This window comes from Taurulus bubalis, assembly GCF_910589615.1.
Source record: "Taurulus bubalis genome assembly, chromosome: 14".
Lineage (NCBI taxonomy): Eukaryota > Metazoa > Chordata > Actinopteri > Perciformes > Cottidae > Taurulus > Taurulus bubalis.
The window spans coordinates 21,072,746-21,195,538 of NC_136602.1; the positions used below are offsets into that span (position 1 = coordinate 21,072,746).

The 122,793-nt window shown below is 40.9% G+C and overlaps 1 protein-coding gene across 1 annotated transcript; it reads left to right on the forward strand.

Moving 5' to 3' along the window:
- Nucleotides 1-42,565: 42,565 nt before the first annotated feature.
- Nucleotides 42,566-100,758, forward strand: cfap46 (cilia and flagella associated protein 46; the record flags this gene model as incomplete). Its single annotated transcript, XM_079229809.1, has 59 exons — nucleotides 42,566-42,614; nucleotides 42,704-42,825; nucleotides 44,878-45,009; nucleotides 45,336-45,400; nucleotides 46,275-46,443; nucleotides 46,918-47,037; nucleotides 47,218-47,312; nucleotides 48,311-48,457; nucleotides 48,647-48,746; nucleotides 48,883-48,981; nucleotides 49,436-49,626; nucleotides 50,163-50,388; nucleotides 50,714-50,831; nucleotides 52,692-52,821; nucleotides 53,356-53,480; nucleotides 53,653-53,771; nucleotides 55,196-55,308; nucleotides 56,517-56,729; nucleotides 58,217-58,418; nucleotides 60,927-61,076; nucleotides 63,423-63,533; nucleotides 64,344-64,525; nucleotides 64,894-65,025; nucleotides 65,156-65,294; nucleotides 66,618-66,690; nucleotides 67,013-67,151; nucleotides 67,257-67,440; nucleotides 67,683-67,836; nucleotides 68,491-68,714; nucleotides 68,814-68,936; nucleotides 69,268-69,429; nucleotides 69,849-69,997; nucleotides 70,442-70,540; nucleotides 70,634-70,694; nucleotides 71,009-71,158; nucleotides 71,644-71,844; nucleotides 71,948-72,054; nucleotides 72,234-72,416; nucleotides 73,455-73,593; nucleotides 75,372-75,569; nucleotides 77,918-78,106; nucleotides 78,960-79,076; nucleotides 80,591-80,773; nucleotides 81,037-81,210; nucleotides 82,468-82,565; nucleotides 82,888-82,961; nucleotides 83,594-83,772; nucleotides 84,015-84,121; nucleotides 87,184-87,254; nucleotides 87,561-87,719; nucleotides 93,937-94,016; nucleotides 94,405-94,465; nucleotides 94,585-94,617; nucleotides 95,081-95,183; nucleotides 95,310-95,422; nucleotides 98,612-98,693; nucleotides 100,090-100,226; nucleotides 100,359-100,418; nucleotides 100,646-100,758. 59 exons carry the CDS (start codon nucleotides 42,566-42,568, stop codon nucleotides 100,756-100,758), a joined length of 7,728 nt encoding a protein of 2,575 aa, XP_079085935.1.
- Between the last annotated feature and the right edge of the window lie 22,035 nt (nucleotides 100,759-122,793).

Consider the following 122,793-nt stretch of genomic DNA (forward strand, 5'->3'; position numbering starts at 1 on the left):
GAGCGTTTTGGCTGCCACTGAATTGCGCTGAGTGTCTCCATCTCGTCTAACCGGTTAACGTTCGACCACAGAGCCAGTAGAGCTCGCTAGTGATATTAGCAAGGCCATACATAATGCAACATTCCTACAACCACAATCTATTTAACAAAAGCATTTTCAATCAGTTGCAAAGGTGACCTTGCCCTCCTCTATTTGTGCGCTGTATTTCGATGCAAAGCCTCAGAATTCAATCATCCACAGTGTATTTCCCGAGCAGAAGAACGTGGGCTATGCAGAGCTGGTTCCATGTCGTCAACCATGGGATCTGCTGCCCTTGACTCGCGAAGGTGAGGATCTATATGCCAACAATTTGTGTACCACAGAAGCGTCATTATTTCAAAAATGTATCTTGACCCTGTACCGTAATTTGCCATGATTCAGAACCATGGACAGCAAACATTTGTCTTTGTGAGCAGCAGGGACTACAGCAGTTCTGAACCCAGTGTTAGCCATGTTAGCTAGCTCCTGTTGCCTTGTGCCTGCACAAAGAAAGACTTTCTGTCTTTTTGCTCGTCACAGTGTTTTTAATCTTTTGATTCAAAATGTGGCATAAATTACTCTGAACAGGTAAATGTTGGCTGCTACTGTAAACACCGTCTCTTTGCTTTGATGTTGAATAAAACACGTAGCTCATAACCCACCTAGCTACTTAGCTGGCTAATTAAGTAGCATGTCACCATGTGTGCCATCATGAATCAATCCTTTGAAAAGGGCATACATTGAGAATGAAAATTCACATTATTAAATACTAAACGAACTCCATAATCATTCTGGGATGAATTTGAGTAATACATATTTAATAACAAAAAGTTGAGTCATATATTTGACACACTGTATTATTGTGATGATGTATACTGTTGAACACTTTCGGCCTCCATACAGCTGTAGATATATACAGGTGTGCGTTGAGAATCAGATTGGCTTTCCCAAGTATCGCCCCGAGGAGAGTCAGAAGGTTATAAGAAGTGTGCTTGTTTGTTTGGGGGTGGCTGTAGCTCACGGGGAGAGCGATTGTTCTGAAACCTCAAGGTAGCCGGTTCGTCCCTGGTCTCCCCATAGTTTGCTTGTCAAAGTATCCTTGAGCCAGACACAGTTGCTTCCTGGGCGCCTCAAGGCAGCACACTGCTCCTTAATTACAAAGGATTGGTTAAATGCAGAGACTAATTTTCCCAAGAAATTTAATAAAGGATCATTTCTTCTTAAAGAGCCAGTGTTTTGGATCTAAGCGGTGAGGTTAAAGACGTGACAAAAAAATGTAAAATACATAAGATGCAAATGAGCGAGTTTGGTTTGTCCACTCTGGGCTACTGTAGAAACATTGGGGGGGCGCCTCCCTGAAGGAGACCCACCGTATAAAGATAAAAGACTTGTTCTATGGTAACGAAAACACAACGATTCTTTTTTTTTTCAGGTGATTATACACTAAAGAAAACAAACTTAATATCATATTACATTCCTCCCCTTAACATTTCCAGAACAAACTTTAGTTAATGTGTCGTCTCTTTCGGTCTGGATGTCTCCTATCTATGTTGGAAGGGTAGGCCAGGGGTTTGGTGTTTCATATTTTTTTTATAGCTGAAGGCTATTTGGAGGTATACATACAGGTGCGGCTATTTCTTTATACTAGTACATTTTAGAAGTTATTTATTTTCTTATTAAAGTGGAAAAAACATATGAATGCTATACAGTTTACTATTGCCAAGAAGCAGGGCAGAACTTTCTCTCATGGATTCAGAAAATTCTAAACCTGCCCCATGTCATATAAAGGATAATCACTAGAAAAGATGTCCAATGATCACCGTAGTGCTGTTGTAATATTGATTATCTTTAATGGGGAAAGACCACAAGTTCCCTCATCAAGCTCTTAGTCACACCAGATAGATTTATTGGTTGGAACCAACTGCTTGGCTTGTACTGTGGAAAGCAGACAAATAAAAATTGAAGCACTCGTCAATATGAAAGCTCCACTTAGATTTGTATATATTTAATGAGAGGTGAAGCATCTGGATACAGATTGGCAGAATGAAAACAAATTTAGACATCGCTAACGTACATTTTTTCCCAGACGCTTGAGCAATCAAGCTTTTTCATCCTCATCTTTGTCTTCTTGAAAAGTTGCAAACCTCCTGATATCAAAGCGCTGTTATGTCTAGCTTCACAGGAACTCCCCGTGCACCCTCATTAGACAGATGCCGCCGCCAAAGGGGACCGAGGTGTCTGGGGTAAACTGTTAGTGGCGTTCCCCACGTTTCCTTTCACAGGAACAGCTGTCAGAGGAAGCTAGGTTGCCTTGTCATTCCACCTGAGGTTTCCGTCCTTTCATTTGATATAAATTGTGCTTGTGTTGAGCGTTCCCCGACACTGGAACAACCAGCCATGCATGTTGCAATGGTGTGTAATTAGCTGAGGAGGTAATTACAGGGCGAAAATAAATGATTACTTTCTGGCTTAATAAAGTCGCATGTCATTTATTCTGCATAGCTAGGAGTGATGTTTGGTCATTACAAGTACATGCTTCCTTATTTTGCTTTTAAAGATGATACATTTTAACAGCGGCATAAGAAGGTGATGTTTTTTTCTGTAAAAGAAGACACTAGCACAACCAAATGTAACTGTTGGTGGAGCAGGTACAAGCATAATTGGTTCCCACAACTTTTACCCGTTTTTTCTTCCCTTTCGTATGACATCCCTCTTCTCTTTAAATATTTTCCCCATTTGATTCATCGCTCATTCAACAGCGCTCATATCTTTATCTTCCTCTACCTTTGTTTTCCTCGCATGGTTTTCCCGGGAAAAGCTTGGTGTTGCAGAAAGAGAATCCAGGCATATTCAGACTGGCAAGCGTCAAATATGAAGATGCACTGCTAATAGACACGTCTACATGGAGGGAAAGAAATCTCTTTTATCTTCGTCAAAAGTGACATCTTTGTTTAAATCTGATTTCCTGTCAAAATAGCCTTGAGGTTGCATCACCTGTCAGTTTGTCAGCCTATTAATTTGATTGACTGGATTTTTATCTTCCAGCCAAAATTGCCACAAATACAAAATCCATCAATGACGTACTGTAGTTTGACAAACCAAAGAATTCTTAACCTTTGCAGAGATTGAGACAAGCAAAACGCTGTGAAAAGATGAGTACGGACATTACATTTGCAATGGAATCGTCCTGAAGTTGTTGTACTACAATGTGTTCCATGAGGCATCCATGCTCACTGGAGACCCTCTCACTTTGACATCTTCAGTCTGTTTTTCTCTGCTCCAAACATATCCTAGAAATATTCACTTCGCTGCTCAGTTACAAATGACCTGGAGCAGGCACTAAACAACTTCACCAGTACTCAAAAGGAGTTTAGGAGTTGTTGTTTTCCTGCTTAAACCAGCAACACCTGTGCTTTCTTGATAGCGGTGCGCACGTGCCAAAAACCAACCTGAATAATGTACATTATGCAGAGATCTCTTTTAGAAATAGTTCAAACTTGTATTTGTTTTTCACTCTCTAGCTAAGAGTTAGAAGAGAATATCAGTGCCACTTTCATGTCTTTCTGTTAAGTACGGAACTAGAGCCCGGCAGTGATTAGCATAGCTTAGCATAAAGACTGGAGGCATGCTCTAAGATACTGTAATTAGTTTTCGTCAGAAAACAGGACAACTTCTTCGGAATATTGTTCACTCTCTAAGAATCCTTTTTGTCCAGAGCATGCAGAAATAAGTAAAGGCCTGAAAACCCATTGAACACAGACCTAGTTAGCAACTAGCTGGCGAACACATCGGAGGATGTATTAGCTAAACAGGTGAAGATTTCCCCAAGCAGTCGAAGGAGACCCAAAGCCAGGTGGCTAGAAAAAAAATGTATGAGAATCTTGCTCTGGATGTGTGTGTAAAAAGTGAATTGTCCACCTTGTGTTCACTGCCACCAAGCAAAAAAACAAACCTATTTTATTTAATTTGACTTTCAAACAAATGTTTAAAAATGATGTTATTGATAAATACTTTTTATTTTTTGCTGCAGTAATTGACCAACCGGGATTGGACATGCAACAAAGCTGTGAATACTTGCAGGCTTCATGCACAGGCAGGAAAGTGTTATTAATCTTCCTCTCAGCAAGAAACCAAAAGGATAGGGAGCAATCCTTTTGAAATCCAAATTCACATACTAAACTACAAATCCTGTGCAGGTTTATTTGAAGAACAGCACATTGGCAGTGTTTGCTCCAGCCAGATGGAGGCAAGGATGGTGAGGTGTGTAGAGAGATCCTCTTGAAAGGAAAACTTAATTTGTAGGGTTGCATTCTGTCAAGGCTCCCTTAAGAAAATATGCCTCCCAGCGTTTGCTTAGACAATACGATGAAAACCATTAGATATACAAAGAAAAATAATTATACACAGCTATTATCTTGTAGATCTGACATAGTGCACATTTCATAAGCTGCTGAAAAATTGCAGTAGGAGTGATTTTTTCACCCCCACATATTCACATACACATTAACATTATTTTCAGTTTAGTAGAACAATATTAGTGCACTCCCAATGTGCTTGTTTTGTTTCACAAATACACCAATTAAACCCTAAAATGCTGAGGCGAATGTACAATTTACTGTTGGTCCATGCAGAGTATGTTTTTGTTTCCATGGTAACATCCTGAATATACTGCGTGTTGATGTCTGCGGGGATATCGATGAATAACATAGGAAGAGGCTTTAAAACAACTTATCTCTATTTTGACCTGAAAGGACTAATGAGGATTTATGTATTTTTTTTAAATACTAAGTGTAATATCTTCAATACTCCAAGTTTGATGAAACAGACAGGAGAACCAGCACGGGATAACAGCAATGTTATAAATCCCACTTTAAAAATAAATAAATACAAACCATCCCTTAAAGCAGACTGAAGCTTGTATTTAAACGGTCGAAACAACATCAGCAAAGAACAAATCACTCTGCAGGATGAGCTGGTGTCAGTTCCACAGCACAGTTTAATTTTGTCGTTTCAAGCTTTGTTTTGTTTGGGTAGCATTTGCATTTGTGTGACAGAGTGGAACTGTATGGTACCTCTTTGTAAGTTTCTTTACTTCCTCCCAGACTGTCTATTCTCCATTCTTCTTTGTGCCTCTCACAAACTTTCCCTCCCTCTGATTATCGGACGACAAAAAGAAAGTTTGAAAAGTAGACCAAAAAAAACCATATTGTAAGACCACCTACCTCCACCTACCTCCATACATTATTTAGAGAAGTTGCAATTGCATCATATACTCCAGGCTGTTCAACTGAAGGCAAAGTGCCTGCCAGAAACAACTAAAATGTTTAAACCCCAGCCACCTCAAACTGTATCTGTAAAGATTTCAAACCCCAGAAAAATAAATATTTCAACTCACACAACAAAGGAATGAGGCACGGCCTGTTCAGGGCATGAGTGTAAATAGCTCTATTCTTAGTGACTGGAAGTTACAGCTGAATTGAATCCACAGGTTCAAAGAGCTTCTGCGAATATTTGTATTTTTCCTTCACTGCTAGTTGGCAGAGAAAAGTTTGGTGTGTTAATAACCTCCTGGGAGAGCAAGAACTTTCTGTTTGGTATCTGACACATAGTTTGCTGCTGGTGCTTCAGTTTTCTGAGGTTGCAGACGCTGAAAAATACAGTATGGGTACCAGGAAAGATGCTTCAACCAGCAGTCAGCTCATACACACACTGGTAACGTATCACACACTGGATCACGGAAAGGGTCCAATAAGGTCAGAAAAACAAGAAGCTACTACAGCAGATAACCAAAGTGTGTGTGTGTGTGTTGCTGTGTGTGTCCTCGCAAAATGCAATATGATGCAATCTAATACAACAAATTCACAAGCTAACAACCTCAAAAATATATTAAAGCAACACCAGTCTCAACGAAAAGAAGCATGGAGTGAGATGGATTGCATTGTACTTGGGTGTGAAAAAGGTGTTTTCTTTTTGTCCAACAACTGCATGTATTATTCAACTCAATGCTATCCAGAAGCCTGCCTGCAGGTATTGCACCTGGACTGAATACTCAAGCGTTTCCACTCTCCTCACCTTTGGACAAGAATTTAGATTTGCCTCATGCATTAGGAGTTGACCGTGTCTTGCACTGTCCGTTACAATTTTTGTCGTCCTTGTTCCCCGTGTGACAGAATGAATACTGGACAGTGTTGTTGCTTTGCTTGAGGTGATTTGGGGACAATACAAACTCGTTGTTGGACATAAATTGCACTTTGCTGTTCACATCTTTCTTCCAAAATCCTTAATGAGTTTCCAGATGCGTTCTTAATGAGTTTGTGGTCACCAGAGGATGAATGCCACTGATGTTGGAGATGCTCTGACTTTTCTTCCAGCGCCCACTACGAGGTTGATGGTTGCTATTTTGTGTGAAGTGTCTCTGCATGGTCTGTTGGAAAAACACTGGCATTTGGCTCAGACATCCAGGGCTATTATAGTCAAAATGTCATAGCGGCATTCCCATCCGCCTCAGCTGTACTTTGTGTTTAGTGCGATTTGGCTAATGTTAGCATGCTAACACGCTTAACTAAGATGGCGGACATGGTAAATATTGCTCCTGCCGAACATTTTGGAATGTCATGTATCAGCATGTTAGCGTATATATATTTTTTTAATAAATGGGTTCAAAAACCCATGAAGACCTTTAATGTTTAATGTTCTTTCTGTTTGAAAATAGTAGTTAGACATTACATTCTCATCTCACTGTCCACATATTAGGCTCTCAACCGCATCACATGGCCTTCATCGGGGAATGGAATTTGCTCATACCTTCATTTGTACTTTATCACATTTTGTATGTTTTTTTACTGATTACAATAGTGTAATGTAATGGGATAGAAATATATACTGCATAATATAACATATGCATTTCATTTCTGACAATAAACACTTTTACTTTCACACAATTACGGTGTATTTTACAAAACAATGTATTTCACAAAAGTATTTAAAAGGGTTGATGAACATTCATTTACACTTATATTTGCTTATAGCTTCATAGTGTATGACAAACCATGTATTAATCTTTTAGCAGCTGCCTAAAGTATGGCTATGTCAAATTTGAGAGAAGAATTAACATATTTCCCGCCCCCAAAAAATATTTAATTTATATAAGTCAATTATCATGAATGCGTGTCTGTCTGCATTACTGCTGTGATGGACAGGGTGTCTCCTTGCCTTCAGCTGAAAGTATGCATTAATACAAGTTTTTATAAATAAATGAAATATACAAAAATGCTTGGACTGGCCGTGAGACGCATATCCCGAATAAGAAAACAATCCAATCAAGAAAATACATACATTCCAAGATGTCATGTGAACTGAGGAAATTAAAGAATGCAATACTATTGCCACGAAAGTGATTAAAGAATCTGTTCATAATGCATGTGTAGTTTGCCTTTGACTGACAGATGATTGATGATGATGGATGACGGTTGCAGCTACACTCAAATTATTTACACGCCTTTTCACAGTCTGCTTTGCCTACATTAGGGGACTGCCTGCTCCACATTTTTTATGGGCTGTAATTAGGACACCGTTTTGCATGAAGAGGCACCATGAGGGAGAATCCATCATACTGTCTCTGTCAGCATGCTGTCAACACAAACGGATAATGAGAAAAACACATATACATATATATACATATATATGTATATATATGTATATGTGTATATACATATATACAAATATATATGTGTATATACAGTATATATCTACACATTACAAACACATACACATATACACACACACACATATACACACACACATACATATGTAAATATATATATGCGGCTACTTTGTTCCACGAAAGCATTTCAAACTTGCTGTATATACTGTCACATTTATGAGTCATATACTGTATGTACAATCACAGATGTGAATAATGCCTCACTGAGGTTTGACTAACGCACTTATGATAAAAAGCTGATAACCTTGTGACTCACAGCATGAATTACTTGAGGAAAGCTAAGAGTACCTACTGTGTTTTTCCACAAATGTATTTGAAGTTGCTTTTCAAAGTGACTAAGAATGTTCAAAGTTACCCAAAATAGTCTGTGAAAAGATATAAATATGCTCAGCAAATGCGAACAATTATAGTCTCATGATGGCGCCTCTTGGCCAATGCATTGTGGTCTTGTATAAGTGTGTCTTTCCGAGTATCTGTGGACACTCAAAGCCAGGTGGTGATGGTTCCAATGTGGGGACCCATTTCCAGAGAGGCGTTGTCTTTATGTCTGTGAAGTATGATTGATTACCCTTATGTTTATGGAATGAGAGTCTTTGTTGAGGGTGTTTACAGCATGTGGCTTCTGATATTATTACAGAGCAGGAAGAACAAGCATACTATAAAAGGATGTACATTCTTGTATCAATAAATAATGAACACCAGCAACTAATTATAAAGAAATTACTCGGATTAATCCCCACTGAAATTAATAGACCGTGGTTACTTTCAAACTAAAGAAGTACACTATGGGTTTATATGTAGAGACTGCAGTTGTACACATTGACCTTCTCAGGTAAAAATTCAATATTTACTTTACTATATATATATATATATATATATGTACACATATGTACTTTACTTTAAAAGGGCATGAATAAATAAATCGTTTTTATCTCACAACCTACTCAATGAATACCCCACCTTCCCCATTCTTCAAAAGCGCCAATTAAAAAGATGATGAATTTAACTCTGTGGTGACGTTACCGTGTAACTTGATGATAATTAATTAAGGCTAAGTTTATGTGTTTAATCATGAGATTTGCTGGAACTCAAACACAATTACCATCAAAGTTGCAGCGGGAGAAAAGAAAAGATAGGAAGAAAGCATTGTACCATCAGATAAACCATTTTTAAAACTCTTAAGAAATTCATAAGAATTCAACTTTGTAGCATGTTCCCTTTAAAAGTACCCTTAGGGCTGAGGAGGAGACAACACAACATGAATACTTAACTTTGTGACACAAGCTTGATCTTGCATTTCTAAATGTCCGAAATGAGCCAGACATTGTCTTTGCTGCAATTTTTTTCTCTCTCGATAATACGCTAGAGAGGGATGAAGAATGTGATCCTGATTAAATGACTGCAAACTCTGAATAATGTATTGTCTGACATCTCCTAGGCCTCATGATAATGCAGTGTCCCTGACTGGTTTATTTGTAGAGCTTGATTATGTAAACATGCTATTAAAAGTGCTTTGCAGGGAGGTTACACAAATGTTTATTTTAAGATGCTCAAATGCACCATGATTATACAGTTTTGGCGACTACTTCACATATCTGCTGCCTCCTAACCTTTCACTTTATATCTATTGGACAATGAAGTCTACATTTATCCATTCACAGTATTATGTCACATCTTTGGGTACCTGAAGTGTTTCTGTTATCAGTAGAAGGAACACTAACATGATCGCAGTGACAGCGCTAATGATTAGCAAGTGTACCATCTTCACTGTCTTTCTTTAACATGTCAGCATGCTAACATTTGTAAAATAAAAAATTGCAAAACAGACATGAATTCACTGTAAAGGTATTCAGCACCAAACCAAAGCATGGGAACGTTTTTAATTTGGATGTAATGATGACGCTAGATAAAAAGTCTGAAAATCACCAAATAAATGACAGTTTATTCTTCCGATACACTCCGAACCCAAAAGGCCAATCGCATGATGGGGCTAGAAGAAAAGTCACAGTTTATCCTGTGTTGTTCATGAATGCCTTGACAATGGCAACCCATCCAGCGGCCAAAGCGATGGACCAACCACCATTGCCATCCCAAGAACCACATTGTCAGCATGGCTAAAAATATATGCATGTTTGAGAAGAGGCAGAGGCAGTCATATTGTGTGTTTTTTTATGATTGTGTTGTATATGGAGCAAGATTCTTAAATACTAAACATTCCCTTTCAACTTGTCTTAATGTTGAAACAAATGCATTCTCCCTATGGAGTTTGTTAGCTTGATGCAGGACATAATAATAGTAGAAGGGCACTCAGAGAGCACCCCAGAGAAGTCCAAATGCCTTATCTCGCAAAAAGTAAAAAATAATTCACCCATGAAATCTATATTTTCCTGCCGACAAACAGACAAACAAACCAAATGGAAAACCTGACCTCTTTGGCGGAGATAATTAGAAGGTAAAAACTTTCCAGCTTGAGATGCTATGGGAGAAGAAGGTCACAGAACATTTGACACATAATCCCAGCAACAGTGTATATAAAATGAAAGATCTGATACAGCTTTCTAACCGCATTTCCCTACATGGCCTTCTGAGATAAAGATACATTATATATTCCATACACATTGCTTTAGAGACTGTCCTAATGATCCAAAGCGCATGCAATAGAAGATCTGTACATTCTTTGGAGGAGGGGGATGAAGCAGTATATGGCCTTACACTGACCTGCACTATGTTATGTACTTTGAACACATAAATGACACCCTGTCATCCACACATAACATCTTTATCTGGGAAAGCAGGGCAAACTAGCAACTAGGCCAACTAGGTAACGAAACAGCTTACTCTAGCTGTATTGTAGTTTTAATGTGACAAATGCAGTATTTCAGGCATAAAAAGACATACTGTATATTGTTGTCTTTTAATTGCTCATCACTGCATGCCCTCGGTGTTACAATGAAGAGGATATGAACATGATATAGGATGGACAAACTGATCATGAGGTCATTAGAACATTGCTGTGACGATTTGTCATGCCTCACAATACTTTTTGCATTCCCGACAACGTGGTCAAATGTGCTGCTGCTGTGACTTTAGCTGTGATTACTGGCCGTTCCTTTTGCTGTAATTATAGCTACGGGGGCTCGGTGGTTAAGATTAAAAAGGCTGTAACACATATGCTTTTTTTATTTTTTATACTTGATATTTTATTTAGGCATTTTTACAGTTTAACAAACAAACAACCTTCAAAAGTAAGAAGGAATATAAGGAATTAACCATGCATCTGGCCAAAGAAAACAAATATAAAAAAATTAAGCAGGTAAATAAGTAAAAATAAGAAAACAAAGCAATCAAACAGCCATGCAACACTTCAAAAGCATCGTCAGTCAATCGTGTCAAACATAAATTCAATCCAACATACAGATATATTACACAAATTGATATTCAAAATGTTATATTCACAGGGTTTCATTAACTTAGTTTTAAACTTATTTGTATGGGTTGCATCATGATGAAACATAGTCTTTTTAAGAGATACTGAGCTTCTCGAGAAAACAAAATCCAGTAACCCGTGAGGTTAGGGATGGCGAGTCATCTGCCCATTTACTTCTTTTGACATATATTTGGTCCATTTTGTCCATCTGGCTATGTATGTGTCTTTTCTCAGTCTCAGAAGGAAGGTCATTCTTTCCATCTCGTGGATTTCTTTGATTATTTCAGTCCAGTTTTCTATTGAGGGTGGGTCGGGATGCATATGTTTTTAATAGGTGTAAATAACAAGCAGAAGTTGTCAAGCCAAAAGTACCATGGGACCTGGGCGGTGACTTTTACAAGGCCCTCCCCTAAATGAAACAGCACAATCTACAGCTTTAGCTTTAGCCATTGCTATTGAGTTGGAGGTACATAGCCATGAAAACAGCTTAAGCAAAAAATCTTTGCCATGGGTGGAGACATAGAGTTGTAGCTAAAACCACAGTTAACCAAGTAAAGCCATTAATAGCTCAGATGATATAAAGAATTTAGCCACAACTACAGCTGTAGCTATAGCATAGCCATATTTATTGCATATCATAGCCATAGAAACAAGCACAGCCATACGTGTGGCCCTAGCTCCAATAGGCCTTGGGCCGAGGTGGCATATCTGCTGTAGTTTTTGAAAATAATGATGCCCAATGAGGGAGGACTCCGACTTCTAAACCCCAGAGCCCCCCAAAATGGGGGCCAAGAGCGTTCTGTACCTCTTGTTCCCTGTGTTCAAGTAGTCGTATGAACCCCAAATGAGTTATAATACTGATGATTATTTTTCAGACTGATGCTGATGCTGTTTGTTGCAACTCGAAATTCTTTCACATTTTTCTCAAATTCGCAGGCAAACTCTGCCGCCAACTATTTCAGTTGAACCAATAGCAGGCTGCTGACCCTGAGCGGTGTTTAACACCTGATGAGCCCCAGCACCCCCTGAATTCTTCATCAGGAGCTCTTCCTCACTCTCCAAGTCCTCGTACTCCCATGAATCGATACCAGAGCCACTGACATGACATAGCAAAAAAAACGTATAAGGCCATTGTACATGTTTATAACACGATTCAAACATAAATATTAACAAAAATATATATATGACTCGAGAGGACTCGAAAGTGACTCGAGAGAGCTCTCCAAGTTATGGAAATATCAATTTTCATGTCCCTAGCTTCTGGAAAGCTTACGACCTACAGAATCCACCAAATCCCTTGTGAGACAAAGCCTCAGCAAGATATCAACCACATTTCAGCCAAAAAACTGAAATATGACTTACTTATGGATGAAAAGATATTCCACACTGCCTTGCTTGGTATGTATTGGTGCATCTGCTTGTGGAACCAGAGGCTTCCAAGGTCCAGGAAGAAAGTTAGGGTATTTTGGCTCTCAGCGGCCCTAAACCAACGGTTCAAAAAAATGTGCACTAAATGAATTACTAAAATTATTTAACTTAACTTAATCAAAGTCAAACTTTGCAGACATAGTGTTAACACGTAGTGCTATTTTATAGTAGAAAAAAAAGGGATTCTTTTTTTCTTTTTTCTTTCCTGTGTTCTATCATCAGCCAATAAACCACTAACACATATACTGCTATATGAACCTCTTAACTAGTCTCACAAGTGTATATTATTATAGTTCTGTATTTTATACCTTTTGAAATTATTCAAATAGCGCTTGTGGTTGAGGAGATATTCTGTATTTAGTATGGGTATGCAAAACCATTTGGAATTGCTTTGAAAAATGGCTGGGGCTTAACTGGATGTTAAACCAACCCTGAGCGAGGAAAAAAGCCTGCCACAGCTGTGCTGACAGCTACTATCAGACACTGGCCTTCTTACAGAAATACAGATCAGGGGGAATATACAATGTATTGGAAGTCAATACAAAAACAAAAAGCAAAAAAGGACTCTGTAGAACTCAAAAAGGCCAGCAGTACATCACCAGATGTATGTGTTCTGTTAGTGGAATCTGTGGGGTGTCAGTGTTTCTATGAGCAAGTGAAATTAATAATAAATGGTTTATGTTCTGCACCTATCTCGAGTTGTCAAAATCAATTATATCCTCAAAGCTAGAACTTAAAAATAGTAGAGTAGAGTAGAGTAAAAAAGGGTTCATTTTATAAAGTTTATAAGGACTTGAAACTGGAGTTAAACATTACATTTCATTTAGCTGACGCTTTTATCCAAAGCGACTTACATTTTTGCTCTATACACCGTAGACACAGCAACGAAACATATGGCTTATCGCTTCAATGCAATGGGCTCAAGTCTGCCTAAGCTTGCACCCAGTGTAAAATGTATTGCCTTGCTTTGCTCATCTATCATGCATGCGCCATCTGTCTGGGGATTCATTCAATTTTTTCTTCTTCTCTCGTCTCATATGTATTGTCTCTCTCTTTCACCGTCTGTCTCCTTCACATTGGGATGCTGTCTTCAGGATTCTGCCAGTGATCAGGTGACGGGGGGGTACACCATTTCAGATTAGCAAGTCTGCCATATTATCCAATAAATGTGTGGGAGACTACAAAGCCCTGTCAAGTGCCGGGGGGCTCACTGTATAATCTCTCAGTACAAAGTGTGCCGCAGGACACAGCAGCTGTTTTTTTTGCAATGTCACACAAAAAAAGTGAGAATAAGGGAGAATTCTTAAATCCCATGTTCGGCCCAATCAGGTTCGGCCAGTAGCGGGCCGTCCATTTTCTACCTCGGTCTTCTGTGCCGTTTTACTACAGCTGACCAACCTAATAACCTCATTATGTCCAGTCCAGCTACAGGTTATTATTTGTTTTGTGGGAACACCTAATATTCACATGACGCTGCAACATTTGATAAGTGAGAGTGCAGATACATAAATACGCACATGACAGGGTGCTGCGTGATTAACGGACAATGTCTGTAGTCCACATCAACGAAATTAACACAATGACAAGAACAAATTCACAAGAACAGTCACATTTATTTATAATAAAACGTGACCAAACAATCCAACAAAACTGCAGCACTAAAACACTGCATACTCAAGAGCACGAGCCATTCAAATATCATTCATATCGGAATGAACGATATTAACTAAAACATAACCACAGACAAATTAACACAATGACGCGGTTGTACAGTTTATCGATGCACTTCAGTTCCAGTAACAGGTCCTTCTCGATTGCCATGGTGATGACACTTGAGTCTCCCAGTTACGTTTCTGGAATACCTTTTGATGCGTTTTAGGGCTGAAAATATCCGTTTGACAGTGGCAGTCGATATTGGGATCGTCACCACCAAACATGCCAGTCCGTAAAGTTGACGAATGCTTTTCACCAGATGCTTCTGCTGAAGGAAAGCCAGTAGATCAGCAGGGCTTTTTCCTTCAAAGCCAGCCATGGCATACATTAGAGTCAGTTCTGTTTTAAGCCGTGTCAGATCATCAAACAGAGGTCTGTGACTCTGTGTTAGGTTAGAGAAGGCCGAATCCGGGAATTTCTTCTGATATGCCTGAAACAGCTGGGGGTCGAGGAGGGAGAGAAACATTCATTTCTTGTGGTCTTTGAACCAATTTCGTATCTGGGCAAGAATGTTGGCCAAGATATCACTGTGGAGTTTCTGGTACCATGCACAAATGTTTCCCTCCACTTGGCCTCTCCGTGCTCTTGGGGCACCTGCTTCACGCACAGTGGACTCAAAAATGTGACCAATCACAGCGCATGTTAATGCTGACGTACTTGCAGGCTACCTTGGTAGCTCTAGCACATCAAAGAATACGGCCAGCATGTCAAACTAAAAATCTGATTGGTTGAACAATATGACAATCAACGATCACGTCCCCATGTACTTTAATCTGCAAAGTCTACTTAGAGGGTCTCTGACACAGAGACATAGAGGTGAAATCTGATTGAAAAAAGGCTCTCCTTAAAATCAGCTGCACTGGAAGCAGCGCTGCAGGCTGGAAACAGAGCAACAGAGGAAGACATGAGCTGTGCAATGAGATAATAAGCTAATAGAGAAAAAATTGTATAGTACATGTAGTGTATTTGTGAAAAGAAAATAAAGATAAAATAGCTATAACTTTGTGATTCTGTTTAGGCCAGCAGAGAAGGCTTAGCTTGCCCTGACGGCCCACCACTGGGTTCGGCTGCTGTGGTTTTAATATACATTTGCAGTCGTGACCACGGTGATTACAAAGGATGAGTCATTGAAGAAAAAACGGTTTATCATCAGTAGACGACAAAATGTGAGTGAAATGTCTCTCAGGCTCATTGGTTATTAGACAAATCCTTCCTGTGGGAGGGAAGAAGAGATCTAGTTTAGAGTACTGCAGCGTTGCATAATTTTGTGTGTGTCGTTGTTCCAACCAGACATGTCAGCCAATTACTGACGCTAATGTACTAGCGTAAACCAAAGACAGTAAGCTATTTCCTCAAAACATTCTTCAAATGCAACCCGTCCACTTTGCTAGGATGTTCATCTCCGGAGAGGTTTCTGCAATTCTGGTGGTTCAACACCATTGAACAGATCCTCCCTTCAAAACACAGCCTAATCAAAGCTAAAGAGGGAGCGGGAGAACATCTAGAAAGTTCAGGATGAAGAGGAGCTAGTTTCCACTGCTCCAAAACACCATGAATTGACTCTTCAAAGCTCAGTGGGTGACCTACTTTAGTGCAGCCAATTATATTATGTCTCCCTCTTGCATCTTTTTTTTTTTTAAGTGGGTCAAGAAACACGAGAAATCGGAAAAAAACAAATTGTGTGTGTTTGTATACAGAAGGTATGCTATCTGTTCTTCTTTTCTGACTCACAATTAATGAATGTCTTGGGTTGTCAGGATCAATTAAACATGAATTACTTGGACAAACCGAAAGCTGTAGACATCAATGGAAAGATGTTTAAGACGAACACGTACCGTGAACTAAGATAAAAGAAGAATTTGGCTCATACAGTACAGTACTCTACTAAACAAAACTTGCCTTTGCCAGGCTTTAGTCTGAAAATACTCTAAGCATCATGAACATGTTAAACTAAAGACTATGACTATTACCTCTGGGTTCATGAACGTCCATGATAGCAGAAAAACCTGCTACTAAACACGATTAATGGGGTCAAGGCATGTCCAGCATGAGTCCCGTACAGATTTGGCTCTGTTTTGATAAAGTCCTCGTCACAAAAGTACAATATCTATTTGACATATATTACATAATAGCATTGTGGCTGTTATACCTGCGAGCTAACCGTGTACATGGGCAAATAGAGATGGAACCATTACAGCCCCTGCACTTAGAGCATTGCAGTAATACTATAGTAGGAACTATACATGCAGTATACCAGTGACCGGCCGGCAGGGCCTGCTTAGCCTTCTCTACTGGTCTAAACAGAATCACAAAGTTATAGCTATTTTATAATGTAATTGTTTTTCACAAATACACTACATGTATTATAATATTTTTTCCCTATTAGCTTATTTTCTCATTGCACAGCTCCTGTCGTGTATGTTCCTCCTGCCTGTCTGTCTGCTTCTGGCCAGCCCCCTGGTGGTGCGCCGCAGTGCGAACAGCTGACTGCAGGCCCAGTTAGAAAATCCACGGCCCGCCACTGCAGTATACATATATTTTTTGGTAAGCAACCAAATTCAAAATGCTAATTTTTCATTGTGAAGGCCTCATATCATTGTAAAATTACAGGCAAGCGCCGGTAGGACGTGTTACTGGATGAAATTGTAAATGTTAACTGTGCAGAGGGAAATGAAGTGTACATTTGCAAACTGTCATTTAGACCAAGAACACCTTCAACTGATGCTTGTAGATTGTGAAAAAGACGAGAAAAACAAAGGTGTACGCGTAGTCATTTTAGATCTGTTGATATGCCAAGGCATTGTCATGAGGCATAATGTTCACTGTTTATTGACCTGCATTAATTGTTACAGAGTATATTTTCTCCGTTACTCAAATGTTAAAGCAGTAATATTTTTTTTTGCAACTTTTTAATAGTTTGGGACAGTAAAGTTAATATGGAAAAATTACTAAACCGTTGCACCAATTTTGAATGTTATTAGCCGATCGAGGGGGGGGGGGCGGCCATTTCTTTTTATTGATTGGCAGGGGATTCGGGGGAGACGTGCTTGATTCCTCCATGGTGAGGGCAGCGCGACCAGATCATGTTTGCGCGCTGCGGCACATTAAATAGCCTCGAGTTTTTTTTCAGCGGGAGAAATATGATGTGTGGCGGGAGGGCGTGACTTCAGACCGAAATGCGTGACACTTGAGAGCCCTGCATCTATTTGCTAACAGTCTGATGTTTGGTGCTGGACGGGTAGCTTTCAGCTAGCTTTTCAGTAGCTTTCTCGCGGCTAATGGAAACGAGGTTGACGAGAGGGGTGACAGTGAGCCATAACAGTGAGGCTGTGGGCTGTAAAACCAAAACAACTAGCTGAAAGACACTAAAATGCTGGAACTACTAAGGAACTAAGGAATTTGTGATTATTCTCTTCTGGTCTACACAAAGTAATTCAAACAATTGTAAATATCAACATGATGACTAGTGCAACTGTATTAGCTTTTTACAGCTTTATCTGTAGCTAATACACATTTTCATACAAATGTCACACAACATGCCAAAGGGAAAGTTATGTACATAATTGCACGTCATTTGCATACATATATTTTTTTACAGTATATTAGCACAAGCAGGTATCAAAAAGATTATAAAAAATGTTTTGCCATCACACAACTTTGTTCATGGAGCGCACACACTGGTAATGCAGATTGTTAATCAGCAGCAGTAATCATTAATAACCCTGACCGAATATCTCACTTAGTATTATGGATCTCACTTAGTATCACTTTTTCAAAAATGCAGGTAAAAAAATGCAGGTAAAACCTGCACTTTTAGAAAACCCTAGCATTATCGTACAAATATAATTAGACAGGGGCTCTAGAGCGGCAGTTGTTGTTTACAAATGCTACTACAATGGCATAAATGTCTCTCTTTTTCTAGCACAAGCACAACAGAATACTGACAATTCGCTTCTCTTGCTGTCTTTCTCAAAGTCTTCACAAAAAAAAGAAGAAAAAAAAGAAGAAGAAAACACACACAAGTCCACTAAAAAGAAAACGAGACGTGGCGGCTAAACAGGAACGATCTTTTAAGACTACATTGCTGTCCAAACCCCAACAAGACACAAGACAAACAGAGGTCTGAGTGGAATTTCAAATGTGGAGGTGAGGCATGAAGCGGGGGATGAAGCTGCTTAACAACGCGTATGAGTTTATATTTCCGTAAAAAAAGAAGACAGCTTACACCTCCACCATAACAAAGCATCTGTCTGCTAAACAAGGCATGAAGTCCCTGTTCCAGCTGATATTTTATCCTCAGCTCTATTATCTATTCTCTCTGACTGGATTTCCTACTTTATTTTTCGCTCTTCTGAGAGTCCGATGGGTTGGAGGAAATGGGTTTAGCGGCTGGTACCAGTACATTTTGGGATAAAGCGGCTGAAAGCTCAAACAGACACTCCAGTAAAACTGACCATTTTCATACCGAACACCTCTTCAAAAATACTATTTGCCGTTTGAATTTCGAGCCTCTGAGACAGATTTTAGAAGATAAAGCACTGACATTTAGACTCATGACAATAATAATGGACACCAAATATGCTTTAGATACAAATCTGGGTTTGCAGTGTACAATGTGGCATTATCAAATCAACATGTAATGAAACACATTAATCATAGCCACCATATTTACAATAGAAATATGTGTGTGTGTGTGTGTGTGTGTGTGTGTGTGTGTGTGTGTGTGTGTGTGTGTGTGTGTGTGTGTGTGTGTGTGTGTGTGCGTGTGTGTGTGTGTTTGGTGTGGCAGGCAGCCGAGGCCATTTGGTAAGCAAGGCCGTAGTCTTCGTCACCAGGAGGAATAGGCGGCGGAGCCCGAGGTGGGGAAAGAAGTGGAAGTAGGCAAAACGCCAGCGGACACTCAAGAATAATCACTGCCTCCCCGTCTCCCTCACACTGAGTTCTGTCAGCGCAAATACAGCCACCCACTCGCTCTCCGTCCGCGGCCCTGCAAACATGCAGCGCCAAATTGACACAGTTCAGCAAGTTTTGGGAAAACAAATGAAAAGCATATGCCTGGTAATCACAGTCATATTCAGACAATGGCTGAGTCCTCTGTACAGCCCACACAGGTCAAACAGTATGTGACAGCAAAGTAAACAACAGCTGCTCTAAAGAATGTTTAATGAGAATGACAGCCTGGGGAGAAACGCTGGCTTGGCTGTTGAGGCTTTCGTTATTAATGTGGATTTTTAGAATGTGCCAGCCAGTTTATAATGACTAGACTTGAAGTAAATGAAAATAAGCAACTATCAAAAAGTTATATCTCAAAAGTAGAATAGAAGAGCTTACTCTAAATGTATTAATTAGAACTAGAAATTGCAAAAGTGTGATGTACAAATTGGCTTCTTCGTGACTATGGGTGCAGTTTGATCAGATCTGGTCAATTTGCGGCGTCTCTGGTTACAGTATGGATGAGTTTGGGTGACTTAGTTAAAATAACAACTTGTCATTGTTTACACATTGTTTAAGGAACTGTAGCATTTAAGGAGATCTATGATATGAATAAGTATGTTTTCTTTAGTGCATAATCACCTGAAAATAAGAATATTTTTGTAACCTTAATATGAGCTGTTTATATCTACATACGTACGGATTGTGGACCATGTTTCTACATTAGTCCAGAACAGACAAACTGAAGCACAGGCTGGGAACATTCATGCTAGATTTGGCTAAATCCTACACACCAGACCTTTAAACAAACAATATAGCATTTTAAATAGTGAGCTTTAGAGGTGCCGATTGTTAGTTTTTGTCGAGAGATTTATATATATTTATATTTATATTATTATATATATTTATATATATATATTATATATATATATATATATATATTATTTTTTTTTTTTTTTTTTTTTTTTTTTTTGATGGCGCTTTTTAAAATGGAAAACAGCAACTTTACACCTTTGTGTATCACAAACAACATTACTACATAGAGCATGTTTGTGCTTCCCAGTCTGGTTGGTCTGTGATGCTTTAAAGCAGCGGTCGGGAACCTATGGCTCGCGAGCCATATATGGCTCTTCCGGTGACGGCATATGGCTCCCAGACAATTTTGAGTTGAAAAAAAAAAAATCAGTTTGGAACTGATTTTAAAATACTAGTTTTGAAGATAAATTTCACGGGTCACGGGCAGTGTTCCCTCTAAACTGTGCGCGTGCGCGGCCGCGCAATAGATTTTTTTTTCATGAGTTAAAAATCTTTTTTGCGCCAGTGTTTCTGAGATAGGAGTGAGCCATCTTCACAATAATAAGATCTTTGACGAGTCGAGTCTTCTTGGCCAATCAGCGTCCCGTTTCTCGACATGCGCTCTCTGTACCTCTGCTAGCGCTCTGCCTCCGTTAGCACCCCCCACCCCCGCTGTCCTCCTCCGGGCGCCAGGAGTGAAGCTCGCCCAGAGCGCCACATGAACTCGGGCCGGCGCTGTTTAGGCTCCTCTTGCCAGGTCCTGCTCCAGCAGCTATAGGCTACCATGGCGAAAAGAAAGGCAGAGCAGGCGCCCCAGAAAAAGGTCTGCCTAACGTTCAAACATGAGTAGCTAGATGAAATAGTCCAAACTGACACAGGTAGGATGAAACTTTCAGACATATTTAAATATGAAGAATATGAAGTTATTAAATTGTTTATATAGGCTACCTTTAGGAAAAATGACACCATGTCAATTTAACAGGCCTATAATTATTGTTAAGCACTGCATTAGCATTTCTCTTTAAATGTTGTACCTGCTGAGAAATGACTAAACACCTTTGATACTTTTATTTTTTATATATATCATTATCAGTCATAGCCAGTGAACCAGTCATAACCTCCCCTTATTGAAGTTCAACAAAGATCCTTTAAGTTCAACTAAACTGACTGGTAAAACACCATTATTAAAATTTTCCCAAAGTCCAGCCATTATAAAGGATATTGAATAAATATACATATTGATGCATTTGCTGTCATCTCAAAGCACCCACTTTTCAACCTCACCACGTATGAACCAGACTACAAGGACATCAGCAAAACAATGCAGCACCAGAAGTCGCATTAAAAGTAAGACATATTTAATTTATTGTTTGTTAAAAATACTATATGGCTCTCAATGAAATATATTTAGAAATATTTGGCCTTTATGGCTCTCCCAGTCAAAAAGGTTCCCGACCCCTGCTTTAAAGCAACGACATTACCTGAACAAGATTGTAAAGAACTTACCAGCGTCATGCCTACCTTGAAGTTGTATGCAATGCCACCTATGAGAGCGGTTTCAGTGAAAACAAAGACAGGGTTTGAAAGGCAATTTGATTTTGAGGGATTGCTTCTATCAATTTCCTCCCATGTGTGTGTTGGGTGATTGACAGAAAACACAGAGCAGAGAATTGTAGCACTGATATGAAAACACTCTGCTGAGGGATGTTGAAATGAGATTAAAAAAAGAAACTTTGCCGGAATCAAATTGAGAGTAGATGCTTACTGTTGAAGTCTTGCTCTGCTGAAGTTGTTACCAGACTGCAGGAGAATGAACGCCGGCCATGCAATGACAAAAATAAGTCCTGATATCTGATTGGGTTTATCTTGTCTGACTGGGTAAATATGATTCCATGTATAATATGCATCTATTTACAGAGTGGCATTGTGTGTGTTTTTTGTGCGTGAGCGAGAACGTGCAAGAGAGAGAGAGAGAGAGAGAGAGAGAGAGAGAGAGAGAGAGAGAGAGAGAGAGAGAGAGAGAGAGAGAGAGTGTATGTGTGAGTAAATGTGGGTGTAACGGGCTTCAGCAGGAGATGCACTTATCATTTTGGGATGCGTATGGTAGGAGGGCTGAAGGGTGGGTGGAGGGACTGGAGAGGATGAGAGCGAGAAATTGTAATTAGCTCAGGGTTGCATTGCAAATATGTTCTGCTGATATGTTTACAGAAGAAAAAAACTGGCTGGTGGAATACTTGGTGCTGTTTTTGCAGCATTCACGAGTGTTTTTGTCGAGGCTTAGACATTTTCCATCACCAACACACATTTATATGCAGAAATGTCAAGTTTTGAGCAATTGGGATTTGAAGCATTTTCCCCTCGCAGGATAGATACCAAAGAAGGCCGTGATGTTCTTGCTCTTTGTCCTCTGTAGCTAACTTAACTTTGGCTGAGAGCTGATGCACCACTTGTGTCTTGAGGGTTGTGTCACACATCACGTCCCACTTTATCAAGCATGACTCAAAGAAGTCAAGCATAAAAACACCTTTGCCAGTGTGTTATGGCAGCTACCATGAAAATAGATGCTGGGGGGAAGGGCAGTCTGGATGGTTCATATCACATATAGGACATCATTTCTTTCTACAAAATTGAAAGAATATATAAATAAATATGTATTCATACGACAACGTTGCTCTTGTTTGAGCTGAAATCAATGCTCGTAGCCAGCATGTAACTCAATTAACCCTTCTTTTAAGCCCCGCCCTCCACTGCTACACTGTCAAGCTGTCAACGCTGCCATGGAGCCCACACTGTCAGTAACAGCACTCCCTACTACAATATGCATTTGAAGGATATATCAGGATGTCAAACTAATTCAGCAATGAAAACACGGAAAGATAAAGATAGAAGCTAAAGCCTACAGATCACAGTGTAAAAGTGAACCACCACATCATCGCTCGAGACAGAAGAAAATAAAATGAAGGATCAACCTCTGCTGTATTGTGTGATTGAATGAATACAACCCACCATTGACTAATTGGCTTTGCACCCATCTGTGTGACGAGTTGTGAGTTAGGTGTCACCACAATTGGTCATTGAGCATGCAGCCATAACTGGCACCAAAAATATTATGCAGTTTGCTGCAGCAGAATGCAGGGCTCTCAAGTGTCACGCATTGAGCGTGACTGTCACGCATTTCGGTCTTAAGTCACGCCCTCCCGCCACAGATCGTATTTCTCACGCTGAAAAAAAACTCTAGGCTATTTAATGTACCGCAGCGCACAAACATGACCTGGTCGCGCTGCCCTCACCATGGAGGAATCAAGCACGTCTCCCCCGAATCCCCTGGAGTTCTGCCGTGAGGTGCCACTCATCAGCCAATCAAAAAAAAGACATGGGCTACACGAATAGCCAATCAGTAAAACGTATCTGTTGTATCTGGTTGAAATGTAATCCAGCAACCAATGAAAATAAAGCTAATAATAATATGGGGGGGAGGGGGGCTGGTCTGTGGGCATACGGCATGGGCGGAGGTGCGGGGGGTGGGAGGAGAGGAGGAGGAGGAGGAGGATATGTCACTCTTACCTGTCTTAAAAACTTGAGAGCCCTGAGAATGCAAGATTATCTGTGGACAGACACAGAGGTGCACACACATTCATTCAGAGATGCCCAAACAGATGAAACACACGCACACAATCGCATAATCCTCCTGGCGGAAATAAAAAAAGTTAAAGCAGCATGTGCGTTCAAGTATACATTCAGTGGCTAGCTTAACATAGAAGTGCTAACGTAAATGATGTGTTGATGCTAGTTCTCTGCTAACGTTAGCTCCACAGGATTTTACGTAGAAACGCAACATTTTAGAAACATATATCTTCTCCCAACCTTTCCAGGTAACGAGTATCACTATTACACAACGTTTAACCATGACCAGTATGATGGAAGATTTTCCTGTCGATTAAAAATACATTGCACACATATAATAGATATTCTGCGATTCGATTTTATGTATTGGTTGATTTAGATTAAATAAACATCACGCTTCTGCACAATCTTCCACAATAAAAACACCATGTGTCAGTGTACCACCAAAAACAAAATAGCAATCCAAGGATATAGCTGTGAGAGCCCAGGACACACTGTTTGATGGATGCAGTACAAGGACATATTAATAACAAAAATCAGTAACAAAGACCACTGAAACTGTGTTTTGTTTTTGTACAAAAACATTCCCTCCTCAGTGCTTGAAACAGGGAACATCTGCGATGGCACTCAGCACAACAAAAAACAGAAGTACACAATGTACGGTAAGTTTAATAGGCTATAGCCAGCAGTGTTTTCAGTTTGATGTCTTTGCATCTGCTGTAAGCAGCAGAGAGGCTGTCTGTTCACAGGAGGTGTTTTCAACATCCTTCCACAACATAATACGCCTCAAGCTGAGATCTGAGCCCCCAGGATCTGTGGGCTTTGGGCGCAATAAGTGTCACACTAAGTAAATATATATTTATATTTCAATATTCTGGTTATTCTTTACTCCAGCCAACATTCAGCATGAATCTGCCTTACTGTACCTCTCATTTATTTTATACTGCTGTCAAGCGTGCATGCTCTGACTGAAGCCTGAAAAGAAACCCGCGTGATGCCCGGGTCATGACCAGACCTCTCTGGCAACATGACAGGACCATGACAGCTTGGCTAGAGTGACCCTGATTCAAGGAAACACTGAATGAAGTAGTAACGAAATTACAGCGTGACCTTCAGACATAAAATTGGCAAGGGTCACTAGATGAAGCAGGCAGTCAGCCCTTAGCCAGTGTGTTGTAAGAGGAGGAAGATGGAGGATGCATCCTCCATCCTAGTCTAGTTTTTTTACAGGGCTATGCATGGCTCAGTGCACCCGGCCCCTGCAGGCTCCTTAAAAGAGCCAGTTGAGTGACAGAGTTACGGAGGGTGTGGACATGAGACAGAGAGAGACAGTTAAGGACAGAGTAAGAGAGTGGGAGAGGAGAGAGGGCATGGGATAGCCTGCATACGGTTGAACTTGATGTCTTGGCTCACAGGGGATAGGTTTTTCGGGAGCATAACAGCCCATCTGTTCCCTTACATAAAGTGTTTCCCCTCAAGTGGGGTTGTGAATTGAGAGGGAAATGCCCTGCGCCATTCAGTCTGGTGAGAGAGAAGACATGTGAACCGTAAAAAAGGCTGTGACCAACCTAAAGGGCATGTGATGACACAGAGGTATCCTGCCTCTCCTCTCCTCTTCCCCACCCCACCCACTCTGCTGCTCTCTTTTCTGATCCCTGCTGTCCTCCTTAGTACAGTAGTGATTGTAGTGATGTTACTGTAAATGCCATGGCTGCAAAGTACTCGAATATTTACTCAAAAAAAAGTAAAATGACTTGGATATAAATGTCCGTAGACACAAGTTAAAAGTAAGAAAGAGTAACACGTTTTCAAAACACTACAAAATAAAGTGTATTAGTGAGTGACACCAGTGGAACACCATCAGGTCATAGTTGGGAATCGCAAAATAATATATATAATCACCTTCCTCACTACAGCCTTACTAGATTGTACCAGAAAAGAGAACTAAACTTGTATTTACACAAACATGACAAATAATAAAAAAAGAAATTACTCAGGCTAAATACATTTGAATAACCTGCCTCTTGAACAGCAGAATTAAGTTTCTCCGACCGAGGCAGCCAACACGGGGATGTCAAATCAATATCAAGTCGACAGCTGCTGCAGCCCACAAACACACACATTAAAACAAATAGAGAGACTGCAGTTTGTACGCTCGCTGTTGGACACACACACACACACACACAAACAACTCTACTTTTTACTTTTTTTTTACTTAAATCATTAAAGTGGTCAATGTGAAGATTATCTTGCCGAACAAAACGTATCAATATTATGAATTTGAGTATATTTTTCTGATGTAATCCAATATGCAAAAATGCCACTGCGGGGCGCAGTGACAGCGGGCCCAGCAGGCCGACCCAGGCTTCTCTCTCATTTTCCAGCTCATTCGAGGCGTTCCCAGGCCAGCTGGGAGATATAATCCCTCCAGCGTGTCCTGGGTCTTCCTCGGGTCTCCTACCAGTTGGACGTGCCTGGAAAACCTCTAATGGAAGGCGTCCAGGAGACATAAGATGCCCGAACCACCTCAGCTGACCCCTTTCGACACGAAGGAGCAGCGCCTCGACTCCAAGCTCCCTCCTGATGGCCGAGCTCCTTACCCTATCTCTAAGGTTGAGCCCGGCCACCCTACGGAGGAAGCTCATATTGGCCGCTTGTATCCGAGACGTCGTTCTTTCGGTTACGACCCAGAGTTCGTGACCATAGGTGAGGGTTGGAACATAGACCGACCAGTAAATGGAGAGCTTTGCATTCCGGCTCAGCTCCCTCTTCACCAAGACGGCCGTGAAAACATAGTGTGTGAAAACAATTAAGCATAAATCTATACTAAGACTACCTATCTCTACACACAAGAACAACGCTTTTTTTATTTCCATGTCTTCATGCCTAGGACTTGCAGTTTTATTCTCAGTCTTTTAGCATTACATCGTTTAGGTAGCCATTCAGAAACAATTGAAAAGTAAATCATTTGGAGGGCTAAATCTGCCGCCGTCGTAATATGTGCGGTGTAAGAAGGGAAGTCAGAGCACTATGGCTGCGCTTAAAGACATTAAAGACATTAGTGTCTTGGTTACTTTGCTGCTGCGTCGCCATTATCCATCCACAACGAATTCCTACGGTTTCCATTGAGTTTGTATTTGCCTTTTTTTTTTCTTTTTCTTTTTTACTGATAATAAAGTGTACCGGTACTCTTCCTTTGAAGAATAAAATGGAACATAAACAAACAATGGGGGAGAGGCTGAAGTTTATTAGGACTGACTGCGACTCTCCTATGATTACATTGTGACTGAAACTCTGCTCTATTTAGAATGATCTGGCGAGGGCGAGGGCCAGTGGGATGCCTTATTTTGGCACATGTCCTGAGGCCAGAGCCAATCTTTTGGGCAATTATCCAAGGAGCAACTGGGAAAAGACAGAGTACCATGGCTGTATTAAGAAAACATAATGTGTCCAGAAAAAGAAATCCCCTCCAAAATGATTTTAAATATAATTTATACCTCATCAGAATCGGTTGTTCGTTGATTTTGTTCCTTGACACATCCGAGATTGTTCTTTTCTCAATCTGTGTCGCATTCAGAGCTTCTTCAAGCACATGTCACTTTTCTTATCATCAAAGAGAAAAAAGGCAGAAAGAGTGAGAAGGGAGGAGGGCGAGAGAGGGAGCCGCTCTCTCAGAAATTGCTTTCATAATGTGACCGCGATATGAACTACATACATAGCATGTCAACGGATCTCGAGCAAATATATATACATACGGTAAAATGTTCAGTGTGACACGGCTTAACTACCGGTTGCTTGCTGCCATGTGTGTTTCCACTGGGTTTGGAACGCAGTCTAATTTAAAGCACAGGACTAGAGGAGAAGGAGATAAATTGGGACAGTGTCAGAGGGAGGAGGGCGGTTCTGGCTGGTTACCATGGTACCTGAGCTCAGCGATGTTGCAGGAGCATTAAATATCACTGAGGGTCCTTTTGCTTTTCATCCAAATCCTCCAGACCTGGCTGGAGAAGCTGAAAAAACACACCACCTGAGAAGAAAGATACATTTCATACACACATTCACGGACCAATGTTATTTATGAAGGCGTGACGTCAGGCTCTCATCAGTCAAGTGTGGCATTTTGCGAATATCAAGTCCCTCCTGAAACATTCCGAAAATGGATCGTTTTCATCTCTTATTTTGAAAGAGATTTCATCACAGTTGTTAAAGTCAAGTCAGATATCCGTAGAATTTAGAAATTCACATGACACCGTGTATGAAACCAGATTTCTCTTTGTTGTCACTGCTTCATAAAACATTCCCAGCGGCCCGACATGAAAACATTTCCATGCAAGAAGGAGTCACGGGTCTCGGAAATACTAGCATAAATAATACGAATGAATACGTAAAGCTGACATGTGTTTATCCAGGCAATTTAAAGCACGGTGCAGTCAATCACACAAAAACCAACACCCGTGCCATTTTGCATCGCTCTTATTTTCACATTTATATCTCATATGTTTTACGGATATGGCGGTAAACTCGATGAGCCAGATGGAAATTATGGCGTGAGCTGACACAAAACATATTTGACGTATTATTCTGTCGGCAATGATTGTCTTTGTCTCTTTTTTTCTAACTATTGGGTTACAGCTAAAGCAAAGAATGTGTAAGCTACTGTTAGACCACAAAAAGCACAATAAAGCCATCAAACCAAAGATTTAGTGGGTGATCAATCTGCCGGCAAACATGTCACAAAGAAAAAACAATGCTGCTGGGAAACGTTTTGCAATCTAGTGTCAAACTACCGATGTACATACGAATAAACAGTATGTTATTGTCTATCGCTCAACAGGGGCCAAGTCTGAAAACCCCATCTTATCTCAATATGGGATAACATGTAGGAAACAAGTCCGATCTTATCTTAGGACAGCAATACAGAAATGTTTACAAAGTTAGGAATCCTAATTAAGGATGAATTTAAAAAAATACCTGCCAAAAATGACAGCACCACTGCTGGCAACAGCAATGAAAAATTGGAATAATACAAACACCAAAATGTGATATTTGAAAAGACTACTCAAACTGTATGATGCGCCCCAAAGTTTCCAGGACCATGTGTTATTGGGTATGTACATCGACTGCATTGACTGCCAAGGCACTTCATTTATGTTTATAAAGTAGGGTTTCCACTCCTCCATCAACATGATTAATGCCTCCAACTCCTCGTAGCTCAAATTCAACGTCTGGCTTTTCTTTTGTGTGTCCATCATAGCGATCTAGCTAGCTAGCAAGTGACAACCAGACATGGTGGAACAGCCACAAGTTTAGGAATTGCTCCTATTATGGGAAGAGAGGATTTTTCCTGTCTTTGAAAATGATCTGAAAATTAAAATAGGACAAGCAGTGAGGATATGTGTCTGTCATGCGACCCCAGGTGCTTTAAAGTTGTTATTATTATTAGTTGACCTTGTTGTGATGGACTGTCGGTTGTGGCTCATTCTTAATGGCTTAAAGCACCTTCTGTACTCTTATCAGCAACACCCTGTGTTTCATTTAGCTCTACATTCTAACATTAGAGCTAAGAAATAATATAACTAATCTTCTAGTTGTAGTGACCATTCAGTTTAGCAGTTGGGGGTCAAATCCTTGTAGCTCGTCACTCCCTTCCAATTTCAACCTTCTGAGCTCATCACATCCCACATCGCCAAACAGATTAAACGTGACACTAAACTTTCGCTTTATACATCATTCTCATTGTTTGTGTAGTATCCCTGGCAGTATGTTAGTTTTTATTTGTAGTTTACACTTTTAATGACATTTCTGTTTCAATTTGACAAACAAGATAACAAAAAAATAGTTCCTTCACCAGACCGTTGACCATCAGGAAAGCAATTGACTGTAAAGACGCACAGCGCTCAAGGAGCAGCACATATGGGGAGCAAATGCACGAGCTACAGAATATGTATGTCAATGAGCATGAATGACAATCCCCTCGGTGAAGTGGCTCAGGGTGCAGATACGTCTCTGAATAAGAGATGTGGTTTATGTTCAGGTCAATCTGTACTCAAGCACTGTCAGGCGGCAGAAGACGGGAGGTAAAAGTGCAAGCAGTGTGTGTCTTTAAGTGGTTTATTGATGCCTGTCAACGATATTGTGGCTAATCACAACCGACGACCTGCCCCTGCTGAGTGAATGGGCTAAAGACGGAGGTGTTGCAACCTCTTAACCAGTAGATCAATCAGCCCGGCTGATCCTTTTAGTAATCGAAATGGAAAGGACTTAAAGTCTGTGCCCATTCTACAGTGCAATAATTGTTACACATCAGAGAAGTAGTTGGAGGGGAAATGAAAGGCAGCTTTGCTACTCTTAGATTGTTACCATAAGTGGGGCAAATTTTGAAGTCAGAAGGGTTTATTTTATTTGCTACAGATACCACTAACTCCAACATCGTTGACCACATCTGCTTCACCATCCAAGTTTCCATTCAAATGCAGCACAAATGTACCAAGATTTCCAGAAAACCGCAAAAAGAAAATGCAAATTGATGCATGTTTTTATCCACTCTATTATTATGCATTATTCATAGTTGGGCACATCAAAACAAACTGTTGGTGTCAATTCTCAGCGCAGTCAAGTAAAGGACGTAAAATGTAGAAAATGTGATGGAAGTATGACATTAATGTTAGTTTCATGCATTCATCCTCATCACTCCATGCATATCAGATGTTTTCGTCTTTTCTGTGGAAGATGGAGAGATGCTCCGTGTACAACGTACATTATGCCCTGTGTCTGTTTCCATCCCATTGCATAGTATTTTGTTTTTATCAATACACCAACCCTTCCATTTGCCAAGTGTTCTTCTCCCTGCTTTGCCCCTGAGGTTGCTTCTGCAAAAATTGAAAGTGTGCATTAAAACAGGTTGATGGAAACGCACTCTCTGAGTGAGAATTTTCTGAATGGTTCTGAAAGGTAAAGCATACTTTATGGTTTGCACAGTAAATTGTCTCATCACTTTGAATAGCTAAGTCAAATCAATAATAGTATTCTCACATTAAAACCCTCAGCGGAGGACCCTTGCCCTTTTTTTCTTAATTGGATAGTAAACAACATTTTCCTGTCTGACTTTGCAGAGTTAGCCTAATAATACACACTGTAATGCCACTTTATTTCCCTTCTTATTTAATCTGACGTTGCCTTAAAGTTAGTTAGTTTTCTGTTGATCAAACCAATCAACAGCAATGGATGTACCGGACACCAGAGGCCAACAGCAGACCTGAATCACTGGAGAAAATAAATATTAGATCTTGAGTGATTTTTTTGTGTCTTCCTTTGAACATTCAGCTAGCTTCACTTCACTACTTTTCTTATAGTGACAGTGTTCTTATAATCAGCTTCTGAATATAAAAGTAAGCTACGTAAGTGATTTGTTATATTATGGATGGAGCTGTATTGTATAACTACATAGTTTATAGAATAATATGGATCCAAGAATTGACAGAAGGCCATTACAAATCTGTCTGCTACTTCAGCACCATGGACAGCGCTGTGGATTTATCGACACATAGCACAATTAGGTTCCTGACGTTTCGGGGCCAGTTTACAAAGGGCCATAGATTCTATCTTCACAAACCTCGGTCAGATAAAGAATTGATGAGTCAGGCAGGCTAGACGAGCAATCAAATAATCAACCGCTGTGCCCCTCTACTCTCTCTGCTGCTAGGGGTTAAGAGGGGTGGCAAGATAACATGGGGCAAGGCATTCTGGTGAGAGATGGCATCCCTCCTCAAATCGCCTACCACCGTATACTGTAAGCCAACTGAAGTTTTTCAAAGAGGAGGAGGTGGTAGAACCTTTGGTGGCACTTAATCATTGCATGAGAATTCATTAGAATCCCTCATTTTGGGCCATAAACAAATCAAATGTTATGACAACCCATCCAATAGTTCTGATGCAGATGTATCACTCTGGTCCATTGTGATATACCAACAGACTAAATTGCCGTCCCAAGAGTCCCGCCTCTGCTGTGGCTGAAATACATCTGGTGAATAAAACATCTCATTTATCTTTCATAGTACAACTGATTAATCATGTCTCAATGGATCATCAAGCTCAATCAGACGCTTTAGTCTGTTTTTAGTAGAAACCTACTAAAACATGCCTGTTTACACTGCCCTATGACCTGCTTTTTATCTGTTTTTATATATTTATTTTCATTATTTGTTTTATTGTGTTTTTTACTGCTCCATCTTTTAATGTGTATTTTACTATGCTCTCAACTGTTGAAATGTTTGGCACCTGTTATTGTCAATCTGGTTTTAACACATTTATTTATTTATTTTTCTGACTCCTGTCCAGCACTCTGTGACCTTTTGTCTGTGAAAAGTGCTAAATAAATAAACCTTACTTACTTACTTGAGCAATTGCAGCAAAGCCGAGAACTAAAACTGTCTAGTGATGATTGAGCCGCTTTGGGAAGACCATTCCAGATTATTTGTTTTGCATTCGAACAAGATAACACAATACTTTTGTGCAGCAAAATGTGAAGCACCATAGAGACCCGTAGGATGTAAAGCTGCAAGTACTTGCATGTCATATTTTACGATTGATTTACAGTTCCAGCAGAGCACAAACATAGTGTATGCATTCAGCCGGCATACATTAAATCTACCTCCAAAAACAAACAAGAGCATACATGTATATATGCAGCAAAGCAGCTCGATCGGGATCATTTGTCATCTGTTCAACTTCATGTTATTGGCTCATTTTTTGGAGTGTAACCACATCAGCAGATACATGCTGTGAAGGATTGGGCACTTTGTCAGTTATTGCTAAGTATGCATCCAGGGCGCCATCAAATCCAATCCCCATGCTGATGATGTTTTAACAAATCAGTGACATCTCTTTAATCTCCGATGAGAGCGCGAGCAGTGAGTCAATACCCCTCATTAGCCATTTGAGCACATGCTTGCGTAGATAAGAAACTGTGCGTCAGGCGGTCCAGCTCTGACAGGCCAGATTACTTTCAAATGTCAAATTGTTTCAGCTCGCAGATTGGGAAACCATGTCATCCTGAAAGTGTGTTTGCCTATTGTGCATAAATTAGGACACTTGAGGAGCACAGGAGACATACATACTAATCCAGAGGGAATGCAACATTAACCCACTCAGCCTTACAATAAATCAGACTACAAAGACCCTGAAGGGAGAAAATGTCCAAGCAAAGAACCTGTAAATGATGTATTGCTCACGATGGCGCATTTCTTAGGGTGGTATTGTTTGCCAAAACTGCGATGAGGTGTCACAAATGAATGTAGAAGGCTCCAAATTAAGGGTTACATCACTAATTACACCTCTTTTATATATAAAATATCATTCTGAAAGGGAACTGAATAAATATAACACTGAAGTATTAATAAAAAGAAGCAGACATCACGACACCAATAGTTTGACACTTTCTTATTTGGCCTGTCAGTCGATTAATCGGCTGAACGCATTTGAAATGGGCACTTGGGAAGGATTCAGTCATTTAGCCTGAGGCTCTTTCTCCAATCAATGACTGTTGCTACTGTATATCTCGTGAGCTTTCTTTGTAAATGCACAGTGAATTTTAGATGCATTGATTTAACCCACTGACACCTGTGTCTATTAAAAACTTCGGAACTGCTTGAGTCTTTAATGAGTGGTGGTTCTGCTGATTAGTTGCTCACCGGTGCAGTTCCCACTCCCTGTGCATGTCTGTGAGTATGGAGGCTTGTGTGTGTTTTTTAGCCACGCCTGCTTTAGGAATGTCCTTCAGCCCACCACTTTTGTCCAGATCAAAATATCCCAAAAATATTCAAAAATTTGGTGAAATTCGATGCAGATGTTTATGGTCGCCAGAGAATGAGGCCTTTTGAACCTCTAACTTTTCCTATTGCGCCTCCGTGAAGTTTACACGTGTGGTTTTTTTGACCAAATACCTGCTAAAACTAAAGCTACTTTGTGTATTCTGTAGTATGGACAAAATGTTGCCATCTATAAAACAGATCAGACTACACGACTTTCATGATGTAGGAGGGCAAAAAACTAAAAATAAATGCAGTCTTATACAACTCCAACACCAACTATGGACTTAATTATTATAAAGGCTGTCGGATCGAATGTCAACTAAAATATTATTATTTTATTAGGGGACACAACACCAACATTTGTACTGCAGCACAGACAGGCAAGTCAAAAGTTGAAGATTTGTGTTAAACTCTGCAGCGCCATCATGTTTAAATCTATATTTCATATCTGCTGTTTCAGTCCAACAACCCTTTTACAAGATAAAGAGTAAAGACACATGAACAAATCACACCTGATAGTAATAACACAACCACGCCTTATTAATGTACTCCATAAAAAATGCATATGTAGATAGTTCCTGAACCTGAGACTTTTGACACGCCATCACCTACGCATACAAAACGGACTAAAGAGTGTCATAGTTCGAAGCCTTTGAAGCGCTGACCATTTGACATTGGTGTGAGAATGTTTTGCTCCAAGCTCTCGATCTTAGTTAAATTCCTTAGGTATTTCCTGTCCCGTGGCGTGTGGTAGAGCAACGACACTGAGACTCACTGGCAAAATAATTTTATTCAGACGAGTGTAAACCTTGGCACTATTTTTAATGAGCTTTTTAAGACCCCCATCTTGCTAATACAATATTGATAACATTTCATTAAATTCACAAATTTGAAAAACTTTTTTATTCTCTCATACCAGTTGTTTGATAACTTCAATGAAAGACTGTTTCTAAGCGTTTCTCTCTATTGCAGTAGACTCACACAAAAAACCTCTTTTCAATAAGAAATGAAAGATACAAGCTGTCTGGCTTCAAGTCCAAAAGCAAGACATGGGGTACTTCTTCATATATTTACATATAAGTACAAAGGAACTTGTGTGTATGTAGCGAAACAAAGAGATCGTATAATTTGAGCAAATGGATTCTGCCATTCCTGTGTATGTGGGCTTCACATGTGCAAAACGCTCAATTATTGATAACCATTTGAGAGTCGATCAATAATTGATCTCATCCTGCTGATTTAACATCTTAAGGATATGCTGGTGTTGCGAGGGTTTTCAGAGATGTTGAAAGTTATCCCGTCAGGAGGCCGGGTAATGCAAAAGACTTTCTTCCACACAATTCCTTTGATTCATTATGAATGAGAGGTGAACTGTGCATGTGTGTAGCTTGACGCAAACAAATATCTTTATATATCCAGTTTTACATGCATGTGACAGTGAACAGTTTCATTATAACTGCTAAATAGATCAACAGCTATGTGACAAATCTGTTCTCTTCCCATTGATCTGAAGGCGTTTGCTCATGGATTATCACTTGAGGACGTTTCAATCTTTACGTTCTCAATTTGCAAGAGGCTGCGAACCAAAACGTGCCGCTTTTCGGCAAGATAGTATTTATGATGATGTGTAAACAGGAGCTGAGTTGAGCTAAAAAAAATCAGCTGTTTAGCCTCGACAGAAGCTTAACATGTATTCATTGGGCTTCAACTCACTCTATCGTTTGTTAAATTGAATTCTGAAAGAGTCCAGGCTTGTTATTCATGTAATCCGAGAAAGTCTTCCTTTGTGGATGTGAGCCGTTCCTGAGGCAGCTCCAGCTCCAGTGAATTAAAGTCAGATATTGTGGACAAAGTGAAAATTATGTGGTTGTTTTTCCTGGTACATGATCTGTTTCATACCGTAACCATGTTGAGGTTTTGCCATGACAATACATGTTGAAGCCTCGGCTCATGGATTCTATATTTCCATCTCTATTCATATTGATAGATATTGATAGAATTGTGTGAGATTACAGCAATTTATTGCATTGTTTAAATCCCATTTCATAGGATTATGCGGCAGTAAAGATTTGTGTGGGCAGGTGTATTGTTGTAATATACTGGATCACAGCCTGAACAAACACATTTAGCATTTTAAGAGCCTATTCATCTTCATATAGCACCATCTTTGTCGGCCAGATTTGCCTGGCTACGGGCTTTGTGAAGCCAGCCACGCCCTCCTCTCCTGAATTGATTATGTCACCAACATGAAATAACTTGTCCTCTACCTTAATCCTAAAAAAATAGATTGTGCATGTTATGTCTTAATCTGTTTAAATGGGCATAGAGAAGAGGTGGCAGGAGAAAATGACCATGGTTGTATCTGGAGTTATAGGTATTATGCACTGACCAAATACTTTTTAGAGGGTCAGAGTTCAGCGCACAGTAAATCTCCTGTTTATCAGCAGAAGGCGCTACTTTGACCGTTGTGAAATGTTAAACAACAATTAAAAGAACCAACTCAAACCATTAAGTAGGTCAAGTGACAGAGGAAAATTCTCTTCCAGTAAATAATTATATATTTCACATTAAAAGCAATCCCAAAGGCTGAATATTCTCTGTGTGTCTATTTAGACGGGTCCCACGATGAATTTGCTTGAGGGCCACCGAGAAGCGATCTATGTTGCTTTGAAATTCTGGCAGGTAATACATGTTTCTGTCAATTAAACCTTGAACTCGGAACCCCAAGTCCATTACAGGGAGGTCCACTGCCTTACTACTTTCTCCCACTGTCAAATCAGTAACAGTATTTAGTTTGACGAAGTAAATACTATTTGCACACTGAGTGGCCTGATCTCTAATGATGCACTTTGATGTTAAGAAGGTTGGGACCAGGAGCATAAAGAGGTGCTTTGTGTGAGTCAGAGAGATTTTGATTTTTAGAAAACCTTTATTTTACTTAAAACATGAACGTAAAGAACATTGTAGTTATGACACTTAAAACATCAACAAACAAACAAAACAAATAACGCCACACAAAAAGAAAGAATACACAACAGTCGCTCCTCACATTGAATTAAAAGGAGCGTTCAACACTAGTTCTTCTCCAGCTACACAACATAGTATCTTATTGTAACACCATTTTTCAATAAATTCTTGTCTGTTGTTCATACTGTTAAAAAACTTAAACTCGACCCATATTCGAGCCTTAACTCTTGAGATAAAAATAGGAAGAGCTTCCTGCCCTGCTCTGTCCTCTACTCTGTTTTTCCTGCTCGTATAAACAGACAGTTTTGCCTCTCCAACCAGGTGGTTCAACAGCTTCCACTTGGAGGCGTTCACTTTTTTATAGCCGACTCCTAAAATGAAGGTGGTCCTGGACCAGACCTCCCCAAACCCTCTAAAAGCCTCTCGCAGTGCGTTAAACAGATTAGAGCCTCTTGCAATAATAAAAACAGTGGAACACGGTCTCTACCTCCTCACAGAAAGGGCAATTTTTACCAACGGTAGGATTGATTACAGAAACAAACCCGTTCACAGCAATAGCCCCGTGTAGGATCCTCCACTGTAAATCCCCAGTTCTCTTCTTTATGGGAGGTTTGTACAGCACTCTCCAAGATGGTTTCACACCAATGCCCAGGCTCAGCGTTTCCCTCTACACTGTGTCGGCTCTCTGGTCCAGTTTGTTCCTATTGAGCACTTTCACACATTTTGCGTAGATTGTTCTCCCTTCTACCATGTGGAGGTCCAAAAAGTTGCGATCTGCTTCCCTGAATAGTGGCCCTGAGACCCCATCAAGCTTTGGCAAACATCCAAGATCCGGAAATGGATCTGTAGAATTTGGCGCCTCCTCTCCTCTCCCGTACTCCTGCAGCATCTTAACCTCGTCCTCCGTCAGTCTCCCCGCCCATCTACTCAGGATTCTCGTGCTCTGCCGTTTGGACTTCAGCCCGAGCAGTGTAGCCACTGCAGATGCGTCTGCCAGTGCAGGCCCGGCTACGTCCAGCAGTCGCCTCAGGGTGGTGGTTCCAGAGGAGCACAGCATGCTGGTCAGACCCGGTGTTGTGCCGTCCTGGATGTTCAACCTGGCTCCATACAGCAGCGGTTCCTCAAGCAGCCAGTGCAGGAAGCACGTGGGTCCTGGTCTTTTCCACATGAAAAAAGCTCCATGCCTTAAAAAGTGACTGGTAAAAGGAAGATAATCCACTAACCTTAAAAAGGTTAAAATCCATAAAAAAAAAGTGCGGTGTCCAGTCCCAGCCCGGCTGCCACCCTTAAAATGCAGTCTGTCACCTCCCTCCATACCACATCCGTTGGCCCTGCGAGATACCTCTGTAAAAACTGGAACCTGAACGTGGTTATTCTACTGTCAATATGCACGAGCCCTTGTCCCCCCTCCTCCTTGGGTAGAAAGAGTACGCTCTGAGGAACCCAGTGCAGTTTATCCCAGAAAAAATCTGTGAGGATGGCCTGTAGTGTCTGTGTGAGGCCTTTCGGGGGGTGCATGCAGGCCAGCTTATGCCACAGAGCTGAGGCCACCAGATTGTTAATGATCAGAGTCCTGCCTCTATATGACATCTGTGGTTTTAGCCATTTCCACTTAGCCAGTCTTCCCTGCATCTTCTCCACAACTCCCTCCCAGTTCTTTTTCACAATACATTCATTCCCAACATACACACCAAGATATTTAAAACCATCTACTTTCCAGGTCAACCCCCCTGGTAGACTTGGCAGCCCCTTCTTCCAGTTCCCCACTGCCAGTGCTTCACTCTTTGACCAGTTAACCTTAGCGGCTGACAGGGTGCCGAAGTCCTTAACAATAGAGGTCAGTGTGTTGACTTCTTTCTGGTCTCTAACAAATATTACAACGTCATCAGCGTATGCTGATAAAATAAGCTTTTTGTTAGAACCCTTTAAGCCCTGCCCTTCAACCTCCGCTCTGATTCTACACAATGATTCTGATTCTACACAACAGGTTCAATAGCCAGCGCATATAGCATTCCTGAGAGAGAGCAGCCCTGTCTCACCCCTCTATGCACTCTTAAAGGGGGCGCTGAGGCCTCCATTAATTTTCAGCACACTCTTAATGTCCTGGTACAGCACCTTAATCATAGCTATGAGACCTGGACTGAGGCCAAAACTCTCTAAAGTCTTCCAGAGGTAAAGGTGCTCAACCCGGTCAAAAGCCTTTTCCTGGTCTAACGAAATGAGACCAGTTTTAATGCCCAAAGAACCAGAGATGTCCAAAAAAAAAATCACGAATTAAGGACACATTGTCCAGTATACTCCTATCCGGCATGCAGTATGTCTGGTCCTTGTGGACGACCTTGTCCATCACCTCCCTCAGCCGGTTGGCCAGTGCTTTAGACAGGATCTTGTAGTCCGAACAGAGAAGGGACACCGGACGCCAGTTCTTCATTTCCTGCAGGTCTCCTTTTTTCGGCAGCGACGTTACCACTGCCCTTCTGCAACTGAGTGGCAACATCGTGTCTTTAAAAGTCTCTGTAAAAACAATTAAAAGATCCCCCCCCATATCGCTCCAGAATTCTTTGTAGAGCTCTACCGGGATCCCGTCAATTCCTGGGGCCTCCCCCCCCCCTTCATTCCCTGCAGAGCCGCGCACAATTCATCCGCCCCAAGAGGACCCGCCAAGCCGGCGTTCACACCCTTCGGGTCCCTTGGTAGCTCTCCACAGAAACGCTGAAACAGTTCGTCATTTTCATTATACTCCTCAGAGTAGAGCTCAGAGTAAAAGCTTGCCGCTCTCTTCCGGATACCATTTGTGTCTCTGATTTCTTGTCCTGCCTCAGATCTTATAGCATGGATGACACTCCTCTGCCCATTCTTCTTCTCCAGCCCGAAGAAGAACTTTGATGGCGTGTCCATCAGCGCTGCATCCATGAAGCGGGACCTGACCAGCGCTCCCTGAGCCTTAGTGCCCAGCAGATCTGTAAGAGCAGACTTTTTAGACTTGAGATCTTCAATATGATCTTGATTTCCAGTGGATTCTGCCAAATTCTGCAACACCACGATTTCAGTCTCCAGATCTTTCATAGACCTAGTAGTGTCCCGTGTGAAATTGAGAGTGTACTGCTGACAGAGCTGCTTTATCTCTACCTTTCCACGATCCCACCACTGTTTCAACGAGCTAAAATCTTGCTTTGTTTCTCTAAAACTGTCCCAAAAATAAATAAAAACCTCCTTAAAATGTGCATCTTCTAAGAGAGACGTGTTAAAATGCCAGTATGCGCTTTTGGGCTTTACGTTGGGGATAAAAAGGTTGCACAGAACTAGAGCGTGATCAGTGAACCCAACAGGCATCCTGCTGCACTTTTTGAAAATGTTGAAATGGTGTTTAAAACAATAAAATCTATCCAGCCTAGCAAGGGAAATTAAATTCCCTCTGAAATGAGCCCATGTGTACTGCCTCTCATCTCCATTTCCCCTCCTCCAGACATCGACCACCTCGTGCTCCTCCACCAGCTGCCTCATTGCTCTCTGTGAAGGCCCATGAGGTTCCTGATGGTTCCTATCTATTGCCTCATCCTCTGTACAGTTAAAATCTCCTCCCAAAAATAAAAAAATCCTCCACATTCACTTGGCTTAAAACACCGCTTAAAACCTTCAAAAAAAAACACTCGCTCAGGCCCAGAGTCAGGAGCATATATGTTTACAAAGACAAAGTTAAAAAGCTCAAGTTTTGCCCTCACCACCAGCAGCCTGCCCTCCACCACCTGCTCCACTCCTAGAGTCTCTGGGGCAAACATTTTAGAGAACAGGATCCCCACCCCCCCACTAGTAGTGCTCTTGTGACTCAGCACCGCCTCACCCCTCCATTCTCTTTTCCACTCGGCCTCATTGGCTGGGTCACTATGTGTCTCCTGTAAAAACATCACATCTGCAGCTTTGATTTCCATGAGCTGGTAGAGTAGGGACCTCTTTACAGAGTCTCTGGCTCCATTTATATTCAATGTGCATATGTTTAAAAGGCTCATACTTAAATAAATGAAACCCAACAAACAAACTGTTATCTTTGCCTTGAAAAATACCTGAGGTCCTAATATTCATCATTATCCCCATCATTATTGTCACTTTCTTTGTTTATCTTTGCAACTATTTTCTGTATCCTGAAGACTTCCCTCTGCTTTTCTTGTTCAAATGTGTCTTTAAAACGTTGGCGAGCTTCTCCTCATCAGAGAAGTAGTCTCCTATCTCGACACCCCATTCACCTTTTGTTCTCCTTAAAAAGTCCTTTATTTTGCTCACACTGTATCCAGCTAGCTCACTGTCAGCAGCAGAGTACTCCTCCCTACTGGACTCAACCTCTGCTGCTCTTCGGCTTCCTTTTCCTGTACTCACTGGCATTTTTTTGGCCTGTGAGTTTCCCATACTCCTCGTCTTCCTCTTTGACCGAGCGGCCTTCATCGCCTCCTCATCCTCCTCCATGTCTACCTCACTGCACGTCAAACCGACTTCTTTCGCCACTTTTCCACTCTTACACTTCCTCCGTCCACTCCTTCCCCACCTGCCGGACTTCCTCCGTCCCCTCCTTTCCCACCTGCTGGACTTCCTCCGTCCCCTCCTTTCCTACCTGTTGTACTTCCTCCGTCCCCTCCTTTCCTACCTGTTGTACTTCCTCCGTCCCCTCCTTTCCCACCTGCTGGACTTCCTCCGTCCCCTCCTTTCCTACCTGTTGTACTTCCTCCGTCCCCTCCTTTCCTACCTGTTGTACTTCCTCCATCCCTTCTTCTTCCATTTCCTGCACCCCACCTGTCTCCTTGCTCCCCCCGTGCACCTCACCTGCCTCCTGTTGTTGCTGTTGGCTGTCCTGCTTGCCCCCTCTGTCCTCAGTGTCTTTCTGCCTTGAGTCTTCCTTGGCACTGTCCTTTTCAGCAGACTTATTTTTTTGAGGACATGCCTTGCTCTGGTATCCCTCTCTACCACAACTAAAACATTTCGTATCGTCAGACGTTGCAAAAAAAACATATTCAAACCCCTCCACCCTTAATTTGAACACAAGGTTCAGCTCTTCATTCCTGTTGAGGATCATGAAGAGCTGCCTCCTATGTGACACCACGTGTTTTAGGAGGGGAGACTTGCACCCTGAGGACAGCTTCTTTACCTGAGAGACGACTCTCCCATGCCTGGAGAGCTCTCCCGTGATCACCTCTCTCTAATGAATGGTGGGACGTTCGACACTACGACCCTCACTGCCGGTGTACTCAGAGGAAGGACGGGTACGTGTGTGTCAAACAACACGATCCCCTCCTCCACCACCGTATTTGCCTTGTGCACACTCTCGAGAAAAATTACCACAGCCTTGTTGACCCTCGCAGGGACTTCACGCTGCTGTGACCCACCAGTTTCCCCACTGCCATGCTGCAGTCTTCTACTGAGCACGGGAAGCACGGCGCGATCTTTACGCCGTTTTTGCAGCTGCTCCATGCGCGCTGAGCAGCACGCGCCGCTCGACTGCACACAAACACACACAAAGACTCGACACCCCGCTAAAATATACAAAACAACCTTGTGAACTCTACACACCACAACACACTCTCATACAAAAGATTGCTCAGTGAACAAAAAACGGAAAAAACGCTCGTATCGCTATCGAAGCACGCTCCGCGCTCTCAGCACTCCTTCCACGAGAGAGAGAGAGAGAGAGAGAGAGAGATGTACAACAAAAAGTATATTTCATTTGATTTTAGAGGCTACAGTAATGTGTTTGAACTCAAGTTGGTAGTCAATTAATAACCCTTATGGTCCCATTCCTTTTCCGTAGTTTCCTCCCGGTCTCGGTTGCCTAGTAACGCGTCCTAACTTAAACACGAATGGTGGCTCTATCCAGCGTTTCTGTCGACACCGGGTTAGTTGTTCATTAATGACATCAATAAGTGGCATGTTTACATTGACGGTGAAATGTTACGTGTTGCTTTTCTAATGTTCAAACGGGTTTGACCAACGTAAGTGTCACACACTACAGTTTAGCGCGAACGACAGCAGTCGTAATTAGTTTTACGACGCTGGCTAGGTTGGCTAACATTCTCTAACAAACACAGGAAACTTCTCGTTGTTGGTGTAAACATATGAGCTACCGATAGTTGACGTTCTTCCGACATGGACCTGGATATCCGTCATTATCTTACCAAGGCAAAGGAGCGAGAAGGTCTGTATTGTATCGACGTTCAGCTTCAACGAGTTATTAAAGTGTGCCCGTGTTGTGTTTAACGTCATGTAACGCTACTTAACGTTTAGACTCCGGAGCTCTGCGGTCAGCGTACGAGTTAATTGAAAGCGCGGCAGTGGCTCGAACCGGCGGACGAACTCCACGTATCGCCCCGGAGTTGTACGTGGTTTGCGCGGAGGCAGCTATACAGGTGAGGCCGGGGGGTGGGGAGGTATGTTCGTTAGACTGTGTCGCTGTCATCGTAGAGTCAAAGAAAGGAGTTGATACATCCACTTAACGTGAGGTCATGGGGTCGCAGCCCCTGGATAGAATATAAAAAAGAAGGCTGTGCTAAGTGTGTGTATTTTCTGAGTTCCTTGGCAACAATGTCCATCAGAAATGTAAGTTTTATATTATTTATTATTATTAGGATGAGATAGTCTCAGGGCTCATTTGGTCTGCTCTGTTAAAAACACTAGGCAGACGAATAAGCCTAGAAGATATCATTTTTGTAATTATTGATTTGAATCATCATGTGTAATCAAGTTTAGGATCTATCCATGCCAGAAGTGCTAATGTGATGCCAGTGACGCCTGAGCTTTATTTATTTTTGCCAAATTCCACTGAAGTAATTAAGCTTAACTAGGTTACACATCACACAATATAACATATATATTTTATATTCTGTCACCAGTATCATATAGAATCATGTTTAGGCCTATATTGCACATTGAAGACAGCCAATCCAGATGTTCACATAGGCCTGATGCTACCAAGCCATCTGATGCTGAAATCCTTGTGTTTGAAAGATGGCACGTGAGAGAACACATGCTCTGAGCGTGCCCGCAACCTCGCCCTCCAGTTGCTCCGAGGAGCGTTGCCGTGTTGTGAGGAGTTCAGAGACCGCCGAGATGTTCGCAAAAGACACGTTGCTACAAGCAGCCTCAGAGAATGACAGATGTATTATCATTTATATTGGTAAATGCCTGCTGCTGTGATGACGTGTCAGCGTCATCGTCTGTGGACGCACTGACATTTATTGGTGTATGGAGAGGATTTATTTGTTTTCAGTAAATAAAGCAGAAACTTGATCCTTTCATAATTCTTAGTTGATGAACACAAATGCTTTGTTGCTGACAGCATCTGAAGGTACTGATATAGAGAATCATTTGGATAAAAAAAAACTCTGCAGGAAACCCCCCTACCGCACCCCCTCACCGGAAGAGTCATATCACAAATTCCATTCTGTCACTGTTTTCGCACAGTAACTTTAGTTATCAAAATCTAACGATTATTCCAGGAGGACAGGATATTAATGAGTATTCACTAGTGTGGACTGAAGAGTCCCCGGGCAGGTGAAGCATATTTGAATAATGGAACACAGTGATATTCCATAATGTGATTTGTTCTCTCTTCTTTATATCGTTCAGCAAGTGTTCTCAGTGTTTGCCTTGAAGTCTCAGGCTTATTTGAATACTGAATTAGTCGCCATCCTCAGCAGGACTACATCCCAATAGTCCTCAGTTGTTGAACTATGAATATTCCTGTTGCATTAAGACATTTTTCTAACGTTTTCTACCATACTGATGTCACTGTTTTGTCATCTTCTAGCATGATACAAAATTAAATACCTAATGATAACACAAATAAAAGTTTACAGCATGCAATATTTCTGTTATGAATTATCTCCTCTGGCAGCGCTACAATTCCTTGAACGAAAACTAGCCCGTGGGAATTTGTTTAACAAGTAGCAGGAGACCGTGTATAACACAGTGCTGACGATGTCAAGAAAAAAAACCTGCAATTAGGATCATTTATTGTCACGCATAAAACAGATGTGCGTCAGCAACTGTGAACGGCTGCTGCTGGGACTTCATGTCACAGCCATACTTTGGATATTGTACCAATGCATAGTGCACTTTATACACTTTATACATATTTTTGTCCAATACTGTCTATATTTTGTGCCTTATTTTTATTTATTTTTTTGCCATAAGTTTATTGTAATTCTGTGTGTTAGGAGGACCCAGCAAAATAAGCTTTTCATTGTACAGAATAACTGCCTGTTATCTGTGCATATGACAATACAAATATCTTGAATCTTGAATCTCACATATACATCGAGCCATTTGTGAGTAGTTTGTATACTGCATCCAATTTAGAAAAATGCTGGTGACACAATGTGACAGCGGATGAGGTCTAAATATTGATGTGTTTTTTGGCCTTTGTGTGTGTGTTTTTTTTCTTTCCCCTGTGTTTTCAGCTGGGCTGTTTGGAGATAAGCACAGCGTGTCTAAAGATGTACTTTGAAGGTAATCCGCCGGCTAATCCATTTTTGTGTCGAGCCTACCTCTGCCGGGGCCAGCTGAAGTCTCCGCCGGCCACTGGGAGCGTGGTGAGGACAGTCAATTGGACACATCTCCTCAAGGGAGGGTCGTGTGTATATGTGTTTCTTTGCCAAAGGGCTACACACACACAGTTACTTTGGAGATATACTGCACTCTTTTGCACACACAAAGGAGCAGATGTCCTTGCTTCGTAAACAACTTTTTTTCTTCACAATGTGATTCTTCAAGGCACGTTGCCCTTTTGTCTTTTCACACTTAAGTGCAGTTTGTCTTGGTATTTAATCAAACTGTGGCCTCTACTGAATAGTTTCTTTTCTGATCTTTGTATGATTGTATGATGTGACAAATTATTTTGCATTATTTTCTATTTTAGGGAGACTTTGAAGAGGCTGTGCTGTGTTTTCTTAAAGCAATTGAAATTTCAAAGCATGAACCAAGGTACGTAGCCTCAGAAGTGTGTTTGGCTTTGTTCTAGCAGTGTCAAGGAAGTTGGCCAGTTTATGCCGCACACAGCTTATCATCTCTGATATAGCTTGGCATTTGCCATCACAGTGCTGATGTGCAACTGTAAAGACAAGCAACGAACGTGAAATATTCAAAACAGGGAATGTTTTAGGTTTTTTTCAGCTACGCTAGCTTTTGAGGGTTCAATCTGCTGCGCGACATATATTCTGCGACAACAAGGTTTGATTTCCAAAGAATACAGTTGAAATATGACATGATTCTTCATGCTTCACCCCACAGGTGGATAATATTCAGCAGGTTTACTTCTTAATCTGTGAGCAGGGCGAGAATAGGATGATAAATATAGACGTGTGATGATAGACATTGTGACATTTTAAGAAAGATGCATCGGGAGATAGCGGCTCAGCCTTTGCTAACAAGCGGCACTGAATCTCTTTGCTAATGAACTCGTAACCTGTCAATAAAAGGGCTGAATGAGCAATCCCAATTAACACCAAAGGGAATACATATCTAATACACCCAGCCCAGACTAATGCACAACGCACTCTCTGGTGTATAAATTAGCAGCACTCAAATGGTCTGTTCACACAATTTCCTCTAAAACAGCGCCTTGAATTCATAAATTTCCCTCATTTGACATAGAAAGGCTCATACGGGAGGCTCTCCTCAGGCCCATTGGACGATGGTTAATCCACACACATTTGCAATTCACAGAACCTCTCCGTACAGAGTTGACACTTGGTCTGAATTGAGTTGTGCTGAGAGATGAAATGGCTTGCCTGTGGATCATGTGAATAATTCAGTTTCCTCTGTTAAATTATTTTCCATCTGGTTTGTTTTCTCACAGATACTACTTCATGGCGTTCAATGCCTCGGTGCTGTACTTCCAGACAGTGCGTCCTCTCCTGCAGCCAGGGCGGTGCCGCCACCTCGTCCCCTCCCTCAGGCAGGTGGTCCGAAGTCTGGAGGAGATGGCAGACCGGGACCACAGCTGGAGAGCTGAGCTCATGATGCAAGTGGCCCCTCGATGCTCTCAGTTCTCCTTTATGAATAAGTCCAGTCCTGATTCTGTCCGGTCTCATGCTGGATTCATGGGGATGAAGCACAGAGCTCATTAACCAGCAGTTTGTGATAGTAGCTCTCTGGTTCCCCAATTTATTTTCTTTATTATTATTTTTACCTTATTCTCCTGAATGAGTGGAGAATCCATCTTTATGTAAGATGTTTAATCACGTCTCATATAACGCCTCAAATGTTACTTTGTTATTTTATTAGTAGAATGCAATGCAATTTTACAACATCCCATGTGTCAACATGTCAAAAAGGGAGGGCTATTTTACTGGATTGCATTGGATGTACAGTAGCTAGGTTTATGTCAAAATAATAAACTGGGAACTCGGTCTACAGTGCTGTGGACCGTCGCAAAATACTGTTCTTTCACACTGAAATCGTATCGGCCTAATTCTCTCTCTCTGTTTCTATTCAGGCATCTCATCAAATGTCTTGTGGACTCTGGGGAAATGGAAGAGGCTGCAAGTTTTGCCAAAGTTACGGAAGAATTCATAAAGTCACATATCCCACATCTTTATCCAAGACTCTTTACGTTACTGGTAAACAGCATTTATTGACATTTTTAATTGAAAGTTCATTTTGTCAGTACATTTTGGAAACATTACCAGTTTTCTTGCAGTTAACTGTGTTTAATTTGAAATTCAGTAGACTTTTTTAGTGAAGCATTTGGGTTGATGATCAATAAAAATGAACTTCTACCTTTGCTCTTCTCTCCGTAGGTCCAACACAAGCTGACAGAGAGTGATGTCCTCATTGAAATGAGCCGGCAGTGTGCTACCTTAGCAGTCATCTACAGAATACAGGAATTCCAAAAGTAAGGAACGTTTCTTTGCTATATATATAAGTAAAAGTGTTTTTTTTGTATTGGAGGATTTACTTAGCAGGAAGCATTGTTTAGTAGTTTTTTTTTGCTCTCTGCTGAAAGTATATCTCATCTTATCTGCTGTTAAGTTGAAGACGTTGTACAGTAGCAAGAAGCTGCCTTTGATCTGCCTAAATTGTGAAGGCAAAGCTGTTTTTGAAAGAATATGATTGATTGATTGATTGGATGCTTGTGTTTATGGAATGTTCCCAGCTAATACTACAGGCAAGTTCAGTCAAGACCTTTTATTAGTGATGCCCTTATTAATGTGAATACGAACTTCAGTTGTTCAGAGATTCAGAGTTTCACCACTCTGTATTTGTAGCCTACAAAGTGTATTATGTTTTCAGGTTTGCATCCATCACATTCTCATGGACGCGATATCTCGCCTTGAGCGACTTTGTTTCAAATTTGGCTTACAAAATATGCTCATGATGAATACTTCACACATATGTCGAAGAGGATACAATTATGAAGTGATGACATTTCGGACAAACTGCAGCACAATTGGCTGGCAGTGGCATAAAACCGGAAGTGGTAGTTTATATTTGCTATGTGTTCTTAAGCTGTGGGATTTCCATGGTTTCCCGTGGTGTGCAGGTTTATCTGGCTGCCTGCGCACAGTAATAGTATCGTACCATGGCTTCTGGTGTGTCATCGTACAAACCAAGTCCCACCCCCCCTCTCCGACCCTTTTCTGCAGGCATGTACTCAACATGTCAGAGCTCCTTATGGCTCTTCAGCTCATCTATAAACGTCGGCCGCATGAGTCAGTCTGACCCAACCATCGTCAGCACCATATAGGCTATTTTGCTGGAGGTCTATGGACTGTGTAGTGTGAGTGTATTAGGGGGAGAATGGAAATACAGATGCATGCATACTCTTGGATGCATAAGTGTATGCATTATTAATTAACAGACATGTTTTTTTTCCCCATGTTGTACAAACAGCAAGTTGGAAGAAATAAATGAGGTCGAACCAACAAAAGATGAGCTTGAGCAGGTTTTTCGTCTCCTGATAGATTGCACCAAAGCATCTGCTACGCCAGTGAACTCCAGTCCTCTTCAGAGCCCGACACCCATCCAACCAGCTGACAGGTCTGTGACCCAAAGTGACCCGAACTAATGTCCTTCCCAACGAGTTTTTCTCCGTTGCTCCCTGTCGTCTTGCCAAACCTCCCGCTACCATACAACCACATATGGATAACCCAGGGGCAGCGCACAGCCCGGATTACTGTACTGAAGTGTTGGGAGTTGTAAAAATTATGTTTTATCTGGGATTTGCAGAGTTCCTTTCCTCCTGGAGTTGGCTCTGCTGGCCTTGAGAGTGAAGCATCACGATGTAGCTGTCAACTGTTTGAAAGAGCTGAGGTCGGCGGGAGAGGCTGTGAGTGTCCCCTGAAACCTCAGGCAGTAGCCTGGCTACACGCTGGAACTCAACACACTTTGCCTGTAGATGTGTCGCCGTCTCTCCCGTGCACTGCTGAACAGAAAATCACATGTACACGTGTTTGTCTTTTCAGACTGTCGGACAGCGCGTAATAATGGAATGTGTCAACTGCGAAATCAACCTCCAAAAGAGACACGGGAAGATGAACGACTACTCCAAAGCCAGTGTGGAGGTGCTCCATCATATGTCTGAGTTATCAGCCGACGTGTTCCCACCGCATGCGATGCAGGCAGTGGACCCATCGGCAGAGTCTTGATTAACTGTTCAGTAATATTTTCTGTAATCTCGTTCTTTGTCCGAAGGCAGTGAATCCAGAAAGTCCCCTTCACTTCAATGGGTATCCCGGCTTTAAGAACTGCTAACCCATCTAGCAGCGCTCAGAGTTTCAGCTGAGAAGTTTAATTATCTGTTTTTCCCACTCTGACTAGAAATTTAAAAATCTCGAGGGAAGGAGGACTCTGTAATCTCATTTTGTACAATTTCATATTTCAGCGTGAAACGTGTCACATTTACAAAATTGGCACCACGTATTCAATTCAATCCAAGTGCGCTTGCCAAATGATAGAAGTGTTGTGCTCTTGCTGCTACAGGAGAAACACTCTCGAACTGTAGTTGTTATCCCACAGGCCCGGCTGAAGGAGATAGGCCAGCTGGATCAGTGGCTGCTTACCGCAGTGAGGGAGGAGGACCCTCAGGCCGCGCAGGCAGTGTGCGCTACGCAGTGGAGCTTCTGTCTGCCGCTCCTGCAACACAACCTAAGGAAACGTATCAGGAAACCTCTTCTCAGGGTGGCCCAAGTACTGGAGGACATTCAGAGGTCTCCACTTTCCTCATATCTATCATGATATATACTCATCTGTGTTTACATATGTTTGGCTGTGTCCAGTAGCCTAGTTAACCCCCCAAAATAAAAAGACAAACAGGTTGTGGGCTGATTCAACATGCTGTCAAGGAGGAGGACTATTTTACATACAGTATGCTGCATGTTTTGGTGTCTCTGGTTTTAGTATAGTAGCTCAACCTGTGTTGTGATGTAGTAACGTTTAGTTTTGTTAATATCTAGTTTAGTTTTTTGAGGGGAATGCATAATCAGATTGTTTTATTTACATTTTTTTAAATGCAGTATATGTTTGTGTTTGACATTTGGATCAAGTAAAAATGCTATTATGTTGATTTGGCATATTTTTTCACTGTATATTTCGTCACATTTGCAGAGGGACATTTTTAATTTTTCAGTACTGTATGTCATTAATAGCCCATTGCCCCAATTTTGAAATTGTGGGAGCGGACCTGCAGATTTGTCGTCATTTATAATATACTAGTTGATGCTGGAAGTGTTTACTATTTTCACAGTGTGTTGCTGGAGACGCGCTGTCAAGTCCACTGGGAGCTGGCAGTGATTGAAGAGGAGGACGGGTGCCTTGAGGCTTCTTTGACTCACCTTCAGAAAGCCATGCTGCTGGATGACGGGACGCGAAGAGAACGCTTGTCGTCAGCTCTCCGCCTCCTGCAGCTCAGAGGCATCCTCTACCAAACGCCCCCCCGGGCCGAGGATAAAGCCGATATGCTTATGCAGCAGGTTTGCGGCCGATCTGTGTCAGACAGTCTTAACATTACCAAATGAAACTGTTCTTTAAAACTTACCAAAGGGAGACTTTTAATGCAAAAACATACTCTGTTTAGAAACAGAAACCACACATAGGTGCAGTGAAGGGGAACTTAGCCGTTGCACAGTTTTTGGTTGTCAACATCGAATAATGTAACATTTAACTTGCATGCAGTGTGCAGGTTTAATGAGATATGTTTAAGTGTAATTTGTACGCAATAAGAACAATTATTCAGTGTGTTTGTATGCATGGACTGTCAGTAATGGCTACAAGTTAAGTCTGACATCCCTCTCTCAGGCCAGGGACATGCCGCCCCAAGACAGGACAGACAGTCGTCCCATCCTGGTCGCCGTGGGTCTGCTTTTGGCCCCTGACGACTTCCAGATGGTGCTGGATGCCGACAACGACTCCAAAAGTACACAGTTCTCATCTTGCTTTGAGTTTTCATACAAAGACACAATAACATTTTCTCAACACGTGTCCTGTTTGTCAGAAGACCTTCAGTTGTTGGGATAGCTGGAAGCACACATCCATACTGAATACGCCTTTGGCCCCTTGTTTCTGCACCAGGAATCACACACGTCATTAAACTTTGAAAGAGTATTCCCCCAGATACCTCTCATCTGGGGTAAAGTGCACTTCTCCTTTTAAGCATTTACATTAAAGTGAGATGAGAAGTATCTGACTATTTTATGGGATCAAACGATGCTGGGGCAACACTGGTGGTTATGTGCTTTTATATACTTGACCTTTCACATTCGAGTCAACTGCAAAACGCTTTTACGCTTTTTCTGAGATTTACGCTGAACCAGCTGCTCGGTCCTGATGAGCTCTCCATCTGTCTCTCTTTCTCAGCTATCTCTGCACTCATTGTTCTCAATGTACTGTATATATTCTTATTTTTTCATTTTCTGTTGCTTTAATAAAATAGGCGTACAGATCAGGCCATGTTAGGTGTTGAACTGTGGCATTAGTACATGTTTTGGAATCTGCCATTCAGTCCATTAATGAGTATGTGCATATGATTTATTATTTGAGCTTGGCTATCTCAGACAAATCCCTCTGTTCTGAGCTGACGGAGCTCCCAGAATGCAGCCTGAGGGCAGTCCTCTGCGCTGATTGCGTAATGGGCTGCTGGCTCAGTAAAGCAGCCGCTGATTACTCGCGGAATGTGAATGCGAATTGAACGAACAGTGACAGCGTTGAACTTGCTGGGTTTTGCAAAAAAGTGCTCAGAGAATCCGTATATGTGTTCCGGCAGTTGCTTGCTGCAAAGCCGCATCGACTGTGCTCCAGATCATGTAGAAGAGGGGCCTGAACTCAGGGAGCGCCTTTGATCTCGCACTTATTTCAGGCGCCTTATTGGCCCACAGCATCAAATGAACATTCAGCAGTCTAATGACCCAGGAAAGAACTCCCTTCAGCCCTTTGACAGCTAGTCAAAGGGCCTCTTTGGTCCGTAGAGGCACCTCTCGGTTTTTATCTTTAAAACTCAAGCATCCCCTGGATGACGACACTTAACCGTTGTGTTCGATGCTTCAAAGCCAGCACACCGAGTATCCCTTTAGACGAGTGGGTTTAATTAATTGTAGCTTTATTGTTGCCACAAAGTTGTGTTGCACCTCAGATGGTCATCAACAAGAGGCGCGTGCATGAGGCCGTGTGTGTGTGTGTGTGTGTGTGTGTGTGTGTGTGTGTGTGTGTGTGTGTGTGTGTGTGTGTGTGTGTGTGTGTGTGTACTGTATTTGATTCCTTTGGTGAGCGTTCTGCTTCTTTGAAAACACTCCAGTCAAAGTCACAGACCTCTTTTTGTAGTTCAGGCCATCAAACAAATGCTAGAATAACCCTGTTGCTGCAGGCGGGTGCAACTAGAAATCTGGATCATGCTCCGTTGTTTTTTTTGTGTTTTGGGTCTTACTTGTCGACGTGATTACATTGAAGTCTGCGATGTTGCTGTTTGAAAAGCAGGCGATGTTTGAAATGGGCCATTTACTCTTGTGGTTATCGTTACTTTCTTGGAAAATTGCATAATTAGGCACATTTTGTATCTTCCTCAAAAGGATTACATTCTGACCACGTACATTAGTGCACATTTATTTCATGTTTTATGAATACTTTAGACCTCAGGAGTTGTGTAACAGACTGACTCGAGTTTTTGTTATGCATACTTGCCGGAAAATTGGATTGACTCATTATTTAGAGAAAATGCAGGAGCTTTTCCAGTAGCATTAATACAAATCGAAGTTATGTATTCAGTCTTCCAACAATTGTCTAGTTCCCGTAGGCAGTCTTGGATTTGGACCAGAGGCTCGGCTCTCTGCGAAGGCGCAGCATCACTCTACATCTGTGCGGAAGCTGGATGGACACCTGGCCAGACAAGGAGATGACACAGACAATGCAGAAAGGTGTGTTTGTACATTTACGTGTATTAATTGTGATACATGTGTGTGTTTTTAATACAAGTGAAAGCCCGACTTCTTCTGGCCAGTGTAAAGTTTTCTTAGCAATTATTTTAGCTGTCAGGCTTCCCAGAAACCCAGTTGGAAAATTAAGCAGGCTTTTATGCTTTGTTGGATATATTATTCCATGCTGTTCCTCAACATTATATACCAATGATTGTTTTCTCTCTTTTACAGTTAAAGTTGTTGTGTGACTGTAGGAGTCAACCTTCTGTTCCATTCATAGCGCATATTTGAGGCTCCCTGCCTTCCAATATCATTACAGTACAAAAGTGTGCACATAATACATTGTAGGCTTAATGAGCAGGAGAGGGCAAGAGGCTTGAATTGAAGATTCCCCAAAGGAAAAGTGTATTATTCATGACACTCCAAACACCCAACCTTAGATCTTATAAAATGTGCTGCTTTGCCCTTTCTCTGACCTCCACCATCTAAGATGGTATCATCTCTAAAGCGTTCTTTATTCCTTTGCTGCTCCAGAGCGAAGCTGTGGGCAACGCTGGCGAAGACGGCCAGGAAACAGGAAGTTTGGGATGTGTGCCGAGCTGCTTGTCGATTCTGTTTGCTTTACGACGATGGGAGATGGAAGATCTCCGAGACAGATGGTAAGATGGAAATATTCCTAATATCTTAAAGGCACCGGGGGGGATATTTGTAATATCAGAGAGATGGACAGGAAGTAGTAGTGGTTGTATTATGTATACAGTACATACAAGATGAAGAGTATTGCTTTTTAATGAGAGAATTCACGTCACCGTTTTGGTCGGTTTGATCCAGAATGTAGCACCTCGGAGGAAGGAAGCGGTGCAGAAGCTCTTGGCGTTTGCAGTCGAGGCCAAATCTGCGTGAGGGACTTACTGCGCCTTTTAGCCGAAATCCGCTTCATCAGTGCTGAGGTGTGTGATTGCCAACCCAAACCCACTTTTCAAATGTTCTTGCACTAGTAATCCACAAAAAACACATTGCTCCTGTTGTACAAACGTGGTTGCGTACACGGAAGATGATCATAAGCTCTTTGACCAACTCTTCTGTGTAGATAAACCAATATGTGACAGCAGCATTTATCCAGCAGCTTACTGTGACTCTTTCTGCCAATAGACTCCCCTAATGCTACACCCTGTACCTATTGTAATGTGAAGCAACAGGATGTTCCCATCTGCATTATGCCTAATTCACACTACAAGACTTTCGCCTTAGTTTTTCACTTGTTGTTGTACTGTATTGTTTCCTGTGACGGCCATTTGAATCCAGCTTTATAATGGTGGACTCTGCCACTAACAATACAAACTATAGAAAGGTAACTAGTATATACACTGAATGGCCATTGCTGAAAATATGCCGATCATAAATAGTAGGAAAATTTACTTATCTTAAGCATTATAACCAATGGCGACTGAAGACGACCCATAGAATTATTGGTGAATCTCCCAGGGACACAAACCGGTTTTCAGTTTTTTTTATAATACACTCATCTATTGATTTTATTCTACGGATCAGACACAACCACTTTGATTGTGTCCCTTTTCGGTTATTCGTGTTAATGTACATAATTTACCAAGAGCAGTGGAAGGACTACGTTCACATTTCCTGGTTCTGCCAGCTTTTTTTGTCAAGCTTGCAGATGTTTTTGTATGGAGGTGTTCATGTTTACAAAAAACTCTTCTAGCTATCGCAGATCATAGGAATTGTCTTAGAATTTTTTATTTTTTTGTAATGTGAGACTGCTTGCAGGAGTAAACATGCATTATGGGATTTTAAACAAGCCCCGAGGTAGATGTTGATTTGTTGGAGTCAGAGATTGTTGTGCTTGTCTTATAAGCCTGTCTCATTGTGGAATCCTGCTTCCCATCAAGCCTGCAGCTCCAAGTCTTTATTAAGTCCATAGAGATGTTAACTTGACAGCACTTTGAAGAAAATGGAGACAACTATCCACAGCAACTACATGACCTTGTCAGAACTGACTTGCACTGTAGCGTCTTGGCTTGCTCCTCTCATGTAGCGCTCTCTTTGTTCCGTGGTACACTGGTATTCTTTTTTGAGAATTGGGGTCATAATTAATTAATTTAATAGATACCTACGTCTCAGTCTGATGATGAAGACGGGTTCCTCTTGGCTTATCCGAATTGTCCGCTGGAGTAAAATGCTCACCAGTCGTTTCTTTTTTAGCCGCTGCAGCTGAGCTTCAGCGGCTCTGGTGAAGCTGTCTTTCCCATAGCGGGAAGTCTTCTCTCCTCGTTTTATTATGAACATGTCAAAACAGGAAGTCATCTTTCATATCGGCTCTTGTGGTTGATAAATGAAAGTATTCTGTCCTGTCAAGGCCACAGTCCAGAAGCTGCTAACGGAGGGGGTTCAGCTCAATGGCCCGGTTGTCCCCGCAGTGGAGAGTGAGTTGTGTGCGTCTGAAGAGGATCCACACTGGATTGTTTACAGGTGAAAACACAATGTGTGCACACACACACACGCACAAGCACACGCACAAGCACATGCGCACACACACACACGCACGCGCACACGCACACACACACACATAATATTTTGTCTGTATTATGTCTTTTGTCTATGCACTCTGTATGTTTCATTATTTTCATATCACAGATTTTAATTAATATTACGTGACCATATAAAACATTTCAAATATTCTGTTGTATTTGTGATTAGTAATAGCTATAACAGCAATATAAGCTTTCAGTGAGCATGTTTCCTCCACTTTCTGTTTGTAATCCTATGTCGTTTTAACAAAACCGTGACTTACCGGTAATATTTTTTTTAAAGAATGAATTCTCAGGTCCCAAAAATGATTAAACCTGATGTTCGTGTATTTGATCAAATGTTGTGTTAAATCTCCAAGGATAACAGATGTTAGTACATTTGAAGGTAACGGGAGGGTTAAATATGTTATATATGATTATATAAAATACTGCCTCAATGTGCATTGTCAACTGCAGTCTCTGTTAGTGTGGTTTTAAAATGCAAGTGTTTCAAAGGACAACAACTTGTGCTTCAGTCTTTTAAAGTGAACACATTGCATAACTCGTCAGAGATGATGATAGGTTATGGTTAAACTGATGCAATCTCTTAAACTACAAACCCATTAACTAAAATAGGTTTTGATTCTCTTGAACCAAAACGGCACAGCAGCCCAGAAAACCGTTCTCAGACCAATTAGGTGTTTAAACATGGTTTTAAACAAGGCTGTTATCACCTTTACTAAAGGCAGAGATATTGTAGATAATATACACCACAGAGCTCCAGGATCACACAAAGTCATGACGGCCTATTTTCTTTATTGAATTGACAAGACCTGACATTTCACATTCAGCAGTGGAAACACTGCTCCGCTGCGCTTCACCTCCAGCACATTGTAACATAATGCAGGCTGAGAGCTTTATCCAGGTGCTCAAACAAATTGGTGTTGAACGCCTCATTTGATGTAACGTATTTGACATTGGCAAGGTGGAGATCCTCTCTCCCCTGTGCGTCATGCAACAAAAAAAGTTTAGTTGTCGACTAGAGACAACACAATGTAGACAGTGGCCACTTAACTGTTTTCTCTCTCTCTCTCTCTCTCTCTCCTCATACAGTAAACACATTTTTCAATCTCCCTTTCTTACTTTCTATTCACCTCCTCTCTCTCCCAGAGATTGGGTTCAGGCTCTGTCAGCCTACGCCACCTCCAGCTTCTTGCGTGCAGCAGAGCTCGGCGCCGGGATCAAGGAGCCGTGGGTGGTAGCCAATGCAGCCATTTACCTGTGGAACTACAGCAGCCACTTGTTGGCGGCTGGGGAGTACCAGCGCCTGCTTCCCACCTTCCAAAGTCTTGTGGCGATGCTCCAAAAGACAGAGTTCACTGGGTAGGCCGGGTCTCTAACTTAGTATCAAGTGTAATCACAGGGTGTATACTCAAGACTTTTACACACTGCGGGGGTGTTGTACTTGTATTCATTTTTGAATGAGGTAAATGTGTCTGAGCTTTCATATCAAGCCATTATCCAATGATTTGTATTGACGGTATGAATAGTTTAATGCGAAGTAATAGCAGGCGAGTATTTAGCATTTTCATGCCGTTTATTGGTTCCGCCTTTGAAAAGAATAGTTTGGGTGTTTTACCTGGAGTCCTTGCAAAGTTTACTGCAGTCCAAGCTGTTCCACCAACAGTGAACTGAATGAAAAATGCATCTTGTGTTTTTTTTAAACAGGTCTGAACCAGAATACCACAGTTGTTTGATATTAAAAGAAAATCAGTCCAGCAGTCATTTACTCCACTGGTTTCTAACCTTGGGATCCAAAGCTTCACCTTCTTGGTTATTTAGGGGGTGTAAGACGACGCATACAAAATTATATTCACTTAGCTTGTATCTCTGCCTTTCATTTATTTCTGTTAAGAACACTAAATCAAATTATTGTTATGTTTGGAATATTATTTAAGATATCAACTTTTGTTCTAATCCCCACATGATGAGGGCACGGTGAAAACCTTAATACTGTATGCATTAAATAAATATGCGGATAAAACAACCAAAGAGCTAATATAACAATGGCCAAGAGTCAGGGTGAAAGAACAAAAAAAAGCCTATTTAGTTTGTATTAAAACTAAAATTACAAAAATAACAGGAAAACTTATTTCTGATGCAATAGTCACAGGAAATGATCAAAATTCATCCAAATCTTCCTGCAGTTATTGTGTTCACTAGTTGTGTTAATTGAACAGTTTATCAGTTGTTCTGTTATTGAGTACAAAATGAAATATCCATAAAATATTGAACTCACTCAGTGGGCATCAATGTTACTCAATGATAGAAAAGAGGTCCCTCAAGGAAAAGGTTGTGAACCCCAGATTTACTCAAACATTCAGTTGAGTACTCTGCAAACAAAGTCTTTACATTTGAAAACTATAACATTTTCAGCTGATAACTCCAATATGTACACTCAGAAAAATCCTTTTAGGCACGCTAGGAGTTGACTTGTAAAAAAACGTTTGTTAATTTAGTCTCTGGCTCTGGAGCTCACTCTCCAAAAAAAAACAGGCGGTTGAAGCTTGGCTCTTGTTTCTGGGTGTAGAACGAAGAAGTGAATGTTCATGAAAACAGACCAAGCTGTCCTTGGGCATAAACATAATAGTGTGAACATTGCGATTCATTGATATACTCATGTAATGAGTATATCAATGTAGCTAAGGCAACATATATTTTGCTGTCCAAATCTGTGGTACGTTTTTGTTATACTTTCAGGAGGGAGTAGAATATACAAACAAGGCTATTTGGCCTTTAAGCCCAAATTCCAGTGCTTGTTTTCCCAGATGATGTCAGTTTGGAGCATGCTTGATATTTTTATTTTTCAGGAACCGCACTCTGTTCGTGCTGCTTTGTGATGCCGTGGCCCGGGGATTGATTCAGCCTCTGTGCGGACCAGACAGAATCGAGCAAGCCCCGCCAGGAGACAAGGGTCGAAACAGACACGAGAGGGGGACGGAGAAGTCTGCCAGTGTCCACGTGGTTTTCTTTGACCCTGTTGCCCTTCAGGATGTCCGCAAGGCATCAGAGGTACGTCAGTCTGTGGAGCTAATGGGAACCTGTCTGTGGCTGTGCATGACGAAATGTTTTCATCAATAGATTTCATAATCGGTACCATAGAAGTGTTTGTGAAAAACACAGCCTTTTTTTTTTGTGTGTTCATTTTCAGTTACATTATCGAAGCATCAGTCTTTGATCTCATAAAAACGTCCTTTTTAAACAAACCAATAAACGTGCCTGCGTTGCCAACGTGTGCTAAGTAATGTTGTTTTATATATATAATATGTCATTATAAAATCAGAACCAAAGTTGGTAACAAATGTCTAATGTCGCCATGCATTTGCATATAATGCTGCACACATCACTATAAATTAGCATGTAAATGCCCTCTCTTAACATAGATTCATATTAAGACTCTTTAAATGCGCATTAATTTGCAATTAATGAAATCACCATATTTGCACAAAGATTAAAAAGCCTATAAACATAGAGAACTACTTTCAGGTCAACTATCCGAAAGAACCTTCATGTTCATCACAAAGTAAAGTAAAACGGAACATTTAGGGTTTGTGGTTTGTTGATTTGTTGCATTTTGGCAAAGCCCACATGACTGACCCTCCCAGGCTGATTGTGATGGCTTGAGCTGCTTTTCCTTTTTTTTCTTTTTGCCTTCAGTTTCTGATCTTTCCACTGTGAAAACAAAAATTCCAGCATTCAAAGCTTAAGAACAGATCAGAATCTCACAAAATAGCAGAAAGGAGAGTGTTGAGACTCTGAAAGGAGTGCGTGTATAATCTCTGAATGGAGTTTGCATAATCTTTGCAAGACGTGTTCAGAAACTTAAATTGTAATCTTTTGTACAGATATGTATCACACTGTCAACACTTTTGAAAGTTTTAAACTGGAGGTTTGCCAATGGTGGATTTTTACTGGTCAATATAATAACGATAGATTGGATGATAGCAGATTAATCGCCCGATACCTATTAGCTGATCGTGTTGCTATATATTCGATATATTGCATATATTATATTGTTTTTTATATATATATATAAGAGAGAGAGAGAGAGATAACCTCTGTGATAATGTAAGAGTGAAATTGTATGATGTAAACTTAATTACATATATTAGTTATGACCACTAGTCGGCGCTGTTCGGGCGTCTGGAGGTAAGAGGGTAAAGTGAGGGGGAGAAGAAGAGAGAGGGGGAGAGAAGACGTGGACTTGGCAGTGCAGTTGGATTTGTTGACTAGAGGAAAACCCAAAACGTGTTGGACTGATTTATTCCTGCTGATACACCCACGTCGCTTACAATAACACAAATACCACTTGTTAGCTTGTTGTAAAAGCAGCTGTTCCCAGGACTGCAAAGTTCCCCCCCCCCCCTCCCTTCAGGCCTCAAAGTACGAAGGCCATTTTCATGGGTTCTTTAACAGTAATTTAGGTTATTATCAGAAGTTTATTACAAAAAAGTTGATCTCGTTATGTGTCCTTTATGCAAAATGGTGCTATACGTCTTTGTGTAACTGCTCAGCCTCCCTCAGATGGCTCAAATGCTCTTCTACGCTATCACACTTCATGTCATCCTCCATAAAATATGGCTGGCTAGTGAGCTTCTTGTAAATCCATGTTCTGTAATTCAGCCCTTCGGCCTGGTATTATTATGGCAAAAGGTAATTGGTTCAGAAAAACAGACGAGACTACAGGGGCTGGAACTGAAGGGCGTCTTTCTATAATGGGGATGAAAAAGAAAATGATCGAGGATGATAACAAAAAATTTAAAAAACGTGTTGGAACGGGAACGAAAGGTAGACCTTGCCTGGGAAACAAAACAAAAACAATATTCTCTGCATATGACACGACATGACGAATGTTCGAGCATCACAGATGAAAAGTTGAGGCCTCCTCATTCTATGCAACAAAGCAACAGTCTCCAATTCGTTTTTAACGGAAGCCGCTGACATGAGGCTCCAAACTGATGCCTGTCGTTGCTTGTACTGTGGACACACATTACGTATCCAACCATGCACACATCAGCACACAGTCACATCTATTGAAATTATCCACCATGAATAACAGCTCTAACTCCAGATGAAAGGCCCTTTATCAGTGAATTATTAACTAAATTCCACCATGTCTGTTTCCTCGTTGGAGGAAAGATAAAAAAGTGATCTTTTCCAATGCATTTTTTAAAAATAGCTGACAGCACAGCGGGGTCAGATACAATGTCTGTCTTGAACAAAGTCTTTCTGGAAGCTTTTGTGTATGTCAGCCGTGTCTGCGGCTGGCAGGCTGGCAGAGGGCCTTGGGCTGGGGAAAGGCCAGGGTCTGTAGAGTCTTAAAGATACATGGCACAATGTATGGTATTTGATAGACACTAGGGTCTACATTTAAATTGTAAATGTCATTTCGGATTATGCAGAATCCTCACTGTTAATGTTGTGTTCTGCTTACTGAGCTTCTCAGACTGCTAATACCGTACCACGTGCTTCAGGCTGATGGAATGCAAGCTCATTGTTGTTTTCTACACTTCCTTTTAGCTGTGTGACTACGCCCTTCGCATATCCACCTGTAACACCTCAGGGGAGGCCGTCCCCATTGCAGCAAGGAAACAGGCGGTGGCCACATGGGTGCGGGTCAAGAGGCTCCTGCAGCAGGACATTGGCTCAAAGATGGAGACTAAAGATGAGGTACCATTCTCTGAATCAGCTCAAAGCTGTCTTCGCTGATTCGTGTTTAGGGCCTGGAAATTCTGAAAAACTATTTTTCCGGTCATGGAAAACACTTGTAAAATGAGAGTTATGTCCTGGAAAACTTGTGTTGTCTTGGAAAAATAAATATTTTCCTTTTTTAAGTTTTTGCTGAGAATGAACTATTAGGTTATCTATCAAAGCTCCTAAAATGTATAACATTTCAAGGTTTAGTTATGTGCACGATCATATTAACGTTCAAATGGTAGTTTATGGACAATAGTATTCTGAATAGACTGCTAACTCCCAATAATATAAGTTATAGTGTCTTTCAAACGTACATATGAGTCACTTCTAGTGACATATGATGATTGTCACCATTTCTAAGCCTGTAGGAGATCATTTCATGGATGGCAAGTTATAGCCACAGACTGCACGTCTTTCAAATCAACCTTCTTTTCTAGAATCTAGTCTTTTAAATCTACCTTCCACAGGGAGGAGCATACTAGTTTGTGGCGCAATCCTTGTCTGTCATACCAGCTAGATCACCGCTGTATAATTATCTCTAGGGAAGAGTGGGACCCTGTGTTCATTACATTGTATCCAGGATTGGGTTCTAGTTGGGTACCAGTTCCAGTATTCAGAAATCATTACTAAATCTTGCTAAATTAGTCCACTTTCCAGTCTAAAGAGCCCTATATACCCCATGGTTTTATGTTAGAAATGTACAGTATGATTCCCCCGCATTTAGAAGCTGCTGGCTAACTATTTGGGGCAATTAGCATTATTCACATTAATTAGCATAATAATATGTATTTCAGCAAATACTTATACAATATTGGAGTGCTTTCTCTGGGTTATCCAGGATGCTGAATATATTTCTGTCCATTTAAATCCGAATTGGTCATATTTCCAGTCCGGTTGGGACAATTTTTATGAAGTTTTGAAATCACTGTATCAATTGGATGGAACAGATAACTATTTGAAATGAATTGAATATCTTCAAATGAATTATAACTTGTAAGATATTTATTAACACAATGATCCAAACAATGCAGAACATTTTTTATTATAATTCACAGCCCACACTCTGGAGGGACTGACAGTTGGGTATTGGAGAAAACAAAGGTACCATGCCAAACTGTTATGAGTCTTGTGAAATTAGATCCTCAAATAGAGAAGGGAGTAAAACATGGATAACAGGTGGAGCACATGAGTCCTGGAACATGTTCAAAACACCAGTATATCCAAAATGATCAGAGCAGAAATCTCACCGCACTAGAAAACTTTGATCAAGCTAGAGCGCCTTTCACTTCCACTACTCTCCCCGTCTCCTTCTTCTTCTCCTCCAGACTCGACATTGTCCTGCTCTTCTTGCTGTGAGTGTGTCAGCGATTTGCAACACGCATTATTATAGTCTTTGCAGAAGCAGCAGAGGGTACAGGCCAGGCCTGCAGCTGCACTTTGCTGTGGTTAATGGCTTTAACCCAGCATTGCTGCAACAGCTGATAATATCCAAAAACCCTTCAGTATTGCAATTTGTGTGATATGAGAAGGGATGCATTTTTATATTTTCCTACGCTGTTATTTTCTATTTCTTGGAGGGGGATGTTACCCTTATGTATACAACGTCTGAGATTAAGAAAACCTGTTTTGAAACCTTTTGTAGTCCACCACAAGAAAATGTGAAATGTAAAGAGGAGTGAACTGTTGTTATAACATAATCATGTCACAGGCATAATGTATCCTGTATTACATTATGGTTCTTTTTTAATGTGCTTATAATATTGTAGCTGATAATGCCTGACATATTTTATTAATCTCTTTGATGCAGTAGGTACTTCCACCGCATCCATATTACAGCATTGTATCCGCTGGACTGCGATCATCTCTGCATGTCATGTTTCTTGATTGTGCGACAGTGGGACAGAAATGTGGGGAAAGCTCTTAATTTGTCACCATAATCCCTCGACCATTTGTCGGCCAAGAATTTTCTGTCCTACATTAGTCGCTTCAGGCTGATGTGCTTTGAGTCACATCGACACCAGGTTTGTTTCTCACATTTCAAATTAAGAAATGCAGTGTTTAAATAAATTGTTTTTTTTTAATCATTAATCTCTATAAATCATTCATCAACACATTTTCCACACAATAGCAAGTCATACATCATCAACGAGGTCATCCAGGTTTCTTGGGACACTAGATAAAATAATCCCTCTGCAGGTTCATATTTGATTTATGAGCAAGTAATAATACATGTATATGTTTTTTTCTATAATTAAATTTAAGGGACTGGTGATGCAGCAGGAGACCGCACTGCTCATTGTCTTCTTCCCGTTTTTGCAGTGCGAGGACGAGAAGGTGTCGGCGATGACGAGCGTGCTGGTTGCAGTCGAGATGCTCCAGTGCAACCGGAACCCGAGGCATACGGAGTTCTCTGTTCCCGGCCTCTCGTCGGTACGTACGTCTCCTCGCTGTTGCCCAGATGGCGGCAACAGATGCCGAGGTGGAACCACGGACACACAGACACTGTCTGCATCTCATCATGTGTCACTATCTCCAGAAATAATGCAGCTGCCTTGATAGTAATGCGTTGGTTGGATCGAAACTTCGCAAATCTGTGGAGAATCCCTCTCTTGATGCTTAACGACCCTTTGACCTTTTTCTACACGTGTATATCTTTTGTCTCTGTGTCCTCTTGTCCGTACATGTCTCCTCAGCTCTCCTCCTTCCTTTTCTCCCAGTTTTCATTCACTCCTTCCCCTCTTTAGAATTTTTTTTTTTTTATTCCATCACCGTTCATTCTTTTCCTTTTTCTTTCCAATTGTCCATCTTCTTCCTTCTAATGTTTAATTTCTTCCAATCACTCACATCATTCATTTACCTATCCCTCCATCCCTGATTACCTCATTAAAATAAACTTCACACCTCTACTCCGTGCTTGTCCTTTATTTTGCTTGCTTGTCTTTACTTTTTTGTACTCAACTCCTCTGCTCACCGCCTCCTGTCCCCCTCGCCAATTCTTTCTTCATCTCTGTTCTGCTTTTTGTCTTCCATCACACTCTTCGCCTTTCCATCACTCATTCCTCCCATTTTTCTCCATTCTCTGACTACATTACTCCCACCCCCCACCCCCAATTTAAATTCATCCCATCTTTTTTCTCATCCCTCCCTCTTCTCATCTTTTCTCTCACTCAATATTCCCCTCTTTTCCCCACACCCTCCTCCTCCTCTCTCTCTCTCTCTCTCTCTCTCCTCGCCTAAAAGCTGGTGAGCATGGCATCTGAATGCAGCTGGACTGACGCCGTGGTGGAGTTGCAGGTGTGGTGCCAGCTGGCTGCCTGCTGCCACCATGCCAAGGACCACAGCCTGGTGTTGTGCTGCACCGAGAGCGCTCTGCAGCTGGAAGGAGCCGCAGCAAAGAGCCTAAACGCCATGCCCCATGTTTTGTAAGTGCAGTCTGCAGATTACAATTGATTTAAACAATATGAGAATTTTAGAAATGCCGGGGTAGATCTGTCTTAAAAAATGGGTAAGAGAGATGACGTGTGTGCTTTGTTATGGGAGCACTAGGTGGGTGTTGGGAGTGGTTGAGATTTTTGCTTCCAAAGCTCTGTGAGGAGCAAGTGACATCTTGTGCCTATTCCATGTATTGCAGTTGATGATTTTTTTTTTGCACGAAGTTTCAAAGTTTTGAACGAGTATGCATATGTTCAGATTTTTGTACGCCATGTCATTATTCATTATTATTATTTTTTCATTTTGGTTGATTGATTTGACTTTGATAGGCAGCTAATGCATTTCCTCATGTCTCTAGGTACGGCCCGACTGCGGTGAACGAAATGCTGAGCACTGCTGGTTGTTTGCGAGGTTTGACTTTGGTCCATGAGTCTAGTGGAGATCTACACACTTACAGGGAGGCTATGAAGCTGCTTCTGTCCAGTGTCAGGTGCTGTATGCAGACATATTATGTATCAACTAATTCCTAAGGAAGTTACAAAATCTTATCTTATTCTGGTCCCTCTACATTTTTCAATTTCCAAACCTTATATGTGTTTGCTATCTTCTCGTGTCCGTAGCAATGCAGAGAAGGCAGAGCATCCAGCATTGTGCGTGGCAGCTGCCAGGCATTACTGGAACACATGTCTACCCCTGACTCAGACTCCTGAGGAAAGATGGCAGCTTCAAGAACCCCTGGAAAAGATCCTGTCTGCTCTGGTTAACACCAACATAAAGCATGCAAACGTGCGGACCCTCCTTCAGTAATATTTACACATTCACTCTCACCCATATCGATGAATTTTGTCATGTTGGTGTCACGTGCACCCAGATCTTCGTCAAGCAAATAGCAAACCTGTTAATGTGTGTATGTATATATTATATGTTTTGATTATATTATATATACGTAAGCACAAACATGATGACATTGTTGTAGATACAAATTATACAGCTCCACACAAAGTGACCCTCCAGATAAATTGAAATTGAAATTGTTTCAACAAAGGTTATAGAATTTGCTAAATGTCTATTTAATATTTCAATGCATCTATAAATATTCAAGATATTTAAATGGAGGAGTTGTAGCATTTTCTACTACAATTACTGCAAGCTTTAATCTAGTGTGCAGACACTCCACAGAATCTGTTATTCAGCACCTGGTTTAACATAAAATGGCCCACGGCTACCCTTTTTTTGCATTTCTGTTATGTTTAACAACTAAGCATTATTAGCAGTGCAACTTAACTGCTAAGAAGGAGCGATGCAACAAGGGAAAGCAACAACACAGAGTCTGCCCCTCTGCTGAAATGCTCCAGCCCCAGCATCAGACAAGTCTTTCCTGACACTTCCAATTTTTAGTCATGCCAGCTGCTGACAGGACAAAAGTTCTGCCATAAATATGTACGAGCATCAAAATGAATAACAAGTGAGCAAAACAAGAATTGAATGACAGCCAAACTGACCTTTCATGTTCTGCTATTTATTTCCCAACAACTTTAGTTTGGCTGCTCTAAAGCTGAGTAAAATAGGCGGTGAAGTTCTCAAACTTGCTCAGTCATCTTTAATTGATGAAACATATTTTCTTGAAGGGAGAAGTGTGAGAAAGCATCTCCCAAGTGCTGCCTGTGGAAAGCGATCCAGCCAGGGGGATAAACACTCGTTCAAATGAAAAATAGCTTTGAATCCATAATTAAAGGGAGCTCATTTGAGGATCTGGAATGATGTTCATCAGTTGTGGTCTTCCCAACATGCTTTAATGACTTGATGGGATTATTTTCTGCATAGATGCCCAAGTGTGAACATCGAAAATGACTACCTCCCCCGGATAAGTGAACCCAGTATCGTGACATGCTCTGGTTGTGGAAGGGGATTTACAGATAAGAGGGCAGGGTATGACATACAGGGCAAGGTCAAATAGCAATTCATGTTATACGTCAGTGAGCTTTTAAGTACGACCAAACAACCACCACTACCAGCAACACTCTCCTGCCGTATCCCCCTTCCTGCTGACTTAAGTATTAATCCTTTCCCTTTTTATTTCAGAAACAAGGCAAAGTGAAAAGCTTGCTGACCTTGACAGCACCACCTCTTGGGAGCTCTAAACATGAAGCAACAGGTGAGTGGTAAAAGAACCCTGACATGGTTCCGTTGGGAAACTTCTGTTTGATCATTTTTAGATGGCTTCATGTTTTGTTTTGCTTCCTGCTATGAATCTGATTGGGCGCCTATGCACTTCTATATTATAAATAATGGATGGAACAAGAAATTGTCATTAATTCCACGTTGTTCTAAACAATTGTGACATTTGCATTTGGATGGGCAATATAGGAGAGCTGGATTTCTTAAATCGCCATTGATAATTGCATTATGAACACACACGTACATGACAACACAGATCAATCATCTAAATAGAATTGCTGTGCATCTCTGCATGTGAGTAGATGAGGAGGACCTCACCCTGAGAGCAGCCATTTACAGTTTGTTGCTCCACATCCACGTTGAAAGAACAGACTGGAAAAGTGCTCAGCAGCTGCTGGACCAAGCTATCAGAGACATGCCTCCCACCAGACACCGTCTGTGAGTAACATATAACAAAACACATGGGAGGGAATAGATATGAGAAGGACTAGGAAGGGACACAGACAGGAAAAATTCGTATTGTCCTCTGTGGGTTTTTTTCAGACATATGCTGAAACACAGAATACTGGTAAAAGCTCAACTGGGGAAATGTGTACTGACGGACATGCAGAAGCTCCAAGACGAAGAACAGCAGTGTTGTTCATTGATGTGGCACCAGGTGGCTCTGTATGCCGACAAAATAACCCAGCAGCTCACCTGCTATCAGAAGTCCATCACCTCTCTGTTGGTAATGATCTGGCACCATTTTTGTGTAATAACCCAAAGCTGATACATCAGCAGATAGATCATGATAGAATCAGTCATATTATAACATTTCTAGTCTTAAAGTTCATCCTTTTATTTACCGTGCCATCTTTTTCCACTGAGCAAAGTATTTCTAAAATATTTTTAGCTAGATCTCTAGCCCCATCATGTGGAGCCACTATGTCAGTGCAACGTGATTTGATTGACATTTGTGTTTGTGAACAGAGTGAAGAGACTCAGTGGCAGAAGGTCAGCCTTCTGCTAGAGTTTGGAGGGTGGTTGTACTGTCACAACTTCCCCAAAGCCGATGCCCAACACCAGGTCCAGTGGGCCATAGACATCCTTTTACACGTGGAAAGTGAACAGACGAAGGGATTAGGTAAAATGCATTGACTCATCTCGTTCATTGTATGATGACACAACAGTGTTATTGACCAGTTAGTTGTGTTAATTATGCTACTGTGTATTCTAAAACCAAGAGGAAACATTAACAGGTGGTTAGAATTCCCCTTGAGGGACCTGTATGGGCATGAAACGGGTATCTCAGGGTTTCTACACAGTGTCAGTGTCAGTCTCAGCACTATCTGATCCGTCTGATCCAGACAAGAGCCGTCACACAGCTTTTTGATAGTTGCATCAGCAATGGAATGTGTTTGTGCCCTCATTTAGATTGTGTAAGCATTGAACCAGACACATATTGTTCAGAGGAAAAGGAACTGACCAGACAAAGAAGCAGATTTCTCAACCTCCCATGTGGGTAACCCACTGAGAATAGCATAGCACTATTTAAAAGACTGCGAGAAGTCCTTTGTGTTCTCCTGCTAGGAGCCCCGTTAACTATTCCCAGAGAGACCAACCGAACACCCAAATAATAGGAAAAGTGGAAACTAGTTCTAGAGATACGTGCCGCTGTATTGTTAGCTTTATTCCTGATTCTTAGTGTAATGATGCTGTTCAATTATACTTACATATTATTCTTGTTTTCTGTTCAACTCTTTGTCAATGTTGATCTTTTATGTTGTTTTTCCACTAGAGGACAAGTTCAAAAAAAGGGATTTGAGCTCAGTGGATTGTGAGTCCCTGGTGGGAGTGCGGGGATCCTTATTGACAGAAAGTTTGTCCAATCTGAAGGAGGTGGGACGCCTTGACAGCTTGGCACGAGCACACACTCTGCTCGCTGTCATGGCCGACAAGACTTCACCTGAGCACCAGCTGAACCTGCTCAGAGCCTCTGTCTTTGTGCTTCGGATATGGCAGGTACTGCATGTTCAACTCGGACAACGTGAACGATGAGGCCGTTTTTCAAGTGCATAATCAAATGTTTAAGTTGAGCATGTGCACTGTCTGTCACTCCAGGTGTCCATGGCCGTAGGTTGGGAGATTTCCAATGAGATGGCAAACAACCAGCCAACCCAGCCCCCGGCTTCTGCTGGATCCAAAAAAGGCAAAGAAAAGGGCAAAGGCAAAAAAGGAAAAGATGTAAGTTTTATCGCTCAAATTCAATTTTGAATTTTGTTGATTTACACAGCTTAGTGTAAAGCCCTAGGTGTTTATTTAAAGTGGTTACTTAACTTGTTTGTCATTGTTTACTCTCTCAGTCTGTATGATTTTAAAAAAAGAAACAAAGCTTTGAAATGTTCATTATGAGTTCAAACATTTAATTTTTTGCCTGAGACTTCACAATACTGAAACTGTGCATTGTATTTACATGAACTACTGTATTTGTGTCAGTAAAAATGTTCTTGAGAGGTATTTACATTTAGTAATAACAACAAAATATATATATTCTGTGTCTTATCTATTGCAGCAGCCTACCCCTGTGGAGGAGATACCTAAACCCGTTGTCTTGGATCAGGAACTCCCTTCCACCCCACAGGACTGGGCTCGCTACGTCTGTCCTGAACAGGCCAGGCACATCTTCAGAACCAACAGTAACCCCCACTGTATCAACATACACAGCATTACAAAGCAGGCAGGTCTCTCAGTGTCATCACTATACCGTGTGTGGTATTGTCTCTGATTTCAGTCTTGTTTTCAGCGTAGCAGGGACCGTAGCTGCTGGTGATATAGAATGAAAGGCTCAGCTGCTGAAAACATCCACTTGGTGTCCCTATCCCTCTAAGAAGCTGTCATTTGTTGGTGAAGAGGAAGTGTATTTATTGAAATGAAGATGTTATAAGGTTGAAACTTCAGTATGTGCTGTAATTTGTTTGTGGATGTACCACCAGAATGTGATGGAAGTATGTGATGAGATTGGGTTTGATACATTAGGAAATTGCAGGTCAGCACCGCCGGCCACTTCCGGATAGTATTAATATGTAAAACAAATTTGGGTATGCCTGTAAGAATATGATTTTTATTTCTTTATTTTTTTATTTTGTTTGGCTGCAGACTAAAAGCCTGTTTTACCTCGACCTTCTGGAAAAAGAGCTCTGCTCACTCTCACTCGACCACCTGACACTACCCATAATGCATCTTGCTGAGACCATTGCTCATGACCTCTTGGATAGGACGAGCCTCTCCGACCTCTACCGACTTAGGTAAGAACACTGATGAATCATACTGCATGTGAGAGACATACACACCAACCGAACTGTCCTGAAGTCCAGTTGCATTGTGGGTAATCTAGACGCCAGGTTTTGACAGGGAATGGGAATTCATGGTATTAAAAACATGATATCTCTGGTTATGCTGCATAGATTTCGATCCTTTTTTTAACTGAACATCGCAAGTCTAAAAATGTAATGGAAGTGCAATGCTAAAATGGAGATGTTTTTTTTATATTTCAGGCCCTTTCCAAAATTCAATTGACTTTATTTGAATTGTGTCCCACTGCAAGATAAAGATTCAACTAAAGTCAAACTGTTGCTTTACTCACAGTAAACAGTCCAAACCCAGAACTGATAAGCATCAACTTATGGTGGAATTAGTTACTTTTAGAAATGATGAAGGGATTGTGTTGCTCTATTTCCCCTCCCAATTAGAATTGTGAGGCGCTGCAGTCAGCTGGGTTTGGAGACCCATTCACCGTATCAGGAGAAGCTCCTGAATCTGAGTAAAATCCAAGAACAAGAACAAATGGGGTATGACAACACGGCCGTACATATTTATTGTACATATTTATTGGTTGTAAATTTTGCTTTTAATGACCTGTGATATTATGTTCATGGTTCCAGATGCCACAAAGTGATCGCTTTTTCACAGGAGGGAAGAGGCCTTCACAAAGCGGCCAATCAGGTCAGCCTGCTTCTGACAAAATAGATATATCTATTTTTATCTTAAATAAATTACTATTAACATGAACAAGGTTTGATTTACTCTAGTTGTATTACTTCTCAGATGATTGTGTGTGTGTGTGTGTGTGTGTGTGTGTGTGTGTGTGTGTGTGTGTGTGTGTGTGTGTGTGTGTGTGTGTGTGTGTGTGTTTTGCACTTGTATACAGTGTGTCTTAAATGTATAACAAGTTAGCAGTTAAAAACATGACTTTATCATTTTACCATTTAAATCAATTTCTATAAAAAGTAAATTGTCTATTTTTGGTGATCTTTCAGAGAGCTGAGGTGGAAATGCCTGGGCTTGGGCGACAGAAGAGGGATGTGTGTGCTCAGGACATCTGGCTGGACAAAGCTGAGGTTTGCCTCAGCCTTGGGCTCTTTCAACCAGCCAGGCAGCTCCTAGCAGAGGCCCACTTTGTGGCTATGGTGAGTTGAAACCAAAGAAGATCAAAGTCTGACCAATTGCCCCTGCTCACATGGAATTTTGAAAAAAAGAAAAATCCTCTCACTCAGAAATCTATTTGACACAGTAGATTTGTACTTTCTCCTTTACAAATTGTTTGATTTATTAGAGGTCATCAAATAACAACAAATAAATAGTTTATTGTCATTTCATCTTTGTTTAAATAAATGAATCTGGATTTTTGCCCTTATCTTGTAACGCCCAACTAAACTCCTGTTTCCAGGATTATTGCCCGCTTGCTTTTCAGCCCATAAACCTTTTCTTTACCTGCCGACACATCGCAAGTGCCCGATCGGTACTGTGTGTGTGAAACTCTCAACAGAGATGAGAAGGAAGCAAGTTGGATTGCTCCTTAACCACTTCCATCATTAGCTCTGGATAAAATCCAGTGACTGAGTGTTCTGTTTTCTAATCCGTTATAACGCTCACTCCATTTCCTTCTGTCCAGGAGCTCAGAGACCTGACAGCGGTGGCTAGAAGTTTGCTCAGTCTGGCTATTCTGGCTTGTGAAGAGCAGAACTTTGCTCAGGCTTTGATTCTGCTGGACAAAGCCCACGCTCTGGGAGGGGATGAGGAGTTCTGGTACCAGCTCACCCTCACCAAGGTCAGAGCTGTGGTGGGCCAGAGAGACCAAGACGCACACGTCAAGGTATAGAGACACAACCTTCTTAAAACCCTCTACATAACAATTACCTTCTTTTTTTTTTAAAGTGAATTTTTATCCCATCGTGCCTTTTTTGTTTCTTTGGCAGACAGAAAAGATTATAAAACAAGGCTGTGGGGCTCTGAAGCTGGTTCTGGAGCAGCGGGTAAACCGAGCCCCAGAAATTACATTCTTCATCAACTCATTAGAGATGAGGTAACCCTGAACTTCTGCAGTCACGTCACCCTTAGCTCTGTGTTATCCTTTTTGATTTGGATTTTTTTTAATCATCTTTAAGCTGCAGTATCCAGTTCAGTTTCCTTATCAGAGTCACACGATCTGCTAAAAGGGAATGTAAATCCTGATCTAATAAGGTGTGCTTTGTTGTATTCCAGGTGTGCCATTGAATGTATACGTGCCCTTGGTGGTGGTGAACCTGGGAAGAGATTGAGCAACGAGGTTGTCGAGAGGCTGATGGCCGCCTGTGATACACTCAGAGAGTGTGCCAGTGGTTTCAATAATCTCGGCTATAAAGAACACGCAGCAGAAACACATGCAGAGTACGCACATGGTCTGAGGTTAGTCCGTCTGGAGCGACTCCAGACTTAAATGTCAATGCAAATGAAAATGGTGCTATCTCTAAACCGTCCTATATGCCGTATGCAAATACAATGTTTAATCTACTTGGGTGCATGGAGATAGCGTTGACAGTTAATTCTTGAAAGTCAGAGTGTAACAGTTATTTGTATACTACTATTACACCTAAAACCAGATTAAAACACAATGGGTCTCATGCAAGAACATGAGAGGCTAAAGTATACCCAACATTCTAATCAGGACTAAAAGCATTAATTTTCTCCCTGATTAGCACCAATTAAAATACATTCCCAGCCAAAAGAAAGACACAACAGTAGTGTTACATAACTTGGTAACACACAATATATGTTACCAATATGCCCTTTTGTGTTTAACGGGGATAGACATATTAAAACCTACCTGGATAAGACATGAATGCTTTTCGTCTTTTAGAACATGGTGATGACTTCAGCCTCTTGTGGCTGAAATGAGTAGTACAAGAACAATCATTTAGAAAAATCACTTTGTTTTTCTCTTCGCAAAACTTTCCCCCCACCTGTTCTTAAGTCATAAAAACGGGTGTCGAACAGACAAAATGGATCTCCAGGATCTTTTTTCTCACCTCTCAGGGCTTCTGTAGCTTGTGTTGCTATGCTGTAATATGCCGCCAAAATCGAACAAGCCCCTGCGTAAATTGTCAAGCTATGATGATGATGATGATAAAATGGTCAACAGATTAATATTTATACTTAACTTTGTCTTACTATATGTTGTATTTTATGGTATTGTTTTAATGTATTAATATTAGGGGAATAGGAGTTTAGGTCCTGACCCCTCTTGAATTTAATTTCTACCTGAGAGGAAAATTCTTATTATAGGGAAATAAGTGATTACCGCTAATTCTTTAAATCACTCATGCTTGCCTCGTAGGAACGTATAAGTTGTTCTTGCATGAGGCCCAGTCTGCTCTATTTGTCTCACTCACACAAACCACACGTAGTTTTCTCTATCTGTGTTCACACTTCACAATACACCTGCAGAACCCTCGCCAGCCGTACAACTCACACAGAAGTCAAACGGCGCTTCCTGCTTGACGGCCTGTCCCAAATGCAGCTCGCTGTTACAGAGCAGGAACATGTGGCACTGACTGCTCAGATGCTGCTCCCCTCACAGAAGGAGGTAAGTAAAGTGCATGCAGTGTTCCTCGAAAATTCATCTTTCATCGTGACGATGCCTTCGGAGGCATTTTGTCCCTCACATGTTAAGAAAATCACTGCGTCTTCTGTCATCCACACTTTCAACCAGCCACTCTGATGATCAGTGTCATCAAAAGAATACAGCAGAGAATGTGGCTGAAGATGAACAGCAGAAACAGAGGACAGAGGAGAAAGGCATTACTCATTGTAAAAAATAAATAAAAAAATTGCTTTGAACAACTGAGTTTTTTCTCGGCTCAGAAGCTGAGTTCTGGGTACAATTACTGGCCCATGAAGGATGTTTGCAGATGGCAAAAATGTTTGATCCTATTTCGATAAGTGTCCAAGCGTATTTTTCAGCTTTGCGAGAAGAAAAGATTTTTCTGTGAAAAGCCCTTTTTGTGGATAAACGACAAAGAGAGAGAGGCTTTGTTTGTGCTCTCCGCATGTCGTTTCCAAACGAGCCTTTGATTAACCGAATCACCATTCAGCTGCTGCATAAGGTTATTAGGGCCCTGGTGTGTGTATTGCTGTTTATATCTCAGAGTTGTTCTCACTCAAACAGGTAAAGCCTCGATCACTGTTTCCTGTCAACATCAGATGGGCCGTGCGAATCCTATTTTATCCAGACACTAACACCAGCTGTCACACAGATGAGGTTATCCGAGAGCTTCGCTGCCGGAGATGGCCCGGCATAACTCCTCCGGCTGCAGCCTTGTTTACATGCTGATGGAATCATGAATGAAATGCTGATTGAATAACTCTCAGACCTACTGCAAAGTCTTGCTGTTGAGTTTTGGATTAAATCGTCTGTGGATGTTTTTAGTTGTTTTTGTGGGATTTTCAACATCAAAAACAACAATACACTACATTAATCCCTGCATGTTTTCTTTTCTAATTTGTCGGGTGTCTAAGGAAAACTACAAGTTCAACAAAACAGAATGTTAGTGAATGATCTTTGGGTAGAACACCAGTCAGGCCAACATCGGGGCATGATGGGTGTTAGAGGATGTGATGGCTGAGAATGAGTCAAAAAGGGCGATTTATCATTATGCAGTGCCACAGTAGACGAGCTGGTTTGCTTTTAGACCAGTTGGCTCCTCTGTCTTTATCTCCACATTGAGACCCTCGGACCAGATCAGAGGTCTGGCGCGTGAAGAGAGTGTTGTGAGGTTTAGAAATAGATTCTTATTAAAACCTGGTGTCAACACAGGGAGCAGGACACGTGGAATGGAGACCAGGGAAGCGAGCATGAGTGAAGTGAAGAAAATGGATCCTCTGTTTCTTCAATACACAAGCTAACAAACCAAACGATGCAAATGTCCCATCGATACAAGAGTCTGGAGTCTGGATTGCAGCAGTGAGTGTCCCATCAGCAGATGGCGCTGCTGCCCTAGTACGTTTTGATATCCAACATACATTGGAAACAACAGCTGTGTTCACCGGAATCACTTGAGAACAATTGTTTCCAATTACCATTTTAGTAGCAGTCTGACTTTTTAATATCATAAAGTGAAGGCGCTTCTGACTTTAGGTTGGCATCCACTTTTAAATAGCGAAGCAAATGGACGTCTGTGGAGTTTGCTTTATCATTTCAACTTGAGTCCCTTGAGTTTGTCCCATGTCTCAGCCAAACTGATGTGCTTGTCGCAGGTGCGTGTCCTTTGTCATGTATTGCTGCATATGTGTGTGCATACAAAGTTCAGTGCATTTTCTCCTTTTTGTTATTTTTATTCACGGCGTCGCTTTCATCCTTGCCAGAGTCATGGAGTGTCACTGGCAGCCGTGCGGAGGCTGCTGCGCCTGCGACTGGCCCTTGCAGAGTTTTGTCTGGCCATGCTGGAGGAGTTCTGTGTTGAGAAGAAACGCCACGCTCTGGCCCGCGAGAGGAAAACTTCTGCTGAGATAGCACTGGAGGAGTTTACACGCCGCCCCCCTGAGCCCAACTCTATCGAACAGGTTAGTCGGTACAGAAGCGCCTCAGGCCATTCATGTAGAAAACTAACAGATTATGCCAAAGCTCTCCTACGCCAACCAACCGATGTATTAACTGGTCTTTTTTTTCATTATGAGGGTGTAGCAACAATAAGTCATTATTTTATCTTTATATCATCACTAAGTAAAAGACCAACAACAATTACTTCATTCCTCTTAGAAATACAGTTTAGAAGTCCATTGCTGTCCAAAACATTTAAAACACTTTAAGGTCATTGCATTAGGTGACATATTTCTTCATAAAATTAATGACAAGATAACATCAAACACATAAGGACAAATACAAACATTTTGATCTTCAGTTCTCGATAAATAAATAAGAATACACCTGGGTATGCAGGGGTGCAACAGATACATTGCCCTGTGCCTAAATTATGTCACGTTTCAGGTTGAGTTTTGGAGACAAAGTGTCTTTATGGCACAGGAAGTGACACATTTACACTTTAAAGAATACAAAGTCTGACTCTAAACGTCAACCGACTCACTGTGGAGGTCAGAAGGTGAGTTGCGTATCATCGCCACTTGGTGGCGCTAACATGCAATGTAACGCCGGGCTGCTATGTACTTCACAGCCCTCATCTGGGGGCCACTCTTGTGAGTAAATCTCTTGTGACTAATCAACAAATTACTGTGATTGTTTAGCTTCTCCGTGCTTAGCCTCTCTCACATAGAGCACACTCTGTGGGCTTTTAAATAACCGCATGAAGTGCTTCATTGGCAGTTGTGTGTTATTAATCACTGTCATAACCAAACAAGTGCAGCAACAAGTCATCACTTCACGACGGCTCCCCACCAGTGTGTTCGTCTGAGACCCAGCCGCCCAGGTGCTAAGCTGTTTTGGAGTGTTTTTCCTTGATTTAGAATATACATTCAGGACTTCTTACGAGAGTGCTGGGTTTAGGAAAAGTTGCCAAGGGTCATTGGTAAGCAGACACTCTATTGAGTACTCTAATCTAATAATGATAATTATAATAATAATCTTTTGATATCTTTTGATATCTAAAAGACCAATATAGTGTCGAAAAGATAATATGAACAAGTTCAAAGTAAATTGAAAACCAAGTAAAATCATTGAAGGCTTTCCGATGAAACTTTTCTTTAGAAGGGACTTCTGCCGACCTGATTTCCTCGTGCCGATCGCTGCGCAGCCTCGGGGCCTGAATGGAAACGCTCAGTCCCCTTCGGTTTGTAGCCGGGCTTCTGGAACAGTCAAAAGGAAAGTATAAGTATTTGCTGGCTCGTACGGTACTGAGAGGTCTGATATATAGCAGGTAGAAAGAGATCATAAAGAGACGTAAAAATAACCTGTAAAGAGCCAGTGTAAAGAGATCAAACAAGAGAGATGTGACCACGTCTCCTCGTTCTGGCAGCCAAGTTATTTACACTCTGGAGTCGGCAAGTAAAAAAAAAGAGCTGTTGAGATGAAGTTGTGTAAAACTGTCTTCAAAGTAAAGATATATTTCTAAGGTGGTAAAAACATGATTGTAAAAGGTGTGCTGCTTCAAACCAGATGTCGTGATTCCTTGCAAGAGACTTTACATGATCCAACAATAAAAAAAACACAAAGAGCCAAATAACAGTCATGGATTTGCAGTATATCAACATATATTGCCTCTAATCTTGTAATTTCTTAACAAAAATAAAGATTTGATTTCCAGAATCTACCAATTTAAAAGAAAAACAGTGCCAGCCAACAAATGTATAGAAAGCCAAACAAGATGTTAGCAAAACACTAAATTAGAAATTGCTCATATAATATTTATAGTTTAGATTAGGAGGATGAGAAGTGTGCACAAATATTACTATTATAGATTGTAGTCATAAACAGGACTTATGCACATGCATCAATGTATGGAGAGATGTTAGTCAGAGGGACGGGGCAGACTCACTGGATGGCAACCCGAGCAGTCGGGGGTGCCTTGCTCAAAGGCTCATCACTGGTGCCCATGAGGTGAACTGGCACCTCCCCAGCTCCCAGTCTACACGGACTGAGCTACTTTATGATCAACCTAAAACTAAAAACTAGATTACTAGCTGTACTTCATATTTTCCCCACAGGCACTGCGCCTCCTTTCTACTCTCCCAGTGCTGCTTCTGAGCTGCTTTTATAGCAGCTTTTCCTGGTGGGGAAAATAAAATAAAAAGTACATTAAACGTGTTATTAGTTTTCTTCCAATATGAACGTCAATCGAGTGAAATGTAGCAAGGTTTGTGTGTCCAAGACGTGTTTGTCGGATGATAGCGCAAGTAGAGCATTGCCTGTCCTTCATCCATCACCTCTTACGTCCTTAACTTCCCTGGGTCTTGTACAGGAATGGGTGAGTGTGGGCGGTACCTTGGGGCAGGTGGCCCTGGGCCAGCTGGCTGCGGTCAGTTCTCACTACCTGGACAACATGGAGGCCAGAGCCTGCTGCCTGAGTCTATTGGGAAAATACCTCAGACTGCTCGCTGTGCAGGAGGACCCCATGTATCTGTGTGCTCTCTGGGACAGACATACACAGGTATTGTAGACAACACAAATGTCCATATATAGAGATATATGAATGTACACATACAGCAATGCTCATGTGCGTGTGTCTGGTGCATAGAGGTAATATGTTCCAGATGGGAAACTGTGGGATTTGATAGATGATGTAGAGAATCACAGGGAACATCAGGAAATGTAATGAATGGATTTGAAATTGAAACACAGAACAATATATTTAAAGGTCCCAGTTTCTTGCCATTGGATTACAAAATCTCTTGGATCAGACATCTGGGGACCAAATAATTCTGTGATCCTAATCTTTTGATTTGAGAAGTTTGGCTTATTAAGAACCTCAAGGCATAGACTGGGTTCCTACAAAAAAAGGTGAGGGCAAGAGCTATATAATGTCCTCTGTGGCTCAGGAGGGTATTTTGTGGGAGTTTATGAAAAAGGCTGTTGAGCTTGATCATTGGAAATGATCCAGTGTTTTAAAAACTAGGATATCTCAACTTCTGCTGCTTCGATTGAGACCACTCTTCTTTTGAGAAAATACAATACTAAATCACGACAGTGGTCCTCAAGCTTCTAAGGAACTAACATTTGTGTGACCACAAAAACAACAATTATTGAAAGTCATATAAATCTCTGGGGGATTCCTTTGCCATGCCTTTTTGTGAATCCTGATGCACACACATACACACCGATGGAGAACTAACCTGGAAAAAGTTGCTCCACGGAGTGAAAAGCTTATCGTGATTAAAGGGATTGATGTCAGCTTACATCATTGAAGACAGAGAAGCTCAGGTCTTCATGGTGTGTGATCATGAGGAGATTTTGTACTAATCACACTCATTGCTCTGTGATCTCGAAATAACTTTGTGCCGGAGGAGGCCGGGACCGACCACAAAGCTGTATCCTTGGAGGAGAAGAATTCGGAGAAAGACGGAGACTCGAGCAGAAGCCGAGAGCCGAGGGTGACCTCTGCCAAAAGTGCTGAGCTGCAGGTACATACCTTCTGACAAGTGACCCCATCACTTCTGACTCATCTCTAATCTACGGTCTTTAGACTGAGGTTCGCCTCTCATCTCAAATCCCCCAGAGGTAACTCTCTGGGCGCTCTGCATAGCTCTCATATTGAAAGAGATCTACTGTCCACATCAAACTTGAGCAGAATAAAATAAGGGCAATGTATTATTTATGTGGCAACATTTTGGAATATTAAGTAGAATTCAATAGGTAATGTTGAAAGGTTGAGTCTTGACTTGGGGTTCTGCAGTGAGATCAACTACAATGATGCAAAATGTAACATGTTATTTGGATCATATCAAAATGAGATGAATACCTTCACAGACGGCTTTAATCAGATGATTTGTTCTGCTTTTGTCCTTGGGGGACCTGCTGTTAACTAGCATACTGTCGAATGTCCTAGCCTTATGTAAACACAAACTATCAACATGTGAAATAGTCTGTGCCTTTTAAAAAAACATTTCGTATTATAATATTATTATTATTTATACTTTTGCCTACAAATGAAAAAGGCATTGCTTAGAATGAACACCTGGTGTCTTTAGAGGGCCCTTGTTCAAGATTAAATTGTCCTCTCAGGTTCAACTAAAGATATTCAACCACTAAAATATGAGTATGAGTAACTAATACGTCATATTATGGGTGTTTATGATAAAAATAAATAAAAAACGGAGCAAGGCTCTCAGAAAGAAACAGACACATTTACAAGAAAAGAATTAAAATAATTAAAAAGGTTGTTTCTTTTTTAATCATCTGGGTTTTTCTTGTAAATTTCCAACTTTAATCTCAGAAAACTCTGAATATTATCCTCCTCCTGGCTCTGGACTATTATTATTTGTACTTGCCTACAATTGCCCTAATTTGGAAATCCAGCTGAAAATGTTTTTAAGATATGTCAGAAAAATTACTTCCACTTTCATTTTATGAAATGTATGCATAAAAGTCACTGAGAACGAGAGGAACACAACGCAGTGGGCAGTTAGCTAAATTGAAAGATTACAGGTAATAATAATTTGTTGGAGTTGGACGAACAGGATACATTTGCTGTAATAGTTCCTCTTCCTCCATCTCACTTCCTTATGTTCAAGAGATGGCAAAAAATCCCACAGTCTTCTCTTTATGTAAAAAAATATATTCTGAAGTTCAATGGAAGCTAATATGAGGCTTCTGTAGTCTTGAGTAAGACAAATTAACTTACAGTCTTTGGAAAGATTCCCTATTTGTGTTAATGTCCCTCGCCCTCAGCGCAAGAAAGACATGCCGTCCACGGAAACAGCAGAGTACTCTAAAGCCAGTAGAAAGCAGCACATTAGCTTCAGCTGAACAATGTAATGTATTTTTGCAGGAAAAGACGACAATTTCTGAAAGAATCTTTTAACAGCCAGTATGATGAGGAGGGATGATTACAGGGTGAGGGTTGCATAACCCTTACGTGTTTGAGTGATTGATTACGTGTGTGTGTGTGCGTGTGTGTGTGATTTCTTCTCAGCAGCGGAGGAGGCGTAGAGCTCAGCAGCTGTTGGCACAGGCCAGTCAGGCACTGGCTGAGGCCGTCAGCCTGTGTCTCCAACACAAGCTGCCCTCCGTCGTCCTGGCCGATGCCTCTCTCAACATGTTGGAGTGCCATGGCCAGTCCGACCCTGCAGCATCGGGTCAATACCTCGCCCTGTTTCAGGTATTGTGCATCAGATCGTGTGTGCATTCACTCCACTGCCCGCGTCTCACTTCTGAAGAAGGTTCCACATAAAGTCCACTGTATGAAGCAGGTGTCCATATGCCGCCACCGACTGCCCGCGTGTTGGACACCATGCAGGTGTGCACATCACAGTCCCTTTGCATCTGTACCCTCTGAATGGCATTCCTCGTGATATCATCAGCCGCTATAATGCCTGCTGTTACCAACAGCGCTGCCTCATCCATCTTTCGTTTTATTCCTAGAGCTGCTGCACTGTCGCTATGATGGCCGAGGTCCTGAGCGCTGCCTGTGCTGGCACCGGCGCGTCCCAGCTCTCGGCTCTGCTCAGCCTGCACAGGAAGCTGCTCCTCTCTCAGGAGGAGAGGCCCAGCAGCATGCTGAAGGGAGCGGAGGACTCCCTCAATAGCCTCTCCAAGGTACCGGGGTCACCAAACCCCACCACTGATGATTTATAGATGCTGTCATACTTGGCTCAGTAAATTCCCTTCATGGGACACACACACACACACACGCACAGTATCGCTGCTGTTGCGGCCTTTGCTCTCAATGCACTTCCCAAAACCACGGTGAGAAGTGGAGCTTCCAAAAGCACTTGGAAGTTACGCCAACATGCACCTTAGCTAGCATGTGGGATAACTATAGGACATCTGCAGCCTTATGAACATAATACAGCCAGAATGTTCCTCCTAAAATGCAGAATCATCATTTTTATGTAAAAGGTTCAATAAATAGTTTTATAATCAACCTTGGTCAACCTGGTTATGTGATATATTTATGTATAGAATGGGGTTTATAGTCCTCAATTTCCCTCAAAGGAAGTTAAGTGTCTTGTGTTTAATTGTGTTATTAATAGCAACAGTTATGTCTTCAGAAGAAATTCTATTAGAAAAATGCACTTTATCATCGACATGACGAAGTCAAAACTGACTGTGATATTATCATCATCATTTTAACATGGACGTGACTGAAATGTCATCATTTCATCTGTGACCTTTTCGGACAAATTACACCTGGTAGTGTTGTTGATCCAAAATGAGGTGCTCTTCTTCAGTTTTTAGATCGGTTCTAATAATTACAGCAATAAACAAACAATTTACTACTTTTGTTTACAACTGCTATAATATGTACAAACCTGAGATTCTGCAACACTGTTCTTTTTAGTTTTTTTGCTAAAATGGGACTTCATCACAACCAAAGCAATGCTCATGGATGGATGGATGGATGGATGTATACTTTATTCAATGCTCAAACATTGAAAGGACCAGCTTCTCCATATGCCAAAAGCTTTCATATAATATTAGTTCATCGACAGCAAGTATGACTTTAATTCTGTAAGGTTTGAAATGTTTTATAATACTTCAAACCACCAATCATCACGGTCAGACGCATGTGCTGCATGATGCATGGGGTTGCCACATCAGCTGGTTGGGTGCTCCCCCCTCCCTCTTTCTTGCGTCATCATCGCTTTTTGCAGGGAACATCAAACCCTAGCACGTCTGTGGAGTCTAAATGACAAATTCTTTGATGTGGTAGAGTCGTGTCTACGTCAGATTTAACCAACATACCTTTATCGTTTCTAAAATTATTTTCTCCAGATAATGAAGAAAAAATACAACGGGGGCAAAAGTTGTTATAATACACTGTTAAATGTATGATCTTGAAATTATTTGCAGGACTTCAGCCATCTGACCATCCATCCCAGCCACCTAAATATCCTCGCAGAGCTTCCGCCCAACCTGAAAATCCTGCTGCTCCAGCACTCTGAGGATGGGTAATTTCTCTTTTGTCCTCGTCTGTTTTCTCTCACTATGTTCTCTTTTCATTGCCTTGCCTTAAATTCCGTTTTACAGTATATGAGTATTGACTGCAGGTCACGCAGGTCACAATAGGTTTTAGGCTGACGGAAGGGGCCTGCTGTGTGGTACACCTGCCACTAGAGGGCTGATGTAGAAACTATGTGGAAAGAGATGCAGCTATGTTAACTGAAATGTAAGATATTTAAAATAAACATGTGAAGTAGTGCATACAGTATACAGGTAACGAGTAAAAAGTGTTGGGTTTTTTTGTGAGTGTTTGCTTGTTTTTGTTTTTAGGTCAGAACTTTATGGGGCCTTTTATGAGGTGACAAAAGTTCCAAATCAAAAGGGAAAGACTACGCAAGTTAAAGGTAAGAGTCGCACCGGCGATAGCATAGCATTATGTTTCTGGTCCGTTCAAGATTCAAGCTCTTTAGTACAGCACTTCTGCATTATTGTATTTTGATACATGCATCTAGTTTGTTCCATTGCCCTGGGGAATATGGTCTTCATGACACATACGTTGCTATTCGAAGCATTGTTAAATGGAGACAAATTATTTGGTGTTTCCGTGTAACATTTACCTGCAAGGCAGAGGAGAAGTTCAGATTTAATGAGGACAAGGAGAGAGGAAAATAGTGTTGAACATTTCCCTTTCACCTCTTTGCTTACTGGCGTGGAACACCGTCTTGCATAAGTCATCACACAGTATTACCCGCTCGCGTGACCTTTTGTGGGACCAGTCTGACATAAGAAGTTGCAGGAATTGTGTCGGGGGGTAGGCTGCCATCTAGACTCATTGCCTGAGAATGATAACAAGAAACAAGAACACAGTGAAGGTGGGGGGAATAAGTTTAGCGAGAAAAAAAGAGAAGGGGATCTCACAAAAGGACCAGAAAAAGGAGGGGTTGAGGGGAGGGGGTTGCACATGTGGACCAATCACAAGGTCTGTACGTATCTGTGGGTATGCGTGTCTCATTTTGTGTCAACACTGTTGTTGCAGGTACCCTGACGTGCTCGAGGGTGGCCAAGGTTTCCGTCTGCCCACGGGCTCTGCTGGCACTGAGGGACCAGACTCGGGCCTTTGGCCTGGAGACTAGACATGCCCTCATCAAGCAAGCCTGTCGGCATAGTGATGAGGGCCGGCCGGAGGCCTCCGAGGAGCGTTGTGTTTTTCCCCGCGTACGTATTGTTGAGACCTCCACTCTTCTTTCACTCTATTAACATTATCCACTGCGAGCTCATGAATACACTCGCGCCGCTGCAATTATCGATGTCTCTTCTCGCTTGCTGGGGAGACTTGGGACAGCGGATTTTTCCATCCAAGCATTCAGATGTGTGCATGAAAATAATCAGTGGCTCGAAACAACAGCAAAAAAAAAAAGTTTTGTTACAGCCACTGAAACTCCTCTTCTCCTGTACAGAAAACCGCCGCAGACGAAATGTTAGGACCTCACTTCAGAGAAATTGTACAAGACATGGAAGACTATTTGAATCCACTTCTCACACAGTTTGACTTCTCGTGCTTCAGGTGACGTATTGTATCTGTCATGAGTTTCTCCAATGTGTCCACTACATAGGTGGGGCAACTAACGATTATTTTAATAATCGATTAATCGGTTCATTTATTTTTTCGATGAATCGGATAAAAAAACAAAAAAGCATTCATTTCCAACCCTTTATTCAAAAACAGAAGCAACAGTGCAAAACATCTTCAGAAAGCACAAACAGGTTGCTCCTTGAACATCCCTGAGCTGTTAATTAAAACAACAAAATAAAAATGGACTAACACAAAAAACATACACATGTATGCTTTACATCTGCCAAATGTGAGCCCTTTTTACTGTAATTGATCTCCTTGGAGCAGAGGCTGCATTTAGCATGCCCTGCTTTATCAATATGTATGAAATACTGGGACAGTGGGAAGATGTACTGCTCCTTTTACGTCTGTTCTGACCTTTACCTTCAGGCCCAGCTCTACTGCATCTCAGCTGCATATAGAGCAGGGGTGACCAACCAGTCAGAGACTAAGAGCCACATTTTTTACTGTGTTACTGCAAAGAGCCACATCATACACCCCCCCCCCCCCCCCTCTGTTACTACGACATAAATCCATTTAATTTAGGGTTAAGAAACTAACATTACTCTATCAAAGATCAAACTTAAAACAGATGAAAATAACAAAGTCAAAGATTAAACACACGTTATTATATTAACTTTGTTCAAAGCTTTTTTGTCACAGTTGAGAAGGACATAACTCTAAGAACATGCATGTGGTCTGGGGCAGTGGTTTAACTGATCTGGCTGCAGGACCCACCATCACCCTGAATGACAAGCCGCAACCAAAGCGAGGAACATTTTCAACTTCTCAATTTGATTTAATGAAAATATGGCACCAAGGTTTGAACCTGAGATAGTATCACAGTATGCCAAACAGAAATATTCCCTTTCACACTCAATTAAAAACCCAAAAGTGCTTCTTAAGGATACAAGGTAATACAACACACATAATAATGTTATAACTTCAGCCTTTTTGAACATAACAAAAAAAAAGGTTGGGAATGAAGCAAACTATCACAAATAGTCCGATGTGTAAACTCACGCAAGTAAAGTGTGTTGTGAACGCAGCATTGAGAAGTGTGTGAATATTCAATTCAATTCAGTTTATTTTTTATAGCCCAAAATCACAAATTAAAATGTGCAATCTGTACAAATAACATCCTGGCCCGGGACCTCACATCAGATCAGGAAAAACTCCCCAAATAAAGATAGTAAAAACCATTTCACAGGGAAAACAGGAAGAACCCTTCAGGAGAGCAACAGAGGAGGATCCCTCTCACCGGATGGACAGAAGCAATAGATGTCATGTGACCAGAATGAACAACGTAACAGAGTTACAACACATGACATCAATATGACTGAAATTGAATAAATTGCACTCTGCCGCATTAAAAAATCCCTTCAAAATAAAAGCACAGGATTTTTTTTTTTTTTTTTGCCCATGTAAAATGACCGTCCTGACGGACTGAAAACGTGTCCGCGAAAGACTGAAAACGTGTCCACGAAAGACTGAAAACGTGTCCACGAAAGACTAAAAACGGGTCCGCGAAAGACTGAAAACGTGTCCACGAAAGACTAAAAACGGGTCCGCGAATGACTAAAAACGGGTCCGCGATTTCATGGCTTTCAAGCCGTTGCGCCTTGAGTTCAACACCAGTGGTCTAAAGTATTTGCAAAATCAATAAAAAGATTAAAAAAAACAATAAAAAAAAACCCACAAACTTCGATATGAACGCAAGAGCCGCATGAAACCAGGCAAAGAGCCGCATGCGGCTCGGGAGCCGCGGGTTGGCCAGGCCTGATATAGAGCGTCCTCTTCCTTAAACTCTTCCATTCACATCATCTAATCAATATCTGGGTCTCTTATGACCACAACATCACGTTGCTGGCTACGTCATTTGATTCCTTCTACTTTGAGTAAAAAAACAGAGCTGTAACGGAACAAGTAACTTTAACTGTCGTTAAACCCACGTTAGCTAACGTGATAGCAAGCTGACTAGCTTCCATTAAAAACAAGTTTGAGGGAAATGAATCACAGATGTTTTATTGCGGAGATCACGACCTCAGCTTTTCTCCGTGTCTCACTCCAATCTCAGAAACGCTGGCCGGCCAGTTGCTCTGCTATGCTCTTTTTTTTCTTATTCTCCGCGACTTATTGAATGGCGTAATAATCTCGCGACACAACAAATCGATAATGAAATTCGTTGCCAACTCTTTTGATGAACCATTTTTATCGATTCGTTGTTGCATGACATCTGACATCTTCGGTCCATGAGGGATCCTCCTCTGTTGCTCTCCCAAAGTTTTTTTTTGGGGGGGAAAGGGAGTTTTTCCTGAACCGATGTGGAAGTCTTCACAAGTGTGTGTTCAAAACAAAGCAATATAGGATATTGGATAGGACTCAGAGTTAATGAGGACAAGGAGAGAAGAAAATAGTGTTGAACATTTCCCTTTCACCTCTTTGCTTACTGGCATGGAACACCGTCTTGCATAAGTCATCACACAGTATGACCCACTCACGTGACCTTTTGTGGGACCAGTCTGACATAAGAAGTTGCAGGAATTGTAAGGAAAGGAACTTTGGGAGAGCAACAGAGGAGGATCCCTCATGGACCGAAGATGTCAGATGTCTTGCAACAACGAATCGATAAAAATGGTTCATCAAAAGAGTTGGCAACGAATTTCATTATCGATTTGTTGTGTCGCGCGATTATTACGCCATTCAATAAGACTAGTTTGTCTGTTGTCCTTTGTGCATGCAGCAAGCTTCCACAAAGCGAGTGCGGCACGACTTTATCACATCTTACGCTATCTGGTTCTATCGTATGTTCTTGCCAGACATGAGGTAGCGCATCCCTACTGTTTTGTTTTGTTAGTTATGAGTAGTAATTATTCTTTTTGTATATATTATGCATTTTTCTTTTTTTTTATATTTGATTGCTTACCTGTGTGTATAAATGCTGCTGTAGCAAAAAAAATGTCCCTAAAGTAACTATCTATCTTCTGGTCCTCACCTGTGCTTCCCTCCCTCAGGCCCCAGGCTGCATCACCACCAGTTCCTGAAATGACCAAAGCCAAAGATAAAGAAGAGAAAGGGAGCTCAGGTAAAGGAAGAGCATGTTGAGTGTGAGCTTTCTTGTCTGTGTGACACCCTAAGGGCCTTGTGGTTATCTTAACAGTGTATCATATGAACATCCAACATCTGCTGTGATTCTTATCTGTTTATTGGCAAGTAGAAGGCTCACCCCCCTTCAGGCCAGGGTATCGGCTTTACATGTGCTATAATGTGCTAAACATTGATTTACACAATTATTTACATAAATTATGAGTTCTGAGAAACTGTGTGTGTGTGTGTGTGTGTGTGTGTGTGTGTGTGTGTGTGTGTGTGTGTGCAGCTAAATTGCCAGCAGAGACAGGGGAGTGTGTGGTATTGCTGGCAGACAGGAAGTTGCTGGAGTTGCCGCTGGAAGCTCTGTCCCTCCTGCAGGATGAAGGCCTGAGTTCTGTGTCTCGAGACTTCTCCCTCCAGCTCCTCCACAGTCGCCTGAAGAGAGACGAACCAGACAAAGGTACCGGAGACACAAGTGCACCGATATGTTAAGAAATGTCTGCAAACACTTCCTAACCTACCCTTCTAAGTCCGTCTGTAACAGCTGGAAGCCACGTCATTTCAGATATTCATTCATTCATTCATTAAACAGGTATTAGTTTGAATTGTTGCCAATACTTTTATAATTGTCCAAAGAATAGTTAATCCGGGCCTCATTCCCCCTAATTTCCTTTGTTAAATTCTAAGACACGGCTGGTTGCCTTTGCTGCAGACTAAGATTTGCACAATACAGTGTGAGGAACTTGTATTTCTGTCACATATCTGTTGGACAATAGTGGTACAGATAATGTAATGCATATGCTTTATTAGAGCTAGAGTTAAGTAGCAATAAATAGGATTCTCACAAGACGTTAAACGTAGATTCCTGCTATGTTTTGCAGGCGAGATATTGTGGCACAGATGTGGACGTGACGGGTAAAGTTACTAAGTAGTGGGACACAACAAAGTGGTCCAACGTGTTGAACTGATCAACAGGAAAGAAACAAGATATGACTTATTATGCAAGAAGGCATGAATGTTTTAAATGTGGCAAAGATCCTGTAGGAACAGGTTTCTTGACGGGAGAAATTATACCATGCAGTCTGAACTGTCTATTTAACTGTTCATAATGAGAGTGGGGTTTTTGTGCAGTATAAGTGGATGTTTGCCTCACATCATTCGCCCGTCATATTTAGTAAATAATTGCTTACATTTGCCAAAGCATCCGGATTTAGACTGCAGGCAGCCAGCCATAGAATTGGAACATGTTAAGGAGAGAAAGGTCTTTTCACATCCTGCTGGCATGCAGAAGTTCATGCGGACATCCGTGAACACCAAAAGTGGTTGTCCATTAAATATGGCCATTTTGACTTTCAGTCAGGACTGTAGATGTAATTGTCCAGGGGAAATATATGTAGGAAATCTAAGCAGACCGTGGTGGGAAGAAACCCTTGCGCCTCACTTGGGACATTGTGTCAGTGGATATGACAAACATGTTGGCCACGGTGTGAGGTATTATTTTGGAAGTGCTGCCTCCTATAAAAAGTATGTTTTCTCATATTTGCCCTACGGGGAAAATCTGTCTATGTTTCTTGTTTCCTGGGTCTTCTGTGTTTTAAAACACTGCAATGCATCAAAATCAGCATTGTTGCTAATCATTATCATATCCCAAATTGTGAAATCTCCCCCCGGCATTCAGTGTACAGAAAACAATTACATTTCTGGCATCTTGTAAACAAACCGGCAAGGGCTACAATTCGGAATATTAATGAATATGTGGTGGTGATCAGGACTGAAGTGGAAAGAGTGGAATTTAATATCAATGTATGCCAGTTTATTGATGCAGGCATTTTTCTACCACAAGGACATCAAACCAACTTGTTTTAAGTTTGATAAAAAAGCAAATGTAAAGTGAAGTCAAAGGCCAATGTTTTGTTTTTTGTTTTAAAAAAAAAAAATGCTTTAGACCAATTTAGCCAATGTTTTTATTGCTTTGCCTCCTTAATCCTAAAACAAAGCTAGCTATTCATCAAAAGTACACAGCTGACATGTAACATCAAGCCTTAAATTAACCTAAAAAAAACGATTATCTGTTGTTTATTTGCAATTACTATAGTCTCTCATTAATAAGAATAACAACATGTTCACCCATGTTAAATATTAAAGGTATAGTGTATAGCATTTCCACAACGTACTAACCAAACACCGGTTCTAACAAAAGCCTTTTTACATTTCACTATCGTTGCCCAACACTGATGCAACACAAGGCAGGTGAGCAACAAGTGCAGTTGTATTATTAGAGAGCACTGTTCTGAGCATCGACATGTAGAACGCTGTAGAATCTGCTTTTGGTCACACATAAACCTGTCACAACACTTGCAAAGCTGTAGTTCACTAGTCAAGCCAGTACGACTGTTCAGCAGCTTAAAGCATGTTCTGCCCATTTTTCTCTTCATGTTGTTATAATATTGCAATGATTTTTTTACTGTACACTATGAAATGTTTTTTGTTGGAGCAGGAAACTAACAACAAATAACATTTTGATATGGAAGGATAGGGTCTGATAAAAAAAGGAAAATACATTTTAAACTGCAATTTAATAAATATTATCCACACATTGTGTCCTTCTCCAGTCTCTCAGGTTTTTATTTTGGAGGTCTCCTATGAGCAAAACAGTTGTTTTTTGGCAACGATGTTACAAACCTCTTGGGAATTATGCATATTAATATTTTGAAAAGAAAAGGGAGTAGAAAGATCACTGAATCTGATGCTGCAGACTTCTTTACCTTTTTTAAAGGTTGAATCATTTGCATAACTTGAGTGAATGTTCAAAGGTTACTGTTAAACCTATAATAAGGGCTCTTTATTATTCTGTGCATTGCTTTTCATGATGTATGCACACAACAAATTAGTACACACAATAAAAATGTTTGCCGCATGTCCTCAAATGTGACTACGTCTGAGAGTAATCGACTGATTCAAACTACACAGACTTTATTGTTGGTCCTTTTTCAAACTTGTCTGATTAGTGATGCTATCTGAAAACAAAGTAAATGTATGTGTATTCAATATTATCACAATATAAAAAAAACACTATTTTGTGAACAAATTAACTTAATAGCCTACTTTATGTATAGGATATTAAATTTCATAATGTTAATGGTGAAAGTGAGTACAAACTGTGCCCTTGGTCAAATGTATTCCAAGTGTATCGCTGCACAGTGGTTCAGTGTGGCAGACTTACCAACACAGGGCCGTAAAACCAACTGGCTAAAGGTTCAGACAGAAAGCAGACTGAAAGGTTTGCCCTGAGCTTGGTGTTAAAGGCCAACAGTAGTGAATATGTCCCTATTAACTCCCTCGCTGTTTCCCAAGGCTCCCCATCCTTTTTTTGAAAGGTCAGGGAAGGATTGAGATAACTCGGAATCTTCATCAAAAACGAATATTTACAGAGCTTTTTTTTAAAACGAATTCCTCCCATTGTTAAATTGCTGTAAACTGTATTTAGCTAGATAATCACCAATCTGATATAAAATGGTGGTCCTACACAAGTTTCTGTATGTCTTCCAATACATGCCTGTAACATCAAGAAACGGACATGTCCTCTTGGTGTCCCTCACTTTGACCGGGGGTTTGATTACACTTTCAAGTTAAACCCAACTTATTTGGACTCCCTAAGGGCCATCTGGGAACAGAACCTCACATCAGCAATGGAGACAGTAGACCGTGTACACATCAGAGTCCATTTCACCTACGCAAGAGTAGCCAAGACGTACCCTGACCGAACTGACATGTGCAACAGATAAACAATCTCCTACTACCGACATGTATATACCCACAATTATATGGCCTGCAACATTGTAAAACAGTAGGCCCGACCCCCTCAATCGCCTTCTCAAAATTCCTTTAACGCACCCAAAAGCCACACAACAAGTGATTGTATTCACCGCTCCCTTACTCCCCCCACTCTCCTTAAATGGACACCTCCCTCTCCACCTACTCATAATAGATGGATCCATGACATACTGCAGTGCAATAGGCTTGAAAGGATTAGGTTCTACTGAGAGGTTCCCTTAAGATCTTCAATAAAAACCTGGCCAGCCTTTTATAAAAACATATTGACACCCTGGCTATCGAGGAATAAATCATTTTCACCATTATTATTTATTTCACAGTGAATGAGACTCTTGGGTAGGCGGGTGGGGAGAAGGAGCCGACCTCCGAGAGAGGAAGGTACCAACTGGAGTGGTGTGTAGTGGGGATGGCAATGGATTAATACAGAGCACTGTTGACACCGCTGGCAATTGTATATGTCAGCGGTTCTTAACCTTTTTGACCTCGGGGCCCAACTTTTCAAGTACAAAGTGCCCCAGGGCCCATTCAAATATTAACACTGTATTGGTTTATTAACTAATTGATCTCACTCTTGATTTGACTTGTATTCAATAACTAACTCAAATCTACAGTTCAACAAGGCGCGGCGTGGCCGGCCATGCAGGCACCAAGGAAAGAGTCTGTAACACCTCATCAAGAGAAAGTTTATCAAAATATTGAAGAAGAGGTCTCCAGTAAGTGTAAAACAGAGCACCCTCTAAGAGTGAATTTCATTTTCTCCAATTTAAGGAGGAACAGGATATCATGTAACCATGCTTTGATGGACGGGGGTTGTGAAGATTTCTATGAGAGAAGGATCTTCCTACGGGCAATTAAAGAGGCAAAAGCAATAATCTTGTCCTGAGTCGCTGAGGTGGCAAGGCTGTCAGGAGACCTACCGAAAATAGCTATGTGTGGGGATGGATTGACGGTTATACCTAAAATGTCAGAAATGGATTTAAAAAAGAACTGCCAATAATTATGTAATTTTGGACAGGACCAAAACATGTGAGTTAGGTTATAAGGAGTCTGGAAGCATCTACTACAGGCATCATCCATTGACTCTGGAAACATTTTAAACAGTTTATGTTTGCTGTAATGTAGACGGTGGAGCACTTTAAACTATATATGTGTGTATGTATGTATGTATATATGTGTGTATATATTATATATACACACATATATACATACACACACACATATATATATATATATATATATATATATATATATATATATATATATATATATATATATATATATATATATATATATCCCTCTAAATCAGCTGTGACTGGGCCCTCGCTTCGAGCACGTCGGGGTAAGCCGAAGTTCGCCTGCCAGGCGGATGTTCGAGGCCGGGAGAGCCGGCGGCCCAGTCACAGCTGCGAGCAGCTTTAATTTAGAGGGAGAGAGATAGATATATACACATATACACACATATATATATATATATATATATATATATATATATATATATATATATATATATATATATATATATATATATATATACACATATATATATATATATATATATATATATATATGCGCATTTTTATTTCACGGATGAGTTTTTTGTAGAGCAGTCCCACCCGAACATGTGTGTAAAATTTCAAGTCAATCGGTCAAAGTTCGCAAAAACGGTGAGCTTTCAGCCTAAAGGGGGCGCTATAGAGACATTTTCTCAGACATTTGGTCGACACCCAAATTATATTAAAATTTTCGCCGAGTCGGATGGGTGTGACAATTTTGAAGAATGTAGGTTTATCCCAAGCACCTCTTTTCCCTGCGCATTGAGCGACAATAATAATAATAATAATAATAATAATAATAATAATAATAATAATAATAATAATACTTAGCATTTCAATAGGTCCTCGACTCTGACTTCGTCAGTGCTCGGGCCCTAATAATAATAATAATACTTAGCATTTCAATAGGTCCTCGACTCTGACTACGTCAGTGCTCGGGCCCTAATAATAATAATAATACTTAGCATTTCAATAGGTCCTCGACTCTGACTACGTCAGTGCTCGGGCCCTAATAATAATAATAATACTTAGCATTTCAATAGGTCCTCGACTCTGACTACGTCAGTGCTCGGGCCCTAATAATAATAATAATACTTAGCATTTCAATAGGTCCTCGACTCTGACTACGTCAGTGCTCGGGCCCTAATAATAATAATAATACTTAGCATTTCAATAGGTCCTCGACTCTGACTACGTCAGTGCTCGGGCCCTAATAATAATAATAATACTTAGCATTTCAATAGGTCCTTGACTCTGACTACGTCAGTGCTCAGGCCCTAATAAATCAGGTAATTAAACTGACAATCAATGCCACAATCAATGTGGCGCCTGTGGCTCAGTGGTGAGCAGCGTCATCCTTCAATCAGAGGATCGGCGGTTCGATCCCCGGCTCCGCTAGCCAATGTCGATGTGACCTTGAGCAAGACACTTAACCCTAAATTGCTCCCGTAGCTGCACCTACGGTGTGTGAATGGTTGCTAATCCTGATGTGGCACCTTGCATGGTAGTTCCTCTCATCAGTGTGTGAATGATGGCATGTAGGTGTTAAAGCGCTTTGAGTGGTCAGAAGACTAGAAAAGCGCTATACAAGTAAGCAATAATCAGTCAATTAATTTACAGAGGCTAATAGATATTGCTGCCATGAGGAAACTTTTGGAACTGTTCTTCAGTCACCAATAAATGTCACTGACTTTGCAGATACTGAGATCGCCTTTTTTTTCTGGTCCAAATGCTGTGTAATCTGCCCCGCAGACAAGTGTATGTATTAATTCTGCTTCCTGTCTGCGGCAGTTGAAAGTGACAACAAAAAGGAGACCAAAGGTGGCAAGGGAACTAAGAGGAAGGGAGATCAAAGCCAAGCCATCAAAGTGGTGAGTTTAGTAAATTAATCTGGGCCTGGCAGATACAGACGGCATATTACTTTTACCTGCAGTCAGCACTGGCAATTATTTATTTCCTCTCGCCTCCCTTTTAAGTGTGGTTTTTCAATCAATTACATAATGTGTTTTTCATAAAGATCCTATTTCTAGGTTCTGATCATTCATCCTCTGTCATGCACCACTTCTGTTTTCTTCCACCGACCCCTTCCTTTTTCTGCTCCGTCTCCTCTGTCTTAAAGCCCACTCTCATATTGTCTCTCGTAACTGGTATTTGCAGATGTACATGTGCCAGAGGCCATTATTGCACGTGCGTACTGTATACACGTTGTCTGTAACCATCACTGATTTAAACTGTAACAACTTTCATATATTTGCCCAGATGCCTGTGAACCGTGTGTTACCTTCCAACACCTTCCCAGTGAACACACGTCACATGAAATGTATCCTTTTTTAAAGTATTACACCTGTTTCTGTTTTTGAAACTGGCTGTTTTATTTGTGTTTGTGACACGTATTTTAAATGTTGTTCAGAGATTATTATTCTTAACATACCCCCACAGTTATTGTTGACCCTCACAATGAAGGCAGCTTTGGTAAGAGAGATTACGTTACATACCTCACGTTACATATTTACAGGATTAGTAAACTAGAATATTGTATTGGTAAATCCAAGAGTGGTGGGTGCTGGGTTGTCCTCTCCATATATATGCAGCTGGGCATTGCCCGAGCTCGCTCTGCATGTCATCTCGTAGCCTCTCAAAACCTTTCATTCTACTTGTGTGTAAGAGTCATACATTACATTACATTACATTTCATTTAGCTGACGCTTTTATCCAAAGCGACTTACATTTTTGCTATACACCGCAGACACAGCAACGGGAAGCAATTAGGGGTTAAGTGTCTTGCACGAGGACACAACGACAAGGACTAGCGGAGACGGGGTGCGAACCACCAACCCTCTGATTGAAAGACGGGCATGCTAACCACTTAGCCTCAGCTCTCCTTTAGCATTGTAAGGAACCATCATGTTTTTCTGTTGTTATCCGTCTGGCACAGAAGGGACCAGTCTGAGCATGAGGATGAAGCAGATTTTGGAAACCCACAGCCAGCACTGTACCCATCTGTGGGAGGGCTTCATGGGCAGCAGAGAAACGCCCAGGTCAGAATGCAATGCAGCGAGTCTTTGTGTGGTCTTTTGCACCGAGCAGCCGAGAGCCAACTGTGTTTGTGACGATGCAAAGATGAGGTCATCTACACCGCTAACCCTCCTCCAATCTGTATCAAGTCTGTCGGAGATGGAGCAGCTGCTGCACAGATGCAGTGCCTTCATTTACCTGGGGATGGAGCGCTTCATGGCAAACATCCCACCTGCCAAACTGGCAGCCTTCAATTTGTCTGGTACTGTACACCCTTTTTATATATCAATGAATGCATGTTGTTTTTAATGTCAATGTCGTTATAAAAAATGTGCAGTATGCCAAACATATCCAAATGTACAACGGCGTATTGGGGCCATTGTAGTTGTACAAAAAATGACAGGGACAAGACATTCTGAGATTAAAGTCACAAATTTACAAGAAAACACATTATCATTATTCTCTGATATTATAACGTAATAAACGTATTATAACAATAACGATATAATGTAGTAAACGTCAATTATTTTTGGAATGCAAGGTTGGATCAAGCTCAGCACGCCACAGATGATGCCGCTTGCCGTGTATTATAACTGCAGTGGGTGGCATAATCATCATATGATTTGCAATCGAATTTAGCAATAAAGGAATACTCTTTCCCGGAAATTTGTGGATGAACACTGCTCCACACTGCTCAATACAATATATAAATACAACAACATCAGAGGCATTGGTAAATCGACCTTATAATATGTGTACATATTCATACGCATCCAGGACTGTCTGAGCTGTACAAGGCAGCCATCTGATCAGAAGATAATGATGAGGAAACAGCTGTGGAGTAATTCATCATTCCCTCCCTTCAGAGCCAACGAAGAGTATGAATCTAGTATGACTCAAGTGAAGTGATGTCATGGTGAGAATCATTGAAATGCACATCTATCTATGGGATCATCCCGATGGTTTTTGCATACAGCTGCTTTTGTGTTCACCGATCCTTTGTTTGAATTTTCTGGTTGTCAACCGTCCACCGGATGGTATAGATCACGTGTGTGTGGATGCACAAGGGATGACGTTGTTAATGAAAGATATGTCGCCTGTGTGGGGAACTGTCGTAATGTTTCATTGTGCGAAGCAGAAGTTGCCCTGGGAAGATGGTGCAAGCGTGTCTGTATTCCTTGACTGGGATTCTTCTTGCAGCTAATGTTGGCTCTTTTGGCATGTTCTCTCTTTTCTTTACAAATGGAGGTGGCTCTTTAAAAATCAGAGGAAGTTCAGGGTCAGACTTTGTGCCAATGTCGCAGCAGAGTGGACTAAATGTTGAGCAATACACGTCACGGAGAAAATATGACACCTTTTGCATTCATTCAAATTAAATCAGAGTGCATTTTTTTTAAAGCCAACTCGCCTGCTTGATCAATCCACAGTCAAGCGTAAAATAAAATAAAATGTCTAGAGCATCTGGTGCCCTCGTTACTTCCCCACTTGTGTGCAATCACACTGCTTTTTGATCTTTCTAACACCTTTCAAATGGTGTATTGGGGAGAAAAAAACTGTATGGCTGACATTTGGAGCAGAGCTTTTGGCCGATTTATGTAAGCAGTGAATGGAGCAGTGGGCTTAATCTCTTCAAACCCATCAATCTTTCATTCCCTGTATGGTTATAAATAGACACAACCGCAGCGGAAAAATCTATGAGTTTTCACTATCGCATCCCTGCTACAGTTTAACATTCTTCTTTAACATTCACTCATCTTAAAATCTTTCGATTAATTTTCTTTTCTTCATGTAGCATTTCAAATGGATATTTGCTGAATCATTTCAAGTAATTTCAAGTCACTGTTGCCTCAGTCAAATAACAGCTGGAGAGAAATAAAACGCAAACAGATTTTCTAGTTTTAAAAGAACCCTCGGCAGTGGGATGACGAGAAGACTCCAAACCCGTCTCCTTCTTCTCAAACATTAGAGGAGGCCTTTCCCCTCCCTTAGCTCTCATAACATAAAGAATAACTTGCCCTGAATGACCTTCCAGCGCTTTGCACCTTCAAAGACATTTCACAACAATATGGCTCCATCTTGATGGCTCCTTCGCCGGCACACGAGTGGGTGGGCGTTGGGTGGACTTGCCGTGATCGACAGAGTGTGAGGTTGGCCGTACGCACGGCCCCGGGCCAGACATGTGCGCCTCCCGCTAGCCCGCCGCTATAGTGCTGCTAACTATAGTGTGACTGACACAGTGGTCTGAATTCCAGCTGTTGCCTCCCAACAAAACCAGGCCGCTCCCACTTAATTAGCCATCAGGATAAGAAAAGCCGACAGCAGATTTGGGTTTCTCAGAGAGAAAAAAAGGTGTCACGCAGCTCGTGCGGCGCCATCTGCACCCAGATCACATGTTTGTGCATCGCTCTATCTTTATCTTGTTTGAGTAATGATATTATACTTCTCAACACGGCTCTTAGGGGGACAAGCTTGACGTCTGTTTCCCTGCTGTGACTCTAACTGGAGGGCTGAGGCTCACATCAAAGTGGACTGATGTTGTGGCCCCAGGCTGCCGAATAGCAGCAGGGACAGACACGGCCGTCGTTATATAGGAAGCCAGCCAGAACAGCTGCGAGGCATTGCCCGTCCTCACTGCAATAGATGGCATGACGACCTCGCTGTGCTGTGGCCCACACACCTGGTGTCCGACACGAGCACCAGTTTTCTCGCTCTTAAGGGTCCGGTCCTAGCGCTCGTACAGTAAAAGCTGACGTTGTGTTCTCATTACTAGAAGGACTGTGTTGAAGCTACCTGCTAAAACGCTTGTGGCCTGGCTGATCGCCACAATCTTCGTGTTTATTTTGTTCCTTCTCCTCGTTTGAGGTACGACGAGCGTCTGATGAAGGTGAAAAATAACACATTTTAGTTCACACACAAAGTTACGTACAATATATATATTGCAAAGAAAGTGTCGCCTCATAGTGAACCCAGGAGACGATATAGGAGACTGTGTGTTGGCATCATGTGCAATGACGAGTGTGTGCTGAATATCGTGTAAACTACTAACCACTAATAGTTAAACCTTTCCAGACAGGACCAGTTTAGAATTCTCACACTTTTAGTTTTTTTTAATCCCACTTTGTTTTAACAGGTTTTTTCATGCCTCTGCTTCATGATGTTTTGAATACGGTTAATTCATAAATTATGCTCATGTCGTCTTAATAAACGTTTTAGAACATAATCCTTTTATCAGCATACAATTCTTAGGATTCTTAGAAATTCTCCTCCTGGGAGAAAACATGCTAGTCTAGCACCTAGTACTCCTGTGTTTGTTGTGTATTTTGTTTGTGAGGGGTTTTTTCATAGTATATTAGTTTTATACAGCTGTTAGTTGTCTTTTTCTAGAGGACTGTTATTCATTCTGTTGCCAGATATTAAGATTAATAATAATAATGATGTTTTCCCTCCTCAGAGTGTCGCATGGCTCTGCTCTTTGACCTGACTCAGAACAGTGCCAGTGTTCTGCGCCAGTCAAACCTTGACATGTCCAAGAGGTAACAGAATAGCTCGGTTGAATGAAGCTCAACAAATAACCTTTCTTCCCACTTGTATCTATTGTCCTTTTTACATTCCCGATGTGTTTTACTGGATGACAATTGATGGTTTTGTCTTTTGACTTTGACCGTATTTCAGCTTTTTGTTTGGTGGTAGAAACGGGGCTTCCCCTCTCTTTCTTCGTCCCTCATAATCTCACTCAGTGGACACGTCTTGTAGTGATCACGTCTGTCCGTGTGTAATTGATCACTGTGATGATTATTACAGTCTTTTTCTTTTTGGTAGCACTTTATGATAACTACACACTATTTAGCTTTAGTAAAGGATGAGTAAACACCTAATTCATTATTTATAAAGCATTGTTCCATTAGTTTGCAATTCATAAACAAGTTATACATGTTTATTCTTGATTAATATGCTTGACTGTTATGCGTTTCATGGCTGGGTTTTCATACTTATATACTTAAATGATGGATTCCCCATTTGTAAATTAAGTAATATAAATTGCCAACTAATTAAGTAATATATGTTGCCAATTAATTAAGTAATATATATTGCAAATCATTTATTAAGGATTTAAGGATGATGCACTAATGGTTAACATGTGCTTTATAAATGTGTTTTAATACTGCAATTCATGATTCATTCAGGTAGTTACTCGTTAGTTCAGTATTAGTTAAGTATGTTCTGTGACCTCATCTAAAGTGAGGACTATCAATGCTTTACAAAGCATTAATAAATGACATTGAAAGGCCAGCAGTGACTCAAAGCGAACAAAAGTCTCAGTTATCTTCTCAACAGAAAAGGGAAATAGACACAACACAAAGTGATAAAGAACATGAATATGATGGTGCTGGGGGCGATGCCCGTCAGTGGCAAAAGTATTGAGTATGTTTCATAGTTTGCTTTTTCATAGTTTCTTTATTTCTAGAATTGTCATGCAGACTCCCATCTTATTGACATTTTCATATGTATCGCATGAATATAAAGTAATAGAATTAGGTTACTGTGTTGACAAAACGCAGTACAGCTGTGCCAAACAAACACAAGTGCTCTCCCTGTGCACATTGGTCCTCTGCTTCTGTCACTAGCAGCCATGAAGCTGCTCCAGCTTTAGGAACACAAAGTCCTGCTGCTGCATCTCGCTGGCTCATTTTTGTCAGTTTGTCATAAGCTTCAAGGAGACCACGTCGTACATCGAGAGAAAATTACTTTCTCTTTCCCTTCATGACAGGAATCAGTTAGCCAGGCAGAAGATGAAGGGTAAGGCACTAGTACAGGAGTACTAGACAAAGCAAAGTATCATGGAAATACATTTTTTTTGATAGAATGACTTGAGTTTGAATTATTTTGTTCCGTTAAGTTGTTAATATTATGTATGTCTCTCCTCTCCAGGGCAGCACAGTTGGACCTGGAGGAACCCCTGGAGACCGCTCTGCTACTGAGTCTGGGCAGTGTCGGCTGTATTGTCCTCAACCAATGGCACAGCAGCCTTCAACAGAACACACGCAATATGTTCAATGTGCTCGACAGTAGGTTTTTTGGCCTTTCCTACATTTCTCATCACTTACTATCAACCTCATACATTGTAATTTAACCTCCTTCGATATTGGCGTTACCTTCCTAGCAGTTACAGTGTTGTATGTCACCATGTGTTCATGCAGAGCTACTGAGGGTCAGGCAGACCTCTGGCCAGACCGTCCACGCCCTGAGGAGAGGGGACGGTGAGGTCACAGGATCGTGTGGTACTGTTTATCTGACTCGCATCCTCATTTAGCCTCACATTCGCATTTCTGTTCAGTAAATAAGTCCAAGTGTCTTTTTAGTTTATTTATTTTTTCATCGCAGACCCCCACACATCTCTATTTTCTTCATGTGAGGCTTTGGCTTCTCTGTGAATTCAAATAACCTTCAGATAGAGTTATGACTTCCTCTGGCTTGTTCTCCGCAGATCAAGTGCTCCGCGATGACTCGAAGGAGGAGGATGCGCGCCACAAAACGACTCTCGCACCAGCAGCCTTCAACTGCATCGTTTATGGCCTCCCGAACTTAATTGTCATGTAACGCGCTGTAAATACTCGCTTCTATTTCAGCTAATGCTACTGTAACACAAGGAGGGATATATATTTCATTAAAGGTCTCATTTCATGAGAATACTGATGTTCATACTTGATGTGTTTAATGTTGTTGTTACTGTACACAGCAGATGTATGGTAAAATATGCATCATGTCCGACTCCATGATATAAAGCCAGAGCTCTCAGTGCTGTGGGAGAGGGTAGATCCAGAGATGCACCCTGAGCCCATACGTATTGTATTCACTAAATTACCAATGTTACTGCTGCTATTTCCCTGACAACTTGCAACTTTAGGCATACACTGAGTGTTGAAAGGGTGCTTGTCCACCTCAGCCACCATGATTACCAATGTGTCACCAAACGGTGCGCACAAAATGAGCTCAGGTCAAAGTAAACTCTCTGAGAGGACCAGCGTTCTGAACACTGTCATAGAACAGAAATCCTACAAGAGGAGGGCTGAGCGGGAAGCCAGAGGCTCATAGCCAGGTACGCTGCAAGTGCAGTGTTGGTTCCGTTATTGCTTGTAATGTCTATTCACTCATTTATGGACGCTTCCATTTATTCTTGCTGGTTGAGGTTCTCGCTGACAGTATTTACAGCTCTGCTGTCTTGACCCGTCACGTGAAACGCTCAATTGAACGATTTAAAGCGCTGACCCCACAACAGAGGGGGCACTCACTGTGTCACACTGCGTCACCATGAAAACCACTAGAACTCTCTATTTGGTGGACTTCAGTTGAGAGAAGCTGGATTCCTCCTTTTCATTAAAATGAGGCTCAAATTAAATATAATTGTGTTTGCTCATTTCAATAGAGAATGCCCTTATCAGACATTGCAGTGGCCGCTTAATCCTTATACACAGTGTTGTGTTTCACTGAATGTTAATTTACTACATTTCTAAATGTTAAATGAATGCACCCCATGAGTGGTAAACATAAGGTGTTCTTATGGGAACTGTGTAACCTGAGGTTTTAAGAGTGGAAATCATCATCAACATTTCAATTTTTTCTTACTTAATAGATTTGGGACTAAAACACAGTTTTGACCTGAATTAGCATTGAGACATTCTGCTCTGATTGTAACACACAAAGCCACAGGTGTACAGACCACAGTAGAACTAAAGGAACAGATCAACCTTTTGGGAAATACCCTCTTAAGGGGATCTTAAAGGTGCAGCTTGTATAATCACTGTAATGGTAAACTATGATGGTTCGTTGGCACAGTTCAGACCATCACTTTAATTCAGAAACTTTGTATGACAATACTTTTTTTAAACTATCTCTTACACTGCTTTAACTAGACACTCTGAAGCTCCACTGTAACATATACTGTTCCCACTTCTGAAGATTGTATACAGCTTTTTGAAATGATTTTTAGTTTTCAAGGTATTCGAATTGTTCCTATACTCTCCAATCATTCAATGCAATTTGCTACAACTTATAAGAGGTATAAAATGTATTTAATTTTTTTATATTGAATAAGATACACCATTCTAACTTCCAAACCTTTATTATCACCTCAGGCAGAACTAACTCCATTCTTAAAGCTTTGTGTTGGTTTTAAGTATAAAACCTCAACACTGTAAGTCACAGTGACGTCACATACGTGTTCATTTATACGACCATAAATGCAGAATTTTTTTCTTTTTATTGAGATTTAATCAAATCAAACGCAACAGCGAACAAGACTTAACAGAATTGTACACATCAGAGTAGTTAGCACAGTGTTTTGCTCTCACTTGAGTAGCGAAAGCAGCAGTTTTTTTACACACAAATGATTTGGCTGCGCAGCAAGCTGCAGTTGTGAACGCTGGTCTGAAGTCAGCACACATCACACAACCCATCAGGTGACGCCTGATGAAGAGAGACAACCCAGCAGAGGTCAAATTATGCACTCGTGAAAAATAAATAAAAAAACAGCATGAGCGATGTAATGTTTCAATTACTTCAGAGCGAAGTGCACATGCACATACACACACCTGTGCTCAAGATGCAATCAATGATGAAACCACAGAATCATCCCCTAATTATCCATACGAGACAGAAAGACGAGTCTGATTTGTCCTTTTTCGAATTTGATTGCCCATCTTTTACTACAAGCTTGTATTTCAAATAGAATAAATGAAGGTAATTTATGAGTGCATGTATCCACTTGTTTTTTTTGCAACATGGTTCAACTCTAAATGAATGCAACTCAAGTTCTGAAGACTGTATTTGTTCTGTGCTTCGTAGTGTAGACAGTTGCAGGTGGGCCAGTGTTTCCACAGTCTATGCGAAGTGTGGAAGGAGTCCTTGGGTTTGTCCAAATCCTGCACATCATTGTCATTTAATTCATAAACGTTATGCTATTTGACACACCGTAAAATGCTAGATCTCTAAAAGTGCAGTGTATGGCACTTGCTTTGACTGACACACACGTTTAGATATCCGTCCTTCTGGGAAGAAGAGGAACGTTAAGCAGAACTCTGTGCTAAAGCTCTGAGAGAGCATATCTGTTATCTCCTGACCAACTGCGTTGTGTTAATGGTCATGCCATGATATATAATGAACAGTGGTTCATTATATATCATGGCATAAAAATAATAAAAAGTATGACTATGACTATCGTTAACAAAAAAGTAATTATATAGAAAAGTCGGTGCCAAATAATAATAATAAAAAGAAAAATAATCATGTATGTGTAAAAAAAAAAAATGTAATTCACAGTAGGCCTTTGCCTGGGCCCGCAACCATTTTTTTTATCCTGTGGTTTTTTTTTAAGCAGCAGAGTGTCGTTATTTTACCGGCTCTGATTTCAACTTGTTTTGCACTGGTCCCTCCATGTTTTCAGCAGCGTGTGTCAGGTTGGGTCAACCCATTGTAGTATAGGAAAAGACATGCGTGTGTAGAAAAAGGTCATTTCAGCAATAGCATATTTTGTCCAAAGAAGATCATAGTCAGTCGTCTGCCTTTCGTCAGAAGTAGAGCGGGTCGTGCTTCAATCAGAAGATTAGCTCCTCCAGTTGTCATCAAGGCACATTGATGGTTAAGGGACTTGGTCCCCAAATTGCTCTCGTGAACTGTGTCTATGGTGTGTGAATGTCGCTTGAATGGTTAGTGAGTCCTGAGGCCTCTGCTCGAATATTGCATTCCCAAACTAAAAAGGGTGTATCTCTGATACCACTAGGGCTATTTGAATGATTTTCTTATAATAAAAGGGAGATTTTGTTCAGATACATCATGTATATAATATTATATACATGATGTAATAATGACATAATGTAATATGTATGTTGAATTTAAACAAGAGTTTAAATTTCGTTTGTCAACCAAAATTACAGCCAGGCCATTTGTTAAAAATACCGGAATTCCGAATGATATTTGCATTTTATACTGCCCATCTATTCAAATGAATTGTGTTAGATGTCCTTCCGTTATATAAGTAGCATTTGTTGTTCTTAAGCCATGCTGCGTGCCATGATTGTGTTATCGTTGTTGGATCTGTATGCACTACAAACCATGTGGTTATAGTCAATAAAGGAAATTAGATCAAATGTTCAATCACAGGGTAGGATCATTAATCACTTTTTGTCTGATTTCATGGGTTGATTTGCCTTTTTAAAAGGTATTCTTACACGTCAAATACAACATGTCTAATGTCCTCTGTCTTCAATAGTTTGGTGTTGTTTGGACATTGGCATTAAAGTCTCCCGTGTCCTGTCGTAAATTAGGACCTTGTACAATTGGCTTGTACTAAACGGTGCCCCATGTCTCCAATCAGACATCGATGATAAGATCACACACACACACACACACACACACACACACACACACACACACACACACAGCAACAGAGGAGGATCCCTCTCTCTGGATGGACAGAAGTACAATAGATGTCATGTGTACAGAGTGAACACATAATAGAGTTACAACAAATTCAATGCCAGAAATCAAGCAGAATAATTAAATAAATTACGACTACTAATATTATTAACAGCAGCAGCGGATATGATATAATAATGATAATAAAAGCAGTTCAATACAGAGAGCTGTACCCTATAGATCAAATTGCTGATTATTGAACAGCATTTAAGTAATGCAGCCGTTCCAGCTCATGTGTGCATTGCTGATGTCAGTCCAGCTTTTTCTTAGGCTGATGGCATTCCGAACAGTTTGCTGCATGCCACGTTTCTCGTTATTTATCTCATTTTGATAAATAACCGCCGCTAACTGTCTGTCTTAGCAGCTTGTTTGTCTTCTCACCCAGGGACAACTTGGCTTTTCACCCCTTCTGGGCAGAACAAAACAGATGTCTCTCAGTGGCTTCTGAAGTTCAACTTGCTCGCACTTATTTCAGCTTGAAGAGAGTGTCCCCGTTAAAATACTGTATGGATAGTTACAGTATGAGGTTGAAGCTGTATTTCATTTTTAACAGATATTCCACATTCAATCTTTTCATCTTTCATTATCAAAGTTGACTTTTCACCAAATAAATGAAAGCCCTACTTCCATCAATGAATGAATGAATTAAACAAATGCTTTTATGAATTAGTCTAATTGATTGACATACTGCGGATGAATAATATATTAATGAATGATTAAAACAGTGGCGAGGAGCACACTACTACTAGTACTATTATTAAATACCACTATTTTCAACACATTCTTACCGCCTTTTTTTGTGCCATAAAACTTTGGAGTTTGTGTTATCGCTGTTTTCACCCAAGGAGTAGGAGAACTACAGCCAGAGGGATGTTCTTCCACAGCCTGTTGTTTGACCTTTGTGTGCACTGTGTGTCGTATGTATGTAGGTCAGAGAGCTCCTCACTGTGCAGCAGACTTATCTCGCACTGGAGGCAACAGAGATGGGAGGAAAGCAGGCAGAGGCCAGGAGATTACTCTCAGAAAGAGGTGCTGCATGCTCAGGATGAACAGTGAGCTTCATCATGTTCCTGGATGGCTTCTGCAACCATCGACAATTAGGATACATTGAGGCCTGAAGCTGGTATAGAGCTGAGCGTCTTAGTGTTGATTAATTCCCCTAGACATAACAACAAATCTTTTCACCAGTACTACCTGTTCCATTTTGCCATTATTATACACATACTGTTTATCAATTATAACTCCAAGGGGTGGAGATCTTTGGGGAAACGATTAGATTTGGTTTTGATTCCTGAAGTAATAATGCGATTCGGAATTGATTCTGGATTAATAATCAATTATTGATTGAATATGTGTGAGTTGTACACACGCGAGACATGACCAACACGGAACTGACCTCACAATAATCCACATAAATTTCGGACTTGAAATGGGACTTGAGATGGTGCTGAGGATTCCCAAGATGAAGATGAAACAAAAGGCAAGCAGGAATAATGAGAAAGGGACTCAGCGCTTCCTCGGGTAATCTTAATCAGTAAATGCTGTCGTATTCTCCACAGTGTACCTCATTTCTCTTTCATCATCTTCCCGATCCTCTGTCGTGGCGTGATCAGGTTTGCCACCTGTAAGTACCTCTGAGTTCTCCTCAATGCACAGAAGAGAGAAGAGAAAGGAAGCGAGGGCACACAAGATGCACCCGATGTGGAAGTCAATTGTCAGACATTTCTGTTCATTGTAAGTCTATAGTGACTGAATACGGCTGGTGATATAGTGGGATGCATTGGCACTGCATCAGCACAGACACTTAGATGAGCTTAACATATTGCCTGGCTCTGTCCAAAAGCAAATACACTACCTACACCTACCAGCACCTCTAAAGCACACTAATTAACGCTATACATTATATCTTACTTGTTTCATCCGTTCAAAAGGAATAGTCTGGCATGTAAACCTCTGTTTTCATTTCATGTATTTATTTGAACAGGGACCGTACACATCAATCAACCAGGGGTAACTGTGTCAGTCTTAGCTAAGGCTAAATTTCAACTGTAGTCCCTGTGGCCAGATATAACAAGCCATCACTAAAGGAAAGAAATGGTTATAACAAAAACATCATAAAAAGCAATAAATATACAGGTTACAATCAAATATATAAATAGGCCTCATCATAAAATCATAAAAACATCATAAAAATCAATAAACATACACACAATCATTGAGGAGGGAGTCACGATTCATGCTCACACACCTGATTACTAATAAGCCAGTTCTTCAGGCCGTGTTTAAAAGAGGGATATGTTCTGCTAGTGCATATATGCAGAGGCAGGGCATTCCAGAGGTGTTCTGCTTTTACTGAGAATGCAGACTGGCTAAAGGAACTTTTCCTAAAGGGGACGATCCAGTCACCTCTCTCCACAGATCTAGTTTGTCTACCACTCTGCATGTTTCGTTTGATAAAGGAACCAAGTGGGGGAGGAGCCATATCATGGAGAACTTTAAAAACAAGACACATATAGGAGAATTTAGTGATGTTATCCCAGCTCAGGAGACTGTGTTTACTTAGAATTGCACAGTGGTGATAGCTCCTGGGCTTTTTATCAAGTATTTTAAGAGCCTGCTTATGAAGGATTTGAATTGATTTTAGAGTTGTGCTGGTGGCTTGAGCCCAGCTGGTTAGGCAATAAGTCAAATATGGGATGATCGTTGCATTAAAGTACAGCTTTGCAGTATCTATGGTTAGATTGTTTCTTATGTACTTGAAATTAAACAAATGAAATCTGACAACTTTTGCCACATTTTTTACCTGCTTCTTAAAAGAAAGGTTTGAATCAAGGTAGATACCTAGGTATTTATATTCAGGCACTATCTGGAGCCTCTCACCAGAGACATAGACATCTGACTCAGGTGAGTTACATGTCGTCTTTGTGAAAAACATACAGACCGACTTTTTCACGTTTAGGTGTAAACGGGAATCTGAGAGCCATTTAGACACATAAACCATTGTATTGGTGAGTTTAAGTGCAGCCTGTTCTTTGCTTTTTGCATGGACATAAATCACTGTGTCATCAGCGTACATTTAAATATCATTGTACATTGTAAAATCATAACTTTTCTAAACCAGGTTTAACATGAGCTTTAGAGGTGCTGGTACGGGTATTTTGAGCCAGACTTTCCCAGTTTCCAGTCTTTGCTTTTAGCTAAACGCTGAGGCTCGACAGGTATAATGTTTGACATGTAAAGCTGAGTTCAGCGTATTAGCGTGATAACATTTCCCAATTGGCAATATTCACCCATTGTTTTGTGGACTGCATTTTTTAAGCTCAAATTCGGCATTTGGCTGTCGCCATCTTGTTTTTTTCAACCAGAAGGGACACGGAAGAGAGATAAGTGCAACTGAAACTCAATAAGGAAAACAATTCACTTTCATAAACTGAACATACAAAGGGTTAAAGTTGTAAGATAAAACCATGGACAAGTCCCAGACCGCAGCGGCCTGTCAATCACAAGGTAGCCATGCCCTATAGCATACCCTGCTTTATGGTCTATTAAACTCTAAATGGACCAGGATTTACGAAATGAACTTCTTGATGTATTGAAGAAGACTTGAATCTAGAGATTGTAGAAGTAGAGTCATTTTCTCATAGTCTGACTTGAGTCGCCCCCACATGGCCATGAGAAAGACTGCAAGATTGAATAAGTCCCGCAATGGCTTCACTTTTCAGACCCGCAGATGCCGCCTGATTAAACGGAAAATTTAGATTTTGACATGCTGGTGGCAAAACAGTTAGTACCATCAATTTCTGTAGGATACATTAACGTTGCTACCAAATGTTGGACTGAGCAGCCGAATGGCATTGCCTAAACTGCTCATGTGACCAAAACTATTATTTATTACCTCATATTAACACTGTCATAGCTTTTCTAAAACTAACTGAGAGAAAGACAATGACTGTCACACCAATCCACCCGGTATGGTGACCAGCTTCTTGCCCTACTATCATCATGAGGGAAGCAAGGTGACAAAAGGGAAATGAGATGCACCTCTTTATTTATGTAACCACAAGCTGCATGATGTGAGCGGTGCTGCACATCTGGCGGTGAGTGCAATGGCGGAGATAACAGCAGAGTAAAGACAGTATATTATATGATAAGCTGCAACATACTAATACTAATATGCATGTCCTCTTGTCTCTAAAAGCCAATGCCTGCAAACCTTTCGTTCGTTTGGCTTTATCTACGCTTATCAGCCTTATATAGAAGGAGTCTGCTACACCTATTTCGATTCAGAAGGCCGTTATCTTGCATTCAAACAGTAGAAGACGACGGCGACCTCTAGCAGCCATAGTAATTATGATGGGAGCAAAGGAGGAAGGTAACAAAGTATGATGAGCGACAAAGCCCCTGCCAGCAGGAGTTTTGGGTGGATGGATGAGTCCAACACAGGACTGCTGCTTATGTTCCATGTAAAACCAAAAGCCAATGTTGATTTATTTTTACTATACTTTATTTTACTATACTTTATTTTACTCACACAAGTTACGTAAATTACATAACTAGCTTTGTTCTGCCCTGCATATGTTAAAGAAGTGTTTAAGTTAATTGTTATGTGTTTTCATTAGGCTCTTCATTAGGCCCGACTTGCTCTGAAAAAAATATTATTTTATGTGTCGTTGTAATACTTAACGCTTGATTGTTGACTATTAGTCTCACGTTTAATCTAAAAACACATCTTGTGTGGCTGTTAATACAAAATTGATCGCAGTTTCAAGTCAACGCCTCCTGCTGCGGCCGCCTGCTCTCGTCTGGATTCCAGGCGAGGCGCAGCTCTAACGAATGAGCCTATTGTTTCATGCATAATTGGGTGTAGCGCTTTTATTTTGACACCTGTAATGAAGCAGGAAGTGAGAAACAGGAAGTAGGAAGTTAAGAGCTGTAAACTGCAGGGAGCATGGTCATGGCTGTGTGGCACCCCATGTTTAAACCACAGTAATCCTTCGCCTGTATTCCTCAGAAAGCAATGACTAAGTGTTTTATATTCTTCACGTGTTGTACGATTAGGAATCGTGACTTTTGTTAGCATCTAAAGTGAATTGTGAACATAAGGCTGTTTATATTTATCTGCTATTCAGTTAAGATGTTTTGTATTTTATTTTCTAGTTTCACTCTGATTCAACGTTGTCAAGATGATTTGATGTCGGAAGTCAATAAAGGAGCAATTACGCTCGCATTCCTGGCTCTTGAAAAGGAGTTTGGCTGGCTGCTTATCTATGTTAACACTTTGGAAGTAAAACACATAGGGAGAACAGTACAAGCTTACTAATTTTAAACCAAACTGAGCTTTTCCTAAATATAGCCAAGTCTTTTTGTTGCCCAAAAACCTAAACCTTCACAATGTGGCAGGTGATGTTTGGCTGTTCTGAAACATTAGAACGGTACCGAGTGATGACCATTGTAACGCCCCTTCAATCGGCTGATAATATTGGAAATGGGTAGTTTCTTGCAGAATGAATGTTGCTGTGCTAATTCTGGTGTGATTGTAACTTGTAAGAGATGTGTATTCTTTCCATAGGTAGAATTCCCCCACCATCAACCATGCCACTCATGTAAGGTATGTGGGCGATGGAGGCTGCATTTAGGCTATCTGTGGCCAGCAGTGCTGAGGTGCATGAATGTTACACACAGCCATTCTGACAAGCAAGGTTGATTGATAACCCCGTGAAGTATTCATAAAACCTCTGCTTCTTTATTCAAGGCCGGAGTGGTCTGCTTGTTAACCATGGATGTCCAAACGAAGCTCTGATTTATGGCAATGCTTTATTTGACAGCCACCTTCCCTTGGCAAAGTTTGGGGATTTGTCGTTTTGCATACTAGAAACATCCTAAATGTTGTTCTGTTTGGCTTTGCAGATAGACACTTTCAATGCCCACATTATATTTAAACGTGATTTTGAAATATTAATTATTTCTTGTTTGATTGTAAATTAAATCCACAAATATGTTTTCTTAAAAGGACTTTGGATGACGTTTAATTTATATGCAAACCTGTATTTACAATGTCTTGTGTGAACATCACTACATTTGTGTGTTTGTTGGATTTTTTAGATTTTGGGGATTTTTTTCAACAGGGAATTATCTGTAGCCAATCAGATGTTGTGTTTTTCAACCAATCACATGAGCTCGCCATGAGAATACTCTTCCAGTTGTCTCTCGTCTTTTTTTATGTTGAGGCAACTTGGGTCCATCAAATTAAATATTAGAAGGCATTGAAAACATCAGTTAATTTAACTTAAAACGCCATTTGTTTCTAACTCAATCCATACACGTTAGGAAAGAAAATATGAATGTATTTTTTTATTGCTTTTAGATGGATATCAGCTGGTGTAAATGGACTGTAACTCTCATGAAAAGCTTTCATTTACACACACATCAGCACTTCATGAAAGTAAACTGAACTACTGCTGATATCACGTTTCTCTCTAAAGATTGGACTGGATTACTCAGATACATAGATTTATTCATTTAAAAAGCCAGAGTAGCTTACTGCTGGCTTTTTCTGATGTGTATTCTTTCAAATAATGATTACCCACAACATAAAAAAAAATCACTAATCAGACTTTTCTTTTCTTGTACAAATAATTTCCCTGCAGTTTTAAAGCATTTTCACATTTAGTGCTAGTAGACATAATCATATTATACATGCTGAAAATGCAATTACGTGTCACAATCAGAACAGAATAGCAATGATAGCAGCTCTCTGTCTGAGTATGCGTGCTTTTATTGATTAAATAAATTGAACAGTTTCAGAGATGTGAAACCGTGTTGCGACTTGATGTCAAAGATATCTTGATGAGCCAACACGAGACCACGGCCATCCTTCACATGCGAGGAGGAAGAGTAGAGGAGTAGGTGGGAAATTGTTGCTTTCGAATCTCATTGTTTCACAGTTCAGAAACAGAGACAAAGACAATTTAATTAGTGACAGAAGGTGCACACAAATGTAGATTACTATTATTGATCTTAATTTCTCAGCTTCATTCAAACTTCAGGTTAAGACACACAAACACACGCACACACAGAGATAGCCAGTAAACTAAAGTAATATCAGCTATGATGGACCTACTGCGGCACAATAATAACATTGAAGTTTTCAGATGGAAAAAGGCCCACTGACGAGTACATTCATCTATCTTTGTATTCACTTGAGCCTTAAACCAGCAAAATTGCTGAGGTGGAATTCAAAATTGAAAGATAAGCAGATCAATGTAATATGCATTAGTATTGAAGGTATTTGGTCAAACAGTAAAGTACTGGACAAATTGAAAGTTTGACATGATGATGACTCTAGACGAAATTGCAGGGCACAACCAAAGACATAAGGACATATCATCTGGGATCCATGAATATCTGAACAAAATTGTGTTTCCAATCTATCTAGTAATTGGCAAACTATTTCACTGAATAAATGAAAGAAATCCACCAAAGTCGCTAACATTTTACCTCTTTAGGCCTTTAATCTTCAGCCAATTTCACTGCGATATCCCAGTTACGACGATTGCGTAGCCTGAAATTATAAAATTCACATGAGAAATTAGATGCAGAAATTAAAAGAACAATAATCATGTTGTTTAGTGATATCCCGCTGAGCAAGTCAATCCCTGTAATCCTCCGATAGAAATATCTTTGTCATCATCTCAATAGACACTGCGGCTAATGTACATCATCACCGTGTCTGGATAATTGAATATGCAGTTATTGTTTGACCAGACTATTCAAGGAACTCATAATACAGAAGTTTAATGTTTAAGACTATTGTATTATGCTTCTGGGTTATTACATGCTGTAAAGAGGCAAGAAAGAATCAGTATTATAACCTATTGCAAACTGATCGCTTTTTCAATTCCTTGGAAAAATCAACAAAAAGCTGAGAGACTGAAGGAAATACCTGAATAGATGGGTGGTGACAAATAATAAATGTCGACACTTCCATACAGGACATGAGAGGTAGTGTGGCCTTCACAGCCAGATCCTAACGCAAATGGAGAAAGCGATGATGTAACACTTTTTGGAAGAATGGTCTTCATTTGGTGGGGAGGAAGTGGACACAGACCCCACCTCAGTATTTATACGACAGGGAATTAGGGCCACTGTTAGGAAGAAAAGATACATAATAAATCTGACATGAGAATTAGGTCATGATATTACGAAAAGAAAGTTGTGCTATTTCAAAACATTCTCATTCCAATGCGTAATAAACTGCAGCTTGGTCAGTGGTGCTATAACGGTCTGCATACTCCTTCTGACGGTGTGTCAATATACAATTAGGCAACAAAACCACTGAGTTAGGTTTAGAAAAAGAGTGAAATTGACATTCACGTGACTGACTAACTCACATCACTACCGAGTGACTAAAGTCTCACATGAGACACTGAATTGAAAAACATGACTAGCGACTGACGATACAAACAGAGGATTCTTGAATAAAAGTTCTGTGCATTATTGGCCCATCCACACCGTGCATCCACTTGCTAAAAGGCTCTGTCGCCTACAGTTATTTTGAACTTGAAATATGGAAACTTTCGCTCTGTTTGGGACTGTGTCCCGACTCCACAATGCTTCCCACTGAAAAGTTCAGGGAAGCAGCGGTGAGCTGCACTTTATCGGCGGCGGTGAACATAATAATCTTTTTAATCTGATTCATGCCTGATCAGAAGTGTTTTCCACCTCCTAGTGAGGGAGGCATTGTTACCATAGCAGCTGAGCAGTACTGTAAAGCAGACTGAAGAGCAGGTCACTTTTTCTTGATTAACATCAGGACATGATTCTCGACAGATTATATGGGAAATCAAGCTTGAAATCTGAAAAATGTTTTGAACATGAGCAGAACAGAAAAGTTGATCTCCAGGAGAATAAATATTTGACAGCAATACGGAGCAGATGAGAGCCGTGCTTCATTATATTCCATTATATTCTGAATTGTCTCCTGATGCCCGATTGTGTGCTTACTTTCACATAAATAAATACATTTCCACCCAACCTTGATGCAGAAACAGCTACATAAAATGTTTTAACAAATCACCAGAATGCAGGAAATTAAGTGTTTGACGCTCAAAATATCTACTGACCCCAAAAATGAAGCTATGAGAGGATACTGAATACTCATATGTGGTAAATTCCCATTCTACATGTTCAGGGCCTTTTCAGCTGCCTCACCCCTCCTCTGGAACGCTCTCCCCATCCACATCCGTCAGGCTCCCACCCTTCCATCATTCAAGCAAGCCCTCAAAACACACCTCTTTCAACTCGCTTTCACCTGCTAAACCCTGCACCCATCTTCCACTATGACCCTCAGCTTCTCAAGTTTTCTTTCCTTTTCTTTCTTTGTCACAAAATATCCTGTTTGTTTATTTTTGTTTGCTTTCTTTCATTTTTGTTCTGTTCTGTTTGTCTTTGTCTCTTGTCCATAATGTAAAGCGTCTTTGAGTATCTTGAAAAGCGCTATATAAATTGAAATTATTGTTATTATTATTATGAGCAGTGGATAAAAGACAGTAAATAATCAGTAGCTATAGCATTTCTGCTGGAGACGAACACAACATCAAATACTGCATCTGCTAATGTGTAGTATAGTATAGTCACAATGGGCCAACCGCACATTATGGCATATAGCAATGTGACTTGATTCTTAATCTTCGGCCTGCAATATATCTTGCTGATTCATATTAGGGAAGCTGCTCTTCATCCTTCCTTTAAATGTGTACATTAAGGGAACCGTCTTCTGAGATGCTCTAATATGTTAGCCCGAAGGCTATTGTACTAGACATCGTTCTTCTGATTGCTACCATCGCCGACCTTCAGATTGCTCACCTTGTTTTTCTACCGCTCCGCTGGCCTGTGGGTGTGTTTAGATGATTAGGATTCTGATTGAGAGGGCTGAGAAAAATTAAAAAAATAACTAAATCACCCGGGCTCTTAGGAGCGGAGTGAAAGAGCTTCTTAGTCAAGTAGAAAACATTCACTTATTGTCAGCTAACTGTTCCTGGGCCCAGCGCGGTAATGGCTTTCTCATTTTGTTAACTGTTCCCCATTAGCTGCGGGGAACAGTCCTGCTCTGTCCCCCCCCCTTCATTAATTTGAGCTCTTGATTGCTGGTGTAGGCCTGTGAATCCCAATGGCTGTATGTATATTGTTGCTGATGCTAGATATCATATGTTCCTCTTCGCCTCATGCGTGTTTCTTTATTACTTTTCTATCTATTCAAATGTACCAGAGTGGTAGGGGTAGTTTTTTTGCAATGCCCCAGTTCTTAATATAAAATGATGTTAGGAATAGTTCAATAATGCCTCATGATTACTAAAAGGCTTCAAACGGACCCTGTGATCAGTTTTGGCTGATGCTGCTTCCAGCGCACCCTTAGCGCACACTTACCGTGCAAGCTGCCATTTCGTCACATCATATATAAACACAACACCTTGTGAAGCCGCAGTGTAAAAGACTGCAAAGGTTGTCGAACACAATAAAAAGAGCCAGGCCTGTAGCCCACACAGAGTTGAAATCCCTTGCTTCACTCTATCCTGTCATGCACAGATTTAGTAATAAACACAATTTTCTTATTCTTTAATTTTGTCATTGGATGTAATCTGAGGTTTTGTAAGATCGGTAAGTATTGACGTTCCTGTCGAGCAATTGGATAACCAGGTTTGACCAAATTATGCAACTGCCAGCAATAGCTGTTTTGGAACCAGAGGAACGTTTTCATAGTTCTAAGAACATAGGTCAAAGATGGATGAAAACAAGGACAAATAGACAGTGAGGTCCAGAATTTAACTCTTCAACTCGCTACCAGAGTTTCCAAATATAGTCACTTCTGTTCACTGGTGTCAAAAAGCCAAGATGAAGAAAAGGCCAAAACACTGAACTCGAAGCTTCGCAACTCCAGTGCACAAACCAATGGGTGACGTAATGACGACTACTTCTTATAAACAGTCCATGGTGGCTACGCTGGCCGGCTTACGTCACTTCAGTGTTCCTATCATATGTAGTTCTGAGGGGACCTTCCAGTGGGCAGTTCCTCTCAGGGAGTCAAAATGCATGTTTTCATTGAACTCATTTGTATTTCCAACACTGCCGTACAATTGAGGCAGGAAATGGAATGGTGTCATAATTGGAAGTGCAAATAGATGGGAGTAAAAGCACCTTAATTTCGACTTCCTGGCTATGATCCCATCTCTGGCCGCAGATTCTCCCGCAAACTTCTTGTTATTAACCTCTGCCATCCATTACACCAGCTATCGGGGAAAAGAATACACATTTCTACTGTTCTACTACTGAAACGGAGAGACGTATCTGGAGACAGGTTCTCATTGCATCAGTGTGGTGATGAGGCCCTCAAGGCAGCGCTGACTGACGGGCTGGGTCTGTCTCACTGATTAAATCAGCCAGCAGCATGGCGGTCATGGCTGCGGAGAAACACACCCTCAGTGTGACCCTCAGGCAAGAAGCTGCACTTGTGGCACCCCTCTGGGGCTTTAGACTCCAGGTGCTGGCAAGCAGGCCAGTCTCACCCGGCTCTCTCACCCCGATCTCTCTGCGAGGGCACAGCGAGTCATGAGAAAACCTCAGCTGGCCATGCATTGTAATACAAGCAAGGATAAGAGTAAGAACTGTGGGGCTGGGTTTGTAATGCTCGGAGAGAGAAAAGTGGGAGAATACACCGGAGGATTTAGAAGGTCTGTGAAGGAGTGTGAATATCATGGAACAACCATAAAACTCATCAAGAAGTTGCAGAGGTCCGTTAAGGTTCCAGTTTTAATAAGTCAAGCATACTCAAATCAATTTGCATAGGGGGAAGGAAAACAAGTGATGGATTACTATGGTTACATAATGTAATCGGCTATAATCGATATTTAATGCAGTTTCAATGCAGCAAACTTGTGCAAATCTGACCGAAGGAATTACATCCTCAAGGTTGTGCCATATTGTGCTAATTGTTGCTTGTTGCACTGTCATTTGATCTTGACTGCTTCTTTAAAAGGATTGTTGTTTTTTTTGTAATAGTGTCACAATTAAGGCCCATTCTAACTTGGACTGTCATAACATCAAATTTTCACCGAACGATTATCGTGGACATAAAAATAAGTATATTATCGTGATATCTGTAAAAGATTTGAAGAAAAATAATAAAGCTATCAGTCAAATTCATTTTTAACCTTTTTTGTGTGTAGGGAGGTGAAGAAAGAGTCTGTAACCATGACTGTATATATACAATCATTTCAGAGGTGCTGGATTATATACACATCATGTATATATTACTAACATAACTTTATATCAGGGTTATTGTAAACAACGCAAAAAAATGTTGCAGCCGAATATTTTGCACAAAACTATTCCTGCAGAGACAATTGCATCCCTTTTCAATAAAAGGTTTGAATAAATCTGTGCAACTCGAGGACCAACTCCCAAGGTCTTCGGCAGTTTTCTGAAGCAAATTGTACAACCTAAGCTACTGGAAGATCTTTTATTGAGATTCCTTTTAACATGCTCGTGGTGAATTTGATATCACCCTCTGTGCTGTTGTTTCATAATGGCAATGCCAGACAAACAACACAATTGAAATACGTTGCTTTTTTGCACTGTAATATTTGTGTTCTGTGTGAAAGTACTCGGGACGAAAACAAGAGTTCGGGAAAAAAGAATACGTTGACGCGCTTTTTAATCACACATAAAAAAAACATCCTTAGTTTGTTAGTGCCTTCACTCTCAAAAAAAAAAGAGCATACAGTTACGCTGACGTCTCTGTAAAACTGTACTGTGTTTTCAGGTAAATATTAATATCAACCTCTCCTTTAACACAACCATGCTCACATTGACAATGTGTCTTTAACAAATTGCACGGCAACCATTCCAATTTAAGTCGGGACTAAAGTGATGGGGAAGTGAGAACCACTATATGCCCCTTGCATGCTAAAAACTGTTGCCAAATCCATTCTTACAATAAACTGAACATTTAAAATATATATACAAGCCAGACAGTATAATGCAATCATTAGTTTATATACTGTAGCCAGGAGTTTGTCAGAAACAAATGTAAACACAGTTCTAAAACAGGACCTTTTGCTGCTGTAGTCCGTGTTGATATAATGGTTAATTATGGCTGTTGTGAATACTTCACAGGCCTCTTACTCTACACTGCTCGGAAGTAGCATTTGAAATGCCTCATTAGCTGTGAAAAATTATGCCTCTATGTCACCGCAACACAGTCGGGAAGTGTTCGCTGACATCATGTCTGCGTAATAGTCAACATCTGCCGCCGTGCAATGGTTTTATTGCTGTATGGTGGACGCGCTGGCTGAGAAAACTCCCTGTATGGATGGGATGGAGTAGGCGGGAACACCAAGTACATCTTCTGTACTTTTAGTAGTTTGACAGTCAGAGCTCCTACTGTTTATGACCTTATTAAACTTGCCTTCGTCAATGAGCCAGAGCTGTGCCTATGAACGACTGGGAGGTTTTGTCACGACACTGAATCCCAGTGAATGCAATCATGATTGCGCCAGTGTTTACCCTGCAGGTGGTTCTTTCATTTCCAGATTGAGTCGTCATGTTTCAAACAGCTATTTCCCACCACTGGGCAAGCGTCATCTAGTGGAGGTCCTGCCAAATGGTTAGATTAAACAAAAACAACAACAAAAGTATGGTAATTTACAAAACTAGCTATTTCTATTTCTAATATGTGCTCAAGAATTCATATAAATGAAATAATAAAGCATAATTTCAATCATTTCTTCTTCTTTTATTTGGGAATCAGAGGTGGGCCTTACATTACAAAAGGTTGAGAACCCCTGCTATGAACAAATCATCTAAACCTCAAGGCACATCAGGCATGGCTGTCCATCACCTGTGGAACACACATCCTGTGATTTATTTTTGATGAGCAGATAGTATGTTGGTAACAAAAAGGATACAATCACACTAGGTGGACTTGACCGTGACCTTATAGCTCTTTATTTCTTTGATTTTCCGACTCACTCCTCTCTCCATTCGGCTCCTCCTCCAGGACCGCACAACCCTGAGTGGGAAAGACAGAGCGAAGGAAGGGAGGCTGCAAAGTCAGTATGGAAAGCGAGAGAGTTGTCAATCTCACATCGAATAACTGTATTTTAAGATTAGACGAAACTTTAGCCATTCCCATTGCAACATAAGGGTGCGCACCAATTGAACTCGTAGGACTCGGATACCTGCTCAGGAATAAAATAGCACAAGCTCATTGCTGATCTTTTATTTTTTAGGTCGAATTTAAAGCAGCCAATCAAAATTGGTTCCTGTAGTGGCTTTATAAACCAGGCCCCCAGCCCTGACACAAGATTACTGTGTTTGTGTTTATTCAGTCATACCAAAATGCAAACATAGGTTGTGAAGATATTCCCTGTGGTGTCCGTCTGCTGTGATTAAAATGAGCTCTCATGTGCAGTGCTTGATAAATATACTCACAGCATTAATCACTGCGCTCGCTCCGTGTCTGAGAGTCAAAGGTTATGTCATGTTTTGGTAACACTTTATAATAACTACACGCTATTTAGCATTAGTTATGTATGAGTAAACACTTAATTCATCATTTATAAAGCATTGTTCCAACATTAACACTCATTAGTATGCAATTCATAAACTCAGTTATAAATGTTTTATTCTTGATTAATAAGCTTGACTATTATGTGTTTCATGATTGGGTTTTCATACTTTATAAATTGTGTATACCGCATTTGTAAATTAAGTAATATATATTACAAACCAATTATTAAGGACTTTTTGATGATTAATGAGATCATTTATAAAGTGTTAGTAAATTGAAAAAATTCAATTATTCATGCATTGTATACATATAATGATTTAGATATGCAATAATGGTTAGGATGTTAACATGTGCTTTATAAACGGGTTTTAATACTGCAATTCATGATTCATTGACGTAGTTACTAGTCGTTAGTTAAGTATTCTGTGTGACTTCATCCAAAGTGAGGACTATCTATGCCTTATAAAGCATTTATAAATGAAAATGAAAGGCCAGCAGTGCCTCAAAGCTAACAAAAGTCTCACTTATCTTCTCAACCGAAAAAGGAAAATAGACACAACACAAGGTGATAAAGAACATTAATCATTATTGCAAGATGCAAACAAGGTACTCATAGAGGGACACACGTTTACGCTATGGGATCCACGCCAGAAAGATGGGCGATGCCCATCAGTGGGACGAGTGGCCAGTATACCCTCTGGGAGCCCTTTGAGAGCAAGTGCTAATGAAAGGAGAGGTATTATTCATTCACCTCCCCAACCCACATTTTCCAGTTCAAATGATTGACCTGCAGTCATTGAGCCAGTAGTCCAGTTGTCAACCTTCTTTCCAGTCTTGAGTCCAGATTGTATAAATTATATTGAAACAAAAAAAGGGGTATGCGGGGCTGTACGGACCATTAAGACGGTCCTCGTAGTGTAGGTTTGTCAATTGTCAGACAATTGTCAAATATACTTGTTTACACTTCTTCCAGTCAGCACAAGTATGTTTCAGTTTGTGCACATTAACTTGGTATTTTCAAAAATATATTCAGACAGCCCCAGGCCTTATCAATTGGGGACAGGGGTTGCTTATTTAGCTTCAGCACTATTTGGTGTCGGGCGCTTGGGAAATGAAGCGTGAACCCAACACTAAGGCACCGCTGGAGCACCCTGTGCCCTCAATTTAATATACACCCTGAGCAGTATTCCATCTGAGAGCAAGCTGTTACCTGTTTACATTTACATTTTTACTTATATATTTATGGGGTCCCGGCAAAGTAAAGTAGGTCATTCAGGATGCTATCATTTCCAAAACGCCGCACACGATAATGAGGTCATGATTTTGTCTCGATATGATGTCTCATTCTCAACGACCAGAGTTGTTTCTTCAAATCAATTTCAGTCGTGGAGGGGTTGGAGATTGAGGTAGAAATGAGAAAATAGATTGTGGAGTCCTCTTTTGGCCCCTTTATTCATTATTAAATTCAAATTAATCACATGGTGGCCTTTTTTGGCAGCAGCGTCAAAGGAAAATCACAGTCACATTGGCACAGAAGAAATTCAACTAATAATTTGAATTTCACTGTAATTTGGTTTACATGTCTGCCCTCTGTCTGCACATTGTTCTGTCAACTATTTACAGCTTCATCAGCTACATCTGTGACATTGCCTTACGAAAAACACAACATGACAGAGCTCACAAAACCCCTAAAATATGATTAAATATAGCACCAAACATAATGCTATACTTACATTTTTCCATGTGAAAGCACGATATCTCAAACCAGTTGATGTGATTGGTTGATGCATTTTTTTGCGGGGCCAAAGTTCAGAAAAATTTGAGGGTTTTCATCTACTCGAGTAAAAATGTGGCCAACTCTGTCTCTCGTGCAAAGATCTCACGCCGTAACTTCTTAAGTACCGATAGCAGAAGCAGTAACTCCATACCTTATCAATACGGCACATTTTACTGATTCATTATAACCGGTTCTACACTACATTACTTATGGGATAGATGAGAGCGGCCTTGAGCCTGCCATGTGGAGATTGTCTGGTACACCGTCAGGGTCCCGCTCATTACACGCCTCTCTTTGGTGATGAGAAATTAACACAGTTTGCGGTGGCAGCACCGAGGCTCACTGACTCACCATTTCAACTCATCTAGTGCCATCTTCCCCACACTTGCCATCTGTCTCGATTTCACTCTCGTCCTCTAAATGGTGTGAGTCACTAACGGATGTCTGTCAGAGATCACGCTCTGCATCCCTTCCTGGCATCGAGCGTCAGTCGAGGATCAAGCAAACCGGCTGTGGGACTCAATGGGTTTCTGATTGATTCCTTCATTCTGTAAAGATTAGTTTGGGATAAGTGTCGCACTTTTGGCACTTTTGTTTTACATGAGTGTAAGCGGACATCGGTTTCTGCCACCAGATTTTTACGATGGAGGAGGATAAATTGCTTCGATCACTAACCAGAAATGAGCCACTGCAAGAAATAGATCTCTATTAACCTTGGAGCATGGTGTGACTGACTTCCTGTCCTTTAATACGACCATATTTTGTGTGTTGTTTTTTAATAGGAATATGTGTAATGTGAGACTTAACCAATTGCAATTTCAAACCAAGAAAGAAGACAATTCTGTGTTGGTTTGTCATTGCAATGCATTTCTGATTCAACTTTACAAAGCGGTTTTGCATTTTTTGAAATCGTATATCCAGTCTACTCCGTAACCTAAACCTTTAGTCCAGTCTACTCCATAATTTAAACCTTTAGTCCAGTCTTCTCCGTAATTTAAAATCTTCAAACCTTTAAAATCTTTACAAAGACATGATGTTGGAAATGGAAGTAGGGTTTTCAAAGCTTTTTGGCGATCTCAAGATATTCTGTATTGTTTAAGTTTCATTTTTGGGGCAACGTATCACGTGACCTCTCAGACGCACAGACGGATGTATCCGGTCATTTTTCAAAATAAAACATCTTTCCGACCTTAATTATTGCTGCTCGGCGGTTGGGGACCGCTGCTCAGTGGTTGGGGGACCGCTGCTCTATGGGATTGCTCATATTACTACCCCAATTTATTTTGTTTCTGTGATCAGCTGGATAGGTTCCTTTTTCCTCCAGAAAAGCACCTAGGAGTGAGGGAACGCACGTGGCTGGTGAGAGCATCTTTACATCAGTGGTCTGTGATGCTGAAAGGATGGTACCTAAATTAAATCAACTATGCCATGTTGTGTTTGAATGAAAACAGTCGGAAGTACAAATGTAAGAAATAACACAGTAAAAAGGGTTTGATGTAGCCTAGTGTACAGATGGAACTCAACAATCCCTGCTTGCTTCATTTAAAGTCATACAAAAATAGGGTTCACTTTGATCAATTTGGCTGTTGCTTGTGGCAAGTGAGCATAAATCAGAAATCAAGCAGCCGAAGATACAGTGAAGTCTCCACCCGCTGTTTCGACGTCACAGAACTGCTTTCCGTAACAACCCGAGATCGACAACCACTGTCTGCTCTTTCTCCTTCTCTGTCTTGTTTAATCTCTTCACTCGCTTTAATCTTCACTGTTCTACTTATCTCTGGTAAATGGTATTTCAACTTGCCTACCTGATAAAAAAGCA